Source organism: Sinohyriopsis cumingii, chromosome 13 (genome assembly GCF_028554795.1).
Source record: "Sinohyriopsis cumingii isolate HCF-2022 chromosome 13, ASM2855479v2, whole genome shotgun sequence".
NCBI classification, from domain to species: Eukaryota; Metazoa; Mollusca; class Bivalvia; order Unionida; family Unionidae; genus Sinohyriopsis; species Sinohyriopsis cumingii.
In genome coordinates this window covers 2,312,996-2,457,174 of record NC_142973.1, presented here as the reverse complement: position 1 = coordinate 2,457,174, position 144,179 = coordinate 2,312,996, and the positions used below count along the sequence as shown (strand labels likewise).

The window sequence follows — 144,179 nt, the reverse complement described above, 5'->3', positions numbered from 1 at the left end:
GTAGCTATTCGTTCGGAGTCGACATTATTTAAATCCCGATTTTCTAATCAGGAGCGGATTCTTTCACAGTCATTGCTTCTTTGTAGATTTTAATCATCTCCGTGAACTCAAAATCTGATAATTTTCCATCAATAAAGCTTGTTGATAATAACAAGGATAATTTGGAGTATGCTAGTGTCGCTGTATGAAATTATATTATATAATCATGTAATTTTGTGTTTGTACACGTGCATGTTTTTTTGGAGATGATATTAAGAAGACGAGCAATTTTTCTTGATGCAGCTGAAATACAAATTGTTACAACTGCTGGTGCCATCACTAGCGATGGTGTTATTGTTGATAATAATACACCGGTTCCAGTAATAACGGCAGACGCCGAATATACAATATAGGTCAAGACAACTACACGTTTGCGAATTTTTTAATTACTTTTACTGTATAATCGTCAACGATATTTTTTAGATTTTATTGCCATTCACATGCTAGATTATATCTGTAATGTTGCGCTACACGTTGCACGTTGATCGGAATGCTTATTATATTTTAAGTAGGTGGGAATTTAGGCATTAATTCAAGAACAATAAATCAAACTGAGTTTTTTTTCTTCTTCTTCGGATTCCACAGTAAATGTTTCCTCATCGTTTTGCTCGGACATCACTAACATAAATCCAGAGAATCCAGTTAGTGGATAACGCAGTGAAATTGTGCTCGTTATTATAAATGTTGAAACACCAAGTACTGAGAGTCTGCATATACCGGTAACCGCAGCGCGATGTTTGATAGATTTATTAAGTGGTGATCATAATGCTTATCCAGACGCTACTGTTTATGTGACATTTTCGGTAGTTTTTTTTGATTTGGGAAAGTTTAATATCAACAAATGCTGGTTTTTCAAAGAACTCATCAAGAATTCCATTTATTCTTTTGCGAAAATTCAAAAATGTTTTCACATGAGTAGCATAATCAGTTCTAAATGAAGTCAATTCATTATTAACTGAAGCTAACGAGTTCATCATTGGAAGGATGTATTTTTTTCGTTACAGCGTCATTATCTGACTCAGGTTCTCCAAGACCAGTAATTTTACTATCAGACATATTGAGAGAACCAATCATTGTATCACCGGATTTTTCTACTCGACCACGAATACTATCCAGTATCGTTGACATAATAACACCGGGTTTAATTTTTCCATTATTATCAAACACAGGTATGCAGAGAGGGTGCAGCCATAAATAAGTGTCCCGACAGGTAAACACAAATTTTGACAAAACACAAACGGCAAAGATAGAGTAACTCAATTAGAAAAACACTCGGTAAGTTAGAGGCTTGAGTTTTGTGTTATTGACCTTTTATTTTCATTTGTCGTAAGAAGCTTTATGTTCATAAATGGACTTTAAAGCAAGTGGTCTGTTCACACTCTCTCCTGCTAATGAATATATGTGACTATACTGGGAAACATAGACCTATATGAACAATATTTTATACACATGTACACGCATTCCAGCCGAGGTGTTGATCAATGTAGATACCAAGAAGTTTTTGATTTTTGACAACAGATACATCTAAGCCATTTTGAGTTAGAAGTAAATCCATGTTAGTAGATAGGCTCTGCCTTGTTCCAAATGTCATACATATCGTTTTAGAGATATTTATATGCATTTTGTTTTTATTGACACCAATCTGATATTGTTGAGGTCGATTTGAAGTTTATTTTTAATAGAGTCTATAGATTTACCAGATGAATGCAATGTAGAGTTACCAGCGTAAAGATCTGTGTTAGAGTGTGCTGGATACAAGGCTAAGTCACTGATAAACAGTAGAAAAAGAAGAGGGCCTAATACAGATCCTTGAGGAACTTACTTGCGTCTCATCATACTCTTGTATACACGATCATAAAACTTTATCGCATATATTACCTAAAATAAAGCTTTTGTCCTGAACCAAAGAGTGCCATCACTAGATATAAATTAATGTGTTAAAAAATACGATTCAAAACAAACTCTTCAACGAACAATCATATGTAACACAACTAAATTCCTTCCCAAACACACATTTCATGCAAATTAACCTCTTTACAATTTTGTCAGGTGACATTACCTTTGCGTCATCTCTTGGAACTTTTCTACAAAGTACCAGTCGTATTCTTGATTTATTCTTAAAATGACGGAACAAAGGGTCGTCTTGACACTTTCACTATGTCGTGTTAAGTTCAACTGGAAGAAATGCATGTTGCATGAAACGGCGAATAAAGCTAAGAATCATACGATAATGTCCTACAGTGAGTCGACCCAACAGGAAACAAGATAACGACTGTCCGTCCCGTATCTTCATTATATACAGGGTACAATCCAGACAAAACTAGTAAGCACTAACGACACACTTTTTTGGATGAAAGGTATTTGAGAATCATTAATGAATTTTTAAAACGTTTTAACGTACAGTATGTTGTTCTGTTGAGCCTTTCGTTTAAATATTTTTCGTCCAGGACACATATACCTTTAGAACACCACAGGAGTCTTACGTTTTATAAACAGAGTACGGCGAAATCTCTGACAACATGAATCGCCTTACCGGTAATATAAATAAACACAAGGAGTGCAACGGTGACCACAACCCTCCGCTCGATTCGACTTTTTTTCACGCGTCTTTTATCGATTCATAATCGCATGAAGACTGAAAATTCCTTTATATTCCCGATAAGTTGATTTCATGTTGTGAGAGATTTCGCCGTAATTTATTGACAAAACGTCTGACTCCTGTTAGAACATATATACATAACAACGCCTAGTGGTAATTTAGGACATACATACATAACAACGCCTATGTGGTAATTTAGTACTTAGATAATTGCATTAGATTCTTTTGATGGCTTTTTTCACAATGATCATACTCTTGGGTCGGCTTTCAAGAAATTAGCCTTGTGAATACTTCCGTCGAAATAATGGGATGGTGGTCGTGGGGTGTGTGTGTGTGTGTGTGTGTGAGAGAGAGAGAGAGAGAGAGGGAGGTTGTTTTTGTTCAACGTAGAAACATTAACCATTTCCATTGTATGTTACAGATCAAACATTGGCCCAAAATTGTCATTTTTTAATTGCACAATATACTTTCGATCATAGATTTTTACACGTTTTAATGTTTAATCTAAATGTTGTTCAATCACTTCTGTCTCTCTGTCCAATACTCCATGAAGATATACATCAGCATCCCTGTAAATGTATCCTCTGCTTGGGTGTGTTAATCCAGCGTGAAATGTGATGTGACATGCAATTTGGATATGTGGTTCAAGTCTTAAATGTGTTGCAACATGCAAACTGGGTGTGTGAATCCAGCGTTAAATGTGTTGTAACATGCAAATTGTATATGTGGAACAAGCCTTAAAAGAGTCGTGACATGCAAAACGCGAAGGTTGTAATATTTATGTTCCTAATAACTCATTTTTCCACTGATAATACCATGAGATAATGTTATTATTTTCAGAACGCCCTTCGTTTCGAACTTCTACCGAATCTTTGATCATCCATCTGAATAACTGTTTAATAACATCACAGTAACAGCATAGAAATCGATGCATAGTGATGCATGCACACTGGTCATGTGCAAAGGATGGTCTGTTGAAAATAACATTAAAAACATTACAAAGACTTTAAATAATGATTTTATTGTCACACTTGCAAAGACTGATTACTTTACTCGGGTGGTCATCAACACAGTTGCAACTTGTATTCTGGCGCTTCTTGTCAGCTATATGGTTAGGCGTAAAAAACGTTATGTTGACCTGGGTCCTGCTCAATTTCAGACATGATATTGTTTCTTCTCATAACAGTCATTATGACCAGTACGTCATGGGTTGATAGAGTGAGCATATGCAGCGATTACTGAATTAGTGATTGTAATTAAATGCCAGAAAACCTCAAACCGAGTTGACATAGATGAACACGTGCGATTTTGTTTATATCTGCCTTACTCTAAGTTGAGAACTCCAAGCTCTGTTCGAGTATATTTTTAAAAAAATTATGTTTAAGAAAACCAAGCAAACCCGTTTTAAGATATTTAGTATTTTGGGCTCAAACATTTCCACCGTACTTCTGGAAACACTTACACACAGATAACTATATATGATCCCTTTATTCAGTTCAGCATACCAGCAAATATGAGTTGTTGAAACGCACACGCGAACACACAGACAAAATGTAACTAGTGACAAATGTTGTTGAAATATGTATGCATATTTTCTGAACCATATATAAATTTTAAAGTTGCTGATACGCCATTGAATACGCTGAGGATAGTCACTTCCGATGTACGAATAAGGATGACGTCACAAAATTGGCACCTTTCACCCCAGCTAAACCAGTCCAGTCATGTACAACTATACAACTTCTCTCGAATTATATCAATCTGTTTTAATTGGTTTAGATGCTGATGTAGTATTGTGGTGCAAGAAGCAGATAAACTGGTGGTTTGTCGTTGGTGTGTGGGGTGGGTGGGTGGATGATGGTTGGGGGAATCACCAGCGTTGGTTGAGCGACTGCTTCCCTTTCATATGTTGAAATCAGTATTTAATAAAATAATAAGTACGTGACTCCAGCTCTTACTCAGAAATATTCCGACCAGTCAAAAGGCTCCACTTATCAAAAGTCTGGGTTAACATTTATTCAAAATTTTGAGTAACGTTGCATGACAGAGAGGTCGAGGATCGAATTCGAACCATAGTTGACACTTCGTTTTGTAGAATGTTTACCTTACATGTAGAAAATTGAAGCAAATCCCCAACATTCAAGTTAAGGATTACTCATTCAAAATATTGGTACATCACTTCTGGAAATATACATCTAAAGACATTTATTTTGAAAGTTTACATGACTTGAAATAACGTACATACTCGCTTATAAGACGAGTCTAACTGCGAACTGCAGAGACCTAGATCTGCCGGTACATTATGCGCCTGCAATTTGGCTCCCTGCAGTTTGTTAGGAATAATCAGAGAACAAACAACATATACCTAATTGTTTCTTTAGAGATACCTACCAGCATAACTTGAGGCATTTCTTAATAATTTCTTTATTTTAATCTGTATAGGTACATAAACAAGTATTCTGAGTTTGATAAACTGCGGCAAATATCTGGGATAAAATGAATCCAGACTCTCAGATAGAAATTAGAACTAGGATTAAGATACTGAAATTCAGTTGTACAAAACTTCAACTTGGAGATGTCAAAGTCTATAAATTTCGGACACCTCGGTACTAGAATGAAGAGGATTATCGTGTTTAGTTGCACGTAACGCTTGCAGTTGTACAAAATGACGAATCTTATGTTGATCCTAGACTAATGCTGTAACAGCCATTGCTTTGAATGATTTGATATGGTTCACTGGTCTCTCATGAAGTCTCCTTCCTTGGTGAGAGGAGTATGGTACCTTAACGTGTCCCTTTCGCACTTCTCTTCGTTATCAATATATTGTCTCTTCGGAACTAAATAAGTTAATGAAAACTACTCTGCGAGGCTGATACTGAGGTACTACATCAATGCTTCCCACCATGTAGCAGTTGTAGTCTGGGGTCCAGTCCAGCCGCCCCAGAAATCTGGTACTGGGGCAATTGTAGCATGTCCACTCCATGTGCTAGGCCTTGGCCCTGGTTCCATAGGTGATGGTGGTATTACAGGGGCCCATGAATTTACCTGGACTTGCCTAATGACTGGTGGAGGGTTCGGTCTCTGAGGAGGAGGTCGAGGTGGCATCATGACATTTGGAGGTTGAAGTGGTGGTCCTTGAGAATGGAAAGCTTGTTGAGGTTGACTTTGCGGTTGTGATGCAGTTTGTCCTTTAAAGTGGGGTGGTTGAACTTGGCTAGGACTGGGTTGGCCTTGTGTTACCGATGGAAGACTCTGAACAGGGGATGGAGGTTGTCTTTGTGGAGGAGGTGGTGGTTGTCTTTGTGGAGGAGGTGGTGGTTGTCTTTGTGGAGGTGGCGGTGGTTGCCTCTGTGGAGGTGGCGGTGGTTGCCTTTGTAGAGGAGGTGGTGGCTGTCTTTGTGGTGGTGGCTGTTGTTGTTGTGATGAATGATGTGCGGGTGGTTGTTGAGGTTGTGGATGTTGAGGTTGTGGATATTGAGGCGATGGTTGTGGTGGTGTTTGTTGAAATGATGGTGAATGCTGTGGTGGCGGTTGAGGTTGTCGAATGGGAGGCTGTTGAGGAGACGATGTATGAGAATGAACAGTTTGGTGGGATGAAGCTGGTTGAGGTATATTCTGATTTCTTATTATCATATTTTGTTGTGGAGGAAGAGGTTGTGAGTGTGGACCCCCTTGTTGCATGTGAGGCTGTCTTACAGTAGGTTCTCTGACTTCAGTTCGAGGTTCAGACTGAGATGTTTGCTGAGATTGTGACTCTTGAGGTGGTGGATGTTGTCCAGAAGAGGACGGGTGATGCTGCTGTATTGGGAATTCGGGTTGGGATGAAGTTTGGGTTTGAGACTGCGGCAGAGCTACAGATGCCACTGGTTCTGAGGATGTAGATGTTTCTGGAGCTATTTGAATAGCCTCTTCAGGGGACAGATGGGAACCATGGTCCCTAGTCGGAGGAACTTGACGCCCCTTTAGAGCTGCACCTGGGGGATCTTGACCTGGTCTTAGTCTTATTCGTCGCCTAGCACCTGGGTGCCTTTGTGGACCAGCTCGTGGTCCGCCAGGCATTCGCATTCGTTGTTCTACTTGAACTCCATTTTTGCCTTTGGGCCAGTCTCCAATGATATTTGCCTTCGGTGTCAACTCCAACGTTTCAGCCGGAGCTGGACCTTCTGGAGATGGTTTTAGACTTGGCTTGCCAGTAGTTGGTTCAACTGTAACAGTTATGTGTAAATTTGTTGTAGTCACTGGTAATGGGGTGGTGGTTGTTGTAGTTGTGACAGTGGTTGGCGTGGTCGTTGGAGCAAGAGTTGTGGTAGTAATGTATGGACTGGTCGTAGTTGTGGTTCGTTCTGTTGTGGTAGTTGGAACAAATGTAGTTGTTTTTGCTGTGGTGGTAGTTACCGGTTTCCTCGTTGTGATAAAAGGCAATGTGATTAGTTTAGGCGTTACTGTAGCCTCCATTATCTTAGTTGTTAGTGGTTTCCTTGCTCCATCGGAAATAATTTGCTGTGCCAGTTTTATTCTCTCTAGAACAGGAAATCTTTCTCTTGTGTTGAATGGAGGTGTCAGGATCATCGATCTTGATAGAGTTTCAGGTCGGAATATTGGCTGCTTTGTTGCAACTAGAGTAAAAATATAAAAGAAGTTCAAGATAAAATGAGAGAGAGAGAGAGAGAGAGAGAGAGAGAGGGAGACGGATTTTCACAGTGTCTTTCTATGTGTGAATAATAATATATGTTTTAAAAGTAATGAGTCCATTAAAAATATTTCTCTATTTATACGACCTGTCTTGCAAGAACAACTAGTGAAAATTGCCTAGATTATCAGATTCTGTGATCTGATATTGTAATTTCATTTGCATTCTGAAGAAAGCTCCGAATTAAAGGATAAAAAAATAAATAAAAGAAGTAAAACACACTAACTCACCTGTAGGACATAGAGCTGTGATATTAGGTTCATCAGAAGGGGCGTTATTGATTCCCGCTTTTCCATTTCCCCAAGTGAACATTCTACTTGGTTCCACAAGGCTCTAAAGAAAAAACGACCAGTGCTCATTTTCTTTGTATCTATTCGTTGAATCTCGAATGCTCGTAAAACTAAAATGTCAAACACTAAAATAAACATTACTTTAAAAAATGCAAGTACTACGCACATAGATCTTGTATCACCTTTATGTCAAAAGTTTCCATGCAGTAAAGTAATTCGCCTGAATACTGCAAGATTTAATTTCTCCTACAGTACATTTTCATGAAAACCAGTTTCTCCTATAGTACATTTTCTTGAGAACCAGCTGTCTCGAGCAAAGCGGCTCTAAACAATTCGCTAAGGTACTGGACTTCCCGATTATGTAGCAAATGTAGGCACAAAAACAATGTGAGTCTCCGTCGAACTTAAAGCATAGATAAATTTGTTCGTGCCAGTAAAAATAAAAAAAATAAAAAACCTTGAAAAATACCTTGAAAAAAAACTTGAAAAAAACCTAACTAAACCAAACAAAGCAGACAACAACAAACAATATTGCTCAAACAATGATTTCATTATGAAATATCATAGAGAAAGAACATTGAAAATTCTTGAACAGGACATAGAAAGAATGATTTTTCTGTGAATACCATCCATGGTACCATTAGTTTTCGCTCGTAAGTAAGAAGAAAAAGAGTTTTACCGTCTTGATTGATAAACGTTTTACAGGTAAATGGAATACCTGAATTAAAATCATTTGTCCTGTTCTATTATGACAGAAATTTATAGTTCAGAATCCTGTGAAATTATTATGCAACCTCGGAGAATATGCACCTGCTTTTACCTACAAGTAACTACAGGTAACTGTTCTTGCACTGATAACGACATGCTTCGCCTATGTGAAATGTCTGCAAGTCTTATGAGTCTGTAAGAAAGATTTGACACGAAAAGAGTTCGAACGGCAAAGACTCAAAAGGTATTTAAAAGTAACTGACAATAATAATAATAATAATAATAATAATAATAATAATATAACATACAAACATATCATAGTTTCCTGAGCTGTTGAAGCGGATGACTTGGATGGGCTGAAATTCGCCATTGTCGTTCATATCGAGTATAAAAACTTTACCCGCTCGGTCTCTGTTGATGTTGATCGCTATGTAACCGGAAGCTCCTATAAAATTCATCGAAAAAGGACAATATCAGTTGTGTTTAGACTGAAGATGCAGTGGTTAGGACTAAACAAATTTAACTCGAAAGAAAAACAAAAACAACACAAAAAGACAACAAACAATTGGAACAACAGGGAGCCTTATTTTTCATTTTGCGCTTCTAAAATCTCTGGCTAGATTCTCAACGATTCCAATATTCCACATTTTATAAGTAATCTCAGAATATTTGTGTACCGAGTATTATTTAAAACAAAATCGTTGATATGACAATAATTATAAATATGTAGAGATATAGTTTACTTGCAATATAGTATTTTATTATAGGTGATCTCTCTCTCTCTCTCTCTCTCTCTCTCTCTCCAAGCAATCCAGATAGAAACTTATGCCGTGCCAGATTCTGGCCTGCTGGCCATATTTTGGACAACTTTTCTCTAAAAGCTACTCCCTTGAGAAAACTTTATCTGTAAAAATTGTCATTTTTCAGTAGAAACAACATTAACTCAGTACAAGCAGACACGATATCCCTGCTGCCATGCGTGTTTTGGTACGAAAGTCGAGGTTTACCAATAATTAGGAAGTAGAAATTAGTTTCTCATGACCAATATGTTGCATACACACTCAAAATAACAGAACATCAGATGACACAAAATATAACTTCTAAAGGGCAATACTAATGATATCTTGCCTGTTGCATAGAAGTCCTTTGCTGCCTCTGACATTTTGGCGCCATCTCTGTAATTCTCCATTTTGTTAGTAAGCGTCCCTGCTAGCACTGCCCAAACCAAAATTGTGTCGTAGAGGAAAAGAGCATTAGGATCGGGCTGCATAAAAAAGAAAACACCATTAGTGATAAAAATATTTAAATTTGTATTTTAAAAGAGCGAGCAGATTATACTGTATAATTTCTTTGTGGATCTAACAGTAATGCCAATCTTTCGATTTTTTGTAATGAAGTCAAAAACAAAGCTGCCTTTGCCAGTATTAACTTAAATTTCTTTTGTTGTTCATTTTTTCCCCCGGCATTTCTGCAAGAATATCTCCAATTTTTAGAGAGAAAACCGAAGACAAAGAAAGAAACAGTAAAGAATGACAGACTGAGGGAAAGTGGTTGGAACAGTACTAGACGGAAGAAAAAAAACGACGTACATGCCTGTCCAGATATGGTTCTCTTAATGGTGTTATGTCAAGGAATTAAATCAGAATTCAACCCCTGCTAAAAAATCATGCGCAAGTGCAATCTTGCATGCAATATTGTTGCAATGAATCGCTCTTTGAGATAACTTCCTGAATATTTGCAAAAGTAAAAGTGCTGAAGCGGAATCGATTATTATGGCGTTCGATGCGTACAAGTTGAAAGGACGTTGTCTCCTGTAATGTTACCTGAGTGCCTTTCGGTACTTCCACTCCTGCTACATCCTTATTACCCATGATCCTCCCTGTCACCTGCAGGAATTCTTTATAACGGTTTTTAGGCATTTTGGTTACAGGCTCATCTCTGTCTTCGTTCAAGGGATCCACTATTATCTGTAACAGAAGACGGTGACACAGTGTTAATTCCAAATAATCTATTTACTGGTTTTTAGTCGCAATTTTCTTCGCCGCTTTTAATTTGGTTAACGCGTGTCTTTGAGAACCGATGGTGGTGGTAATTGTCTGGAACCCCTGACTGCATGATACATAATATTTATGCGTACACTTACTCCAGTAAAGGGGAAACTTTATTTTCTTACCGTGACCGCAGGTGATGCACGCGGTTTATGTAGCTTATACTTTTTTATCAACGTGCTATCGACAGAGTAAAATGCCTCAATCTACATCCGCTTCTCCACTCTCTTCTATAGGAACGACTACACATCTTCCGTTAGTTGCAATTTTTCAAGGGTGTGTTTTGCATCCATTGTGCTCTTTTGGATCACAATTAGCTAAATTGTCTGTTGGAAACGCATGGATATGTTCAAACTACACGATATGCAATCAGACATTTATTTGCATATTGCAGTCAGTACGCGTGTGTGCGTGCATGTCCGCGTGCTTATGTGTGATTTGGACTTTTAACGTAGCTTTAACAAGTTTTCAGTCCTGTTTAAAATAGGAGGTATGGGACAGGTAAGAAGATTATAGAAGGGTATAGAGGTTTTAACTTTAAAAGAGATGGTCCTAATGGGGCTTGGTGAAGGTGTTTTTATTACAAAAGTTTTAAATTCTATTTCATAACCCTTTTTTAGATCCTACCCTGTGTGCACGGGATGTTAGTTTTGTTTAAAATAGGAGAGATGGGGAGGGTAGGAAGTTTAAGTTACTTCCTTTACGTCAGTTTGTTTACGTTATGAATACACAAAAACGACCCAGTCAACCTATGAAGAAACCTTTCAGGATTTATTGAAGTAAGGTTGGTTAATATGCAGTAAAAGAAAAACAAAAAATCCACAAACACCCCCCCCCCCCATGTATGCCTATCTATCGTGTATGGTAAAAGTTTTATACTGTTGAATGCTTATACACGAAATAGAGGCAAAATAACTGAAGGACTGTTAGAACTGTTACGTAATGAAGACAGAACTGACTTGGCTGTGGAAGCAATCACTTTATGTGGGTGGACTGAACTACCTTAGGCATATGACTGTATAAGGAAATCCACCGATGCCGATTATACAGAACTTGACTCATTATCCATCTGTTTGTCTGTCTGTGAAAAGAATAACATCGATAGGCTCGTCGCACTCGTGTATCTCCATGCTGCAATACAGTTTATGAAGCTAGTAACGCATAATAACGAAACAACACGTACTCATAATAGTGTGTGAATTATCTGTTCGTTTTTTTTCTTTTCTTTTTACATTTGAAAGTTTTCGTTTCAGTAATTTGTATTGCCTATAGCTGCGAACAGCGGCGAAGCGGTACAATATATATATATATATATATATATATATATATATATATATATATATATATATATATATATATATATATAATGTTAAATCCGATCTCAAAATCAGGAAGGTGTAATCCAGTTTGATTTCAGGTGTTTAAGAACATATATATTGGTTTACTTACATGTAATACAGATTCAAAAGCTTGTTTGGCCTCTTTGTCGAAGTTGTCTGACCTCTGCCAACCGTATGATGAAAGGACTGCCTGGTTTAGCTGATCCTCTGTGTAGATCTAGGAGTAATTAAACCAAGTTTTGTTTATTTATATATAATTCTGTTCATACAAAAGAGTCTTGCTCGAAGACATTTTTTTAAAGTGTTAAAAGATCAAAATGTAACCAAATTGCATTTTCATGTATAAAAGTAAAAAATTACAGCAAAATTATTTTACTTTTAGTTTAATTTTCTTTAATCTTTTCATACTCGTAATATCTGTTTGTTACAAGTTTTAATTCGGTATTATAGTGCTGTAGCCAAGCAGCGATACACAGATTAAATGCTGCTTGTCACAGACCGATAGCTCGTATATCCAAGCTTCAGTCAACACTCAACGAATTTGTGATCGATTATATCCTTGGCTCTGTAATTGTTTGTAAAGATGTAAATATATTTATATTTTAATTGCTGTTTGCATTCTCCGATGTTCATACTTCCTAATATCCTTATCTGTATCAAACATTTTTGCATTAAAATTTGCTATCACGTCAAGAAATATTCGCAGATGAGCTTAGAAAACTGAATCACATAAAATATATATTTTTCGGAAGGTATGACCGTTGTTGAGTAATAGGACAGAAAGTTAGTTTGGGCCTTTAAAAGGCTACACAAATTACGTAATCATACATAAGCAATTAACTAAAAAACATTAAGTGAACAGAGTTTTGAAAGAAGTGGATTGTAGTGTTGCGAATCCGATAAAATCTCGTGATCAATACCCAGTTTGTGTTTATCGATCGATGATCGACTGAATCGATTAATTTGTGTGGATGATATTTTGCCAAAACGGATACTGTTTTCAACTAGTCTTAAGTCCAAGAATAGCCACATAGCTGAATTTTAATTTAAAAAATCGATCACAGCAATAATAATTGATTAATTGGTGATTTAAGTGAAATGTCAGATGCTCGACCAAATCAATTAATCGGAAGAGCCCTATAACAGAATGAAAAGCAATACTATGCACTGAAATATACGTACCTGTCTATCAAGGCAAATGAATACGTACTCTCCGTTTGTCATATCGAATTTACTGGCAATTAACATGTACCGTCTCATGTCTGCCCATGGCACAGCCAAAACGATCACTGTAAACAAAATTGTCTCATACACTTTGCCTGTAATCAATCCTACTAATTACTTTTTATTGCTTTTGAGAATTAATAATAATAATAATGTTTAGAACGCGTGCAATAAAAAAATAATGAAACGTCTACAAAAAAATTATATCAATATTTACCGTATGAACAATTCGCCTAACACCTCTTTGAAAAATGTACGATATTCAACGGACAACTGATTTTATTGCAACGGTTCATTTTCTTTTAGAATGAATCTCTCTGAAAATTTCGTTGATGTCGATGTTGAGGTATACGTTAAATTATGTACGATATGAAATATTTCATATGTGCTCCTTATGCCATATAGAGCGGACTCTGAATTACCTTTTTATAATTCTCTCAACCCATGTTCTACAAATAATATAAAATACTCACCAGAATATTTTGTAAAAATGTTATTTAAGTCACATAAATATGCTCACCTCTGGAATAAAGCTTGATTTGACTCAAGATCTGTTTTATTTCTTCATCTGTTGTTGTTAAAGGATTAAGAGCATGGGAACTAAGAAGTGAAATGTCTGCCATACGAGCAACAGCCTCCACCGCTTCACCCATAGCCTCGTTTGAATTGCCGTCCTTGACATACAGAAGCGTGAACTTTCTCCAGCTCATGAGGTAGAATAAATACTGCAGGACTGACGCTGAAATTTAAAGAACTTTAATAGAGAGAATGACATGAAACTGATGAATACCCGAATTCCACCTTTCTACCGCCAGCTGTCATTCAATTTTCGTTTATTAAAAATTTCAGTAGTCACTAGCCAAAATGTTCCCGGTCAGTCTGTGATCAATTCGTAGCAACACATCGTGATCTTAAGCTGTGTGGTTATATATTCCGAGACGGTGGAAGGAATAACTGAATCTTCCTCGGTGACGGAATGTGGTCCGGTCGAGAGTTATATTCCTACGCCGTAACAAACGAGTTCTTTCCCCTGACTTGGAACAAAGCACTTGTGTGGTTTTGTATTTATTACATATGCATTGTTCATTCACAGATCATTTTCAAATGTTTAAAAATTGTAATTAAGGCATTGGGAGTTTTGTGAAAGATGATGTACAACCAACCCACAAAAAAGTATATTTCGTAGTGCTTTGCTCCTTAGGTTTGGATATTAAAAAGTCGACGGGATATATGAAATCTTTTAAACTGCAATCACAGGCAAGTGGATTTTTCATATTTTTCAAATTAAACATATGTTTTGGGCATGCACGTGAACCTTTTTCTTTCATCCTACTTACGGAATACACACAACACTTTCAAGCAAATTTCAGACCAAATGTATTATACTGACAGTAATTAACTACATTGAATTATACAGGAAGCTCATTAATTTCAGTAAATTAACTACATTGAATTATATAGGAAGCTCATTAATTTCAGTAATTAACTACATTGAATTATACAGGAAGCTCATTAATTTACAGTAATTAACTACATTGAATTATACAGGAAGCTCATTAATTTACAGTAATTAAATACATTGAATTATACAGAAAGCTCATTAATTTACAGTACTTTCAAATTTTATTTTATATTTTCATCACAACGCATTATTGATGCGTTTAACCCAAATGTGATAATCTACCCATTTTTAATTTTAGAAAAAGATTCAATATTCAAAACCTTTTAATTGGTAATCTTGGCCAAAGGCCCATAATACAACTAAATATCGTATGTATTTTCTTGAGTACGCTGCAGATGGAATATAAAAAAATGCAACTTCGTGAATAACAAAATGACTTTGTCTTGACATAAAGCCATAAACATTATCTAGAGATTGATTATTATACCAAGATTTGTCTTTTGATAACATTTACAAATTACAAATACATGATGGTCATCTTCTACAAATGTCACATTACTACGACAACAAAAATTACACAAACAATATGAAGTAGCAGCAACATCATGTCTAACAATCTCTGTAAAAAAATGTATGACTAGAACATCTAAATTTCGAAAGAACTTTACGGGCACGAATAGGTAAATAGAAAGATACTTCTCAACGTTTAGTGTTTTATAATTTTGACATAATGAGGACTGTGTGATTTTATCATGCCAGTTTTGACTAGTACAATCTTTCAATCTGCAAGAGACTGCTGTTACAAATACAATAACAATTCCAACATCTTGGGATATCCATACAAAGCCAAAACCATAGGTAAATAATAAATGCCTCACACGTGATGATTTTGTACCTTTTTATATTTTTTTTTTTTTCGTGTTTAGAAGTGGTACGGTTACAAAAATGGGAGGGTGTGCGAGTAAATTGACTCTATTTCTCGGCGGTAGGTACTGGGAAATGCACATAAATTCCTAGTCCATACTTACATTACTCCATCGAAAGATCCAGCGTCGAATTCGGACATTTGTATCCAGCATGACAAATTCTTAAAATTAAAAACGTGTGCTGACATTATTTACATTACATGCAATAGTTTAAAATGTATAGCAATTAATAATTCAATATATTTGATAAACTGACTTTGTTGAATATTTAAAGTTGTAAAAGACGTTCCAGGCTGGGTGTACGGTACACGATACAGAAATTTTATTTGAGCACCTGCATCGAACTCCAGATCAGCTATAAAATATTAAATTATATATTATAAAATTTACTTACTCATCTCATTCACTGGAGGCTGCATCCTGATTAATGTAGGGTGAGCTGTTTTGTCATCAAACTGCCTGCCAGGGGCTATCCATGCCATCACAGGCAGGTTATGAAAGGAAGCGAGTTCTGATACACTTCTCAGGGCTACAAGATAAATATTTGATTAAAAAAATTGTCATTATCTTATAGCCTTTTTTCTTGGTAACCAATGCTCATTAATTCTCATTTTGTTATTTTGAGATATTCCATCAGGCCTATGTCTATAACGCAAATGACACGATCCATATATTTCACAATGATTGAAGTGTTATTTTAGATCTTTCCTCCAAGAAGAAACAGTAGTAAGAAATAGAAGAGTGTTGGGCAGTGTACAATTTTTTTTATTTTGACATTCTGTGTTAGCATACGAAAACATTAAAACTAAAACTTTATAGAAGGGCCAGCACGAATCGTGGATGCTTCGAAATCAAAATGATCAAAAATCACTAGGCCCATTCTATTTAATGTATCTGCATTCTTGTTAACTGTCGTCTCAATTTATTTTAAGCAACATACCATTATGGATATGTCAGTAATGTAAGGGAAAACATACAGATATTGTACAACGACATAATTGTTTTTTTACAGATCTTTCTTAGATGTTCTTCGATGTATAGATATAGAGATTTTGCAGAAGTGTTTTCCCAAAACTTTCATTTGACACGTAATAATTTAAACTTAACAACAGACATAATACAGTTAATATTTACTCAGTTGTAAAATATGAAATATGCAACTGAGTAAAGTTGATCAAGGAACAGGAGAAACGAAACACTAAATACCAGTGATTCACTGATATAATTTCCTGTGTTTATTAACGGTGACTTTTATTACAACGGAGATTTTAAATTTAATGCTGGATCAGAAGACACGTTTATGGGGGTAGGAAATGCAACATTCTCGATATTTTAATTACCAAAGTCGTCACCAAAACCTATTCTAGGTGATATGTATTTCAGCTTAAAACCACCACAAAAACATCATTACAGCACCTTCTCCTCGCATTAATATAAATCCGTGACCGTGTTTTTTTATTGTGTTGATCACAGGTTCAGAATAGGTCCATCCTACCTCATGCGTAACCTTTGCCTTTACTCATGGACTTTTCTGACCGAGAGCAAAGTGCACACAAAGTGGCACAAAACGGCAGATATCCATCCTCACTTGAACATTCAAGCGGCTCGATTTCCATCACCACTAGAACATTCAAACGGCCCTATCATCGCTAGAACATTCAAACGGCCCGATTTCCATCATCACTAGAACATTCAACCGGCCCGATTTCTATCATCACGAGAACATTCAAACGACCCGATTTCCATCATCACTAGAACATTCAAACGGCCCGATTTCCATCATCACTAGACCATTCAAACGGCACGATTTCCATCATCACTAGAATATTCTTTCACAATAATCAAGATGAACATTCATTGTAACATATTTACTTACTAAAGCGAGCAGTGGTTGAAGTTAAGTGTCCTGCAAGCAGATATTTTTGAACTTATTTACTTCTTTGGTCCGATTTCGAGACGAAAAAGACGTTGTAGTAATTATTAATTCCTCATTTTTGTTCTGAAAAACAAATCAGTTCTAGATCATTGTTGAATGGAAGATTGCTTCATCATATTTTGTCTCTTTCGAATGGATGACTGCTTCATCATATTTTGTCTCTTCCGAATGGATGACTGCTTCATCATATTTTGTCTCTTTCAAATGGATGACTGTTTCATCATATTTTGTCTCTTTCGAATGGATGACTGCTTCATCATATTTTGTCTCTTTCGAATGGATGACTGCTTCATCATATTTTGTCTCTTTCGATTAATGTTATGGATATGGGCGTATTTTACTTTCTTACCTGTTCGCATTTGTGTCGTTGCCATAGCTATATGAAGTACACAGTTCGGACACTGAGTATTGCCATTATCATGTCCATTTTAACCACTGCTCTTCGAAAGCTAAGATTTGTTAAAATGTCATTTAAAGTTCATTCTGAAATATTTTAGTTGAAATCTTTCTGCGCTCTATCAAAAGGTAAGGAAATTTTTAATTGGCGTTTCGTTCTGAAAATTGCTTCAGTATTCACAATACGCCATTTTCACCTCGACAATCATTTTTATTTCGGAAATGTGAGACAGAGAATTCTTTATTGTGCTTCATTATAGATTAGGAAAACTCCACCCTTGGTAATGAATTTTGCGTCTGGACAACATGGTGTCTGACGCGAAGTTCTGACTCTCAGATAGAAATGTCCTATCCTACACTGGTGCGTATGAAGGATTTTATTAGTTCATGCACGGCTACATCGACACAATATTGACACAAGTGTTATGTCTATCTATATTTTTTGTAACTTCTTGGTACATGATTCTATCTAATATTTATAATTTACGTTCATGGCTGTAAATCTTTAATTAGATTTTGCCTACCTGACCCGAGTCTGTTAATAGCAAACATTATATAGGATCTATAAATATATGTTTTCGTATCTGTTGACAGTTATTAATAATAATCTTAATAACAAGACTTAATGACTCATTTGGATTAACTTCTCATAGTTGATGGGGTTTCGACGCTTCTAGAAGAAATCAGTAACTTCCAATTGGTTGGGCTAGGTCACATGTATAGGCAAATTCGAGGCAAAAATGAGTAGTAATATCTGTCACTTACAGTGTATTGTGAAATTTAGTTGCAATAGATGTATATAAGAAGAAAAAAATGAGGAATCAGATTCATTCCGAATTTGGAGTCCTCTTCAATTTTCCTGTTGTTGTTGTTGTTATTAGTCTGGAAACATATTATTCCAGATGGAAAAATGGTTGTTTGGACTGTTCAGTGGAAATAGAAAATGCTCATTATTTGGTATATCATTTTGGAACTGTTGTGAATTATTCGAAGAAGTTCTGGACAACGCCATCTTGACAACGTCACGATTTTTGGCGGTCCAGTACATTTCCAGTTTTGAAATTTATACAGAACTTTTCATTCATTTCGGACTGTCATAGAACTTTATCATGATTATTTTGGATTTACATCATAATACTGTAGGTTCCTCTCACATTTTTATTTAGGACCTTCTTGCGCAACCTATTTAAGAATCAATGCTGCCATTTTTCAAAATAAACTTCTCGTAGCGTAATACATTTGTTTAGCTCAGGGATTCGACTTTTTATTCATATAAAAAGTGTGACTTACTACCATAAGCTTTAGGAATGCTAGACCATTTTCCTACTATAACAACCGGCATGGTCTTGATTGCGCTCGCTATATATGCAAGTGAATGGAATACTACCCACTCCTTGGTCAACCGAAAATGACACTGTTAACCTGAATTTCAGTCGAATAGTTAAGGGGCAGTATTACATTCAGCACGTTGTACTGACATGCACGAAGTGTAGTTTGAAATAATAGTGCTGATTCTTAAATAGGTCTCGCAAGAAGGCAATCTGATTAAAATCATATCTCTACTGTCTTACGTGAATATCTGGCAGCAACCCCATAGGGGTTATATTCTGGTGATCTTTGAATTAGCCAAAAGAAATGCAGTTTTCAAAAATCTAAAAGTTCATCTTACCGTTCCACACAGATTGAGACATACTGTTAGACTGCCAAACGCGATTATAAAAGACTTCATCTGATGGGCTGACAAAATTAGCAGTTGTAATAATAACAGGTCACCAGAGCATGACCCCTATGCGGTCGCTGTCAGATCTTGACACAGAACAGCGGAGATCTGATTTGAATCAGATTGCAACAAAAAAAAAAAAAAAAGGGAGATAAGTGACCCATCCCCACCCCCGTTGTTATTTTTGGATGTATAGTATATGTGGAAATGTAAAGTGTCCGAAACGATACGAAATATACGATTCCCCTATTCTGTCAGCAACTCTTGCAGTAATAAAAGTTGAAAGGGGGAGATACGTAGCGCAAAGCGAGTAAAATTCTAACATGTCTTATACAGGAAATTCCAATAGTTGTACCTTTTGCATTAAAACGTATCACAGTCTCCTTTCCGTTAATTAGTACCATTCTGCACGATTTTTATTTAGAAAAGAGATTAACTGGAGATTAATGAATGCGCGTGCGTACATGGTTGTGCCTAGACAATGACTGAAATTGCTTCAACATCATATATTTGAGAAAATTCGACACTGTTTGCCGACTTTCAAGATTTAACAAGTACTGGGACTAAAGTTGAGGTTAGCATCGGGTAGTCTAGGATTCCAACTTTGACCGAGCGGTAAGTTCAGAACAGAACAACCCCAAACATATGCATTATAGTGAATATATTTAACATCTGGATAATTGTCTTTACTTATGCCATTATGTTTATATTACCATGGCACATTAAAATTAACCATTTCATCGCTTGATATCATCTTCTTGATTTCAGTGCTGAATTTTATAATAGAGGTTGTACTAAACTTACCTTTCTGTTAATGGGGAATCTCAAGACTATTCAAATGATAACGCCAACTTCCGGCCACTGAGGACATTGTTGCATCCATGGTTATGCAATTTCATGTCTGCATTCACTTTGATCACTTATGTTAACAAACATATAAATCATACACTCTCAGATTTGTCTCCGGTCGTAAAATATAAAAAAAAAATTCACACATTTCAACCGAGCTCGTTCGCTTAATGACATATTGGAGAAATTCGACTTTTGTTGTCCGGTTCATGCGAACAGACGGCAGTATGAAAGGTGGTGTAGGGTAACGTTCGGGTCATCTTGGAACGAAACGGTATTTTCAGAACAAAACCGAACTCTCTCTTCAGCACTAAGGACCGGCAGGTGATATAAAAAGAATCACTGGAATATTTTCTCGTAACATAGTACTGATATGTAAATAATAAATATCGTCTCGCAAAGAGACACAATTCGGCTTTGCTTTGAACCTTCCGTTTTGTCAATGGCGAAATCCACAAGGATCTGAACGCTACCTTCGACTTCTGTTCATCTGAAATGTCTGATCGAATTAAACATGACAGCAATTGTCGATTTTCTCTAAATGTAATAAAGTAAACAAGCTCTGTTGAAATTTCTGGAAAACTTGGCTGTTCTTGATAACATCCGGCTTAAGATTTACATTAGGTGACGAAAATAAGACCAGCTTGTGGAGTTGGAAGTACCGAGGGATGAGGAATCTTGTATTCCCTTGTGTTATATTGTCACATGTTTTGACACCCCTCACCATCCCCTCTATTCCTTGACCTAAAGTCTTAATTTCATTTGTAACAAGCCTTTGTGGGCGGTATCTCTCAGTAATCCGATTAAAAAGCTCCATGTGTAGTAAACGACATTATGGCAGTTGCTGTACTATTTCATACAATTTTTTTCTGATCAATGACACAAGGCCCGAATATGTTCCGATTAAGTTATTTGGTGTTCACCACATCAGAGACAATCGTATAATTACGTCATCATCATAACCATGGAGAATAAATATGTATTACTCGTCAGAATTTGCTTTTCTATTTAAGTCATAAACAAGTAAGATATAGCAAGGGAAAAAGGATTTAGCTATTCAAGAAGTTGTATACAATAGAAATTAAAATCTTCTTGGAGTGGTATCTCGCATAGTTCATCTTTCATTTACAATCGTCAGCTCCAGAAAATCAAGGTTGGAATTTCTCAGAACAAAGCTTATCATTCTGTTGTTTCCCACATGTGTTTCTGAAGTGAGACACAATGCAAATTGGTCACAAAAGTGTGAGTTGAAAACTATATAATTTTTTGCCTAATCACGGAGTCACACGTATGTCTGTCTAATGCAATGCACATAAGAAACAACTGTAGTAACAGTTAGGTAATGCCGCAAGTGGAGTAAACAAGATGAAAAATAAACTGTCTGAATTAATTTCGTGACTTTTATGAGAAACAGCCATAAGAATTACACGCCGCACTACAAATGAATCAGGTATAACTTTCCTCATATGCTTTTTTGTGGTTCCAATAAAACAAATCCTTGTTCATATAGTTTTAAATATGAGCGATAAAAACAACAATAACTAAAGGTATACATACCAATTGATTCTGTATGGAAACGAACAGAACAAGCAAACACGGAAAATCGATGTATCAGTCATTCAAGTTACAGTTTAAAATTGCGCACTAACAAGTTTTACAGTTTGAAGTTTTATTTTCAACATTGTCACGAGCACACAAAAAATGTTGGAATAGAATATGTCTTAACACTATTTCACATGAAATTCTAATATGCGGATGTCGTCTGACAATTATCTGTCACGGAGAGACCAGAAAAAAAAAGACATGACCACGATAATATTTGCATTCCAGAGTAATTCACTTTCTGAAATGAGTTACACGTGGAAAGTCTTAATTGAAGAAAGAATTGTCCCTTTGGTACTTACAAGTATGGCTGAAGATGTTAAGGATGAATATTGCTTCATTTTATTGTGTTAGACTTTGTATATTGCGAGGTATACAGTCTTCAATGTGTAGTGAGGTATGCAGTCTTCTTTGTGTTGTGAGGTATACAGTCTTATGTGAGTTGTGAGGTATACAGTCTTCTATATGTTGTGAGGTATGCAGTCTTCTGTGCGTTATGAGGTATGCAGTCTTCTATGTATTGTAAAATATACAATCTTCTTTGTGTTGTGAGGTATAGTCTTATGTGTGTTGTGAGGTATACAGTCTTCTGTATGTTGTGAGGTATGCAGTATTCTGTGTGTTGTGAGGTATGCAGTCTTCTATGTATTGTAAAATATACAATCTTCTTTGTGTTGTGAGGTATGCAGTCTTATGTTTATTGTGAGGTATACAGTCTTCTGTGTGTTGTGAGGTATGCAGTCTGTGTATTATGAGATATAGTCTTCTTTGTGTTGTGAGGTATACAGTATTCTGTGTGATGTGATGTATACATTATTATGTGTTTTGTGAGGTATACATTCTTCTGTGTGTTTTGAGGTATACAGTCTTCTGTGTTGTGAGGTATACAGTCTTCTGTGTATTGCGAGATATAGTCTTATGTGTATTGTGAGGTATAGTCTTCTTGCATTGTGAGGTGTTCAGTATTCTATGTATTGTGAGGCATAGTCCTCAGTGTATTGTGAGGTATGCAGTCTTCTGTTTATTGTGCGGCATAGTATTGTGTGTATTGTGAGGTGTAGTCTTCTGTGTATTGTGAGGTATGCAGTCTTCTACGTCAGTTAGACAGTTTTCTATGTAATATTAATAACACCCCTACATTGTAATCAGTACATTCCTAATTATTAAATTGTTAGCTAATTAGCGTCTGTACTCGCTTATTAGTTGAGTCCAACTGTAAACAACACAGACCCTAGTCTGCCGTAGCATAACACGCCTGCAGATCAGGATCTATGTTGTTTGTTCTATTAATTACTCCTAACAAACTACACTATGCAGGCAGATCTGGGTATGTGCAGTTTGTAGTTGGACTCGACTTATAAGCGAGCATGTACGGTACTACTTTTGACATGAACTATTAATTGCTGTCATTCAACGTTACTTTGCTAGTTAGTGGTTTTACGGCTGTATAGTCGTGCCATCGGTTTTCTCTCTCATCTCCATATTTTTATCTCACGGTTTAAATTCTTAGACTCCTAAGGGCTGATTATAAGCGTTTAATTGCATGCACATTTTAATTAATGCATATAAGTTTAATTGTGCAATGTCAAATACGATATGTCCTGTTGAAAAAATAGTGTGTGAGTCTGAGAATATCATTGATTTAGTTTGCGTCATCAGTTAGAATTATTTTAAAATAAATTGACTTCATGAAGCTTTTGCATAAATATTTGTTTCTAGACTTATAAAAAATGTTTACTAATATAGTTTTTATGTTTCATTTGTTACGAGTCATTCTGTCATGTGACTTTTTCACGCGTACATAATTAAACTATAGTTCTGCATTTTAAGTTATAGAAATTTTTATTTTAAAATCAGTATATTTCAAACACTTTAATTTAATATCAATGTTCTGTTTGTTTTGTGTTTATTTTTTCATACAGAATTACAATTTCATGAGAAAACTCATCGGTATTAAGTACTGGGTTTTACTTGTAACGTAAAAAATAACATAGCATTAAATGAATATTGCACTGACCACAATTTTCTTTATCTGAAATTTCACGTTGCATGTTAGTCCCAACCCCCCTATTTATGCCACCTGCATCTTTTCTAGTAATATTATTCGAAATTTTTGCCATGTTTTTTTTTTTAACTTCTTCCAGTGACATGGACCAGGTCATAATTTTCTTTTAAAATACTAACACTATCTGATGATTATAAAAATCTGTATCACATTGCACATTAAACCCTCCCAGTGTAGAAGCAACACAGCAGTAATTTCAATGTACATTATAGCATTTAGCCGCTGCAAATGATTGAGAATAATAGAATTGGCGATGACTGAAAAAACGGGGAAAATTCAATGTTTTTATTACCGTCTGCACAAGGTGGTCCAATAATTACATCCGGGTCATATGTGCTTCTCGCCAACATGAATGCCGCAATGGCCGACCGTGAATTACAGTTGGTGTCGAAATGTTTCAATCTGAAAAGAAACGGTGTTCTGATAACAGGAGGGAAATAATAAGTTTGAAAATGAAGTGGGAGACAGGATAAAAAACAGAATAAAGAAATATTATTAGTACTAAAATCGTGATGTTATGAAGTTTAATCATGTGTGGCTGATTTTGCTCCGCTTGATGGGAACATCTGGAATAAAAGACTAATAAATATCCAAAGAAAGGAATTTAAATTTAAAAACCTTTACTATTTTTTACACTACTGGGATAAATCCTGAAAAGCTGTATTACGTTTGAGAAATATACGATATAAAAAAACTATACACTTCGTGATTATAAAAGAACACCATATTTATGCAACTTGGAACAAAATTAGGTGGGTCAGTGGTCTAACATTTGTATTGTTATTAGTTTCGTGATCTGAATATTCGCGTGTATACATGTAGCTTATAGCAATTGTCACAACGTATTTGAATATTCAAATAGGCCGGCATCGGTACTAAATGTCATGCGAGAAGGTTCGATATTTGCCTGGCTTTTAAAATAAAACCCACAAGAGCAAGGTATGCTGTTTGGACATGCATTTGAAATGTCAGAATAATGAGTCCTTTGCTTGTTGTGGTAACTACAGTTTCTGGTCAAATAACTCTCACGAAATACACATTGAACTTTCATTACATTTCCTCTCTCCCCATTTTTTCAAAAACACCAAATACCTATTTGAGGGCGATGGTTTGAGCAGTAAATATTGATAATAGACGACGCTCCATCAACATATTATGTCCTTTGGTTCCCAGCAATATTAGAACTTCCAGTACAAGAATAATGTAGATATAATCCTATCTTCTTGCGTTTACTCTTTAAGAGTAGGGTATAAATATGTAGACGCTTCAGTTTGTGGCTTAACAACGGTTGTGTCATTAGTGTGTGCATGTTGTTTCTAACAACGTTTCAGACGATAAAATGTCTCAAGTGGGCGTGTGTGTGTGTGTGTGTGTGTGTGTGACAAAGACTAGCTAACTGTCCTTAGTGGATAGTATCCTATTGGTAAACATCACCACTTTATCAATGTTAGTAACATAAGACAGTCTGTATAAACAAAACAAAGTTAATTTTCTGCTGAAATATAACAAAAGTGTGTTTCTGGGTGGATGCGTTTTCATCCGACCTCACTTCCACGCACGTTTTGAAGTTGTCTTTCTTCTGGTAATAGAACGTACAGTAAAACAAGTTCCATAGAACATGCTTTAACATATCCAAGATAAGGAACACCTGGTAATAAGGGACAACATTTATTGACTTTTCCTCATATGTATACCCATATATTTCACCCCTAAATAAAGTACGCCTGTCTATTAAGGTCAGCAGAATGTGAGTCCTTTATAGACAAGCAATATACAATTAAGTTTGTATGTAGATATAGAAGACTAGTTATACCTAGGAATGGCGTCATTTTGAAAGTCATTAAGTAAAAGGTATACATTATTTTTCAATCTAATTTCGAAAGACTTTTTCTTGATCTCACTCACCTTATAAACTGGTTCTTGAGAAGGGCCTTGTTACTTCTGATAGACTGGACTCCGAACTTTGCTCCGGTTGCACTACTTTCAGCGTTGATAGGGTATTGTGCAGAATTAGTTGGCGAAATCCACGCTATTCTCATTTCGCCACAATATATTAATGCAATCAAATACAGGAATAAAAATAAAATTGCTAGAGTGCGCTTCATTTTGCCTCGAGTCTTTTAAACTGTTGCTCTTTTTAGTTATTTGTAATATATTTTTTTGAAGTTTCCATAGTTTGTCCTTTATTCCTTAATGAAGTAGCTTAATTACGTTTTATCTAGTGGACAGGCAGGCCTGATGTACATTATTAAATAACAGCTTCTTGCATGGATTACCTTGAGGCCCCATTACGGGGAAATGTGCATTATTTCAGGTGTCACTAATACTTTAATATGTTCAGATACATATTCATAAACGAAATCCAAGCATTCATTAATTTCCTTGCCAAATTAAATCAAGTTTATGAACGTTTTTGCTAATTCTGTTGTAAAAAATTCCAATGCTTTTTTTATTATTCAGAACGTATCCAACTGAAAATAGTGCCCCCTAATTATGTCATACACAGTCACGAATTATCCATTAGTGTGCAATTGTTGTCACTGTTTTAAATGAATCTTAATAACGAGTATGTATGTATGTATGTATGTATGTATGTATGTATGTATGTATACAGGGGGTTTAAGGGCACATCAGTACAAGACTGGGAATACATTGCCGAGTACAAATTAGTAACATTGGTAAAAGCTGCTAAAATTGCAAGGAAGGTAAACCCTTCAACGCAAAAATAAACATGCATTTCTACAGGAAAAAGATAAAGGTAAAGATGTAAAAAGTACAGAAAATGAAAGATAACTGTAAGAATGGGTGGAATTATATATATATATATATATATATATATATATATATATATATATATATATATATATATATATATATGGTGGTACATGATCAAAAACCTTAATCAAGTAGCTATACATTTGAACTCAAATAGACATCAGGACCCAAATGAGAAATGAATCGGTATTAATAGCAACGTTTACAGTTTCATTGATAACATAGATAAGAAAGAAAAATAAGATAAAACTAGAAGTGTATTAATGGAACAAGGGTACCACACTATAAAACTAGAAATGTATTAATGGAACAAGGGTACCACACTATAAAACTAGAAGTGTATTAATGGAACAAGGGTACCACACTATAAAACTAGAAATGTATTAATGGAACAAGGGTACCACACTATAAAACTAGAAGTGTATTAATGGAACAATGGTACCACACTATAAACTAGAAGTGTATTAATGGAACAAGGGTACCACACTATAAAACTAGAAGTGTATTAATGGAACAAGGGTACCACACTATAAAACTAGAAGTGTATTAATGGAACAAGGGTACCACACTATAAAACTAGAAATGTATTAATGGAACAATGGTACCACACTATAAAACTAGAAGTGTATTAATGGAACAAGGGTACCACACTATAAAACTAGAAATGTATTAATGGAACAAGGGTACCACACTATAAAACTAGAAGTGTATTAATGGAACAATGGTACCACACTATAAACTAGAAGTGTATTAATGGAACAAGGGTACCACACTATAAAACTAGAAGTGTATTAATGGAACAAGGGTACCACACTATAAAACTAGAAGTGTATTAATGGAACAAGGGTACCACACTATAAACTAGAAGTGTATTAATGGAACAAGGGTACCACACTATAAAACTAGAAGTGTATTAATGGAACAAGGGTACCACACTATAAACTAGAAGTGTATTAATGGAACAAGGGTACCACACTATAAAACTAGAAGTGTATTAATGGAACAAGGGTACCACACTATAAAACTAGAAGTGTATTAATGGAACAAGGGTACCACACTATAAACTAGAAGTGTATTAATGGAACAAGGGTACCACACTATAGTACCTGAAATGATCTAAAGGTCAAGATGTGACAGACAAATGGACAAGGGTAAAACTAGATATCCCTACTACTGTTGTGTTGCAGCGTAAAAAGAGTGAAGGATCAACTGATTAATGTGCACTTGTAAAACGACTTAATCAGTGGCCATATTTCTCTAAGGGCGACTGTTAAAGGCAAGTGTTTTATAAAATTGTGGAAATGATATTTCATCAAGCTACTTCTGACAACTCAAACACGTTTAAGCACTTTTTCATAAACATGTAAATAATTAAGTACGATCGGGGCCTATACTTTGCTATTTTTAAAATTCGCGCACTTTTACGGTTTTAAGGACCTGCATACAGGACAAGCTGTCAGTTTGACAGCTATATAGACCATACAGTTATAATCGGTTTGAAGTCGCCTGTTATTGTCTTCACTGGTAAAAAAAAGGTATGTAAACAAGAGGCCCAAGTGAGACATTGTCCAAGAAATCTAGGTCAGCATTATGCTTAATGCAGAAATTTCTTCCAGTACTGTTGACAGCTTTACCACTAATGCGCAATTAACATGGCTTTTAATGAGTCTAAGGTCACTCACGTGTCGTTAAAGGAACTTTTGTTGCCGATTTAAACATCCATTAAGCTCGAGGAAAATAGTTAAATTTGTATTAAAGGTGTACAATTTATGTTATAGACTGAATTCTGAAATGGCACCCAGCGAAGGCTTTCCTGTGAAGAGAGGGCTTATTTAAATATCCAGAAATATCCATAAGATATGGAAATGATGGAGGAGAAAAACAACAACTAAAAATGTGCTTAAAGAACACGGATGCCCAGCCAAAGCATCTGAAAACTGACCTTAACGCAAAGCGTAAGTAGTAAGAAATAGGAAATATTTGGACTACTCGTATTTTGTAATTTTTCATCTCATTCGAGAAAATGTAAGACTTATGGATATATTGATATACGATAGCTGGACCATTCATTTTTTTGTGTACATTTATTACCTTCTCGTGTAGGGATACGAGAACATAAAATAAGAAGTCAAATTTAAAACTACTTATACCAGAAGTCTTGGGGTGTGGGGTGGATGGGGAGAAAAGGTGAAAATCAAAACTAAAAACCACTGGAACACTCACACACTTATATGTGTCACATTCCTGCATAAGGGAATGAGAATATTAAAATGAAAACAAAGTACTGAACATCAGGACAAAAATATAATCTTTGACAAATTAACAATAGTGGGCCTTTGACAGCTAAACTGGTTGACATACACTTAATAATCAAATACAAGATGTCGATGCAGTTGATTGCATACGTCACGAACACGATTATATCAAGCTTTCTCCAGTTGTATGCATTTATTTATGTTTGATGGCGCATCAACATCATTTGTCCAATATAAAACGTCATTTAGGCCAGAACGCTTTCTGTTAAAGTTAGTCAAATTTTAGGCCAGAACGCTTTCTGTTAAAGTTGGTCAAATTTCTTTCAGCTGTTTGTTTGAATAAAATTGTGCAGATGTTTTTTTTTAAATTTTAAGCAAGGAAGCCATATTTAATGGCGGATATGTAAGTTACATAAAAGAAATTCCTCTAAATTATATAATTTTGTCAAACGTTTTAAAACTGTTTTAAGCATAAGTTCTTAAAATATCAGCATCCACAGGCGATGTCAGATGTGCCTAATTTGCACCACCTTAAGCGCACTCCATGTCAAGATGCTTTCTGGAATGGCAGCCATATCTGATGGCAGATGGGCGTAATTTGCACCACCTTAAGCGCACTCCATGCCAATATACTTTCTGGAATGAGAGCCATATCTGATGGCACATGGGCTTAATTTGCACCACCTTAAGCGCACTCCATGACAAGATGCTTTCTGGAATGACAGCCATATCTGATGGCAGATGGGCGTAATTTGCACCACCTTACCACCTTAAGCGCACTCCATGCCAATATACTTTCTGGAATGGCAGCCATATCTGATGGCAGATGGGCGTAATTTGCACCACCTTAAGCGCACTCCATGCCAAGATGCTTTCTGGAATGACAGCCATATCTGATGGCGAATCGGCGCAGTTTGGTTATATTTTGTTGATTCGTTTCTGAAAATAAATTATTTACTTTTTCTATTCTTAGTAGTAGTGGCAATATTTGATTACAGATAGGGTATATTTGTACAAACGTTAAAAGTTCCATTGGCAGGATGCTTTCTGTTAAATTCGATCCAATTCTATAAAAAATTTGGAAGGCATCTATGCCATGATGGTTTCTGTGTAATTTGTTCAAAGTCTGTTGAATGGTTATTAAGAAGTTCAACGGTATGTATTAAGCAAATTTAAAGGCGGATCGGCATCACTTGCATAAAAATGAAAACCATCTAAGCCAGGTAAATATTGACTTGAAGTGTAAAAATTCCTAACAGTACAATAATTTACATGTAAATATTACATTATTCTTTTTTATGTTTCTTTGCGATCGAGTCGATTCATTTTTGTCTGTTCGCAGTTCAATGGTGTGTGTGTGTGCGTGTGTGAGTATGTGTGAAAACACTTGTAAATTTTCAAATTTTTACCATCTCCCTAAAGTATGAAAACATCCCAAGAACAGTTGGACATTCTTAAATCACCATCTAGAATAGGGATAAAAAGATGTTGATTTACAACAACTCAGTATATTATCAACATTGCGAAAACGCTAATATTTTATATAAAACAAAACTTTTTTTCTGACCGCATTACAATCCATTTATTGTGCACTGAGTTGAGAGAAGAAAATTAACAAGTATGAAAAATACTGAACAACATGAAAAGTGATACGATAATAAAATACGAGAAACGACGCATCATTACTCAATCAATGCCATGTGATTAAGCATTCAACAGTGAGCCAAGCATCGTGCCTGTTTCATTTCAGACGCCATTGCTTCGTCTGTCTAAAGATAGATTCTTTCACTGCACAAAGGCTAGGCCGATAAATCAGCCTCTCATCCGTAATTAATATTGATTGGCGCTTTAGGAGATAATATCAGTTATTCATTAAAACATGCAAAAAATCTGCAAATAGTTTTGGCTGCACACATCGGTTTACATTTTATACACTCACCGGTATTTCTCGCGGCCGTGGAGCTACCGTCGGCTGAAGGTCTTTTTTAGTGGCATGCACATTATATTTCCGGAGCAAATCTTATGTTTGGTGACTTGTAAATCCACGTGGAATAGCATAACCCTCTGTCCTGTGGCCATTTTGAATTTCGCGCTAGATATGGCTGTTACCAATAACCAGTATTTGTCTAAAAAAATGTACGCATGCATCAAAATTGCACATTTTAATGACCATGTGACATCAGACCCACATATCGTCCTACATTATCAACACATATTTGGGGTATGGGGTGATTTATCGGACTACGATTAGGATTGTCAAAAAGGGACAATAGCGAAGTTGTGAAAGATGGATGTATCGTGTTTGCGTTAATGAGCAATATTTGTATCGTTAAACACTACGGATGCTAATAAGCGTGTATGGAGACCGACGTGTATAGTGTCATTATTGATAAAATATGATTATTTATATGGCTCGAAGTTAAGGCAGCGTTGGCGGCTCAGTCATGTTACTGAAAACTTCATCGTATGCTTAAGATGCACTGGGAATAGGCCTCGAGGAGGCTTCAAGCTGTCCTTCTTTAGATCCAGAAATTACATGCCCGCCATCATGTTCTACAATTAAAACAGATACCATGCCTTCTGCCCCCAGTTTCAGCGATTGTTCTTTTATCTGTGTGATTACTGTGATTCGGCAGAACGCGTATTTTTCAAATATATTAATATTTGTGGGTTTTTTCTTTCTTCTGCTCGTGAGATGAGTGATAAATGATTCTGCACGAGGGAAAATTATTTCCTATGGGGTTTCGCCAAATACCGTGTTGTCACTATAATAGCAGTCGCGCCCAAGACTCCCTGAGGGAACTACATTTTTTGCTGTTGACTTGATGGCGAAAGGGTAATTAATTCAGTGTTCGATGTCCATCTGCCATTTCGCCGATTGTGCCGAAATAGATTTGATATTTTGGGTAAGCAAGCGTGATGCTGACACGCCCTGCTGCCGCGTAGTTGTCTGCTGTCACTCCAGGAATGTAAACCTAATTTTGTTTTCGAGCATATCCATGGTGTAATACTCATCCGGAATCACGATTTCTACTGTTGGTCTGGTTGAGTTTGGCCTCGCAACAAATCTTTTGTTACTAAGCGCAGCAGAAATGCTGTACCATATTGGTCTGAAGCAATGCATGTGTACAAGGACAAGAGCGTGTCAACTGTTATAAAGCCACCGGCCCAAAAAGCGGATTAAACAATATATCATTCACTGTTAGAATATGGTATTGCCATAAATGCTTTGCGTTCATAGCGACGCAGAATACAGTATTTGCGGCGTCTTGAACTGTAACGATGGCGAGATAGCGCTGATCCACATAGCACATAAGTACGTGCTACCTTTAGTCGAGTGGAGGATTACTGTGGACATCTGGTACTCTGGAACGGCAGACAGCGATCTGGCAAAATCCAATAGACTGTGCCTTCTCGAGCCATCTGACCACCGCTTATGGTGTAAATGTCCGCGACCGTCTGTTGTCCGGGACAAACAGGGTGGAACGCGCATTAAAACAGCAACGACATGGTTGTGAACGAGCGCTTTTGCAACGAGTTTAATGTGGAAAAAAAACTCAGACTCGTGGCAGAAGCACAGCGAAATTTAATTCCTGGGCACGATATATAACTATAATATCAGCTGCCGATCAGTGGTGGTTATGGACGCCGACGTGTATGCGTTTGACAATTCAAGGAAACACAAAGTCTTTTGTATCTTATGATGGACAAGAATTTACCCGAGCCTGGATAGAGCGTCTCAGTGATAGCGTTCGAAAGTACGTCTGGACAATTCTGGGCTCGCAAATCCAAATACACAACACGAGAGTGGGATCAGGAAGGCCTTGGATGCACACAGATAGTTTGTTGCAAACGTAGAAGGTAAGGCAGCCCATGAAGAAGACATCCAAAGTTTATAGAAAAGTACCTTGAAGTGCTCGGATACTCCGGAAGCAAGCTTGATTACCTCTTTGGGGACGGGTATGCATGATCCCAAGCGACGTGGAACTTAAAATTCGCACCTAAGAGGGATATAACAACAAACTTCTTATAGCAGATGACGACACAGTGCTAGGCAAACGGCGATGTTAATTTGATAAGTATGTTTGCACTCGTCGAAAGTGTTGGTACACAAAACCAATGATTTGTAGTTCTTTCTCAGTAACTTGCCACTCAGAGACATTTGTGCTTTGAGGCACATTATTATTTTATTTACATGTTTTTTCAACTTCTGGCTCTTTACCATTATGTGATATACCACTTTTATTGCCTGTGAACTAATTAATGAAAGTACATGTGAAACCATCTAGTGATAGAAACGTCATATTCAACTTACGTTGGTAGTATACATTTTCCTTCTAGGTTTATTGAGGCATTTCTACACTTGTGTATTGCCTTTATTATTATGAATTACTTGAACTTTGTAATTTTTCTTGGTACGACTATAATTATTTTTCTTGGCATGGTAAGTCTTGGCCTTGTTTCGGTAAAATCTTTACTTCCTAAGAGTTTCTTTTGATGATATTTACCTGTTAGGTGTCTAGCCTCATTTGTATCAGTGCTAGCCAGTTATGTTTACTGTAATGTTGGACTCTTGTTGTTTTAATTGGTGCATGCTTATCCAGAAGATCAGCATAATAGTTGTGCCATATGATTAAACCTTCATTAAGGTACGCTTTTAATTGTCTTGAAAGGTACATTTTCCAACTCTGTAAGTCATTTGCATTCAAAATTTGTGAAATCAGCATACTTGATTTCATTGTATTGACCGTTTTAGCTCATTTAGGCAGATGTCTAGTGACACAGACTGGACAGTGGTCACTAAATGCATAAATATGATCAATCAGAATTTAACAGGTTTTAGCCATTCTTATTGGTTTATTTATAATCTACTAACAATGTCTTAGTTTCCATGTCAAGGGATTAGACTGAATAGTTTCCAGATATGGAAATAAATTGGATAGTTTCCAACCATGTCATGGGATTAGACTGAATAGTTTCCAAATATGGAAATAAATTGGATAGTTTCCAACCATGTCATGGGATTAGACTGAATAGTTTCCAAATATGGAAATAAATTGGACAGTTTCCAACCATGTCATGGGATTAGACCAAATAGTTTCCAAATATGGAAATATATTGGATAGTTTCCAGCCATGTCATGGGATGAGACTGAATAGTTTCCAAATATGGAAATAAATTGGATAGTTTCCAACCATGTCATGGGATTAGACTGAATAGTTTTCAAATATGGAAATAAATTGGATAGTTTCCAACCATGTCATGGGATGAGACTGAATAGTTTCCAAATATGGAAATAAATTGGATAGTTTCCAACCATGTCATGGGATTAGACTGAATAGTTTCCAAATATGGAAATAGATTAGATAGTTTCTAACCATGTCATGGGATTAGACTGAATAATTTTCAACCATGTCATGGGAATAGCTTGAGGGTAATTGATGTCACCCATTAGTATAGCTTCATCTGAATATTTGGAAACCTTTGTTAGTTCATCGCCAGATTTCTAAAACCACTTCACACTGGAATTTGATGATCTACATAACATATAAGGATATAGCCCGAGTTGGAATTTGATGGCCTGCATAACATATAAGGATATAGCCCGAGTTGGAATTTGATGGCCTGCATAACATATACGGATATAGCCCGAGTTGGAATTTGATGGCCTGCATAACATATAAGGATATAGCCCGAGTTGGAATTTGATGGCCTGCATAACATATAAGGATATAGCCCGAGTTGGAATTTGATGGCCTGCATAACATATAAGGATATAGCCCGAGTTGGAATTTGATGGCCTGCATAACATATAAGGATATAGCCCGAGTTGGAATTTGATGGCCTGCATAACATATAAGGATATAGCCCGAGTTGGAATTTGATGACCTGCATAACATATAAGGATATAGCCCGAGTTGGAATTTGATGGCCTCCATAACATATAAGGATATAGCCCGAGTTGGAATTTGATGGCCTGCATAACATATAAGGATATAGCCCGAGTTGGAATTTGATGGCCTGCATAACATATAAGGATATAGCCCGAGTTGGAATTTGATGACCTGCATAACATATAAGGATATAGCCCGAGTTGGAATTTGATGGCCTGCATAACATATAAGGATATAGCCCGAGTTGGAATTTGATGGCCTGCATAACATATAAGGATATAGCCCGAGTTGGAATTTGATGGCCTGCATAACATATAAGGATATAGCCCGAGTTGGAATTTGATGACCTGCATAACATATAAGGATATAGCCCGAGTTGGAATTTGATGGCCTGCATAACATATAAGGATATAGCCCGAGTTGGAATTTGATGACCTGCATAACATATAAGGATATAGCCCGAGTTGGAATTTGATGGCCTGCATAACATATAAGGATATAGCCCGAGTTGGAATTTGATGGCCTGCATAACATATAAGGATATAGCCCGAGCCCGAGTTGGAATTTGATGGCCTACATAACATATAAGGATATAGCCCGAGTTGGAATTTGATGGCCTACATAACATATAAGGATATAGCCCGAGTTGGAATTTGATGGCCTGCGTAACATATAAGGATATAGCCCGAGTTGGAATTTGATGGCCTACATAACATGTAAGGATATAGCCCGATTTGGAATTTGATGGCCTACATAACATGTAAGGATATAGCCCGAGTTGGAATTTGATGGCCTGCATAACATATAAGGATATAACCTGAGTTAGTCAAATTGTTTAAGTACTGCTAGGTTCAAGAAAATTTCTTCTTTTGAAATTGGAATGTTTGAATTTTACAAAGAATCCTTCTTCATTAGCATTTCTTTTCTTTTAAATTCAAATCGTTTGGGGTCTCGTTTCTTTGGTTAAATCTGTACTTGATTTGTTAGAAAATTTTACATATTAAAAAATGTCAACAGATCTTTTTTGTTATAATGTGAATATAATTGCATCATATTTTGGAAGAATATGTCTTACATTGCTAATCCTTCTCAACGTGCCCAAAAGATTTTGTATATTGATTTTGCTTGTAATTAAGAGGGAGAGAAACATGGTCATGTTTTAATATACAAATACTGTAATATTTGATATTAATACCAGATACAGTTGTATGGTTGTTTTTTCAAAGAATGACGCTGATGTGTAGGCACATATAAACAGTTGCCTGTGTGTTTCTTCAATTCAACAATTTCTAAAATAATTAGATCACAGTTCATGTGTTTTTCAGTCATGCAAATGTGTTGTTCAGTTATGTACATGTGTTTTCAATTATGTGCATTTGTTTTCAATCATGTACATGTGTTTTTCAATCCTGTACTTATGTTTGCAATCATTCTCGTGTTTTTCAATCATCTGCATGTGTTTTCAATCATGTAAATATGTTGTTCAATTAAGTACATGTGTTTTCAATCATGTACATGTGTTTTTCAATCCTGTACATGTTTGCAATCATGTACATGTATTTTTCAATCATGTAAATGTGTTGTTCATTTATGTACAAGTGTTTTCAATCATGTACGTGTTTTTCAATCCTGTACATATGTTTGCAATCATGCTCGTGTTTTTCAATCATGTTCAGTGTTTTTTAACCATCTGCATGTGTTTTCAATCATGTACATGTATTTTTCAATCATGTAAATGTGTTGTTCATTTATGTACATGTGTTTCACAGTCATATAATATATGTGTTTAACAATCATGTCCATGTGTTTTAAAGCCATTTTCATGTGTTTTAAAATCTTGTTCATGTGTTTTTCAGTCATGTACACGTGTTCTTCAATTGCATACATGTGTTTTTCTATTACTAATTATTCCAAGAATACATTGTATTTAGGTCACTACCAGAACAAGAATGAATATTTACTTCACTATTTATATCTTGACACATTCTGTAAACTGAATGGTACAACTGTAAGGCCCTTGGTACAAATGTAAGGCCCTCGGAGGCTGCAGTATAACATTTATGTCCATCTGGCTTAGACTGCATCATCAACTTCTCGAAATGTTTCGGCAGAATATGCATTTGGATATATGTACAACAAAGGACCTGAATTTTCACATTGTTTTCTGTCTGGATCAAAATGTGGTTTTTGATTATAACATTAGCTGTTTAGTGTTGGGCATATACACTTAGTTTTAAGGCATTCGGTGCATATTTCTAAGAAAATATTAAAGTACTTATAGTTTATATTGGCAATAAGCTTATGGAAAGTAATATTAAGTAGGAAACTTTAGTTGGCATTCTCTTCATCGATACACCTGTAAAATCGTCATTTGTGGAGCAGAGTTTTTGTTAATGGCTAAATCCAGTGAAAATATAGCAACTAATGACTTTGTCATGATGGCAGGTTTCTGTCATGTGTCCAGTTTCATCATAGAAATGACAATCAATCCGTGCTTGCCTCATCCAATAGGTATATCATAACAGTGTAAATCTCCTAGCGATAATATAGTTCTTTTGCACTCAGGTGAAGTTTGTCCTTAGATAACAGTTTTAGTTTTACTTTATTACCCGTGTTTCCCCAAATGAATGAAGGATAATGGTTAATATAATGCAAATTAAACTGTTCAGATCAATAAGTACTTAATTTACTAAACTCAGATCAATAAGTACTTAATTTACATAGCTCAGATCAATATGTACTTCATGTACTAGGCTCATATCAATAAGTACTTCAAGTACATGTACTAGGCTCAGATCAATAAGTACTTCATGTACTAGGGCTTAGATCAATACATACTTCATGAACTAGGCTCAGATCAATAAGTACTTCATGTACTAGGCTCAGATCAATAAGTATGTCATGTACTAGGCTCAGATCAATAAGTACGTTATTTACATAGCTCAGATCAATAAGTACTTCATGTACTAGGCTCAGTTCAATAAGTACTTCATTTACAGGGGATCATATCAACAAGTACTTCAAGTACTAGGCTCAGATCAATGTTGTTGTTGTGGGGTTTAACGCCATTTTTCAGCACACGATAGGCTATATATGGCGGCCAGTATTAATGGTGGAGGAAGAACCCGGGAAAACCCTGGAAAGAACCACCGACCCACGAGAAGCTACTGGCAAGCTTTCTCACATACCCATATTGGCTGAATCTTAGACTCGAACCGACGCAGGCAGAGGTGAGATGGCAGTGATCCGTAACGAAGAGCGCTTTAGACCACTCGGCCACTCGGGGCCCCGGCTCAGATCAATAAGTATTTCATGTACTAGGCTCAGATCAATAAGTACTTCATGTACTATGCTCAGATCAATAAGTACTTCATGTACTAGGCTCATGTCAATAAGTACTTCATATACTAGGCTCAGATCAATAAGTATTTCATGTACTAGGCTCAGGTCAATAAATACTTCATTTACAGGGATCAGATCAATAAGTACTTCATGTACTAGGCTCAGATTATTAAGTATTTCATGTACTAGGCTCAGATCAATAAGTATTTAATTTACTTGATTCACTTGATCATCAATAAAAGGAGGTATCCTGACAATGTTATGTGGCATCTATATCAAGAAAGTAGTGTACAGAAGACTTCCGTAACCTTCTTTGATTTCATTCCAGTTATGACCATCATTAGCATCATTTCCATCTATCTGAGTTGCTATTTTATTGTAAGTTGTGTGGTCCATGTTCAATATTTTATCATTTGCATGATATATTATTGTCCTTTTGTTGTCTTTAAGCGTCTTCATTTGTCCCGATTCCTTCTGCTTTGTGAGCCAATAATTTAAGTTCAATCAAGGTTTTCACCATCTTTGGTTGTTGATGTCTGTTGCGTTTATCTTGTCTTGCTCCTCTCAAAGTTTTTATGGCTTTTCTAAATTTTCTTTGGTCGGATTCTGTGATGAGCATTCATGATAACATTCATGTACATTTCTGTATCCATCTTCTTCATGTGTATTGGCATTGGTACTGTGGTGTTTGGTAGGGTTGGGGAGGGGTGCTCCCAATATATTATCTAAATTACCATAGAAGTCCCACCCCGGGCTTGATTTTGTAGGGAGTGAAATTAGTGATAGAGAGAGATAGGGCTCTGAGCCCCCAGTCAGCAATGGCGACAGTTAAATTATTGAGAACACAAAAGGTGAAATTCAAAAGAATAACAATTCAATATTCAAATCATAATAATTTCCCGATCACTCTTCTTCCCCTCAACCAAGTGATAGCCTATTGCATCCTTTGATTTATAGTGTGAGATGCTTTTATTCCTGTCCTTGTTTTCTGCTCATGTGTATCTCTCCTACAGTGTATCACCCAGGGGTGTAAAATTGAGGGTACAAAAAACCCCTAGGTATCAAAACTGAGGGTCAAATAAAAAATGTGGGGGTCAAAAATGTACTGACAAATTTTCATATGACTCGTACTTTTTCAGCTTGAAATAGGATATTGCAACTTGCACAACATACTCTCTCTCTCTTTCTCTAAACATACAAATACACCAACATGCACAATTAACAAACAAATGCATTATCCATTCAAAGAATACTTTTATTAGTTCATTTTTCTTTTACAGTCGTACTTTTAACAGTCTCCTCAACAATATTATAGCCCAACACATTACATATAAGCCAATACAAAAAGCCAAATAAATCTTTTTAACCAAACGGTTAGAGGTCCATTTATTTTATCCATAGAAACTCAACGAAACGCATAAAGATTACCAACTGGCACCAGAAAGTTTAGCAGTGACCGAGGACATTATGAACCCCCACACCCTCCAGTTAAAAAGGCTATTTTTAAAAATTCTAAAATCCCGTCACGAAAGGATTATTCACTTCTGCAGTCTTCGCAATCACGCGATCGGAAGTCACACCGGTAATCATAATGAATATTCCAGTCAAGGGAATAATTTTCTCCATTTTTCATTAAAGTTAGATCCACATTTACTCTTTTGTGTTCTGCTTCTTTCACTTTCTACGCTAGTGATTTTTAGTGCATGAAGTTTTAATCTGGAGATCACTTTCTAGTGCAACGAGCCTTGATGTCAAATATCTAGAACAGCTTGCTGAGCTCGATGGAAATTGCGAGAAGCTCGTGAGATTAGGGGAAGCTACTCCGTCATAACATTGCCTATGCTAGTCTGGTTCATTGTTTTATATGTTCCCTGCGTAGCACTTTGCTATACCAATAGAGGAGCTCAAGGCAGGGAGCAAACAAAGCGGGGAACCAGTCAATGCCTTTACACGAAGTATATACGATGCCATCCATCGTCCAATGCATTGGGTATTAAATAAATCATGATCATATTATGAAAATTCTTTGCGTCAAAAAAAACGCACGGTAACAAAATGTGTGCGTCAATTTTCTCCAGCGTGCGCCCCTGACGCACAAATGTGCGTAAAGGGAAACACTGCTCCTATCCTGCCAATTTCTTCTCTCCTTCCATCTTCCCTCCTAACTCCTTCTACAATTCCTCCTCCTTGACTCCTTTTCCTCCTCCTTGACTCTGCTCTCCAACTAGCCTTCGATTCACAATCGACTTCTCCACTAGTCTCTATTCCGTCTCCTTGAGACTCTGGACTAAACCACACCGGAAGTCTGTCCCCTGAAAGCTTCCTTTACCAAGCTTTGTCTTTCCTTAGAATTTTCTAAGTTTTGCTGCCAATTTACGAGTGGCTTTCCCGGAGTTATTGCTTAACTTTTCAGCACGATGTTTCGTAATTACATAAGTTTCTAGTCTAAATTACTCAATTAAATTCGAACTGAAATGGTGACCACACCCTTTTTCAATTCCGATTGGATATCGATTCCTGTTCTATTCAGCTTAGCAGAAAATGCTCTGGCCGTCTGTCAATGTGGTGAGATTTATGACGCCAATAAGGGTCCTTTGTTCTTGAACAAAGCTTTCAACGTCCACTGTGACTTTTGACACCCAATAAAGCTGGCTCTCATAACAATTACGAACAGGACCACTATAGCCGCGGAGTCTAATATATATATACATGGCTTCTAACCAATTCCTTTGTTCTTGACTTAGGTAATTGTGGGCAGGCAACGTAACAACCCCCCCCCGCTTGAGAATAAAATCGGGATTTTATTCCCCCAAAATTGCTTCAAATGCAAATGCGTGTTACTACACATAATAAAAGAACAAAATCATAGCAATGCTACATGCTGACTACGGATACAATTATACACAAAACATACGGTTATCTACAGAGCAATCTAGACCTGTATTGTTAACGTTATTTTTCTGTTTCTGCCTTCCTCTCTATAACTCTGATTAATAGTGATTCTTTATCAATGCACTTTTTATTGCATTTTGTGATCTGTATTCAGTAGGGACATTGGTCTCCAAATATTGTTGATCTTTAGTGTTTCCTTTCCATTTACTTAGCTTCATGATTACAACTTCCTTAAATTCCGTTTTCATTTCTTCATGTAAGAAGACATTATTAGATCGAGAATCAGTGTTACTTGTGTTTGAAGGTCCATCTGATCCTGGTGATTTTGTTTTATTCATGCCACAGAATTGCGTGTACATAATGTTTATGCATTTACTACAACTACAATGTGCTCTGGTTTTGTTAACATGTACAGTGTTACCAGAGTGGTTTATTTACACATCAAGTTATTTCAAAATAATAAAATCGGTGCTCCCACTGCTGCATGACAAAGTGCTTGCAGTGAGAAAACTGATTACCATAAGCTCTCTGGCCATGTTTTGCATCATAGCCAGTGTACTTATAGGGTGTAGTCAGACATTAATGACAGCATCAGTATCATCAGCGAAGTGTAGGTCGGTGATTTTCTGCTTCCAACATTGACACTGCACTCATGGTCTTCCAAGGCATCAGACTGGATCCTTTCCAGGTAGATGTTAATGAGAGTAGTTGAGAGGAGGCACTCCTGTTTGATTCCGTCTGTGGTTCTGAACAGATCTGCTTTATTGCAATTGACGAGAACTGCGCTAGTCGCCTTGTCATATAGGTTTTATATGATGCTCATAAGGTCTGCGTCAGTATTGTATAACCGCATGGTGGCCAACAAGCCTGCATGCCATACCTTGTTGAAAACTTTCTTGAAGTCTGTAAAGACATGACAGAGGTCCTGTTGATGCTGCATATACTTTTCACAAGGTTCAACATCTGTTTTATGGTGTTATGTCCTGCTCTGAAACCAGCCTGTTCTTCCGTAATGATGTGCTCTGCTTGGAGTCTCGGTCTATTGAGGATGATCTTAAGCAATACCTTGCTTGAGTGAATGATGAGGCTGATTGTTTGGTAGTTGCTAGGGTGACTGATGAGGCTGACTGTTTGGTAGTTCTGGCACAGTTGCAGATTCCCTATCATAGGGAGAGTGATGATCAGAGACTAGGTTCATGGGGTTGGACATCCTTCTGTTTGCCCGATTTTGTTGCACGTTGTGAGGGCATTTATCATGGAGGTTCCTCCAGCATGAACAAGATCTGATGGTGTATTATCTACCCCAGCTGACTTCCCTTTCTAGAAGCCTCTACTTCTTCCATGAGGATTAGTGGAAAACCTCTGTTGTGGTCAGTGGGAAGTTTAGTACAGCTTTGTCTCCTGGTTGTAAAGTTCAGAACAGTATTCTGTTCATCTGTTAAGAATCTCTTGGTCTTCTGTGAGACTCTTGCCAACCTTGACAGATCCAAAAATCCAAAGTGCACTTGGTTCATATGAAGATATATTCACCACCGTAAAGAAATGCAAACTAAGATGGTATGGTCATATCTCATGCTCATCTGGCATGTCAATGACTGTCATACAGGGCACAATGAGAGGAAAGAGAAAACAAGTCAGACAGGAAGAAGAGATGGGAAGATAACATCAATGCATGGACTTCACAAAGTCCCAAAATGCAGAGGAGTACAAGGCAGAATAGAGACTGTTACAAAGTCATCAGTGGTGGCCTTACAGTTACAGGAGAAATTAAAGAAAATGAAATGCTCACACACACACACACACACTCAAAAAATAATAATAATAATAACAATAATGAGGACTTTGTATAGCGCCTAATCTTTAGAAGCTCTGAGCGCTTTAAAACATTAGACAACACCTATAAGATAAAAAACATATAATAATATTATTACAAAAACAAATACCATGAAATTAGAAAAACATTAAAAAATAAAAAACATGCTGAGAATATTTCAGGTAGGAAACATTATTAGGTCTTTAAGTTTGTTCTTGCAGTCGAAATAAGTGAATTTTGAGAGCCCTCTTGAATGTGATCACTGTCTTTGTGTCTAAGTTCAGTGGGCAATTCATTCCACGTTGCTAGGCCCAGGTATGCAAAACAACGCTGTCCATATGACTTTGTTTTCATAGTGGGAATAATGAGTATACGACTGTCAGAAGAGGAGCGTAAGTATCTTACACAGTATATAAACAACTATTCACAAAAATGTTACATTCCAGCAGAAAAAAAGTAGTAGAGGTGGGTTGGGTAACATTTACTTTAATAAGTACACAATTTTTTATGATTTTATCCTCTAATAAATCTATTGCAGAAGAAGAGATGCTTTGAGATGATTCAATTATGGTTTGAGTTCTTTGAAATTTTGCCCTTTTAATGATCTTGGTTTTGGGGTACCAGTAGATTCTCTTTCCTGGAAATGGTGTTTAGGTAAGTGGGGGCAGATATTGTAAACACTTTGAACATTATTTTGCCCTTTGTCAATGTAAGCATTGCATTCTGAACATTATCTATTTGCAGACAAGAATTATTTTACATGCCTTTGCTTGAGTCTGGAAATTTTTCTCATATTTGTAGCAGTTGTTCCCACAAATTATATTACAGTAGAAAAGATGTAGTTGAATGTAACTTTAGTTAAAAGTAACTCTAATGGGATAAATGTCATGATTTTCTTTAGGAGCCAAAGATATGAGTTCATTTTCTTTAAAATATAATTTATAAGACGAGACCACTGCCAGTTATTATTTACAAATAGTCAAAGAATTCTACGTAGACATGTCATTTTCAGATCAGTTTTATCAAAGAGAACATGCAGCATATCAGTTTGCAAACTTTCACTTTTCTGTCGTGTAGTTATCAACAAGACTTGTTTTGCTTGTATCATTTTCCATATTTGAAGTATGTTTAGAGAAGTTTGAAGCTTTTTTTAAAAATTCAGCTTGGTTGCTTCGAGCATCAAACAAAGTAGTGTCATCAGCATACACGTCAGTTGACAAGACTGCATCTCCTATTGTTAGGGATAGGTCATTTATGAACAGAAAAAATAGCAAGGGCCTCAAGATAGAACCTTGTGGCACTCATTAACTTATCATTTTAGTGTCAAACAGAAGTCCATTTAATGTTGCCTGTTGAGATCTACTGCTCAAGTAGGATGTGAACTACATACATTGATAGATTTTTAACTTTTCAAGGAGAATTTCATGATCTACTAGGTCAAAAGCCTTTGGAAAATCAATCATTACAGTACCAACTAACTTAACTTGATCTATGGCTTTCAGTCTTTTGTCAGCTATAGAGACAATCACAGTTTCAGAAGAATGATTTTTCTGAAAGCCCTAATGATTGTCATGAAGTATATTGTCATTACTGCAACAGTTTATCTAGTAATTTGGAAAGGGATGGAAGAACTAATGTTGATCTAGTTATTTGAATCCTCTTGTGATCCAGCATTATGTTGTGTGGTTATTTTGAGTTTTCCAAGATTGGGGAAATTGACTTGTACAGAAAGGTAATAGTATCAGCAATAGCTGATGCAGCTGCCTTAACATGTCTTGGACTATCATGTCAAATCCTGTAGATTTAGAAATAACCATGTTTTTGAGGTAATTCAAAGCAAACTCTGAACTTATTTCCAGGATTTCAAATTAAGTTATCATTCGGAAATTTCATTCTGAATGATCAGAGTCTAACTTATGTTCTGTAATTTTGGAGGCAATGTTTACAAAAAAATTCATTGAAAATATTTGCAATGTCATATGGATCATAAACATGGTTGCCATCATTATTTAGCAATGATATATCTTATATTTGTACTTTCCTGCTCCAAATTCCTTACAAATATTCCAGATATTTTTGGGTTTGTGTTTTGTCATCACAAAAATTATTTTGGTAGTGGTTTCTCTTTGCTTGTTGAATCATTTTGCTTACTTTATTTCTCTACATGTATTCATCTTCATTACCTTCAGATTTAAGGTGATCTCATCTTTTCATAAGTTTCAACATTTCTGTGGTGACCCAGATGAGAAAAGATGAATATTTGCTAGTGTTATGTATATCTATATTATGTGTGTTAATTTTCATGATTATAGACTGAAACAGTTATTTAGTAAAAAGCATACTAAATATGTAATTTTGTACATTGTGGTTTTGTACTCTAGGATGAGGTCATTTGAATAAACATATTATAGCTTCAAGACAGTGGGCTTCGTGTTAAATCAAAGTAAACATGTTGATGAGATGAAGTCATGGGATTTCCCCTAGGAAAATCTAGCTGACCTATTTCCTGATTGGTTATCTGCTAAAGTACTTGACCTTATTAACAGATTGTTTTCAAACTGATTAGTTGAGCCTCATTCTGCTTTTTGAATTGCATCTCACTTTTTGATACGAGGTATGATTTACTGAAAATTATTTATTCCCAGCATAAACATCAGTCTTAGAGGAATAATATAGTTCTGATCATTTCAGACGATTTATTTCTTTATTTATTTCAATTATTCATTGAAAATACAAAGTGCTCAAATTTTTGGATTTAGTAGCTGCTTTGGAATTACTGTGAATTCATTTAAATACTTCATTTGGATCAGCATTAGAACTCATTTAGAATACTTGATACTTCTGGACTTGTGATAGAAATTTTAGGACAATTTTGGATTTCATTCACCATACTGTAAGTTATTTATAATTTGTCCTTTTTTAAGGAAATCAAATGTTTGTTCAATTTTACAAAACTTGTTGGATTTCACTCTTTTCTGTTACTTTAAGACCACAGAGTCGTCACACTAGGTCCCACTTATATCCCATGTAATATAGTTTTTTTGTTTCTTTTATGGTGTTTAATGGAACAGCAACACTTGAAAGGCTACACTGTGCCAAGGCAAACATAGTAAAGTGCCAGTGCTCAACGATACATGTTGGAAGTTGATTCTGAAGGTGTGAGGAGTCCAATACTGTAACACTGTCACTCCTGTTAACATAAACTTCACAACATCTGCTTTACAGTCTATAATAAGTCAACATTAAATTCTTTAAATAATTATGTATGAAAGAAACTGACATGGCTAAAACTTTGTTACCCTCCTTGCAGAATACGACTTGGGTATAAAAGAACAGAAGGCAATGCAATAGAAAATGTATTAAACTATCATTTATATGTAATAAGGCATGGAAACTCTTAATTTCCACATTCCAGCTGCCACTGCTGCATGGATTTCAGTGTGCTGCCATAGAAAGACTGTATTACAATTTGTGTGTGGGCGAGAATTCTTCTCAAGGCAGAAAACCAGCCCGCTGCTTTATGAACATGGATATATCTGTAAAAAGAACCATTAAAATAAAGCATGAACAGAAGTGCCTCAGCCTAAAAATAATGTTTAAAACTCAGAAACAAATTATTGCTAGATTACATTTTAATGTTGTTTTAATAGAAATTTTCAAAATGATTCACCATATACTGTTAGTTTCTGAGAAAAGGTTTCCAGAAGCATAAAATGTGCACCTATGCAAATGGTGTAATGTACCTGACTTGTAAATATTTTTTAAAATTTCTCTTGTAACAAATTCATTAAAAATCTACATAGCAAGTCAATTGCACAGTATTTACAGCAAAGCTTTGATTTTATTTCCTGCAAAAATGCTGTAAAGTTTTCAAAGACATAAGCGCAGTATTTGGTTACCTCTGTCTACATAATTTATGTACAAGTTGCTAAGTCAAGCATTTGAGAATCTGAATGCAAAACATCAGATCCTCGAGGTTTGCTAGTGTATATTAAATATTCTCTCTAGCTCTTAAAATTAATTTCTGGAGAGAAATCCAAAAACATTTACCTCAAACTGTATCAATATGGTGGGCTTTTATCCATCTTTGATAATGTACTTTAGATCCCCAATTCTTGATATTGCATTTTCTTTGGATGTATAAATTCTGTTTGGCAGCATTTAGTACATTTACAATACTGCAAATGGATGAATTTCTGATGTTTAGCACAACAAGAAGCAATTTGTTTATACATGTTTGCAGGAGATCCCTGTGGGATTCCACACTTGTTTATTGACTCACCATCAGAAGTTTCCTTGGCAACTTAAGTTAAAGTGGTAAATTCATGTCTGGGTCAAAGGCTGTGCTTTCATGAATGGGGAGCAATCATTGTTTGTGCAGCTACCACTAACCCAACGAGATTCATTTATCTCCCTGTCGGTCCAATGTGATTAAAAGGGAGTAGTCTGGGTAACTACAGGGCAGGGGTGATGGTGTGTCACTTACGATTTATAAAAGGCCTTTGGAATAGAGAAACTGCATTTTCTCTCTCTCTCCTCTATGCCTGCCTGCGAAAATAGGGGTATATGACATCTTATAATTTGTTTAGCCAGGAGAAGAAAAAGAAAACACCACTGTGTATTCTCTGGTGATAATGATCTCTTTTCTTTTATGTTCCCTAACAGGGTCGTGTTGAGACAGAAGATTATGCTGAAAGTTAAAGGGTACCTCTTGTGACCTTTGCTTTCCCACATTCTTGATTCAATGCTCAAACAAAATTGGAAAACTGAAAGGGAAGAATTGTACAGAAAAATAGCAATGATCTTTAGTTGAATTTTGCATACAAATGACTATCCACAAAGAAGCTCTTGCAGTGTCAGGATTGCAAATTCTCCATGAGACGCCTGGTAATTTTTGCAATCTTGAAAAATTGTTGCAAGGTTCTAAATAATGACGTGTTTCTAATGTCATCTACATCTACCAAGGACTTGACCATTTCGGTAGAACTGATTGAAGACAGAGGATGGCATTCCAATGGAAACACAAAATCCGATAGATTTCCTCTATTGCTGCTGTTAATTAGATTCTGTCCATTCCATTCTTGGATCCTCATGATCCAGCATTACCATTCATCACCTTCATCACCGGGAAATGATGAAATAGTATCATCAGGATGATATCATCACTTTTCCCTCCGTAGTGATTGCATTATGGAATGCTGGACTCAAGCAGCTGAGTTGACTCCATTTGGATGGCTTCATAAGTAATGCAAGTTTGCTATGAAATTTCATAGGAATGTTTGGTCCAGTTGATTGGTAGGCCAGCTCATCAGTTGCAAATAACACTGACATGACTGTTGTAAACATACAAAGCTCATTTGTATGTCTGGATTGGTTTCTTGGCCATCAGAATGGTATACCAAAGTTGGTATATGATCTTATGGTCTAACCAGCTCTATATAACTGACTTGCAATGCAGTCTGTCTGGCCATCTTGTTGGTCAGAAATAAGAGACTCCTGACCACTGTAATCATATGTAGCTCATTCAAAAGGTCTGGCTGGCTAGTGTGGTATGGTTGGTGTGGACTATCTGTATTGTCGTGGTCAAATTTGGAAATCTTCACATAAAGCTTGTTTTCTTAATAGTGTCATATGTATGGCTGGGATTGCAAGCCATTATGCTTCATTGGCAGGGTCCTATGGCTTATCCTCAGTAGAATTACAAAATATAAATGGCATAACTACTTGTCAAAACAAAAAGCCTTTAGAGTCCATGATCATAAGCATAATAATGTAAACTGTGTTATGATACTTAGAAATGTAATAGTTGACAAGTACGGTGCCAAACATTTTTCAATGAAGTTGAATGTTACTGATTGAAATCACATGTGACAATAACAAATGCTGCAATAATTGCAAAAAAATAAATTCACTGGAATTCACAAAAATACTGCATGCACCATAAAAAAGAACATTTTGATTTACTGTACCAATGAAAAGAAATGTGGACAATTTAAAATTATGTTGTAGAAGTTATAGAATTTAACTGGATTGTCTGGAGGACATCTTAGCATGTGGCAGTGAAGTAAACATGGTGGATCATCTAGTGAGTAACCTGTAAGAGTTGCTTCTCTCTCTCTCTCTCTCTCTCTGTCTCTGTCTCTCTCTCTCTCTCTCTCTATACACACACACACACACACACACACATAAACATACATACATATATACAGAAGGTTGTTTTTTCTGTCTTCCCAGGAGGGCTAGTTTCAGAGAAATTCCATGTGTTAGATGAATATTTTAAAAAAAAGAAATAAGGATGACTGCAACAACTCACCATACAATTGCCACTCTTTCTGCTGCATATTTCATTCCATCAGAAAAAGAAATAGTATCCAAAATTACCAGTCTAAATTTTGATAGTTATACAATACACATTATTTTAACAATGGACGAAGACAGCAAAAAGTGTTTTATTTCATCAACTTAAGTTGCCAATGGGGAAAATTCAAGGCTTTTGTTGGCTACTGTTCATAGATACATAAAAAACAGTCATAGCACATGCAGAAGAAAATAGCTGGCAGCCACATGAAAGGACACACAAATTGATACACTACCTTTTTTCACAGCTGGCATAAAATAAAAACTGTCTGGGTTATAAGGTCTTATTTTCCTGATGGTATATAAAATAAATCTTACCTGTACAAGCATTTCAATATAATCTCCACCTGTTCCAGGTTTTTGTCAAGAACTAATTCCTGCAGATAGTCTGTCATAACTGCCTCATCATCTTTCTCAGGGGCTGCAAAATACAAAATGTAAAATACAAATTATATCACAGAACTCAAAAAAAGGGTTTGAGGAATTAATTCCTGTAGTAAATTATTAAAATATTTATGGCAATGTTTGCCTTAAGGATGTGGCAGTGTATCTTTCCAGGTAAGAAGCCAGGTCAGATTATTTTCAATCACTTTTTTCTTGCCTTTTCTGTCAAGCACATGCAAGGGTTGGTGGATGCCTATCCATTGGTAGTTGTTTTCTTCAGATTCTCTGGTTTTCTTCACCGACATGGCCAACATAAGCCAACTCTTGGCCATTGAGAGTGCTTCACATATAAATAACAAGAACTCTTGGCCATTGAGACTGCTTCACATATAAATAACAAGAACTCTTGGCCACTGAGAGTGCTTCACATATAAATAACAAGAACTCATGGCCATTGAGAGTGCTTCACATATAAATAACAAGAACTCTTGGCCATTGAGAGTGCTTCACATATAAATAACAAGAACTCTTGGCCACTGAGAGTGCTTCACATATAAATATCAAGAACTCTTGGCCACTGAGAGTGCTTCACATATAAATAACAAGAACTCTTGGCCATTGAGAGTGCTTCACATATAAATAACAAGAACTCTTGGCCATTGAGAGTGCTTCACATATAAATAACAAGAACTCTTGGCCATTGAGAGTGCTTCACATATAAATAACAAGAACTCTTGGCCACTGAGAGTGCTTCACATATAAATAACAAGAACTTGTTGTGCAATCAAGGTAACATTATCCTCTAAACAGAATACACATAAAGTTAGATTGTACTGTACAGACATTGATAACATTTTCTGCAATACAGTAATCCTTACATTTTTATGCTTACTTTGCCATGTTTGAAGCTTTCCCCAGTAACATGCTCTCTTTTCATTATTTGTGTGCCTCTTTTCTGTTCATCTCTCTTGTAAGAGCATCTGTACTAACAACAACCAGATACATTTTTAGGACAATAATTACCATGCCTTTTTTATCATGGGGAAAGACAATACACATGAAGAAATATGGTAATGATAACTATATAACACACACCTGATACAGAGCCCAGCCATTCCTTGATCAGAGATTTCACTTCAGCTGGGGTCACTGCTCCACACAGACTGACAGACCTGCAGGTTTCCTTTGAATTATTGGTTGAAATATCCAAGTCTGCTGTAACATGTTTTGGAATGTTTCCAACATCTTTGTCTGAGTCACCTAGAGCAGGACAACAACTTGCTTCTTGGTCCTCTTTTTGCTTAAATGGAAGCATACATGTCATAATGTTTTGCTAATAAGACAGCAACAGTTGCTTTGAACAAACCTTTTAAAAAAAGCAGTTTAATCTGAACTGTCAGGTAAGGCGACACCAATTTCACAAACATAAACTAAATTAAGTCCGATAAATTTTTGATTTCTTAAGTCAGAGTTCAACTTCAGACAATAGGATTTCTGGATCAGACTTAAACTTCAGACTATAGGATTTCTGGATCAGACTTAAACTTCAGACAACAGGATTTCTGGATCAGACTTAAACTTCAGACAATAGGATGTCTGGATCAGACTTAAACTTCAGACAATAGGATTTCTGGATCAGACTTAAAAAGAAAACAACTGGTGAAATTCATTCTATATTTAGATATCAAATGACCAGCTGGTGAAATGCAATCCATATTTGACAACAAATGACCAAATGGTGAAATGAAATACATTTCAGATATCAAATAACTAAATGTGAAATTCAATACAAATTTTGATATCAAATGAGCAATGGTGAAATCCAATCCCTATTACATACATGTTTAATCCTGATTTGGCATTTGATACAGATGTTCAATCTGTGATTCTATATCACACAGCTAAACATTTCTGTATTGCATGCACAACATGGAACTACTTTTACGACATGAAATATTCAATAATACTTCATTTATAAAATATCAGGAATGATTTAATGTTATACATTTGAAGTATCAAAAATTGTAAACACAAGTATGTAATTTTAAGTGATACTGGGTGAAAATGCTGCTTTTGCCAATGTGGGTAATGGGAGAGGACCTAAGTGGTGATGAGCAGTTTATAGGCATTTCATGCTATCTACCACCAAGAAACTGGAATTAGTCGAGGATGACAATAATATTGTGGACAGAATGTTTGATAATGAGTTTTCAGATGAAGCTGATGTGCAAGGTGACACAAAATGAGGGACAGGGAGCAAGTACTCTGCTGCTTTGTACTGAAAGTTTTAAAAATCCAGGTAAAGAAAGAAATCCTCAGGGAGTCATGGTTACTAATGCTCCCACATTCACAGAAAACATTACCCCTGTTTGCCTACCTGGTTAGTTTGATGAAACTGAATGGTTTGTACCATGAACCAGATAATCTTAATAGTTAAAACACAGCTATAGACAGATGATTAAGGAACAGTAACTATGGCTACATCATATAAACTTCAAATGAGAAAATTACAGCTTGTTACAATGTTGTTTAGACTTTTTCATCACTGGTGCACATGTATTGAAATGTATGTTTGTTTACATTTAAATTCTTGCGACTGTTGAAGTAGAAAATAAAGAACAGCTAGTCGGAAAAAGATAGAATCATCATTTTATTAAAATTATATGCTTAAATTATCACCAAGTTCAATGCACCAATAATTTCTTGTATTAAATAAAAGCATAAAAACATAGTTCAAAAGTATTGTAAATTAATGAGCTATCTGTATAAAATTGAATTTATTAATCACTTCAATTCTGTAAACTTTGAATACTGCTTTGAAGTAGAGTGTGTATTAAGAAGGTTGTAAGAAAAAGGGTCGCTTACTAGTTCAAAACCTATGTACTATATTTGTGACTGCAGTTTAAATTCATTCATATGTCCCAATTGGTGAAATCCAAGCCACATTAGATATCAAATGACCAGTTGGTAAAATCCAATCAACATTAGATATCAAATAACTAATTGGTGAAATCCAATCCATATTAGATATCAAATAACCAATTGGTAAAATCTAATCTATATTTTATATCAAATATTTTCATAATTATATTCAAGCAATAGATGGTTACAGTATTTATTCCACAAATTCAGGGAGTTCACCTTGCAAATGATAAAACTTGAGGAGTTGTCTTAGTTTGTTATAATCATGAACTTGTAGTTTAACATTATATGTATGTACCATGTTATCTATAATAAATCATAAAGTTGGCTTATTGTGTAATAATCATGAGGGGGCCCTGAGTGGCCGAGTGGTCTAAAGCGCTCTCCGTTACAGATCACTGCCATCTCACCTCTGTCTGCGTGGGTTCGAGTCTTGGATTCGGCTAATGTGGGTATGTGAGAAAGTTTGCCAGTAGCTTCTCGTGGGTCGGTGGTTCTTTCCGGGGTTTTCCCGGGTTCTTCCTCCACCATTAATACTGGCCGCCATGTATAGCCTATCGTGTGCCGAAAAATGGCGTTAAACCCTACTACAACAACAACAATAACAATAATAATCATGAACTTGTAGTTTAACATGTATGCACCATGCTTTGTATGATACAGCTAAGGGGATGGATTATCAAGCAGTAGTCAAGAACATGTGGTTTAAGCATTACAAGTATGCACCATGCTTTGTATAAATCATTGGAGTGGTTGGATTATCATGTATTAATTATAAACTTCTTGTTATCATTTCAAGTTCATTACCATTTTTCAGTACATGTTGGGCTATACATGGTGGCCAGTATAACTGGTGGAGGAAGATGGGGAGATCCCTGTTAGGAACCACTGGCAAGCTTTCTCACATACCTACATGGGCCAAGCATGTGACTCAAACATAGGTGGACAAAAGGTGAGATGGCAATGATCAGTAAAGGTGAGTGCTAGAACCCAATCAGCCACGTGGGGCTACAGCTTTTTAATTATTACATGTATGCACTATGCTGTGTATGATTCATCGGACTGTACTGTCCTCCCAAAAAAGCTTTGTAATCTGTGCCCTATATAACTCTACAGTCCTCCCAAAAAAGCTTTGTAATCTGTGCCCTATATAACTCTACATAGGCTCAATATTTTGGGTAATTAGTTAATGTATCCAGTTTTTTGTAGCTATAAATGGATTGAGCTTTCTTGGATACAAACTGCTTAAGTTTTAACAGTCTGGATCGTCATGCCATCAAGGATGGCTTATCATTACAGATATACAGTAACTGAATTAGAAAAATGAGTTACCTTTGCAAGATACAGTTCTTTACATCAGACAAATTAAATATTTTTAAGTACTTTTTAATTATCACATGAATCTGCCCTTTAAAAAATGTAAGGGTGGTGGGGTCTTTGAAAATGTGCCTTTAATTTTTTGAACAGCCAACAGCTTATGACAAGTTTATCCAATATATGCATATATAGTAATGTTCTACATGTGCATAGACTTCCTTCAGTTTGCAAAGAAAAACATTTTTTTTATGGAACACTTGCATACTCAGAACATGGATCACCCAGCCCACTTTGGCTATCACTGACTGATTTGCAATGGAAGGCCAAATTGGGGCCTGGTGAATAAATGAGATGAAAATACAAGGTATTCCACAATACTGGGGTGCTAGATGATGCTGTAAGCAATGACAAGGGTAAATAAAATGGATGAATGGATGGATGGATTGGGTGTAAATACCCTTCAGCACATAACTGGATATCCAGTGCCAAATATAACTCAAGGCCCTAAAATATGTAATGAAATTATTTTTTTGGGAAGATAAATCCTTCAAAATAAATGTAAACATATAGTACAAGTTGCAAGATAAAAGGTAAAGATGTTAACATTCTGTAAATGATATAGTGAAATCCCACTATAACATGCTTCATTTTAACATGAATTTGTATATAGCATGGATGTGGCATGTGGCTCGTAAAATAGTAATAATTTCACCAATGTCTTGCTACAGCAAAGTTTTTTGCCAAAATGAACATGATTTTGTTAAAAGAATTTGACAAGATGTTTTGTAATATGGAAGAAGACATTAAAAGCTGTAATTGTTAATTTTGTTATTATTGACTTGTGCAATAAAAACATTGAGACTTTTTTGTGGTCTTCAATACATTCTCTGTGCAACTGTTGCTCAGATAAAAGTGGACAGATGTTTGCTCATTCAACTTGCATACAGAATCAAGCATCAAACAATGCGGTGGTTGAAAAAAGATTCTCATGCGAATTTATGAATCAATTATGGGGCCGTCCATTTAGTATGTACGCGTGGAGGGGGAGGGGGGTAACCCAAATGCATATGCTCGTGTATGGTGGTCTACTGATAATGTACTTACACACAGAAAACAGGGGTGGGGGATGAAACCTCAATAATAATTTGTCTAATACGTAACCTGTTCAGTTGGCATTTGAATTTTAGCAGACACTAGACAAACTGATTAAAGTTACACAACTTATTTCTTTGATGCAGCCAGACATACAATGCTGGTGGACTATCTGTTTTATTAAACACGTTAATATCATTTATCCTTTATGGTTTCTGCGTGGATTTAATATAGGCCATTCTATAGAATTTGGGGTGGGGTGGGGTGTGTCAAGCATACGTACGCAGGTGAGTGGGTGTGTAAAAAAGTATGCATGTGTACAGGGTTGGAGGGGTCAAGCTTTGAGATTTTTGCGTATGTACTAAACGGAAGGCCCCTAATTTAAGTAATTCCTAATCATCAAAAACAATTTCACAGCTAAAGGTTGTTCAAATTATGGACAATGATTTCTAAAAATAAACGAAATCCCCCATTATGTACATATGGCTTGGCATTGACAATCAATACACAATCAAGTGAGCAATGAATATCCTCCATTCCCTATAAAAATGACCGCACTGTTCATTCATAATTAATCTTGCTGTAGTTGTTCAAACAAATAGGTGTCAAAGTGTTAATTAGTGCATATTTACAATGAACAATAAATAGTACACAGAAACATAAAGCTTTTATTGTTAAAGAGAAGCTTGAAGCTCTTGAAAGGATTAAATCCAGTGTTAAACAAGCGCAATTAGCTCAACATTTAGGTGTTAATGAGTCAACCATCCAAGAATGGAAGAAGAAAGAAGCCAAAGATTGAGAGATGGAGATAGGCATGCACAAAAGTTAGGGACTGAAGATTCACAGCAGAGAAAATTCTAGTAATATGAAATTTATAGAGACATCACTGAATGAACTTGGGAACTTGCACATGCAGACATAGGGAACCCTACATGAGCTTAATATTTCCTTACATAAATTTTCCAATTTGTGGGTGTGTGTGTACAAACTGAGACACATAATGACAAAATAACTAAATATTACAGCTTGTGTGTATTTACAATGGATGATTATGGATTCACTCTTACAGATGCAATGAGATCATTTATTGAGTATATGTGTTGACACTTTAACTATAAATCATGCTATAGATATGCATCCTGTATATGTACAATGCATGGGTCTCTGAATAAAGTAAAATACTAAATATGCAATATGTTTTCACTATTTCTTGTTTAATATGCATTGGTTTAAAATGTTAGCTGTACCAATGAAGCATGTAGTTTTGCACCTATTCTTATTACCACACCCATGTCCTTCAGATAACTGACTATCTGCTTATAGCATGGTATGGTACAAAGCATGGTCCTACTCTGTGGACCCTGACCATCGTGTTATAGTAGGGTTTCAATGTATATAAAATAAAAGATAAATGTACAAAATATTCCAATATTTTCTCTGTTGGTACATCATATCAAAGATTTTTATCGGAGTTCACATCAAACAACTTCTGTCAATACATTCAACAAGAATACGTTCCAATGTCAATGGACAGTGTAGTCAGTGTAAACAGACTGACAGATGCAAAAATTCTCTAAGCAGAGATATCAACATCTCAGATATATTTTCCAAATCAAACAAAACTTTACAGTAAGCAATTAACATTTTGATTGATAGCATCTATTCAAAATAAATCTACAGTTCAATGGGCAGGGAAAATCATCAAGTATTTAAGATTTTCATAAAAATGCATAAAAATCAGTCTTTTTTAATCTCAATGGAACACAATATTCTCCATGCCCTGCAAGATATCTGACTTGTGTAACTGCATTAAAAATATTTCCTAGTTATGCCTGTTTCAGCATAGTCTGATAAATCAACTCCACAAATCTGTGTTGATACTGATGGACAATGTTATGGGTCTGATGTCACCTGTTCATTAAAATATGCAATTTTGCTGCATGCAAATCATTCCAGAACAAACCTGCGTAAATTTTAGACACATACCAGTAATTGGTAACAGCCATATCAAGCGCAAAATTCAAAATGGCCAGAGGACAGATGGTTGTGCTATTCCAGGTGGATTTACAAGTCACCAAACATATGATTTGCTCAGGAAATATAATTTACATGTCACCAAAAGAACCCTTCAGCCGACCGTATCTGCACAGCCACAAGAAATACTGGTAAGTGTATAAAATATACATTGATGTGTGGAGCTAAAGTTGGATGCAGATAATTGCAGCTTTTAATGAATAGGTGATATCAGCCCCTCACCCAAAGATCAATATCATCAAGGGTGAAGGGCTGATTTATCAGCCTAGTTTCAGCAGTACCTGTGCATGAAAGCCTTTTTCTATAACTGGTTTTGCAGATGTAAACTCCAGTTTCTTAGGACGCCCTCTGCTTCCCTTTCGACTGTGTCCATGGCAAACAGGTCGTCCATGGGGTACTTTGAACGCTGGGCTCTTGTTTTTAACCTTACTGGGAGAACTGAAAGACAAGGATGAATGTGAAGAAAGCAACAAATACTAAAAAGCCTAAATTACTGAAACTAACGAAGAGGTATAACACTTGTCAAGAAATCTGGATTGGATTGGTCATCTTAGCAAATCATACTAGTTTTGTGAACTCAAATTAATGCAAGAGTTCTGCAGAAGCTGATGCTTTCCTTTTTTATATCATACCCCAACACCTTCTGTTGCATCACATTCATGAATGCCCATTTTCATACAATATGTATATATACACACACATACACACACACACACACACATCCTGGGTCCTACACAAAATAATTCTGCTTGCATGCTTGCAATGCCAAGTATGTGACACAGAGGTCAGTCCCCACAGGGCAGGGAGAGATCCACGAGTCAGTGCTGGTTGCATAATGATTTAAAGGACACTGTTTTGCTTGTAGCTCAGAAAACATAAATGTTCACACTGTAAGGATCTCAATGATCACCAAGTTATGACAGAGGGAATGGGTCTCAGAGAACAAGGACAGATACATGACCCAACAGCAATGGTGCTTTAAATTTAAGTTACCAGTAGCTGTTTACCTATGCAATATCCAAGTTATATATCTCACAATACACACATGCATCACAGCCAAAACATGCAACAAAGTTTTCACAGATCTCAAATCTCGTGGGTCGGTGGTTCTTTCCGGGGTTTTCCGGATTCTTCCTCCACCATTAATACTGGCCGCCATGTATAGCCTATCGTGCTGAAAAATGGCGTTAAACCCCACAACAACAACAACAGATCTCAAAATCTTGCCTCTGAACAGTGATGTCACATGACTGTAAAAAAAAAGTACTGTGAACGTCACATAAAACTGCATCTAGTAGGGCAAGGTCAATCCTGTTGAGTACTAGCAACTGTTTCTCAATGACCTCAACCTTTAGTCAAGGTATGTGTTCTTGAACTAAAGTTACCATGCAGAAACCATTACTTTCTTACCAGACTTGCCATGACCATGATGTATCCTCTAGAATCTATAGGTTGCTTGATTAACTTGTGTGCAAGTCATCCACAAACTTTGGTCAAGGAACTTACTCTAGAATAAAAGTTTTTCTCCCCACCCATTTTTCTTCGAGCCACAATAACCCTGACCTTAACCCTTTCAACCCCCAAAAGCCAAAGATTTCTTCCAAATCTTAACTGCAAGCCACCCCCAAAAACTCTGGTGAAAGTCTGTAATCCAGAAGTAAATTTATTATGCAAAAGAAAACATTTTTCTTTACGTCATACCTGACCTCTGACCCCCAAACTGGTCAGCTTCTCCCTCACCTCATATGCAAGCCATCCACAAAGTTAAATCCAGGTCTGTGACGTAGAACTCACGTTATTGTGCAGCAGAAACCATTTTTCTCTGTCAGTCACAGCGACCTCAGCTGTTTACCTTTTTACTCATAAATCAATAGCCTCCTTTCTTATCCAACATGCAAGTTATCCACAAACTTTGGTGAAAGTGCATGGGTGAGAACTGAAATTTTTGTACCGAAATAACTATCTTCTTTCAATCACAGCAAACTTGATCTTGGACAAAATTTGGCCCAGGTATATCATATAGTTAATATCACTGTGCAGAAACTAGTTTTCTTTTTTTGCAACAATGACCTTGACCTTTGGACCAATAAATCAACAGGCTTCTTATTTCTCCAAGTGTAAACTATCCACAAATTTTGGTAACTGTAGATGGTGGACAACTTAAGTTATTGGGCAGAAACAAGTTTTCTTATTTCAGTCAATGACCTTGACATCTGACCTTTTGATAGGAAATTGAGAGGACTCTTCCATACTCCAAGTGCAAGCTATTAAAAATAGACTAAGTATGTAATGTGGAAATGAAGTTATCATACAGATAAAGAAAAATGAAGACAGGTTTAGAACATAATATGCTCTGCTAAAATGATGAAAATATAAAAAACTGCAATTTGCTGTTGATGATATGTCTGTCTCGTTATCTTGTAATTAAAACAAGAAACCTTGTAGAGAAAATAACAAAAATCAGCAATAGTAGTATGGCTGGATGGCAAACACTTTTGTCTAAATGATATAGTACTTCTTAATATGCATCCCATGTCAAAAACCACTGCAGCATGGTAATAATGTCAGAGAAAAATTATGCAAGGTTAATTACATCACAGGAGTCTGAAATATCAGTCATAGTGACCAAGTTTTGATTTAAGGCTGCAGAACCTTTCATGATACACTGACACACCAAGTAACATGAATCTGCAGGCAACAGTGTCAGTGAAAAGTAGCTAAATGCAAAAGCTAACACAGGTCATTGTGGTTGGATATATTGGTCACAGTTACCTTGAGGTAATTGGTGCCAAATCCTGTCAATTCATAAATTACTACTGGTGTAGATGTGCACACTCAAGGGATGTAACTCTATGGGGACTGCTTGGGAGGGTGTACCTGGTTCATAATTAGGTAAGTATTATGGAAGAAACACATTTACATTCTTCATATTTGTTAACCAATTATAAAACATTAGGAAAATATGTAAGAGGTGGATGGAGATACATTCCCTTACCCTGGAGTGAGTTTGGTATCCAGGTTTCGAATGGATAAAGAATGCTACTTTCAGTCATGTGAGACACAAGCTAGGGTAATCAAATGACTTATGCATAGAAAAGTTTCCACTCTGGTAAATCCAGCAGAAGTAAAGAAAGCCACATAAATGCAAAGTTGCAGAATAACCCAGCAGCCACATAAATGTAAAGTTGCCGAATAACCCAGGAAAGTAGCTTTTTGGGCTGCTGATAAAGATCCAGCAGAGCCATTCGGTTTGAAAGGTCTCTGAGTTAAGGTTAGAGAAAACCATCTCTGACCTCTATTCCAACACTTGACGATGTCAGTTCGCAGTTGCAACATAATGCTTTGTGGCAACAGTCCTAAACTTGTGAACCAATATGCAAAAATATAATCTCATTGGTATTGGGTTAGTTACATAATAAGCTGAATCGATAGCCCATTCTATCCAGGTCAGAGCCTCAGCTGAAAGCTAGTCCTTTCTACTTTCAAAAGAAAAAGTATGATATCCCTCTTCTTATCGGCTCAGTTTGCATTTGCAACATAATGATATGTGGCCTAAACTTGTGAGCCAACATGCTTATTGTAGGATGAAGTCAGACATATAAAACATGAAATATTTGTCAATGTTGAAGAAAGATGGAGAAATAGAAATATAGCTGGAATTAATTTCCCTAGTGTAAGAAAACTCCAAAGAAGCACTCAATTGATGAAAAAACACAAGTTTGGTATTTGAGAGTCCTCAATCAGAAGTGTACTTCCAAGAATGAGTCAAGGTAGTAACTGACAAAATGATAAAAGCACTATATGCATAGAACTTCATACCTTTCTTAGTTTATGGGACTTGAAATGTGAAAATCATGGGACTTGAAATGAGAAAATCATGCCTAAACTGCAACCATGAAAACAAAATCTCAGGAGCTTAAAAATCTATTAAGCATACAGAATGGAAGAAGTCTCAGTACTAAAGATTTATTCCATTTCCTCAAACAAACTTTAATATTTCAGAAAAAACAACACATAAGCACAAGAAAGACCAATTGTGCCACAGCATTTAGAGTAAAGTACCTTTACAGAGATGCACCATACCAGATGAGTGAAGCCAATAATTAGTAATCAAGCATGCTAACCAATGAGTCAAAATAGCTCAATGAGGTTATCTTCTCAATCAGCAGACGATGCCAACAGAGACAGACAACACCCCAAGGGCGCTATTCGCATGGTCTTTCGAGACTGAGTCGCCAATGATGAATAGTAATAATAATAAAAAGAATAATACGAATAATAAAAAGAATAATAACATTAATAGTAACAATAATAAGATTAATAGTAATAATAATAAAAAGAATAAGAATAATAGTAATTAGCTGAAGCTTTTGTCCAAGGGAGATTAATACGTTATATAGTAAATGTAAACTATGAAAATATATACCATACTAATTCAGTTTTTATATTCACAATATTTCTATCCATACAGACTCCATTTAGGAAAACCCCCAAAAATGACCAGTTCACATGCTGTATAAATTTAATTGCAAGTGCAATGACCTCTCCATTCCCAACAAATAAGATTATTTTATTTTAAAGTGCGTGTATTCATCCTGTACTTGAGTGGCAATTGTTTTTGATCTTTGTTCATATTTTAAATTGCTGACAGTTCAATCAACAAGTTCAAAGATGTCAATGGCTGAGAAATTTCCAAGAGTAACCAGTATTTCCTTTCATTATCCAGTACAATATTCATAATACCTTAAGGGTAGCCTCATTTCCCTATTGGTAGCCTCACTAATCTATCTGGTCTGCTGAATGTTGACCTCAAATGGGTTTTAGCTTGAATGTGAACACAACTACAAAGCCATATTATTCTTGGACAATGGAAGTGTTAACTAAAACTAAATGGGATTGCTTACCCAGTTGTATTAATTGATAATGGAATAGTGTGTGTGTGTGTGATTTAGATTTTTAACGTAGCTTTAAAAATTTTTCAGTCATACTGCTATGATGTCTGCAGTGTGACATTTTATAGTGATGTCTAGCACTGAGGCATCATGCCGCAGACATGTAGCATGATGTCCCATGCAGTCACATTATCCTGACACCAGGCCGACCAGTCCTAACACTAACCTCTTAATGCTGAGCGCCAAGCGAGGCAGCTGTTAGTGCCATTTTGTAAGTCTTTGGTATGACTTGGCAGGGGTTCGAACCCATGACCTCCTGCATCCGAGGTGGACACTCTAACCACAAGGCAACCGGAGCAGTCGATAATGGAATAGTACTGCGTTTGTAAACGAGTAAGATCATAGTCATCAGAAAAGTGAATAAGACATTTCTCTCTCTGTCTCTCTCTCTCATAATGGGGCATAATTTTTATTTGATTGTGAGGTACATGAAGAAAAATGTGATGAAATATCTGTCTTTGTCATGGTTATTCATCTGGAACTTTTGCTGAATGATTGTCAAATTCTGTAATAAGCAAGACGATATGCTAAACCTGAGTGCTGTATTCCATCACTCTCATAGTCTTCTTTTAAATTTGTATGGCAAAATTGATTTGATGTTTTGTAATGTGACATGCTTTGAGGTTTAATAAGATATCTCCTCTAACATTTTTTAGTCATGTAACATTGGTCACAGCAATAATGCCTGTTTGTTTAACAGCTGGTGCCATATTCTGAAAATTATAGACTGTCGTCCACTACCTAAATATATTGTCAAAATATAGTAAATCGGTAAGGTAATTTTTCAAATTGAAAAATCCTGTTTTCTTAGAAATGTGTCAAATATAGTTGCTATAAATAGAAAAAAGAAAAGTACATGTAGGTCTTGGATGGACAAATATACTCTTATGCTATTCTTAAATGGCAGTCTTTTCTTTATATGAATATTCTCAAATTTATAGGATGAGTTGGATTGAAGAGAAATATAACTTTTATTGCATTATTTTTATTTTATTTTTTAATGTACCACAGAAGCATAATCCATATACAGGTAAGTGTAAGATGTAACAAGGTAAAAAAAAACCCCAAACATAATGATTATGCCAAAAACATGATGGTTGGCATGTATGGATAAGACCATTACTTACTTTTTAACTGCCGAGTGTTGAAACCATCACTGATATTTTTGAATGATAATAAGATTAGCAGATTAACTTCTGTGGGAGCCACACTGGAGGTAAGATTGGCACCAGTTTCATTTAGAACCAAGCTGACATCATTATAACCTCATATCAATATGTCCCTCCACCTAGAATGAGTAATGATAATAAGATTTTCAAGATGGCCACTGTGTCCATATCTGAAGTCAAATCACTAACATTTTCACTTGGGACCAACTAGACATATTAATAAGTCTTCAGGTGAAAACCCAACGTCTATATGATTATCAATTCAGGAGAAGTTGTGATAACAAGATTTTCTGGATGGCAAGGCCAAAAAAGTGAAACGAATACTTTGTAAAATAAAGAGCTTGGTTTCACAGATATGGACTATTGTGGGCAAGCGATTTTCAGAGAATTCCAGAACTGGCACTTAGAGATATCCTCAAGATGATGAAAAGTTTCACTATTACTTTAATGGAATCACAATATCAATACTGTACTAATGGAACAATACAAAAATTGAGTTTTGACGTTGGAGATTATCTCACGAAATAAATGTTGCTAGTTTTTTCAAAAAAGATTCTTATTTGGTGGTTTATTAAAAGATGGTCTAGTTCCCAGCTATGTGGACTCCCGACTTGGTAGTATACTATTAAATACCACTACAGGAACCAGACTAATCAACAAAACAAAAAGCACTGACGTAATACACAGATGTTTTTGCTCACATGTGATGGTTGTTCAAACCAGTTGGTATGATCCTTCACATGTTGGACATTTTGAAAATAAATGTTATTTATACCGAATAACGAACAACTTCATTAGAAAAAGCACGTTATTAACAATTATTATCAACATGATTGTTAAACGAGGATTCAGTCATTTAACAGCCCAGTTCCCTAACCCTCTGTGGTTTTCTCAAGCATAAGTAGATTTTTTTTTAATGTTTGGAGGTCACTTGGTAACTTGTGCCCTTGCTTATAGTGCAGTCTATGTTTGTGGACCCTGTTGTGCATGAGTTATCGTGGAAGAGGTGTAATGAAATAATTTCATGAACAGGAGACTAGTGATAAGATTTTCAAGATGGCTCTCACAGCTGCCATATTAGATGTCAGATATGCACCACTTTAATTTAATTAGACATGAAAAGAAATCATTTAGTGAAAACCATTCCAAAGGAGTAATAATAACAAGGTTTTCAACATGGCCACTGTGTTGGTCATATTGGTTATTCAAGCATCGTCGTTTGCATATTGGATCAACTAAAAAGTCTTCTGGTAACAATGCCATCTCAATAATACTTTCTGTTCAGGACGATTAACTTCATGATTTTCATGATGGCTACCATGGTGGCAATATTGGACATAAGATACGATTTTCATGATGGTTGCCATGGTGGCAATATTGGACATTTGATATGATTTTCATTTTGGCTGCCATAGTGGCAATACTAGACATCAGATATGATTTTCATGATGGCTGCCATAGTGGCAATACTAGACATAAGATACGATTTTCATGATGGTTGCCATGGTGGCAATATTGGACATTTGATATGATTTTCATTTTGGCTGCCATAGTGGCAATACTAGACATCAGATATGATTTTCATGATGGCTGCCATAGTGGCATTATTGGACATCAGATACATCAGCATGGCACTTAGGACCAACTAGACCATGGGATGATTGTGGTCAACTAGACCATGGGATGAGTGTGGTTAACTAGATCATGGGATGATTGTGGTCAACTAGACCATGGGATAATTGTGGTCAACTAGATCATGGGATGATTGTGGTCAACTAGATCATGGGATGATTGTGGTCAACTAGATCATGGGATGATTGTGGTCAACTAGACCAAGAGATGATTGTGGTCAACTAGACCAAGGGATGATTGTGGTCAACTAGATCATGGGATGATTGTGGTCAACTAGACCATGGGATGATTGTGGTCAACTAGACCAAGGGATGATTGTGGTCAACTAGATCATGGGATGACTGTGGTCAACTAGACCATGGGATGATTGTGGTCAACTTGACCAAGGGATGATTGTGGACAACTAGATCATGGGATGATTGTGGTCAACTAGACCAAGGGATGATTGTGGTCAACTAGATCAAGGGATGATTGTGGTCAACTAGACCATGGGATGATTGTGGTCAACTAGACCAAGGAATGATTGTGGTCAACTGGATCATGGGATGATTGTGGTCAACTAGACCATGGGATGATTGTGGTCAACGAGACCAAGGGATGATTGTGGACAACTAGACCAAGGGATGATTATGGTCAACTAGATCATGGGATGATTGTGGTCAACAAGACCATGGGATGATTGTGGTCAACTAGACCAATGGATGATTGTGGTTAACTAGATCATGGGATGATTGTGGTCAACTAGATCATGTGATGATTGTGGTCAACTAGACCAAGAGATGATTGTGGTCAACTAGACCAAGGGATGATTGTGGTCAACTAGACCATGGGATGATTGTGGTCAACGAGACCAAGGGATGATTGTGGACAACTAGACCAAGGGATGATTATGGTCAACTAGATCATGGGATGATTGTGGTCAACTAGACCATGGGATGATTGTGGTCAACTAGACCAAGGGATGATTGTGGACAACTAGATCATGGGATGATTGTGGTCAACTAGACCATGGGATGATTGTGGTCAACTAGATCATGGGATGATTGTGCATGTAAACTTTCATGGCAATCCTCCATGTAGTTTAGGAGGAACTGTGCTAACAGGGAGATGGACAATGACCATCCCATAGGCTCTCCTGCTCTATGACAAGCCTAGCTGAAATTTATAATGCTTGCTCCATTAACCTTGACCTTTTACCTCTTATCCTCATAACATGTCTAAGTATAGTCTGCTTATAAAGTTTGATGAAAACTAGGCCAAGGAAACTTGGCGTGCCAAAAGAACATACATTTTTTTTAAAAAAAGACCACAGCAAGCAAATATTTTGCAGAAACCACCTTGTCCATGGATGGATGCAGCTATTGCTATGTATTTCACTCACCTCGGGGTGTGAATGGGGATGTCAAAAGAAAATCTGGTCAAACTTGTGCAACATAAACGGATCTCAATCCTAAGTTATACAGTTAAATCAAGAAGAAGGCCATATGTCACACTGACAGAATTGCCGTCATCCTAAGTTATACAGTTAAATCAAGAAGAAGGCCATATGTCAAAGTCACACTGACAGAATTGCCGTCATCCTAAGTTATACAGTTAAATCAAGAAGAAGGCCATATGTCAAAGTCACTCTGACAGAATTACCATCATCCTAAGTTATACAGTTAAATCAAGAAGAAGGCCATATGTCAAAGTCACTCTGACAGAATTACCATCATCCTAAGTTATACAGTTAAATCAAGAAGAAGGCCATAAGTCAAAGTCACACTGACAGAATTGCTGTGATCCTAAGTTACAAAGTTAAATCAAGAAGAAGGCCATATGTCAAAGTCACACTGAGAGAATTGCTGTGATCGTAAGTTATACAGTTAAATCAAGAAGACGGCCATATGTCAAAGTCACACTGACAGAATTGCCATGATCCCCTGCCTTGATCTGAAGCTACCAATTTGTGCTTTTAATATATGTAACAATAACTCAGTAAGTGTAATTCAGAAAAAACTGTCGTTATTATATAATCCATTTTTTCTCAGTTAACTTAACATTGTCAGAATTGTGCAGTATTTTATGATACTGAACACTTTGATATTGCATGCAAATGCACGACATGTGTGCCTAAAAATAATATAGTGTATTAGGAACTACTAAAGGAATTGGCAAATGAAAAGCTGTAATTAAAATCTTACTTCCAATATTCTATGCCAGTGAAGACAACTTCATGGACAAAGGGGTATAAAAGCATAATGCAGAATGTAAGGATGACTTCATGGACAAAAGGGTATTCAAGTGTAAAGAAGAATGCAAACATGACTTAATGGACAAAGGGACATTCAAGTGTAATGCAGACTTTAATGTCTTTGCATCATGATGGGACATAAAGACAATACAGAAACCCACCTTCGTTTGCTTGGAGAGACCTTCTTATTAGGTGATGCATTTGTATGAGCCTTTGATGGTGATATGTTGTCTCCCGAAGACAGTCTAGAATTCTGCATCGCATAAGCAGCTCTGATTTCAGCCTGCATATCTTCTGGGAGTGCGTTCAGACAACTTAGGTCAAGCTACATAAACAAAAAACAAGTCTTCTTTGATATGTGTTTCTCATGACGCACATTTTTGGAAATTAGTAAAAAAATCACTTGGTCATAATTAGGTCACAGTGAGAAAAGTTCATTAAGGTTTTAAGTTAGAAAGGGACATACAAATCATCAGTCAAACAATATTGTCATCTTTGTGTAGTCATAAAACTGATGTATTTCAGACAGGCCAAATGGCACCCTTCTTTGGAAAAAGTGGGCCTATATTGTGATCAATCGGCTAACATCATAATAAATTGAGATGACATTTACAAGTTCTGTTTTTACATGTTATTTGAATGATATGCAAACTTTACTTTGGGATTCATTTTTTAATATCAAATACCATTACTCAAACAGCACAGTAAAAGTTTATAAATGTATGACTACAACATTATGGTCAAAAGTCTTCAGCTCTCAAGTGATTTCTTGGGTGTGTGATAATGTTTTCCTTCTTTTGTTCTGCCACAGTTCTGTTTGACTTTTGGTTTTAGTGGATTTTGTGTGTGTGTTTGTGTGTGTGATTTGGATTTTTAACATAGCTTTAAAATTTTTTCAGTCATATCGCTATGATGTCTGCAGTGTGGCAGTTTATAGTGTGTCTAGCAATGGGGCATCATGCTGCAGACATGTAGCATGATGTCCCACCCAGTCACATTATCTTGACACCAGTCCAACCAGTCCTAACACTAATCTCTTAATGCTGAGCACCAAGCGAGGCAGCTGTTAGTACCATTTTTATAAGTATTTGGTATGACTCAGCCGAGGATCGAACCCACACCCTCCCACATCCGAGGCAGACGCTCTTACCAATAGGCCAATGTTTTAGTGGATTTTACCAGCTTGTTTGCTAGAGTCATTATATCTGATCATTTTTATCACTTTCACAACTTGAACATGACACTGGGGTAAAGAAATTGGTTATCCATTGTTCCATTCTACCTGTTAGTGAACTTCACTGCCTTTACAAATTTATAAATGGCTTTACATCAACGCCATATCATATGACAATATCATGTACTGCAGAGATCAGCTGACTATAAATTTTTGTTTTAGTTAAAAGTGTTAATGAAAAAGGAGTGTAATTTACCTCAATATGTTACTCCAATTTGTTGTGTATTTTTCCATCAAGCCAGTTATGTAACTACAATCTGTTGTGTATTTTTCCATCAAGCCAGTTATGTAACTACAATCTGTTGTGTATTTTTCCATCAAGCCAGTTATGTAACTCCAATCTGTTGTGTATTTTTCCATCAAGCCAGTTATGTAACTCCAATCTGTTGTGTATTTTTCCATCAAGCCAGTTATGTAACTCCAATCTGTCGTGTATTTTTCCATCAAGCCAGTTATGTAACTCCAATCTGTTGTGTATTTTTCCATCAAGCCAGTTATGTAACTCCAATCTGTTGTGTATTTTTCCATCAAGCCAGTTATGTAACTACAATCTGTTGTGTATTTTTCCATCAAGCCAGTTACGTAACTACAATCTGTTGTGTATTTTTCCATCAAGCCAGTTACGTAACTCCAATCTGTTGTGTATTTTTCCATCAAGCCAGTTACGTAACTCCAATCTGTTGTGTATTTTTCCATCAAGCCAGTTACGTAACTACAATCTGTTGTGTATTTTTCCATCAAGCCAGTTATGTAACTACAATCTGTTGTGTATTTTTCCATCAAGCCAGTTATGTAACTACAATCTGTTGTGTATTTTTCCATCAAGCCAGTTATGTAACTACAATCTGTTGTGTATTTTTCCATCAAGCCAGTTATGTAACTCCAATCTGTTGTGTATTTTTCCATCAAGCCAGTTATGTAACTACAATCTGTTGTGTATTTTTCCATCAAGCCAGTTATGTAACTACAATCTGTTGTGTATTTTTCCATCAAGCCAGTTATGTAACTACAATCTGTTGTGTATTTTTCCATCAAGCCAGTTATGTAACTACAATCTGTTGTGTATTTTTCCATCAAGCCAGTCCTATGATTATCATATTCTTAACCTCTCAACAAAAAAATATTATGGGATGCACCAATATATAAGTATTTCTGGACAATCCTGAGCTTCGTTGGGTGAATATAGTTGGCACATTGCAGCAATAAAATTGGAAAAGATCAATTCATGGATATTGTTCATTTTCTTAAAACAAATCACTGAACAATTAAGATAATTATTTCTTAATTGGATGGTGCCTCTGTATCAGATAAAAGTTTTAAAAACCACACCTTACTAATTAAATATTTTTTGCTGGACACAGTATATATTTGGTGCAAATCACCTCTTAGGGCAAATCCTGGCCTAAACACTGAAATATCAGATAGATACATCATCAATTTCTCAAAAATTTAGCAACACACAAGATTTGGATGAATGGAAGGTTGGTCAATGACTGACTGGGTTAAACAAAGAACATAAACAAAAATAAATGTTTTAGTAATTTGAAAGATTTTACCTGAGATGGTGATGGTAGGGGAACAATAGCACCTTCAGGGTCATCTGACCTGTCTGATTTTGGTCCCTGACCATTCTCTCTGCTAGATGTGTCTTGCCAATGTGAGCAACCAGGTGCTGGCTCTTTTTCCACTTGTATCTTGGCCTTATTTTTCCGTCTTGAGTTTATTTCCTTTTCAATTTGTTCTCTGATTGGTGTTGGGAGTTCTTTCAAAACTTCAGGATCAACCTGGAAAATGTGAGTGCTTACCTGGTTAAACGTCATAAACTTTACTGGGCACAGACAACTCCCATGACCATATTGCTGTTTGGCCAAATTATTACACTTTTGAGGTAAGACCAGTAAAACATGCTTACATCCTATCCAAGAAAACACATTTAAAACAATGAAACTGAATCATTTCTGGTATAAATGCCCTGCTCACTGTACAAATGCAGTCCACTGAGATCTGCCCATTTACAACCAGTAGTATCTATGTGGTGACATACAAGATTAAAATGTTCTCTTGTCTACTTTCGTGTCCTATCAACCCATATGTAAGCTTTTTTTGAAAAATTATGTTTATTTTTTCCAGTAATTATTTAATGTCAATTGCAAACTTCAATCATTAAAATACAGTATTTAATATAACACCACAATACAGACTGGTTCTGTAGCTCATACAATAAGTAGTTGCCAGTGACTTAATTTGTGGCATATTAATAAAAAACAACCAAATTCCAGAACTAGTCCTTGTCATCAATATCAAGCTCCCATTAAACTGATTGAAATCCAATAATTCTACTATGTGGAAATGAAAATGGGCAGTTCTGATAATTAAGAGAGATAACTCTGCTAAATGACAATGCAGAATGTTGATAATCAACCTCAGCCGAGGTCTCATCAGTATAAAGCTACATCCCAAATGAAATCCAATAAATCATTACTGGATTTAATAATTAGGTGAAAATGAAGGTGGGCAGGTCCAATAATCTGGAGCTAGAACTCGGAAAATATGACTCAGTCGATGTCTCATCAATCATCCAGCTGCATACTGAATTTTGAATAAAATCTAATAATAATTAATAGAGCAAATTCATGAAAATAAATGTGGGATGGATGGATGGAAGGACATGTTGACTCAATGACAGCATCAATTTAATGTTCCCCACTTTATAAAAAAAGGAAACACCAAATTTATCTAGATACATACAATGCACACAACATACCAATCAAAGTACCAGCTTGTTTATATAACTTCAGCAGTGCTTTCATATCAAATTCTACAAAACTATTTTTCATACCAAATTCTGCAAAACCACTTTCACCACTGCAGTGTTCAATTTGATTGGTATATCAAATGGCTACCCTGTGTTTATCAGTCTTCCATGTAGGCACTAGTAGGCCATGTTTGACTCCAGAGATTACTGCTGAATAGATCTGAATGACCATGACCTTTATCTCTGTTTAGAGCATGTGTTCTTAGACAAAACTTACTAAATTCTTTGTAGACATATCATGAACATTACCTTTTGATCCCAAAAATCTATGTGTTTCTTTATTACTCAAGTTCAAACTATTCCACAAAGTTTGTTCAAGAAACTTTATTTTCAAACAAAAGTTATTAGGCAAAACCCATTTTCCTTTGCATTTCAATGACCATTACCTCTGACCTCAAAATCAATAGGCATTTTCCTTAGCCATCCACAAAGTATAGTCCAGTTCTGTGATGTAGAACTAATGTTACTGAGTGGAAACCATTCTTCTTCTTTCAGTGACAATGAATGAAAACCTGACATTTGACAACCAAGACAGACAGCCTCAAGTGCAAGCCAATCAATAAGTCTGGAAATGTGCAAAACTAAAGTTATTGTGCAGAAACATAATGGTAACAGATTGAGACAGAAAACATCATAATATTGTATGTTTCACCTTTATGAGGCACATAACACCTGTTGCAGGCAGAGTCATTATGAATTCCAAGCTTTGTAATTAAACACGATAATTACGATTTTACAAGAGAGTTGCTTGAAGAGCAAACATTATGAAGAAAAAAATATCATATTGCATGACAGCTGAGGACTTAATTCTTAAGTTAATGCAAGACATCAGATTTATACTATTTGTGAGAGGAAAAAATATGCACCAAGCTTAAACTCTGGTTGCTTTGGATCCAAGAAACCAAAAATTAATGCAGTAAATTCAGGACCTTGAGCTGGCCAATTATAACGTAGCAGCATATGTGAAAATTATTCTCTTGCAAGGTTTTAGTAAATTTCTGACTCCATTGTTAATTTAATTTGAGCATTTTATGATAAAATATTAAATTTATTCCTGAGAAGTGTTTATCTTTCATTCTTGCTATTTTATACAAGAAAGCAAGCGTTTAGAAGGAACAACATGGAAAAGTTCTGCATCAATAGCATTTCCCTGTAAAACATACCTGTGAAGGAGATGGAAAGTAGTCTTTTGATTGATTTGCTTTTATTGTTTCTTTGGAATTGTCCCATGTGTGAAATTTAGAAGTTTCAGGTGTTTGGATGTCAATTAACACTGGCAATGGAGGGATGATCTTCTTTGCTGTTTTCCTTCTGTAAATAATCTTAACATTTTATATTAGTTCTCAGCAAGTCCTCCAAAACCTATTTTTTTTCTATAAAATACGAATAACCTTTTTTCAAAATGAAGCAAACAACCACAAACACACTGAGCATAGAGCAGGCAGCAAACTTGAAGGCACATGGACTGAAAAAAGTGTAAATTGTCTAAAACCAATCAGGATGTTTAATCCATTGCTACATAAATTTAAAAGAAAAAAAACAACATCTGTGAACTGTTTCATGAAGAGATGGGAGATGACACTATTTACTCTGTATTACAACTGATATGGCAACTGGTTCCAAATTCATCGAACAAATCAATTTAAGCGCCACTCAAACTCAAATTCTGGTTCTCAATAGGGAAGAAACAGATTTATATTGAAGCGATAGCTAAGTTGTTATTAATCAGATACATACATACATACATACATATATATATATATATATATATATATATATATATATATATATATATATATATTTAAATATATATACATAAATAAATCAATGAAATAAAAGTCAGATTTCAGTGTGCACTCAGGTTGATAAGTTTAATGACTACAGAGCTGGAACATATGAAATTGAATGTTTCACATCTTAAAATCATTTATCCTACCACCTGCCAGAAAAACCTGGCAACCTATTGAAACCCTTGAATCAAACTCTACTGTGCAATTTTTTTCTCATCATTTTACATCTACAGTTTACATTTTGTCTTAAAGACATCTTTGTGTATATCTATGTATCCCTGTAACTTGGTGTATATCTATGTATCCCTGTATCTTGGTGTAACCTATGTATCCCTGTATCTTGGTGTATATCTATGTATCCCTGTAACTTGGTGTATATCTATGTATCCCTGTAACTTGGTGTATATCTATGTATCCTGTATCTTTGTGTATATATATGTATCCCTGTATCTTGGTGTATATCTATGTATCCCTGTATCTTTGTGTATATCTATGTATCACTGTATCTTGGTGCATAACTATGTATCCCTGTATATTGGTGTATATCTATGTATCCATGTATCTTGGCATATATCTATGTATCCCTGTATCTTGGTGTATATCTATGCATCTTGGTATATATCTATGTATCCCTGTATATTTGTGTATATCCATGTATCCCTGTATCTTGGTGTATATCTATGTATCCCAGTATCTTTGTGTATATCTATGTATCACTGTATCTTGGTGTATACCTATGTATCCCTGTATCTTGGTGTATATCTATGTATCTTGGTCTATATCTATGTATCCCTGTATCTTGGTGTATATCTATGTATCCCTGTATATTGATGTATATCTATGTATCCCTGTATCTTTGTGTATATCTATGTATCCCTGTATCTTTGTGTATATCTATGTATCCCTGTATCTTTGTGTATATCTATGTATCCATGTATCTTGGTGTATATCTATGTATCCCTGTATCTTTGTGTACATCTATGTATCACTGTATCTTGGTGCATAACTATGTATCCCTGTACATTGGTGTATATCTATGTATCCATGTATCTTGGCATTTATCTATGTATCCCTGTATCTTTGTGTATATCTATGTATCCCTGTATCTTGGTGTATATCTATATATCCCTGTATCTTGGTGTATATCTATATATCCCTGTATCTTGGTGTATATCCCTGTATCTTGATGCATATTTACTTATACCTGTATCTCTATATAATAATAATAATAATGAGGACTTTGTATAGCACCTAATCTTTAGAAGCTCTAAGCACTTTACAATATTAGACAACACCTATAAGATAAAAAACATATAATGATACGATTACAAACTCAAACTCCATGAAATTAGAAAACATAGAAAAAACATGCTGAGAATATTTAAGGTAGGAAACATTATTAGGTCTTAAAGTTTGTTCTTGCAGTCAAAATAAGCGAGTTTTGAGAGTACTCTTGAATGTGATCACTGTGTCTTTGTGTCTAAGTTCAGTAGGCAATTCATTCCATGTTGCTGGGCCCTGGTATGCAAAAGAACGCTGTCCATATGACTTTGTTTTCATAGTGGGAATAATGAGTATACGATTGTCAGAAGAGGAGTGTAAGTATCTTGCTGGTGTGTACACATGGGTGAGGTTGGATAGGTATGTTGGACTAGAGTCCGTCAGCGAAACGTAGCACAGAGAACAAATTTTGTGTTTGATTCTGGATTGAATGGATAGCCAGTGTAAGGTTCAAAGCAGCGGGGAGGTGTGCTCTGATCGTGGTACTCTAAGTATGATCCAAGCAGCTGTGTTTTGAACTTTTTGAAGTTTTTGGAGTTGATATTGGGATGAACCAGACAGAATTGAGTTACAATAGTCCAGTCTTGAAAGTACTACTGAACACACAAGTGTTTTATTGGCATCAACTGAAAGATATTTGCGAATTGAGCTGACGCGTCTCAGCTCATAATATACAGCCTTGCATATGTTCATGACATGCTGGTGCAATGTGAGAGTACTGTGCAGAGTAATACCTAGGTTTTGTACTGATTGTGTGAATTTAATGTTGTTGTTGTAGGCTTTAACACCATTTTTCAGCACAAGATAGGCTATACATGGCACCCAGTATTAATGGTGGAGGAAGAACCCAGGAAAACCCTGGAAAGAACCACTGAACCACAAGAAGCTACTGGCAAGCTTTCTCGTGTAACCATATTGGTCTCTATATATGAAGAGAACAATTATTGCAGTATAAATGTGGCATGTAGCATCAAGTTTTCCAAACAATGCATATAAATTTTAACAAAACTAAAACAAAATGGAACAGGTAGAAAATAAAAAAGAATTGTTGCATTTGAAAATGACTATGTCAACAGTTTGTTCTGAAGTTCACAATTCCAGCAAAAAAAACTGAATTTTAACTGGATATATTTTTCATCATCATCATTCCTTACCTAGCTAATTCCTCCATAATACAACCTGAAGGCTGAATGAATGCAAGTGAATCATCATCTGCAAAATTATCATTATACTGTTCCCCATTTTCATTTTCTTCATTACTTTCATCCTCTTTCATCAACAAAACAGGTTCATGTTCTGCTATTTCTTCCAAAAGATCTCTCGTAAGTGTCTGAATGTCACCAACTGTACTCGTATCCATCTGTTGGTCATTACTCACGATACTATTAACATTAGCATGTTTATCCACCTGGATTAGTCCCTCTTGATTACTGTGTTTCCCAGGTGACAAATGTTTCCCTTGTGATGAGTGGTTCCATGGTGATGACCTTGATACATTACCATTTAAAGTGTTTGTTTTTATGACTGAGGTCTTAAAAAATTCACTTGGTGAACTATCATTTCCTAAAGATGAAACTTCTCCTGGAGATGGCTGTTTTCCTGTTGTTAAGAATTTCCCAGGAGAGGACTGTTTTCCTGGAGATGACTTTAACCCAGATGCAATGTTAGTACTGACAGTAAAGTTTAGAATGCTCTGGTGACCTTTCTGTGATGGGGGACCCAAAACAGCTGGCTCTAGTCGATGTACTTGAATTCCAACCTGAAAAAAAAATGCTCAAAGTGTACAGAGATGTAACCAATATTTTGGGAAAAACTTAGGACAGTACTTCACAAGTGTCTTTCACCAAGGACTCGTTCAAGGTCTGAGTTCTGATGTATGGATTAGGGTGAGATTGCTTCAAGTGCAATAATGCACCAATATAGAAATTTTTTATTTACTGATCCAATATAACTATCAGAGTAATCTATCTGTCTGTCTATATCCATCTATTTATCTGTCGATCTTTGCATGTTATGTAATTTCTTTGTTTATCCATCCTTGTGTCTGCAAGTAAATGAATGAATGGAAGAATGTATCTAACTCGTTTGTCTGCTTTTCTCAACTGTCGATATCTGTCTGTAGATAATTAATCTATCTGCTGATCCATATAAATTACATGACACCCACCCCTCTAAAATCAGCTGCTTGTGCCTTCTGTTGTCTAAGAATTGCTACACATTCTTTTCCAATGACCTTGGCATCATCAGTGGCCATGGGCAAGGTCACAGACTTTGATATGTTGTTACAAATACCATGACCTGAAAAGTATTAAAAAAGTGTTTACTTTATATGCTAACAGTACAGAAAATGTTATATCATGAAAAGAAGAAATGGCTTCCAATTTCTTGAATACACTATTTTTCACCTGCAGACCTAAACACAAGGTACTCTTATGACAAACTAGACATGTGATCAAAGAAAATCAATGCCCACCACAGTGCCATGATATAAATGCAAAACTTAATCAAAGTGTGATGAACAAAGATAAGTGTAATATTATGTCATGGTGGGAAATAAAAAACATGTGACCTGTTGAGATCAGTAGGATAGTCTTCATAGCATTTTTCCATTTTAATTTTAAAAAATCTTTGAGACAAAGACATATATGAAAAGTTCTACTCGTAGTGTGATTACAAGTGTCAAGCAGAAAATTCACGCATATCAGTGAACCAACAAAGATTAAATATTACACAAAACTTTCAACTGAATATGGCAACTGATGATAAACAGCTTGAAAAACTTTAACACAGACCCAAAATTACTGATGTCCCTTTTGCCATTGTCTTGCCACTTTCAGATAATATAACAAAGACCCAAAATTAGTGATGCCCCTATTGCCATTGTCTTGTCACTTTCAGATAATATAACATAGACCCAAAATTACTGACATCCCTGTTGCCATTGTCTTGTCACTTTCAGATAATATAACATAGACCCGAAATTACTGATGTCCCTGTTGCCATTGTCTTGCCACTTTCAGATAATATAACATAGACCCAAAATTACTGACATCCCTGTTGCCATTGTCTTGTCACTTTCAGATAATATAACATAGACCCAAAATTACTGACATCCCTGTTGCCATTGTCTTGTCACTTTCAGATAATATAACATAGACCCAAAATTACTGACGTCCCTGTTGCCATTGTCTTGTCACTTTCAGATAATATAACATAGACCCGAAATTACTGATGTCCCTGTTGCCATTGTCTTGCCACTTTCAGATAATATAACATAGAACCAAAATTACTGATGTCGATTTGGCTATTGTCTTGCCACTTTCAGATAATAAAACACAGACCCAAAATTACTGATGTCCCTGTTGCCAGTCTCTTGCCACTTTCAGATAATATAATGTCAATGTGAAACAAAAGTTGTTATACTTTGTTTTAGTCAATGGAAGACTGTTTTAAGAAATACAAGCCCAGTAATACTATCAATCACACAAGACTGACCTGGCTTTGTTTTTGATTTAGTGGTACTGTCTGCATTGCTTTTAAAGAATTTTTTCTACTAATCCTATACTTATTAGTGTGTGAATATTATTATGCTGCAGGAAAACTCTGCAAAGTCATTGGTGAACTTTCTTCATTGTTAAACAAGAGTCCAAGTTCGCCTGAGTTCACTCACCTGGCTTATATGTGTTTGAGTGCATGTGTGATTTGTGTGTGTGTGTGTCTTTTGGATTTTTAACATAGCTTTAACAATTTTTCAGTCATATCGCGAAGAAGACTGCATTGTGATAATTAGTAGTGATGTCTAGCACTGGGGAATTATGCAGCAGACATTTGGCATCATGTCCCACCCAGTCGCATTATCCTGACACCAGGCTGACCAGTCCTAACACTAATCTCTTAATGTGAGGCAGCTGTTGTTACCATTTTTACAAGTCTTTGGTAAGACTCAGCCAGGGTTTGAACCTGCGACCTCCTGCATCCAAGGTGGACACTCTAACCACTAGGCCACCCAGAGCAGTCCTGTGTGTGATATGGATTTTAATGTAGCTTTAACAATTTTTCAGTCATATCGCTATGAAGTCTGTGGTGTGACAGTTTATGGTGATGTCTAGCACTGGGGCATCATGACGCAGATATGTAGCATGATGTCTCACTCAGTCACATTATCTTGATCCCAGGCCGATGAGTCCTAACACTAACCTCTTAATGCTGAGCGCCAAGCAAGGCAGCTCCTAGCATCATTTTTATAAGTTGTTGATATGACTTGGCCAGGATTCAAACAAGCAACCTCTCGCATCCAAGGAGGGCATTCTAACCACTAGGCCCCAGAGTGGTATCTGTTTGATAGTCAAATGAAAGAGTGATTGGCCAAAAATTTCTAGAACAGTAGGATGCTTTCTTAAGAACATTTTTCAAAGCTATTGATTGCATATGTTGTGAAAACAATTTTTTGTCAAGGAATCTCTAGCTTTCATACCTTCACCCATGGTACATCAACATCATTTGTCAAGGAATCTCTAGCTTTCATACCTTCATCCATGGTATATCAACATCATTTGTCAAGGAATCTCTAGCTTTCATACCTTCATCCATGGTACATCAACATCATTTGTCAAGGAATCTCTAGCTTTCATACCTTCATCCATGGTACATCAACATCATTTGTCAAGGAATCTCTAGCTTTCATACCTTCATCCATGGTACATCAACATCTTTTGTCAAAGATCTGAAAGACCTCTATGCCATGATGCTATCAGAGTTGGTCAAAGTCTGCTAAGTAATATTTTGGAGATATGGTTATGTACATTTTTAGAAATGGTGCTCATATTTAATAGTGGATTTCAATAATTATGAAAGGCCTTCAAGCTTTAGAAGCGTTAAGAGTTTTCATTTTAGCAGCAGCAACACTTTATGTCAGATTGGCAATACTTGTACAATGGCAGATTAGCATTACTTGTACAATGGCACATTGGCATCAATTGTACAATGGCCAATGGACATCATTTGCACAATGACTGATTGGCATCACTTGTACAATGGCAAATGGGCATCATTTGCACAATGGCAGATGGGCATCACTTGTACAATGGCAGATGGGCATCATTTGCAAAATGACAGACTGGCATCACTTGTACAATGGCATATGGGCATCATTTGTACAATCACAGATTTGCATTACTTGCACAATGGCAGATTGGCATCACTTGTACAATGGCAGATAGGCATCATTTGTACAATGGCAGATTGGCATCATCTGTACAATGGCAGATTGGCATCACTTGTACAATGGCAGATTGGCAGCATTTGCTCAATGACAGATTGGCATCAAATTATACAATGGCAGATTGGCAGCATTTTGCACAATGACAGATTGGCATTACTTGTACAATGGCAGATTGGTATTTTTTGGAACAATGGTAGATAGGCATTATTTTGTACAATGGCAGATTGGCATCATTTTTACAATGGCAGATTGGCATTATTTTGTACAATGGTAGATTGACATTACTGGTACAATGGCAAATTGGCATCATTTGTACAATGGCAGATTGGCATTATTTTGTACAATGGTAGATTGACATTACTGGTACGGTGGCAAATTGGCATCATTTGTACAATGGCAGATTGGCATTATTTTGTACAATGGTAGATTGGCATTATTTGTACCATGGCAGATTGGCATTATTTGTACAATGACAGGTTGGCATTAGTTGTACAATGGCAGACTGGCATGACTTGTACAATGACAGATTGGCATTGCTTGTCAAATGGTAGATTGGCATCATTTGTACAATGGCAGATTGGTATTATTTGTATGATGGTAGATTGGCATCATTTGTACAATGGCAGAATGGCATTATCTGTAACTATGGTAGATTGGCATTATTTGTACAATGGCAGACTGGCATTATTTGTAACAATGGCAGATTGGAATCATTTGTACAACTGTAGATTGGCATTATTTGTAAGAATTACAGATTGGCATTACTTTTACAATGACATATTGGCATTACTTGTTGAATGGCAGATTGGCATAATGTGTACAATGGCAGATTGGCATTATTTGTATAATGGTAGATTGGCATCATTTGTATGACTGCAGATTGGCATCATTTGTACAATGGCAGAATGGCATTATCTGTAACAATGGTAGATTGGCATTATTTGTACAATGGCAGACTGGCATTATTTGTAACAATGGCAGATTGGCATTATTTGTAACAATGGCAGATTGGCATATTTATACAGCTGCAGACTGGCATTATTTGTAAGAATGACAGATTGGCATTACTTGTACAATGGCAGATTGACATTACTTGTACAATGGCAGGTTGTCATCACTTGTACAATGACAGATTGGCATTACTGGTAGAATGGCAGACTGGCATTATATGTACAATAGCAGATTGACATTACTTGTAACAATGGCAGACTGGTATCATTTGTACAACTGCAGACTGGCATTATATGTAATAATGACAGATTGGCATTACTTGTACAATGGCAGATGGGCATTATTTGTATAATGACAGACTGGCATTACTTGTACAATGACAGACTGGCATCATTTTGTACAAGGGCAGATTGGCATTATTTGTATAATGGTAGATGGGCATTATTTATTTGTACAATGAGATTGGCATTATCTGTAACAATGGCAGATTGGCATAATTTGTACAACTGTAGATTGGCAAAGAAGACTGCATTGTGATAGTAGTGACATTACCTGTACAATGGCAGATTGGCATTATTTATACAATGGCAGATTGGCATTACTTGTACAGTGACAGATTGGCATTACTTGTAGAATGGCAGATTGGCATCATATGTATAACTGCAGATTGGCATCATTTATACAACGGAAGATTTGCATCATTTGTAAAAATTTAAAAGACTTCATACCATGATGCTCCCTGTTTTATTTGTTAGATTCTTTGGTTAGATTCGGTTCTGCAGTTTTTGGAAAGTATTTCAAAGGATTTTCTATTTTTAAGCAACAGTGACCATATTTAATGACAAATTGGCATCATCTGTATCAGTTTGAAAGTCCTTAATGCCACAATTTATTTTGTCAAATTTGGTTGAATTCTGCTGAGCAGTTTCTGAGTTGTTTGGCCATATGACCAATGTGCTACAAATCAGTGATACATCATTTTCAAAGGGTTTGTTGACCATTCATCACGTGATTCAATATTATCAACTCGTTATATCTTCACTGTGATGAAAGATATGGGCTTCGATGTGGTTCAATATTATCAATTGGTTATATCTTCACTGTGATGAAGTCTATGGGCTTCGATGTGGTTCAATATGATAAATTACAATATTTTAATGACCGCGGATAGGTCACAATGACTGACACTATTTTCAATCTTTGATTTTATCAATTATGTTTATAAATATGGTATGTATTAAATGAATATAAATTATGATGTTTTACTTACACGGCACAGAAGGTATAATTATCTGACTTCTACAGACTAGCAAACAATCAATCACTGCAACATATCTTATGTGTGTAACCCATATTCGAGGTACAGGTTCATTTGGTGCATTGTCTTTGAAACATTTAAAGTTTTCAGATTGTACTGTTTAGCTCACCTGCAACACATATGTTCATATGATACTAATATGAGTAATTTAAGTAAAATATAGCCATATTCATGAAGAGAAGTATCCATGTGTAGTCCTTGTATTGCTATGTCCACCATTAGGAAGGCCCCTTAAGGACCAATACGTTTCTTACAAATGTTTGTCTGGCAATAGTCTATCATGCTACAGATTCAAGCTATTGATACTGGATGACAGAATGACAAAGAAAATTATATAAATTGTCCATAATTTTTTTTTTATATCCTCTTACTATCTCTTTAAAGGCAGTAAACAACAAGATTGTCTGAACCATGTATAAAAACTGTCTTCTTATTAGTACCATAACTACCTACATAACTGTTACACACAACCTTTTTAATTCAACTTTCCAAAGAATTCGGGTCTATCTCAAGATAGCAGTTATTAATCCTCTTAGGTTTCCACAGGATTGTAAAATGCTGAATGTACATTTTGATTGATTTTAATAGTTTTTCCAACCAAGTATTGTTTGCTTACCCCTAGATGTATTATTAATTTAACTGATGTATCTGATCTCTGATACATGACTAGATATAGCATTCTGATGTATCTATATATGAATGGATACAGCATTCTGATGTACCTGATACATGACTGGATATAGCATTCTAATGTATTTGATACACGACTAGATAAAGCATTCTGATGTATTTTATATCTGATACATGACTGGATATAGCATTCTGATGTATCTATATATGAATGGATACAGCATTCTGATGTATCTGATACATGACTGGATATAGCATTCTAATGTATTTGATACATGACTAGATAAAGCATTCGGATACATCTGATGACTGGATCCAGCATTTTGATGTATCTATACATGACTGGATATAGCATTCTAATGTATTTGATACACGACTAGATAAAGCATTCGGATACATCTGATGACTGGATCCAGCATTTTGATGTATCTATACATGACTGGATATAGCATTCTAATGTATTTGATACACAACTAGATAAAGCATTCTGATGTATCTGATATCTGATGACTGGATACAGCATTCTGATGTATCTAATGCACGAACTTGATATAGCATTATGATGTATTTGATACATGACTTGATACAGCATTCTGATGTATCTGATGTGACTGGATACAGCATCTTCATGTATCTGACACAGAACTGGATATATCATTCTGATGTATCCGATACATGACTGGATATAGCTCGCTCTAATTAGCATTATTTATTTTTCTGCAAGAAAATATTACACATTTATTTATTATGAAATATATGCATATATGTGCAAGCAAATACCATAAAATCATTTTTTTTATTATATACTTATTTTATTATAAACTTAAGTTTGAAATATATACAAAAATTACTGGCCAAATAATTTTCACATTTTTTTCATTCCTACATTTTCTGGTTGAAAAATATATTCTTATATTTTCACATGAGATTTCCCATCATGCCATGCAACGCTTGTGGGTGCCTACATAAGTTATAACTGCAACAATAAAAATGAGCACTTTGTGAGCTAGAACAAATAAATTAAAATGCAATTACAATTCAGGCATGGAAATTTTTTGTTGTTTAAGAAATTGGACTTGATGCTGTTCACATCTCTATAAAGTTATTTCCCCTTGCTTCTCTTAATACAATGATAACCCATTTATATGCTTTGCTGACTTGGACTTGCTTTGTGGTCCGAGAGTTTACAAAATGCAAAAATGTAATTTACTGTGACAGATTAGGTCTTCTCAATCCTATCACTTACTCAAGCCATTTATATTTCTATGATCAGCCTAAGAAACTCAGGTGAATTTATAACGAGCCTGCCAGGTTGCTGTCTGTTGTTGTGTTGAAGAGTGAGTTTAATCTTTTAAGCTTTGATTTTGGAGCAAGTCTGGTATATACAAAAAAGAACATTTTCAGATATATTTTATCATGTACTAAAAATTAAATATTTAAACTCATTGATTTAGCTCTCACTAAAATATGTTTTTTGTACTGCATGATGAAATATCTCTGGTATTAACTAGAGGAAGAAAAAGATCCTGTATTTGGTTTTGCCACACTACTGAGACTATCTCAGATGAATTACTCTATGTAGGAACAGAATGCAAATATTTTCCTAAAAACTGTTTTCAAAATGACTGCAGTACAAATTGCAACCAAACAAATATTTGCTTCATATGTTATAATTAATGAAATAAATATAAAGTTTAAAGACAGTGTTTTTATTTGATAAAATAAGAGTTATATTAATCTGAACATACATATGTGCTAATGGGCTGTGTGCATGAACCTTTTCACTTACACGTGTTGAAGGGCTGTGTGCATGTACCTTTCCACTTACATGTGTTAAAGGGCTGTGTGCATGTACCTTTCCACTTACATGTGTTAAAGGGCTGTGTGCATGTACCTTTTCACTTATATGTGTTGAAGGGCTGTGGGAATGAACCTTTCCACTTACATGTGTTAAAGGGCTGTGTGCATGTACCTTTCCACTTACATGTGTTAAAGGGCTGTGTGCATGTACCTTTCCACTTATGAATGTGTTTAAAGGCTTTGTGCTTGTACCTTTCAACTTAAATATGTGTTCAAGGGCTGTACACATGTACCTTTCAACTTACATATATATTGAAGGGCTGTGTGCATGTACCTATCCACTTGAATATGTGTTGAAGGGATGTGTGCATGTACCTTTCCACTTACACATGTGTTTAAGGGCTGTTGACTTGTACCTTTCCACTTATATATGTGTTTAAGGGCTGTGTGCTTGTACCTTTCCACTTACATGTGTTTAAGGGCTGTCTGCATGTAGCTCTCCTGTATATGTGTTTAAGGGCTGTGTGCATGTACTTTTCCACTTACATATGCACTGAAGGGCTGTGTGCATATACCTTTCCACTTACATATGTGTTTAAGGGCTGTGTGCATGTACTTTTCCACTTACATATGTGTTTAAGGGCTGTGTGCATGTACCTTTCCACTTACATTTGTTTAAGGACTGTGTGCATGTAGCACTCCTGTATATGTGTTTAAGGGCTGTGTGCATGTACCTTTTCCACTTACATACGTGTTGAAGGGCTGTTTGCATGTGCTTTTACCCTTACATATGTTTTGAAGGGCTGTGTGCATGTACTTTTCCACTTACATATGTGTTTAAGGGCTATGTGAACATATTCCTCTAGCAGCATGTGTTTTTATGGGCTGTGTTTTTCCACTTATATATGTGTTTATAGGCTGTGTGCATGTATTTCTCTCGCTGAATTGTATCTCTTCCACAAGTAGCCAATTCAAACTTTCTAACAAATCACCATGTCCACTAAACTTTTCATCACCTCACAATCAAATTATACAGAATAAACAGAAGAAATGGTGTTTAAAATCCCAAACATGAAAATCATACATGCAATCACTATCAGCACTGTTTAGTGTTTCTTGAGATGAAATAAAAAGAAATTTTAAAATATCTAAAATTTCTAGAATTCTAGCATCATTTTGCAAATTTTTAAGTCAGAACAAATTGTTATGCTGGATATGTTTTATATCTAAGGGACCTGTTTTGTGCATGACACAACAATACAGATTATATTTGATAATTATATACCCATAAATTTGGCTGTCTGTCTTGGTGCATCTGGCCTTCTCACCATCAGCTTCAGTGTGATTGTTTTCCCTTTCATATCAATGTTTCTAAGTCGGCTCTGAACTTCTTCTGCCAACTCCTGCACAAACTTGACTGCTTCACTGTCCTAGGAAAGAAAACTGTCATGCAATGACAAAATGCATCTCAAAATTGACAATACATTGTATCTACAGTGTAATCTCACAAGACCATGACCTAACTAAATTGAAATTCTTTTTAAACATCAACAATTTTCTGGTCCTGAATTTTTCCTTATTTAGTTTTTTTTAAAAAAATTACTGAGAAAACCTAAACTTCTCTACTCTGAAAAAAAAAATAATATTTGGTCCCTAAAATGTACTGAATACATGGTGATACAGCCACCAGATGCAAGTTATGAAGTTGGCCAAATGTCAGGAAATAGCCTGGGATCATGAGTTAAGTCAAACAATATGCACTGGCCCAGGTATGAAGTTGGCCAAATGTCAGGAAATAGCCTGGGATCATGAGTTAAGTCAAACAATATGCACTGGCCCAGGTATGAAGTTGGCCAAATGTCAGGAAATAGCCTGGGATCATGAGTTAAGTCAAACAATATGCACTGGCCCAGGTATGAAGTTGGCCAAATGTCAGGAAATAGCCTAGGATCATGAGTTAAGTCAAACAATATGCACTGACCCAGGTTTTGGCCCGGTGTAAACAATAAGCAAAGCTGTAGTCTTTATGCCTGAAGTGACCAATTTAAAGTCAATTGTTTGTAGTATTGTACCAGTGCTTGTGTAAATCAAAGGAGATTATGTTTATCTGCAAACTGTGCTGTTTACAATACTGACATTGTATGCCAAACAAACTGTGCTGTTTACAATGCTGATATTGTATACCATACAAACTGCTATTTACAATGCTGACATTGTATACCATATAAGCTGTGCTATTTACAATGCTGACATTGTATGCCATACAAACTGCTATTTACAATGCTGACCCATACAAACTGTGCTATTTACAATGCTGACATTGTATGCCATACAAACTGCTATTTACAATGCTGACATTGTATGCCATACAAACTGTGCTGTTTACAATGCTGACATTGTATACCATACAAACTGCTATTTACAATGCTGACATTGTATACCATATAAGCTGTGCTATTTACAATGCTGACATTGTATGCCATACAAACTGCTATTTACAATGCTGACCCATACAAACTGTGCTATTTACAATGCTGACACTGTATGCCATACAAACTGTGCTATTTACAATGCTGAAATTGTATACCATACAAACTGTGCCATTTACAATGCTGACATTGTATACCATATCTTGACATCTTGGCATCCGTCCGTCTACGAGAGACGATGGCATAGCTCCAAAGTACGCTTTTGCTTATCCTTCTTTTTAGCTCTCTTTTCAGCTTGCTTTATTCTTCTCTTTTCCTCTGCGTTTTGAACTCCCTGCCTGACAGCTAGACGCCAGCTGGAACAGTTGTTTGCACAGCTCTCCCAGTCGTTGACATTGATGTTTGCTGTCTTCATATCCTTCTTGCAAACATCTTTGTAGCGCAGATGTGGTCGTCCAGTTGGTCGTGCACCTTCTGCTAACTCCCCATATAACAGGTCCTTGGGAATGCGACCTGGGTCCATTCTCTTGACATGGCCGAGCCAGCGAAGGCGCCTTTCGCTGAGTATGGAGAACATGCTGTTCATGTTGGCGCATTCTAGAACCTCTGTGTTGGGTACTTTGTCCTGCCACTGGATGTGCAGAATGCGCCGCAGACATCTCAGGTGGAATCTGTTGAGTTTCCTCTCGTGTCCTGCATAGGTGGTCCATGTTTCGCTGCTGTAGAGAAGTGAGCTGAGCACGCACGCTTGGTAGACACGCAGTTTGGTCTTCTCTGTGAGGTAGGGGTTGTTCCAGACCCTCTGGTTAAGTCTGGCCATCACTGCTGCTGCCTTGGCAATCCTGCTGCCCACCTCAGAATCAATGGAGAGTGAGCTGGAGATGTTAGACCCGAGGTGTGTGAAGTTCTCGACAACTTCCAAATTGTACCCATCGATGGAGACAGAGGGAGGGGAGTCTGTGTCCTGTGCCATGACATTCGTTTTCTTCAAACTGATGGTCAGTCCAAATTCCTTACATGCATGGGAGAGGCAGCATACCAGCTGCTGAAGTCCATCTTCCGTGTGTGATGTCAAGGCTGCATCGTCGGCAAAGAGCAATTCACGGATGAGTACCTCTGTGACTTTAGTCTTAGCACAGAGACGGGCGATGTTGAACAGCTTGCCGTCAGCTCTGGTATGGATGTACACTCCCTCGCTGCAGTCCTTGAATGCGTACTGGAGAAGCATGGAGAAGAAGATGGCAAAGAGCGTCGGTGCAAGGACACAGCCTTGTTTGACTCCGCTAATGACTGGGAATGCTTCAGATGTTGCGCCATTGAAGCACACTGTGCTGTGCATGTTCTCGTGGAATGACAAAATGACAGCAAGTAGACGTGGGGGGCAGCCGATCTTCTGCAGGAGTCTGAAGAGTCCACTCCGACTAACCATGTCAAACGCCTTCATCAGGTCTATGAAGGCAATGTAGAGGGGCATCCGCTGCTCGCGATACTTCTCCTGCAGCTGACGTAGTGAGAAGATCATGTCTACAGTTGACCTGCCGGCTCGAAATCCACACTGGGATTCTGGGTAGACACGGGAGGCTAGGATCTGCAAGCGCGCCAAGGCAACACGGGCAAAGGCCTTTCCGACGATGCTGAGGAGGGAGATGCCCCGATAGTTGTTGCAGTCGCTACGGTCTCCTTTGTTTTTGTACAAAGTGACGATGTTGGCGTCACGCATGTCATGTGGGATGTATCCCTGTTCCCAGCAAAGGCAGAGGAGTGTGTGTAGGGGCTGGAGCAGTGCTGGTTTTCCGCTCTTGAGGACTTCAGGCGGAATGCCGTCGCTTCCAGGAGCCTTTCCACAGGCAAGGCAATCGATGGCTTTTCCGAGCTCTTCCAGGGTGGGCTGTGTGTCTAGCTCCTCCATGACAGGCAGGTCTGGAATGGCGTCCAGGGCAGTTCCAGTGACATTGTTTTGGGTTGCATATAGCTCGAGATAGTGCTCAACCCATCGCTGCAGTTGTTTCCCCTGGTCTGTGATGACTTCGCCCGTCTTGGACTTGAGGGGGGCGGTCTTGTAGCTGGGGGGGGCCTGTCGCCTTTTTGATACCCTCATACATTCCTCTTGTATCCCCGGTGTCAGCAGCTGTCTGTATACTGTTGCAAAGGTTCAGCCAGTAGGTGTTGGCACAGCGGCGGGCGGTCTTCTGGGCGTTATTCCTTGCAATCCTTAGGGCTTGTAGTGTTCTGGGACTAGGTGCAGCCTTGTATGCCAGGAGGGCTTTCCTCTTTGCCTCAGTCACGGGCTCCATCTCCTCCCAGTTTGCCTCATACCAGTCGACATTCTTTCGCTCCCTCTTCCCGTAAGCTGTGATGGCTGAATTGTACACAGTGTCACGGATATGGGACCACTTGGAATCAATGGTGTCATCAGGTGTCACTTTGGTGAGGGCTTCCTTCAGTTTGCTGATGAACTGCTGTGTTTTCTCTGGGTTGCTTGCACAGCAGGTGTTGATACGTGGGTGACCCTTCTTCTTGGCGTGGTGCAGCTTCTTGGGTAATATTCGCACCTTGCTGGCCACGAGGGAATGGTCCGTGTCACAATCGGCACTGTGGTAGCTGCGGGTAAGGAGGACACTGGCCAGTTCTGCATGCCTGGTGATGACGAGGTCTAGCTGGTGCCAGTGGCGTGAACGTGGGTGTCTCCACGACACCTGGTGGATCTCCTTGCATTTGAAGAAAGTGTTGGTCACACATAGGCTGTGGGAGCAGCACATCTCCAGCAGTCGCTGACCATTCTCGTTGATCTTGCCCCTTCCGTAAAAGCCGAGACAGGTGGACCAGGCCTCATGGTCAGCTCCCACTCTAGCATTGAAGTCTCCTAGTAAGTAAAGGCTTTCATTGTTGGGGATACTGGATATTGCCTGATCCAGAGCCTCATAAAACTTGTCTTTCTCCTCGTAGGTGGAGTAGAGGGTTGGGGCGTACACACTGAAGATGTTGGCCGGGCCTAAGGATGTTGACAGCCGGAGGGCAAGGATTCTCTCAGTACCTGATGATGGAGGTTCAATGAAGGCGATTAGCGTGTTCTTGACAGCAAAGCCTACACCATGCTGCCTAGGTTCATCCAAGGGCTTCCCCTGCCAAAAAAATGTATAATTGGCTTCCCTGATGGTGCCGCCGTCAGCCAGTTGGGTCTCCTGGAGGCAGGCAATGTCGATGTTCAGTCAGGAGAGTTCTCTGTCAATGACGGCAGTCTTCCGTGCATCGTCGATCTGCTGTAGGTCAGTGGTCAATCCAGGACACACGGTCCTGATGTTCCAGGTTGCAAAGCGAAGAGTTGGAGTCTTTTTATTTCTTCTTTTAGTCTTTCCTGGTGCAGAGTTTTGTGGCCCACTTGTCGAGATGGTTCTCTAAGCTCCACGCACCCAGTGAAGCAGGCAGGCCATGGCGGGCAGCACCTTACTGACTGGGGGCTGCCCAGCTTGAGGCGGGCGGTAGCTGTCCAGTGAGACCTGATGATCTCTCCCACCGTCAGAAGTAACCCCTGGCGCCAAGCTCTACGCCAATCGAGCTTTGACTTAGAACCGGTAAACTGCTACTTCTTGTGTTGTGCCGATGCCATACGATGACGCTGGAGTGTCCTCTCCAGTGGAGCTATGAAGCCTGGGCAGGGTTGTATGGAGAATCAGCTGTTGCCCATGCAGCAGATCCCCCCTTTCCATGCAGCTGGTGTGCCCAAGGGAATGACAAATGCCGATACAGCTTGGCACCAACGGCATCGCAGGAGTTGCCGGAATGACGTTGAAGTCAATGTCATACCGCCTTAGGGACTCCATCTCCGGATTTTCTGTCGGGGTTTACTCCCTTAGCCTTTCCCATGAGTGGGTATAGCCACAAGGCAGCAGAGGTTTGGAATCGGAGTTTTCCTTCTCCTAGATGAGCTACCATCCAAGGTTTACGAGTCCCATCTACCCGAAGCAACTGGTTTTAAGGCGCCAGTGGGCTGCCTTCACCCCTTCTCCTGTTAGTAGAAAACATGGTCTGCCGGGCTTCAAATCTAAGCCACTCGCGAAGGCCATTTACAATGCTGACATTGTATACCATACAAACTGTGCTGTATACAATGCTGACACTGTTTGCCATGCAAACTGTGCTATTACAATGCTGACACTGTATATCATGCAAACTGTGCTATTTACAATGCTGGCATTGTATGCCATACAAACTGTGCTATTTACAATTCTGACATTGTATACCATACAAACTGTGCTGTTTACAATGCAATACATAGTACATTGCAAAAGGCATTGATTGATTTGCGTGGTTTGTCATGCCTTCAGCAAATGGCTTAATTGTGTCATGTGGTGTCCATGGAGAGGTCATAAACTGGGGTGCATTGTCATTGTTTGCAAGACAACTGATGAGTACAGTTGGTGTAAGAATTCAAAATTACTGAGCAGCAAAGTGTCCAGATAGCACATTCAGAATATAGATAACTAACACCCTACCTTGCAAAAAAATCCAGACAACATATATTCCAAAATAGACACGAACAGTTGTTTTCCACCACACCCAACGGCTTCTTCTCATCCCCCACCCCAATCCAGAATATTAGAATTCCAAAAAATAAATTATAGACAATAATTGAAGCATTTAATTATTTATTTTCAATATATTAAATATTGTCAAATTGTTCTCAACTCTATGCTGATGATCCAACCCCTCCCCACCCTCCAAGTACACAACCATCCACACGTTTGATCCTTGCCAGCAAAACACACTCCCTTCCTATCTAAAACACACTCCCTTCCTATCTAAAACACACTCCCTTCCTATCTAAAACAAACTCCCTTCCTATCTATAACACACTCCCTTCCTATCTAAAACAAACTCCCTTCCTATCTATAACAAACTCCCTTCCTATCTAAAACACACTCCCTTCCTATCTAAAACACACTCCTTTCCTATCTAAAACACACTCCCTTCCTATCTAAAACAAACTCCCTTCCTATCTATAACACACTCCCTTCCTATCTAAAACAAACTCCCTTCCTATCTATAACAAACTCCCTTCCTATCTAAAACACACTCCCTTCCTATCTAAAACAAACTGCCTTCCTATCTATAACAAACTCCCTTCCTATCTAAAACACACTCCCTTCCTATCTAAAACAAACTCCCTTCCTATCTAAAACACACTCCCTTCCTATCTAAAACAAACTCCCTTCCTATCTAAAACACACTCCCTTCCTATCTAAAACAAACTCCCTTCCTATCTAAAACACACTCCCTTCCTATCTATAACAAACTCCCTTCCTATCTAAAACACACTCCCTTCCTATCTAAAACAAACTCCCTTCCTATCTAAAACAAACTCCCTTCCTATCTAAAACACACTCCCTTCCTATCTAAAACAAACTCCCTTCCTATCTAAAACAAACTCCCTTCCTATCTAAAACACACTCCCTTCCTATCTAAAACAAACTCCCTTCCTATCTAAAAGTTCAGGTAAGACACTTGAGGTCCAGTAGAGTTCTTACAATATAATGGAAATGATGACAATTCCAGCATTATATAAATACTGTTATAATGAGGCACCTTATGGGGATGGAATACTATACTAATAAATGAAAAAGCATGGGAAAATGGTGCTTTACTGTATATTTGTTTTTTCCTTCTAAGATGACAGACACTGACTGAAAATACTCACTGTATGAAACCTGATGCCATAGTTGACCTCTGCTGACACAGATTTTCTCTGATGCTCAACTGTGACCTGTCGGTCATCTTTACCACGACAGTAATGGAAAAGTGATTGCCCTGTTTTGGGACCAAGCTCCTTCTGTAGGGTCTCAAGAGAAATTTTCTGAAGGTCTCCACATGTAACCACATTCAGTATCTCAAATTTTCTCATCAATGACCATCCCACACCTAAAAATTTGAAATGCAGTATCAAAACACTTTAAATCTTGACCTTTTACCTCTTGGTCAGGTAAGCAATGGAGATCTTCTCATATATGGTCATAAATCAATAAATGAAACTCAGTCATCACTGAATATCATAAATTTCCTGTGAGCTCTTTAAAGAAAATATAGGTAACCTATGTGGCAACTATAACACTGAACTTTAAAATTGTATCAAACAAGAAATTTGAAATCTTTAAAGGGACTTCTCTAAGTTAAAAAACAGCTTTTTAAGCTCTATCATAACCAATCAACCCATCTTTAGAGACTGTTCCAAAATTTATTATTGATATGTTGGATGGGAAAGCCCTTTTTCCTATGAATTACAATGGTCATCATGAAACACTTCAAACAGTCTGAATTACTCTCTCTGACACACATATTTACTTAAATTCCATGCTTTCTTTAAATTTCTCCCTTCCACCACCAGTTCAATTCTTGAAAAGACCCTCAAGATAGAAATTCAATTTCTAATAATGCAGATATGAGTCCTGTCAGCATGACTTTACCTATTTATTAAAGGGTATCAAAGATATTTGATATCCTGAATAACCTCGTGTGTAAGCTTTGAACCAAATGAATGATGCAGATTGGAGTTTTTAAAATCTGAAACCAATTAATAGTTCCATCATGTCCATGAACCTTTTGCAGAATATGTATCAAATAATGGTTACCATGCTTACAGAATTTCGCAATCTTTAGGTTATAAACAGGCAATATATTCTATGTGTTTAATAATGCACTGGCATTTGTTATTTATTTACACAGTCATGTAAAGCTTTAATCTAATTAATCAAGGTACCAATAAATATATCCCTCTTACCTGGAATATCCTTGACAGACTGAGACACAATAAAGTCCTTAACATCCTCAGAAGAAAGATAGTACTGTCCATTGGGCTTGGCTTTCCGTGTAGCCATCTTGGCAAGGAGAATGTTTGGAGCTGAAAAGAATTTTTTTTTTTTAAGTAAAGACCATTTACAAACTACAGTAATCGCTGGTCTGTAATTCAAAACCATCGATGAATGTCAATCCATCACATAAAGTACCCACAAAACAAGGTCAATATTTTGCATTCCACCAGCTATTTGTAGAAACTGATCTGCCATCCAATTATGCTAAGGCAGATATGGGTCTACATTGTTTTCAGTTGTAACTGGTAGAAAACTCCAACAAAACAGAGATGAGTCTACAGTGTTTGCAGTTATAAAGGTAGAAAACTCGAAAAGAACAGGAACTTTCCTCAGATTTATTTTATGCAAATGTAGCCCTGTGTCACCTTCCTAGCTCGGTATCACAAACACCTTCCTAACTCTGTGTTACATATACCTTCCTAGCCCTGTGTCACATACACATTCCAAGCACTGTGTCACATTCACCTTCCTAGCCCTGTATCACATACACCTTCCTAACCCTGTGTTACATATACCTTCCTAGCCCTGTGTCACATACACATTCCAAGCATTGTGTCACATTCACCTTCCTAACTCTGTATCACATACACCTTCCTAACTCTGTATCACATACACCTTTCTAACCCTGTGTCACATACACATTCCAAGCTGTTTCACATACACCTTCCTAGCCCTGCATCCTGAGGACGATGCATCTTATCTTCTAGAAGAAATTATATTTAATTTCATGGTGAATGCAACAAGATATCCAATCATATTACTTAGGCTTGTCAAAACAGCACCAGGTCTTGGCAAAAATATATTGTCTCAACAGCAAACAATCCAAGCATGTTACTTAGCCTGTCAAAACAGTACCAGGGCTTGGTAAAATATGTTGTCTCAACAGCAAGGGATCCAAGCATGTTACTTAGGCCTGTTAAAACAGTACCAGGTCTTGGCAAAAATATATCTTCTCAACAGCAAACAATCCAAGCATGTTACTTAGGCCTGTCAAAACAGTATCAGGTCTTGGCAGAAATATACCATCTCAACATGGGTGCAATATGAGAATATAAGATTTCATCTTTGCACAAAGACATTGAACCGGTGTACAGCATAAGTACAAAAAGTGTATATCTGGATCTGCAACTGTATAATATGCCAGTGGATCAGGGTCTATGATGAAATACTAGGGATTCTGTTGTTTATGGATAGATCTGGATCTTTGCTGTTTGTAAACAGAGATGGATCTTAAGCTGTTCATGGATAGATCTGGATCTTTGCTGTTTGTAGACAGAGATGGATCTTAAGCTGTTCATGGATAGATCTGGATCTTTGCTGTTTGTAGACAGAGATGGATCTTAAGCTGTTCATGGATAGATCTGGATCTTTGCTGTTTGAAGACAGAGATGGATCTTAAGCTGTTCATGGATAGATCTGGATTTTTGCTGTTTGTAGACAGAGATGGATCTTAAGCTGTTCATGGATAGATCTGGATCTTTGCCGTTTGAAGACAGAGATGGATCTTAAGCTGTTCATGGATAGATCTGGATCTTTGCCGTTTGAAGACAGAGATGGATCTTAAGCTGTTCATGGATAGATCTGGATCTTTGCTGTTTGAATACAGAGATGGATCTTAAGCTGTTCATGGATAGATCTGGATCATTGCTGTTTGCAGACATATCTGGATCTGAAGCTGTTCATGGATAGATCTGGATCTTTGCTATTCATGGATAGATCTGGATCTTTGCTGTTTGCAGACAGATCTGGATCTTAAGCTGTTCATGGATAGATCTGGATCTTTAATGTTTGAATACAGAGCTGGATCTCAAGCTGTTCATGGATAGATCTGGATCTTTGCTGTTTGCAGACAGATCTGGATCTGAAGCTGTTCATGGATGGATCTGGATCTTTGCTATTCATGGTTACATCTGGATCACTGCTATTCATGGATAGATCTGTGTCTCTGCTGTTCATGGGATCTGGATCTTTGCTGTTCATAGATAGAAATGGATCTCTGCTGTTTGAAGACAGATCTGAATTTTTTGTGTTTAAGGAGAGATTTGCATCTTTGCTGTTCATGGACAGAGCTGGATCCTTGCTGTTTGTTAACAGATCTGGATCTTTGCTTTTAGTGAAGAGATCTGGATCTGTTCTTTTCAAACTTATGTCATCTCAATCTGTTTTGAATTCGTATACCTGCTCACATGATGAGATCTGTTTCTTTCTTTCTGGAAGGGATGGATTTGGTGAAATATTAATAACTTGTGTATTGGTGGCCAAGTGGTTTTAAGCATTGGCTTTTTACTTATTGCTACCATCTCAACACTGTCCATATGGGTTTGAGTCTCATGCTCGGCCAATGGGGGTATATGAGAAAATTTGCCAGTAATTCCCATGGGTCAGTAGTTCTTAGTGGGGGTTTCCCAGGTTGATCCTCCACCCGTAATACTGTCCACCATGTATAGCCTATCTTGCACTGAAATTTGGTGTTAAATCCACAATAACAACTAGAGTCTTTATTCTATTATTCACCAATAATTTGGATCAAAATTTTCCAGCCAGAACGCCCTTATAGAAAAACCCCATCTTACCCTCGTATGACTTATTATCCTGTCTCAGTGCATTTCAAAACACAAACAGACCTCCTAGAGAAACTGTTCAAAATGTTTTTTATTTGTTTTATATTAAACACACTGGGTCCAAAGAATTGAGGAAAATGCTGGGATTTTATAGGAAAACAATAAAAAAGCAGATAATGACATGGTAATATTGCAATTTAATACCACATTTTTAGTTAAATGAACATAGATCAGCCAATATTAATAACAAAATGCACTGAAATAAAAATTTCAAGACATATCATCTGGAACCCACACATGTATTAATAAGGACATCCAATATGAAGAATCATTCTATGTCCTTTAGAATCTTTTTTTTTGGAAAAAAAAAGACTTGCTAAGGATAATGCCACTTGATTTTCCTACAAAATATAGAAATACAAATACAATAAGGAATTTGAACAAATTTTATTGGCAGGTCTGCATCAAATGACATCATCTTGATTATGTCTGCTTTGTTTCTCAAAGTTAAGACATTATTTACCCCAACATTTAATTTAAATAACATTTCAATTTTTTTGTTAAAAATGTTCTGTTTTAAGTTATATATCTGATGCCCTCATTCATATTGAAAATAACTTTTGTAAAATATTCTCTTATAAAACTAATTCTGTCCCCATGTACTGCCATTTTGTTTCCAAATGTTGTTAAAAATAATATGTAGCCATGTATACTGATGTCAGACAAGGGACTGAAACTTTGGCTCACTCCTACTAAGGACTGTGCCCCTAGACAAAGATTTCCATATAAAACAATAAAAAAAACACGATAGATTCCACAACTCATTCCTACTAAGGATTATGCCTCTAGAAAAAGATTTCCATATAAAACAATAAAAAAAAAAAAAGATAGATTCCACAACTCACTCCTACTAAGGATTGTGCCCCTAGACTAAAATTTCCCTATAAAACACTAACAAACATCATAGATTCCACAACTCACTCCTACTAAGGATTGTGCCCCTAGACTAAGATTTCCCTATAAAACACTAACAAACATGACAGATTCCACAACTCACTCCTACTAAGGACTGTGCCTCTAGACAAAGATTTCCATATAAAACAATAAAAAAAACATGATAGATTCCACAACTCACTCCTACTAAGGATTGTGCCCCTAGACTAAAATTTTCCTATAAAACACTAACAAACATCATAGATTCCACAACTCACTCCTACTAAGGATCGTGCCCCTAGACTAAGATTTCCCTATAAAACACTAACAAACATGACAGATTCCACAACTCACTGCTACTAAGGATTGTGCCCCTAGACTAAGATTTCCATATAAAACACTAACAAACATGACAGATTCCACAACTCACTCCTACTAAGGATTGTGCCCCTAGATTAAGAATTCCCTATAATACACTATAAAACATCATAGATTCCACAACTCACTCCTACAAAGGACTGTGCCCCTAGACAAAGATTTCCCTATAAAACACTAACAAACATGATAGATTCCACAAATCTTACCTAGACCTGCTGAAGCAGTACACCCAGTCTTGTCATATATCTCCTGTCTCAATACTGAAGCAAACTCCTCTGGTGTGGCTCCTGTGACAGCAAGGAGATCTGTGCAGTCGACCAACATCTCATCACAACTGACTGCCTCAATGTCATGGGTGTAGCTGGATAATGTAGAGTTAGAATAAATTTTAATGATCCAAATTCTTTTTTTAATTGAGACGGATTAAAAGTTACCCTAGTTATATTATTTGCTCTTGACTTTATTGTCAGTTTTCCAAAATATAATTACCAAAGAAAATTCACATCTTCCAAAGAGTCCATATACAATATGACACTGCCCAAGCTAGGCAGTGATTTTGTGCAAACAGGACAAAAAATTCCAGCTAAGTGCATTCAGTTCAGAAAGAGGTGTATGCTTGATGAATTATCAATGTAGTATGTGCAAATGTCATGTGTCCACAATCACCCAGACCTTAGTTAATTAAGACCTTACCTTGTCATACAAGAGTTTGATTATGGAGGGGGGCCTTTTTTATGGAAATGAAACACTTTGAATATTATATTTATTTAAGATATTTCTGTGATTTCCTTTTAAAGGCATTTACTGTTGTTTCAAGTATTACTATCCATAGAACAATATCCAAAGAGTTAACTATTATCAAGTCTAATAAGGTATCTAAATTTGATTTGTCTCCCTTGACATATTAAACCTGACAAAAGGCCAGCTGATTTTAACCTCTCCAACTATTATCAAGTCTAATAAGGTATCTAAATTTGATTTGTCTCCCTTGACATATTAAACCCGACAAAAGGCCAGCTGATGTTGACCTATCTAACTATTAGCAAGTCTAATAAGGTATCTAAATTTGATTTGTCTCCCTTGAGATGAGATATTAAAACTGACAAAAGGCCAGCTGATATTAATATCTCTGACAACAAAAACAAAAAAAAATTGGACAGAAATTAGAATGCTAATAAACTCTGCCACAACCATTATGGCTTGCTGATAATATGAATGCTCATTTCATACAGTCTTTATCAGGTACCATACAAAATAAAATGAAGTCTTTCCTACCTTGCCACTGTATCATATAGTAGCTTGGAGACAATCTGATAGCCTTCAAAGTCATACGGAATTGTTACAAGATCTGGACACAACTGTCTGGCTTTGCCCATAAACATGCCATTTCTGACACCAGCCTACAATTAGCACAAGCATTAAATAACAGGAATATAAGTCACTGGGAGAAAGTAAAGTTGTATCCCATTTCCTGGCCAAGAATAAATACTGTAAAATCTGATAATAAGCTCATACTTGAAAATATATGTCCATGGAAATGCACATTTTTTGGGTCAATTTTTTTCTCTGGGAACACTTACTTGACCACATTAATGATGGGAAAATAAACTCTGCTGCCTCCTGTATTCAGCCCTCCTAAAAACACAAAAACTGTCTTTTCCATGTTTATATCATCATCTATGTACTACACAGACCATAGGGAAAAAACTCTTACCCATTACCTATCTCTTACCAACACTAGGTGGCTCCAGTTTTAAGCTGAGCAATACGTCCAATAGGATGATCACATTTGTGGGGAGGTGTGGGAGGGTTTTCCAGTTAAGTGATCAGGTAAGTATTCTCAGAGAATGACAATTTACACAAAAAAATACATTCAACAATCACATTGTTAGGTGAACAGGTTATAGGAGGAGGGAATGACTGTAAATGACAGCCAACAGCTTCATTAGCATGTCTGGTATGAGATTCGGGAGATTCAGCAAAGTTCTTGTATGGCAGGAGATTCAGCAAGGTTCTTGTATGACAGGAGATTCAGCAAGGACAGGAGATTCAGCAAGGTTCTTGTATGACAGGAGATTCAGCAAAGACAGGAGAGTCAGCAAGGTTCTTGTATGACAGGAGATTCAGCAGGGTTCTTGTATGACAGGAGATTCAGCAAGGTTCAAACTGATCTGAGTTGAGCCATTTAAAGAAAAATGAAGGTTCCATTCCTGAAACATGTTGAGGGATTTTGGCCTATTCAAGTCAAAACCACATAGAAAGTCTTGTAGATTCTATCATATATTCTCTGCCATATTCCTTAAGGTGTCAGATATCATGGAGTGATGGCCCTTTGATAGTAATCAGAGCCAGATTGTTCTCCTTGAACAGCATGAGAAAAAAAATCAGCCAACTGTAGGATTAAGGCACTCAAAGAGACAAAGCTGTTGACCTAGCACCAGTCCACTTTCTCTTATAAGCTTTCAAAGTGGCAGACATTTTAGATCCTGAGATTCTCTCCACAACTGAAGGCTGAAATTCCTTTCTTTGCATGGCTGTCCTGAAAAGTGCAAGGCATGGAGAAGGAGCCAACCAAGGAGAGTGCAGCACAAGTGACCATAGCTGTTTGAGCAATTACAGATTTGTCCAGATTTTCCTGGGAACATCTGTTGCTATATCAAACAGATCATTTAACCAGGAATTGTCCAACCTGAGTTAATCACTTTGCAGTTCTGATCCCTCAATATCTGTATTATTTTTGTACCAAGACTGGCGGAGGGTAGGCATTGGCCCCAAACCCCTCCCAACTAACTGAAAGTGCATCTAAGACTCACTCTTCAGGGACCAGGACCAAAGAGACAAAGGTGTGCAGTTTGTAATTCCACCTTAGTTACTCCAATAGTTGACACATCCAATGAAAGACCAATTGATGAATGGACTACTCAACATTAAGGGTCTTGCAGAGGTAGCAGAGATTATTTTCCTAAAGCTAATGTGATTGGGGAATGACTTCAAAGGAGAAGTAAAGCATATATGGGACTTGTTTTATTCACATACCAAATATAAACACATACCTGTATGTAAAAGAAAATGTCTATTACAAATAATTTGCTTCCCTAGTGGTGATTTTGTCCCCAATAAGTATTAAGGGGAATTCTAAATTAATTTTGTTTACTATTCCTTATTCTGCAACTGTCATTTTTTTTTTTACAATCATCCTTTCTTTAAACAATGATCTTTGTTTCATATGCTGTAGAATCTTGTTGATAAACATACTTGTGTTCAATTTAAACTTTGTTTTTATTATCTTATGAGGCAATATTATACATATGCCCAGCAATTTATTGTGTAATGTTTCACTGGTAATCAACACCATGCCATGATGCATAAAGGAATTGAATGCCTCTACACACTGGACAATGTTTTAACACATAAAGAAGAGATGATGAAAGGAATTATCTGTGCCAACATAAATTGTCTTTGCAGCCAATGGCTGGGTATGGTAAATTTTGTTTATTTGAAATTACATGCTTATTATTTTCATTTGAGTTACAAATAATGTGGGACATTGAAGCTGAGCCTACAGAAAAACTTTATCTTTTTTATCTTTAAGCAAATGGTGTCCAGCAGATATTGATAGTTAACAGTTAAGAACTGAATGACATTCCTTTTTAAAACTCAAAACTAAATATCTAATATACTTGCTTATAAGTTGAGTCAAACCACAAAGATCCTGATCTGCCATAGCATAATGTGCCTGCAGACCAGGGTATATACTGTTTGTTCTACTGATTACTCCTAACATACTGCACAGATCCAGATCTGATGGTGCATTATGCAATGGCAGATCTGGGTCTGTGCAGTTTGCAGTTGAACAAGACTTATAAGCAAGTATATATGGTGGGCAATCTTTACAGCCATGTCTAGCAATACTAACATAATCTCTCCTGAGGGTACAATAAATGCCATTAACTTCCAAATTTTACAAAAACAACAATAACAATAATAATAATAATAATAATATGGTGATCATAATATTATTAACAGCAATGAGAATTCCCAATGAAATAGGAAACCCTTGTGATCAATTGATACATGTTTAAAGTGCCCATTTTTAAAAATAAATGTAATTAGCCTATCTTTTATAGAACCTGGGGGAAACACCATTGACCAGTCCATTCTCCATGTTCTGATTTTAGGCTTTTTACTCATGTAATAATAATTTCCATATCTTTAATAGATCCTGGAAGAAAAACACCATGGACTACTATGGACCATTCCATTTCCCATGTTCTGAATTTAGGCTTTTTATTGATGCAAGAAGTAACTGATCTGGAGGCAATATATCTACAGCAACAAATGGTAAATCTTGCAACTAATGACTGACAATATGTTTACATTCAGCCTGCTGTTTGCATTTGAGTCTTCTTTGCATATGATTTACTACTAATACAGTTTCTTTGCAAAGTTGTATCCTTAATCAAAATGAATGTTGTGCAGTATGGACTGGACCTTTTGACACCTTGATCTTTTAAAATCATTGGTTTTGCAAGATTTCATGTTAATAAGATAGTAAGCGATCACCAATGAGAAGAAACTGATAATCGATCATGAACTGTTAAGTTTCACAAAACTGGGATAAATAATTGTTTATTGTTACTCAGAGAAAAGGCTTTTCTCACCTACCAAAGCTGGGAGACACAAGGATGTCTGTGTCAATGTCATTGGTTTGAACATTTATATCATATTTAGTTACAACTGAATTTATTTTCATAACATTTATTTCACTAGTGCTCTCCTAGTAATGTTGCAGCAGAGACATAGTGGTCAACAGAAATTGTTTTATCAAACAAATCAATTATTAAACAAGGAATACACAAAAGTATAGTAATACTACAACACAATGGAGAGTCTGAGGATCTTGTACCGATCCCTTGAAACATCAACTGCAGCAATGCTTACCTGACGTGCCTCATAACTACAGGAGGCTATTTCGGCCATAGAATGAAATTTTTCCTGGGTATCTAAGACAACCATTTTTGCCGGAGGTTCTTCTTCTTCACTCTCACTCTCTGAGACATCAGGAAAATCCTGTTCCAGTAAATGAGCTGTTTTTTGTGGGCCCTTTCTTCCTCCCCTTTGTCGTTTGAGTTCCCACTGTTTCTTCTCAAAATCCAAGTCAGAACCGGGTGTATTAGCTGGTGCACCTCTACCCTTGGAGTGCGTGACAGCTATAGGTTTTCCTGCAATGTTTTTGTTTTACAATTAGAAACATACAAATCAAAGTCTATCTGTTGTTTCTGCCTTGTTATTTGTACTCTTATGTAAATTTCTAACTTTGATGAAACAAACAAAAAAACATTAGGAAGAAGTTTACTGTGGTGAGACTCTTCCTTTTTCCCTTACTTCCCCTCACCACCAATAAGTGACTATGGTTGTTTACCAGTTTTAGCTTAAGCTTGATGAGGATGCTCCCATTTGCTGAAAGTTGTGGGTAGGTTTAACAGTAATGTGATTGGGTAAGTATTCTTGGAGAAACATAATTTACTAACAAATCAGATTCCTCCTTTGAATACATTCCTTGAATACATTAATGTTGTTTAATAGGAGGAGGCAATTCCAAGCATCCTACCTCTACCATGGTCACCCTCAAGGGAATAAAGATTCTTCCATGTATGAGCATAAACCACACTCCTAATATCAGACCAGCGCAACTAACACTTACCTAGTAAAACCACTGGGTGAATCCAGCAAAAATGCTGTTCAATGCCCATGGTAAGGCTGAGTTGAAATCAAACTGGTCTGGTGATGGTTTGGGCTGCAGCCACTGGATCTACCAGATTCAATTCTTGTCTCTGTGAAGCTAGTTTACACAAAGAGAAGCTTGAGAAGGTTGAATGTGCATGTCAACAAACTGCATCTATCATGTCTTAGATTGCCACATTCCATTGGATAGCTCATGAGCTGAGATTTTCATGAGGTGTACTTAAGCTTTTGAGATCTAGGAATATACCCAGGTATATAACCCACTTATAAGGCATTATGCCATGGCTTGGATGGTTATATCCCTTCTCTGGCTTGGCTGGAAGAAAGAGGCATTGCCTGGCCATACAGCATTTTCCAATGCAGTTTATATAATTCTTAATTCTTAAGCATGTAAACTGGGTCATGCATCAACCCTCACCTTCAGCGGTTGATAGAGAGGACCACTCTTTAATTGCCCATTAAGATCAGCTTGTTCTTTGCTACTAAGCCCAGCTGCATCATCAGGAACACAGAATCATCTGATCTAGACTGTATATGGTTTGGGTCCACTGAAAGGGCATGCAACATGCCCACCCAGCATGCTGAAGCTAAATCTATCAAGGAACATACTTTGTATGATAGCAGCTTCAAGAAGAGCGAGGAGGAAAAGCTTTTGGAGGCCTAATTAATGAGGAAAAAAACATACAAAGGCACACCATGGCCTATAAGACACTTCATCAAACTGTATCTGAATATGTTAAATGGTTCCAAAAAAGTTATTTTTATTTACAAGGATCTGCTGTAGGAGAGATGACTGCCCTAACTTACATGTATAACAGTGGTATGACTATGGGTGTCAACTTTTCACAGTATCTCATAAAAATCAAATTCACTTTATTCAAATGCATCATTTTTATTGAATGTGTAAATTGCCTGAACGATGAATTTGAAGCCACAGCAGAAGATGATTCAACTCTGAGAGAAAACAGACATCACTGCACATTTACCATCATGAGCAGCTACAGAAATATCACTCTTTATCTCACTAAAATATATGATGCCCACAAAAATAGATGAAACCAATATTAAGGTTAAGAAAAAATGCTGCAAATCTTAAGCCCTGAGAATCTTCAGTACATTTTAACAAGATGCAAAATTATTCCAACCTTTAAGATCAGGTCTGCTCCTCAGTCCCACCGACACAAAGAAGCAGTCCATGTCAATATGCATGATACATCTTTTTAATTTTCCAGTCTGCTTTTCTGATGAACCACCACTAGATTCAACTTTCTGTTGCAGCCGCATTCTTCCTATAAAATCTCCTCCCTTCTTCTGAAGTTGGTTCACATACTCTCTGAATTCTGACTTCCATGTTGACAGGTGGTGGAGCCGTGAGTTAGAGTAAAATTCATTCAGAAACTGAGGATCCCCAGCCCTCCCCATGGAATTTCCTGTCGTAGTATGATTTAATGGATTTGCTGATTTACTGGGTGATAAACTACCCAATGTTGAAGTACTATCAGTTAACTTCCTAGTGGAAGGAAAAGCTGTTTCTGAAATGGTATTTTCATGAGATACAGATTTACTGTCAGCTTTTCGAAGGTCATCATTTTCATGAGAATTACATTTATTACCAGAAAGACTGCTGCCAGGTAATAAGGAAGCAGATGCATTACTATTATCTCCTGAAATGGAAAACACTCCTAAACTTTGCTGTAATTGTGACTGATCAGCGAACAGCTTGTATGGAATATAGGAGAGTTGTCTGCCTGCATTCACACTGAAAATGGAAAAATGACATTAAGAAAATGACTTGAAATACCACTTGTTTCATGCAAGGACAACTTTGCTATGGTGAGGACCTATAATAAGAAACCACTTGTCTTGAGAGACTATATTTGTTAGCATAAAATGGTGTGTGTGTATGTGTGTGTGTGTGTGTGTGTGTGTGTGTGCAATATCCTTCTGATAGTAGCAGCTCACTTTGAATTGTCTATCTAAGCCTGCTGTCCTATTTTAACAATCTATAAAAGTCTCTGAAAGCTTAAAATTGTATATAAACATCAGCTAATAAAGCTTTCATATATATTTAAAAAAAAACACTTTTCACAAGTGGTCCACAGATAAACCATATAATTTGGCCTCCTAAACTATATAAAAAAGTCTGTACTTAATACTACTACTACTGCTACTAATTTATTTCAATAATGTAGGCCACAGACCCAAATTACATATATACATATTTAAAAAATGAACAAATATGAGGCGAGTATAATAAAGTACAAATACAGTAAATATAGGTATTTACATTTTCATAATAATTGTATTTTTGCCTGCTAAAGGATAGCACATATTTTAGCAAGTCATGCTTTTCCAAGAATTCTTACCTGATTACATTAACATAAGGAAATTAAGCTCAGTTCAGGGTTAAGAAGAAATTATTAAGATTTTCAGGGCAAATCCAGTGAGAGTGGCAAAGTTGCCTGTGAGTAGGTTGTAAGACATCAACCTGTCTGTGACCCCAGACCCACCTAATTCAAATCTTGGACCTGTGAAGCTAGATCCTGGAGATGAAAACTCAAGAAGGTTGATCATGCTTCTATTATACCAGATCAAAAAATTAAAAATGGAGGCTTGCAGAGATTGCTCTAATCCCATGAGCTAAGATCTTCAAAAAATGACTTTCCAGTATGCCATTTGTATCACCCACTTCAGCCATGATGTATTCCTAGTATGCCTAGTGTATCACCCACTTCAGCCATGATGTATTCCTAGTATGCCTAATGTATCACCCACTTCAGCCATGATGTATTCCTAGTATGCCAAATGTATTTCCCACTTCAGCCATGATGTATTCCTAGTATGCCAAATGTATTTCCCACTTCAGCCATGATGTATTCCCAGTATGCCTAATGTATTACCCACTTCAGCCATGATGTATTCCTAGTATGCCAAATGTATTTCCCACTTCAGCCATGATGTATTCCCAGTATGCAAAATGTATTTCCCACTTCAGCCATGACGTATTCCTAGTATGCCAAATGTATTTCCCACTTCAGCCATGATGTATTCCCAGTATGCCAAATGTATCACCCACTTCAGCCATGATGTATTCCCAGTATGCAAAATGTATTTCCCACTTCAGCCATGATGTATTCCTAGTATGCCAAATGTATTTCCCACTTCAGCCATGATGTATTCCTAGTATGCCAAATGTATTTCCCACTTCAGCCATGATGTATTCCTAGTATGCCAAATGTATCATCCACTTCAGCCATGATGTATTCCTAATATGCCTAATGTATCACCCACTTCAGCCATGATGTATTCCTAATATGCCTAATGTATTACCCACTTTAGCCATGATGTATTCCTAATATGCCTAATGTATCACCCACTTCAGCCATGATGCATTCCCAGTATGCCAAATGTATTTCCCACTTCAGCCATGATGTATTCCTAATATGCCAAATGTACCACTCACTTCAGCCATGATGTATTCCCAGTATGCCAAATGTATTTCCCACTTCAGCCATGATGTATTCCTAGTATGCCTAATGTATCACCCACTTCAGCCATGATGTATTCCTAATATGCCAAATGTATCACCCACTTCAGCCATGATGTATTCCCAGAATGCCAAATGTATTTCCCACTTCAGCCATGATGTATTCCTAATATGCCAAATGTACCACTCACTTCAGCCATGATGTATTCCCAGTATGCCAAATGTATTTCCCACTTCAGCCATGATGTATTCCTAATATGCCAAATGTATTACCCACTTCAGCCATGATGTATTACTAGTATGCCTAATGTATTTCCCACTTCAGCCATGATGTATTCCTAGTATGCCAAATGTATTTCCCACTTCAGCCATGATGTATTCCTAATATGCCAAATGTATTACCCACTTCAGCCATGATGTATTCCCAGTATGCCAAATGTATTTCCCACTTCAGCCATGATGTATTCCTAGTATACCAAATGTATTTCCCACTTCAGCCATGATGTATTCCTAGTATGCCTAATGTATTTCCCACTTCAGCCATGATGTATTCCTAGTATGCCTAATGTATTACCCACTTCAGCCATGATGTATTCCTAATATGCCAAATGTATCACCCACTTCAGCCATGATGTATTCCCAGTATGCCTAATGTATTTCCCACTTCAGCCATGATGTATTCCTAGTATGCCTAATGTATTACCCACTTCAGCCATGATGTATTCCTAATATGCCAAATGTATCACCCACTTCAGCCATGATGTATTCCCAGTATGCCAAATGTATTACCCACTTCAGTCATAATGTATTCCTAGTATGTCAAAGACACTTTTTCATGTTCACCTAATTTTCTCCATGTGCTTAAAGTAATGCTAGAAAGGATGGAGATGGTCTTGTCTGAAAGCAACTCTGGACTATCTATGAAGAAAAGAGGGTATATAACAACTGACTGCCCACTGATGGCAACCTATTCTTGGCTATAAAGCCAGACTGTGTCATTAGGACCATGGAGCCATCTGGTCTTAACTGGTTTCTTTCTATTGAAATCAAAATCCTAATAGGATCCCCATCTGATTGTGTAACTATTAATCTGTTGAGTGTTTCTGAGCTTAATCTGTTCCTTTTCTGTGCATGAATGATGTTCTGTACCAAGAACCCCCTTTCATGGTGTGCCATTTGAAGGAGCATATGTACACATTGTTCTTTATGGCTGCTTTTTTTAGAGAGATTTCCACATTTCACAGTTATTGTCTTAGAAATTTCCATTCCAAATGGTGATTCAGCATGTAAGATATTGATGTCCTAAAATTAAAATAACAATTTCTGACAAGAAATAATCATTTTCCCCTCAATTTATGAAAATATTACACTACATACCTGGTGTTGTGCGTAACCATTTGTAACATAACAGACACAATTTATGAAACTTTGCATAACCCAACATCTAACTTCATTTTAACTTGATAGTCCTCTATTTAGCTAGAAACTCGACTTCATCCTTCACTTTCTTTCTTGTGCCATTCACTTTGCACAGTTATGCCAGCACTGACTGGAAGTTGAAAAGAATCAGAAATTTCTGCAGTCATGCTTGATTATAATCTCACATTCCAGAAATAGACCAAAGCTGTTGCACATGGAAATGTGAGGAACCGGCATCATTTACTGTCACCCTCTTGTACTTTGTATTAACTTACATATGCACAATATGGAATGGACACAGGCATTTTAATCAAAAAAGAATTCCTACATTTTAATTTTTTTAGATTTTCTTTTGTTCAGTTTATTTTAACATTCAGAATTTTAATTCTCAAACCTCTTGTTGTCCTTTCAATGAATGACTCAGTTACATCAATTAGTTTTTTCTTGATCCAACAGCTTTTCTTATAGCTAAATCATCCTGCATGATATAAATATCTGTACTTTCTGTCTCAAACACTACTGACTGTGAATCCACAGTATCTTGTTTCTGTGGCGAAGGATCTGGTGAAGAGTTAGGTACACCCATGTATCTGTCATGCATTGATGGTAAATTATATTACCGACTTTGACTGCACAACCCAAAAAGTAACAGAAACCTGTCATTTTCTTAGGCATTCTAAACAGCCTATGCATATTGTTCTGTTGGCATGGTTATTACTACTGCCATGTAGCATAAATCAAAAGATTTTGATTTTTAGGACACTCATAACTTATACTTTAATTTTATCAAGTCATATAAAAGTAACCAGATTGATTGTGTATTATGCATGCCCAATTGTGAACATCATAGACCCAGTCTATCTGCCTAAGTGTAGACATCATTAATGCAGTTTACCAGTCTACCTGATATCAAATATCATAGATCAGCATATCTGCCCATGCAAAATGAGCAGGAAGATCTAGGTCTAAGGTGTCTGCTTGACATTAGCATTATGCCAAACAATATTGATCCAGATCTCCAAAAAAATACCCATTAACACAGACCCTTGTTCCATTTTTCTTCTTCAATTACAATAAAGTTGAAATCTATAGAAAAAAATCAAATCCCCACACAATCACCTTATTCTGAGGCAAGTCCCAATTCAATATTATTGAAAATTTACAATTTACATGACTTTCACATTCTAATACATCTGCAAATACAACGACCCTTCTGAATAGCTGAAAGGCAGAATTTCTGGCAGTAAAATCCAAAAGTGTTGGAAACTGACACTATTAGAGCATCATAACACTTTACAATGTGGACAATTATAATCTGACTATTGTGATATGTGTGAAAAGTGTGTTGCCAACTTGTTGCCATTTTGTGATATAATGTGTCAAAGTGTGCTGCCAACTTGTTGCCATTTTGTGATATAATGTGTCAAAGTGTGCTGCCAACTTGTTGCCATTTTGTGATATATGTCAAAGTGTGCTGCCAACTTGTTGCCATTTTGTGATATAATGTGTCAAAGTGTGCTGCCAACTTGTTGCCAATAAAACTAAATTCGTGACAGCATAATGATTTATTTTCTAAATATATTCAAAGGTCAAATCTCTCCATCTTCACCAGTGAAGCTTAAGTTTCAATATACTTTACATTATAGTATCTGTTGAGAAGAATAAATCACATAGTCTACAAGTTTCCTTGAAAACCAATTGAAATGAATACCTATAAGATAAACTGTTTGGACAAAGTCTGTGTTTGCAATAAAATGCACTCATACCTGTCTGTAATCCACTCTGGTTTCACAACTTTCTTTTCTTGGAATTCTTTGACTTTGCTGTCAGGTAGGTTTGTGGCAATTACATGTGTAACTCTGGTCTTAAACAAGTAGTGCTCATACTGACCACCATGCAAGATGATCAACCTCTTCAGCTCGTCTGATGAGGGTTCTAAAATTAACAAAATTAGAATCTGACTGTGCATTCTTGACAAGAGTCAAATTTGACTGTGCATATTTGATGACAAGAGTCAAATTTGACTGTGCATACTTGATGACAAGAGTCAAATTTGACTGTGCATACTTGATGACAAAAGTCAAATCCTGATTGTGCATACTTGATGACAAGAGTCAAATCCTGATTGTGCATACTTGATGACAAGTCAAATCCATTTTCCATTGCAATAAAATGCTTTAAGATCTGACCAAATATTCAACTATTCTGAAGCATAATAAAATCACTCAAAACATGTGCAGGACCTGCACTCTGAACCCATGATCAAAACACTGCTATAAAATGTGACCTTGTCCTTTAATCCAAAGTCAATGGGATGAACAAACATGTAGCAGAATGAACTGATTTAGCTGCACAATGATTCATTCCAAAGAATAAATAAATCAGTCAAGAAGTAAGGGAAATATTAGTAAAAAGAAAAACCCTACGTGAAAACCTAAACACAAATTTTTATGATTGTGACCTTGGCCCCATGTCAAATGGTGAACAAGCTTGTTGATGAATGGTCTTACATTCATATTGATTCAACCAAACTATGAAGAAAATCCACCAAAGGGTTTAGGAAATATACAAACTTTAACCAAAACCATAATGTACATTTTCTTTATGACCTTGACCCCCAGGGTCAATGTAGTGAGTGAGCACATCATAGAATGAACTGTCTTAGCTTCATAATGATTCATCCCAAGTATGAAAAAAATCTATCAGGGAGTTTAGTAAGCAAATGAACACCAAAACTGTGTTGCATAGTTTCTCTAGATGTGACCTTGACTCTTGGTTCAAAGGAGCAAGTGATGATGCAAAAAAATGAATTGTCTTTGCTGCATAATAATTCATGCAGAATGTGAAGAAAATTTATCATTAGGATCGGAATATATATACAAATAATAAAAAAAACTGAATAGACTGTCGATGCCTCCACAGCCATTGAAAAAGTGAACTGCAATGTCTTTTTTCCCATCAACAAATCTGACATTTCAGAATCAGCTTCACATCGTTTCTGTACAATTTTACTGATTCTGTAAGGACTCTAAATAAGGTTTCCTATCTAGCGTCTAAAGACCAAATTCAATACTTCTTCCCAGACCTTGTTGGGTTAGAACTCGTCTGAAAATTAGGCACAACAGATTTTCCTAATTTAAGTAAAAATTAAAAATAAACTTTATATTTTATATCTATTGATATAGCACATTTGCTTTTATAAATACTGAGTGACTGTTCTTTTAGCATCAATGCAACTTTATATGTTGTAATCATATGCAGTGATTTCGCCGGGACTCCTGCACTTGCATTTTTAAAGAGGGGTATTTCAATTTTGAAGGGGGCAGTTTTACTTTCAAATGTGAGAACAGTATGAATAGACAACTCACTGCTTATATTTCAAGCAAATGTCTGTCATAAATAAACTTTTAATTAATCAAGATAAAACCCCACTGTCATTTACGATCTATACTCGCTTGTAAGTCTAGCCCGAAAAATGTAAACAATACAGACTCAGCACCAACAGATCAGCTGCCGATTACTTCCAACAAACTACATAGACCCAAATCTGTCAGATCATTATATGCAACAGCAGATCTGGGTCTAAGCAACTAGACTCAAATTATAAGCAAGTACTGATGGTATTCCTAATTAATGGCACTGAGGCAGGTGCTTGTGATTTCATAACTTGATCTAGAAATTAATCAATAACATGATCATTATGTGTTGTTTTATTTGAGGTAAAGGTTAGGGTCACAGTAAATTATTGGTGCATTATTTTTATTAGTACTAGTATTAGTACCACTATTTTGTGGACCGGGTATTAACATGAGCCTATGCATATCGACTGAGCAACTGCACACCCAGCACTTTTTCAGCCTAGCAGCATAACTTTTGCACATGTTCCCTGCATGAAAGGAATTAAATAGTCCTCTTATTTAATACCAAAATTACTGCACATCATTGTAGAAATATGTGTAAAACATTATGTACCTTCTTTATCCGATACTTTCTTTCAGGCTGTCCACCATATTAGCTCAACTGATAACAACTTCTATTTTCAGCCTCATTTTTTGTGTGTCAAATAAGGACATTGCTGCCTTATTTGGAAATAAAATGAAGATCATAGTAAATAGGGCATGCATTCAGGGCTTTCCTTATCATCCAGGAGTCAGGTGATTAACTTTACTATTTTTGCTTTAAACCTGGCTACTTTAAAAACCTATATTATCCCTTTTAAGGGGATGCCCCCCAACTTCCCACTTTGGCAACTCACCCTCCAACTTTAGATCTAATGGAAGGCCCTGGCTTTGAATTAAAGTATTGAAGAATATCCAAATATGACATAGAAAACCCTACATGGAAAATGAATCTCATGTTATCTATCATGGTGGACAGTCAGTGTAAACATACAAATATAATTTACCTGATACAGCCAAATTTCCTGAAAAACATAACTATAATTTGGGTGTAGATTTTAACTACGGTCTTCTTTTTGTATTTGACAATAGTTTTACTTGCTCCATTAATAATGACTTTATTTAAATAGGGTAACACAATTAGCTAAGAACTAATCTACCTTGAGGCCCTCATACAAAGGAATGTATTTATTTTAGCTGCATCTCTGAAGCCACAGGATATACTGGATTTGGAAGAAGGAAATAGAGTGGGTATTTCTAATCTCAACTGGAATACTATTCCAGAGAAAAGTTCCTGAGTATTGGAAACTTATTTAAAATAATTCCTTATTTGGTTTGAGAATTTTATACTGTTTGGTAGACATGGATCACAGGAGGGGAATATTACCAGGCAGCATATAATGGAATAGTGATTGTAAATATTCAGGAGCACTATTACTGGATATCCTGTACATTAATTTGGCTTTTCTCAAACTGATTTGGTCTTTAATTGGTAATATTTTTAACTTACCAGCTAAATTTTCCTTGCTTTCTTTCTGGATTGATATTAGCCCAAATGCTCTTTTATGAAGATTTGCCAGCTTTCCTATGTTTTCATCATTTGAATTACCCCATACTGTATTACAGTAGCCTAAATAGGGTTGTATGTAACTGTTATAAAATAGTTTTATGTGCATTTCAGGGAGAAAATGTCTTATCGTACTGAGAAACCACAAACGAATTGACTTTTTCACTGATATGTTTGATATGTTCAGTCCATGATAGGTTATTATCTACCAAAACACCAAGTGGTCTATCATGATAGATGATTTGCAAATTTGTATCCTTCCATGTCAGACATAGTTCATCACTGTCAAGATTTGTCCTTTTTTGCCATGTTAAGATAAGTAATATTTTAGTTTACCATTATTTACCACCATGCCATTGCATGTGCACAAGTTGCGCAGTTTGTTTAGGGCATTCTGTAAAGAAATTTCGAGTTCATGCTTTGTGTTTTGGATGTCTGACAATGTTTTGTCATCTGCATAGAGATCTGTAGATGATATTGAGTTCCTTAGTAAAAGTGGTAGGTCATTAATATATAGTAATATACCTAGGTTATTAATAAATAAAATAAATAGCAATGGACCTAGAATTGAACCTTGTGGTACTCCGTATCTAATTGTTCCAGGTTCAGACAGAACATTATTTATGTAAACATGTTGTGTTCTCTCACTTAAGTAAGAAGTAAACCATCTAATTGTGCTTTCATCACATTTGTAACTTTTCAGTTTCTTCAAAAGAATTTCACGATCCACCATGTCAAATGCTTTCCTGAAATCTACAAATACAGATCCTATTATTCTACCCTGGTCAAGTGCTTGAAGCCATTTATCAGTTAGGGAGATCAAGGCAGTCTCACATAAATGTTTCTGTCTAAAGCCTGACTGATTAGGGTGTTAACAGCAAGCATTTGGTTAAATATGACATGAATGAGTTATGGACACGTTTTTCAATCAATTTTTACAAGTTCGGTAGTATTGAGATTGGTCGGTAGTTATCAGCATCATCCTTAGAACCAGATTTGTGAATAGGAGTTACTTTTGCAGTTTTCCATATTTGGGGACAGATGAGGTTGCAATACTTGAATTGATTATGAATATTATGCTATCTACAATAGCAGACATAGATTTAATGAGTTATGGACCAATCTGATTAAGTCCTGTAGCTTTCTTGGTATCAAGTTCACTGAGACATTTTTTAACAAAGTTTTCTGATACTGGTGGGATAGAGAAACATACCTCCTTAGAGATTTTACTGCTGCAGAACCTTTTCAGTTCATTAAAGTTGTTTTCTGTCACTGGTTCTTTTAACTTTGTGGAAATGTTGGTGAAAAAAATCAATGAAAACATTTGCAATGTCAGTGTCATCAGTGTCCATGGTGTCATTTACCAGAAGTGAGTGAATTTTATTTGTCTGCTCTTTGTGTGTTCCTCAGGTGAGTTCATTGAAGACTTTCCAAATGGAGTTTGTTTTGTTCCTTTTGTTTTCAAGCAATGATTGATAATAAGTTTTTTTAGCTTTTTTAATCATACTTGTTATTTTATTTCTCCATACTTTATAGCCCTGAACTGGTCTCGTGTTTTCATAGCATCTAGGATTTTAGTAGTAAGCCAATTAGGATGGATTTCATTCTTTACTTAATGTACTTTCCAGTGGTGCATGTTTTGAGACTACATCCATGAATAAGTCAGTCCACACCCTCAGAGCTTCATCTATGTCATCTAAATTATGGATCCTATTCCATGGAACTTTATAAAGGTCATTGTGAAATTGTTCTTCATTAAAAAATTTGAAAAGTGTGTAAGTAATAGTTTGTGTGTATTTTTCTTATTTCTCTTGCATTTAACCTTTCTTGTCAAAAAAGTAGAATAGCGGTCACTAAGACCAACATTTGGTACATTAACACAAGCCATATTGTCTGGTAGGTTGGTATAAATGTGATCAATAAGAGTGTCTGATATTTCTGTTACCCTTGTAGGCTCATTTACCAGCTGGTCTAGGCCTAATGATTCAATAAATTCCATCCAGTTGTTCCTTATTTGAGTATTGAGAAGGTCCTTTTTTATATTACTGAGTATATATGTTTCTCCTGTCCAAGAACATCTTCCATTTGTTTCAAAAAGTTATCATTCCAAATTGCTTTGGAGGAAGGTGGCCTATAAATGAAACCAACTAGGAATGATTCTGCATTATTTAGAGAAGTTTCCACCCAGATACTCTCTATTTCATTTGACTCTAAGTCAAGTTGCCTTTCTGCATTTACTTCTTCCCTAATGTATACAAGACCTCCCCCTGCTGTCTCTGTCCCTGCATAATGTTTTATTGTTGACTTGACAGTGAAATAGATCATCATTGTGGTTAGCATTTAATTTGGTTTCAGTGAGTCCTAAAACATGTATATTATTTTCCTTGGCAGACAACATTAACTTAATCTGGTCTATCTTTCCCACTATACCTTGTACATTTAAGTGACCTATGTTAAAAACTTTTGTATTTAGTTTCATATCAGTTATATGTATGTCATCATGCAATTGGGTACTCTATGAGATTGTCTCCATACTACTTTTATCATTCTCACATCCTATTTCCATATTTAAATGTTCATATATATTAGCATCTTCAAAGTCACATACGGACCCTGAAAATCCGTTAACTTCTGCATTTACAACAGTGTCCATTGAATAGTTAGAGTCAAGAGTCTCACTGGGTATATTTAGATTTGTTGTAAATGAAGCACTGGCATTTTCCTCTTTGCCAGCTTCCTAGTGTGTATAATACATTGATTGACAGAGTCTATGTTTGTGTCCAAATTTATGGCATCTAAAGCACTCAATCTGTTTGCCGTGATGGCATACCTGTGTTACATGCCCAGTTTCTCCACAGTAGAGACAGTACTCTTCATTATAGTACCTTAAAATGGGGGCATACATGTTAATTTTTCTCAGTAGTTGAGAGGTTCCTTTTCTATTTAATGAATTTGTCTCTGTGGTAGAGGCTTAGGTTGACATCCTGGTTCTGAAGAAAGAAAGATGTGCATTGTGGAATGCACTGTAGGTTGAAGTCTTCACATACATCAATTATCAGATCATTGATTTCTTTCACCCAGGTGTCCACATAAGGAGGTAGTCCTGATATCATTATTTTACATGTATCTGGGCTGCAATACCTAGCAGCATATAGTTAACTTTCAAAATCTGTTTTGATCATACTTAGTGAACTACCATGAGTGGTGTCATTTCCACCTACTAAAATAATAATTTGGTTGTATTTGGTTAGGTCACTATTCATTATTCTGTCCGTGATGTTGTCGATTTTTGCACCTCTCAGAGTCTGTACATCTGTTTAAAGAAGTCTCCTTGGCATTATGCTTTTCAATATTGAAGAGCCAATTATTACAGTCCTATCTTTTCTGGCTTGTGATTTCATGAGTTGGACTCTGGTTTGTATTTCAGACACATCTTGGGGGCCCCGAGTGGCCGAGTGGTCTAAGGCACTCTCCGTTACAGATCACTGCCATCTCACCTCTGTCTGCGTTGGTTCGAGTCTCGGATTCGGCCAATGTGGGTATGTGAGAAAGCTTGCCAGTAGCTTCTCGAGGGTTGGTGGTTCTTTCTGGGGATTTCCCAGGTTCTTCCTCCACCATTAATACTGGCCGCCATGTATAGCCTATCGTGTGCTGAAAAAATGGCGTTAAACCCTACAACAACAACAACAATCAGACACATCTCTTGGAGGAAGGGGTGATAAATTGGTGTCTCAGTTGTGTGAGCTAATCGAGCTGATGTTGACATATTTGTCTGAGCACTGGGAAATGCAGCTGTTGGTGCAGGCAACAGACTTGTCTGAGTTGAGCGCCAATGTTGTTCACTTATTGCTGTTGCAGGTGTGACACATGAATGAGAGGGGGTACTGTTGTTCACAATGCAGGATTACTTTGGGTATCAATTGTTACTTGAATGGTCATTTTACATTTTGTTTTGGCTGGTATTGGGATTGTCTGTGTCTGAGCATCTGAATTGTAAGGTATATGATCATACCATAGCCTCAACCACATATTTTATAACCTACAACACTCCCTTCAATCTAAGCATGTGAAAATTTACATAACATGTCATAGCCACCCATGGAAAAATTACACAATAAAAATGTAAATAAGATACTACCACTAACAAAAGTTAATTAAGTTTATTCTTTCTAGAAATTTAAGACAATAGCAAAAGTAAATAGTGGTGGAAATAAAAGAAAGCTTTCTGCTTATAATGTGGCATTGAAACAAAAATCACTGAATATTCCTAAGTAAATAACAACAGAACTGCAGCACAAGAATTCTGCATATGCAAGAAGCAAGTATGGGATTGGTGGAAAAGTAAAGCAGCATTTAAGTGATGTCAAGAACAAAGAAGACACAACAGACTGGGATCACTTCATTCCCTGAACTGGAGAAAGAAATCAGCAATTTTGTTAGTAAATGTTGACAAAATGGATACATTGTCACAAGAAGTGTGATTTGTCTGTGTGCTGTGCAAATGGTGAAAGATGACAAATACAATTCAGTAGATTCATCAAAATTTGTTGCATCAGCCGGCTGGTGTTCACGTTATATGAAATGGCATAGTTTCTGTCTCAGACAGTGAACAAAGTTCGCATGAAAGCCAACAAAAGACTTGGAAGGAAAAATTCTAATTGTTCCTGAAGTTTATCATTCAACATAAAAAGTAGTGCTCATTCAAACTATCGCAAATCAGAAAATATGGAACTTTGACCTTCCAAGCTACAAAACAGACAATGACGTTGGTGAGAAAACTGTTCTGGTAAAACGACCAATCAGGAAAAATCCATTTCATGGTTGTTTTGGCCTGTTTAGCTGATGGTTCAAAGCTGCTCATATGATCATTTTTAAATGGAAGACTCCAGAAACGCATGAAATTTCCTGCTGGTGTCATCATTCATGCACATCAAAAGGGATGGATGGATAAAAGTGGAATGGTTGAATGGCTGGAACAAGAGACCAGTGCACTTCTTAAGAAACCATCAATGCTAGTTTGGGACATGTTTCAAGCACACGAGGTCAAAATGGTCGCACAGAAATTATTGGCTGTTATAACTGAAGTGTTACAAAAGATGTGGTCCAACTGGGTTTGTTCAGGCACAGTGAAGCTGGTGAAAGATGGAAATTTCAATAGGCCGGACACTGACCTGGTCGCCAAGTGGATCAAAGACAATTGGGACTCAATTCTGTTGGATATGATTGTCAAATCATTTTGAAAGTGCTATATCAGCAATGCCATGGATGGAACTGTGGTTGAAGCCATATTTGATTCAGATAACAAGAAGGAGATTGCAAAGCCGAACCACACACTATCAAATGACTACAAAAGACAATAACGTCTACAAAGGCAGCACACCCATAACATAAACCGAGTTCCACAAATTGTTTGGCGATTTAAACTGAGCACAATTTTGAAGGATTCTAAGTTAAAGAGTTTTTATAATTAAAGATTTTAGTATGAGGATTTTAGCATGAGGATTTTGTTGTTAGGATTAATGTGATGATTTTAGTGTGAGGATTTTATTTTTTAAATTAAGACTAAATTTTTTATATTGTGTTTGACTTTCAACATATAAATTAATGTTTGTACATTTATTTTCATTAGGTTTGAAGATATTTTATTTTAGTAATGTGGTTTGCCTAAGTAAATACATTTAGAACTTACTGTGTACATCTTGTGATATGGTCTCAGAGACATGGGTCAGTTTAATGTCTGGATCATGCACTTGTTAATGTTTAACTTTTCAGTCTTTTTTGTGGGGGACAGCTTATACACGAACTGGCATAGCTAACTTACTGGTGTATCCATTAACAATAACAATGATAAATGACATAAAAATATATCCATTAACCAAGAAGTTAAATTGCACACAGCTAACTTACTGGTGTATCCATTAACATATATTGAGACACCTTTGAATATCTGGGAGGCCACTTCTTCACCCTTGTACTGTTCCTGAAGCTTTTGTCTCTTGGCCTGCATGTACCCTCCCTGCAAAAGAAATATAATCCTAAAATGTCTGGCTAACAAAATGATCACTGTAATCCCAATATTATTTTGTAGTTTCAGTATAACAATGTACCTTTCTACTGGTCTTGTTTATTAATTATCCATATACAGCATGACCACAGATAATTTTCCATGATGAGTCTGAGCTTCGTTTAGCTGAGGATACCTTAATCTGGGGCTTTACCATAATCTGGGGCTTTACCATAATCTGGGCTTTACCGTAATCTGAGGCTTTACTGTAATCTGGGGCTTTACGGTAATCTGGGGCTTTACCATAATCTGGGGTTTTACCATAATCTGGGGCTTTACCTTAATCTGAGGCTTTACCATAATCTGGGGCTTTACCATAATCTGGGACTTTACCATAATCTGGGCTTTACCGTAATCTGAGGCTTTACCGTAATCTGGGGCTTTATGGTAATCTGGGGCTTTACCATAATCTGGGGCTTTACCATAATCTGGGGATTTACCTTAATCTCGGGATTTACCTTAATCTGTGGCTTTACAAATTCACTTGCTTGATGCCCAACACAAACTCAGATTTGGCTCAAGCAAGCTCAAGTCTGCAAGATACTTGGCTGTGGGCAAGTAAAAACAAATTGATAAAAAGATGGAGAGAGGGAGGAAGAGAGAGGTCATGTTCAGTTCATAATTATTTATGTTCTGCATATTTTATACATAAAATCTCTCCACAATAAATATACTGGTAACTTTATTTCATGTTTATCTATACCACAATCTTCAATTACATAACTGCAGCAGTATATTCCATATATTTATCCTTTATTTCACATATTATACATGTACTGTCAAAATCTGCCTTTTCCATCTTGTAGTCAATGTCAAAGACAGTCTTGCATTTTCTCTCGTGCAGTCATGAGTTTATGACTTACTTTTTAAAGCAAGTTTTGATTAATGGGAATACATATTTATGCTTTATCAGCTATATTTTATTCATAATATTTGAACCAAAGATGGGATTTGCACACTTTCAGGTCCTAACACTGCAAGGGCAGTTTGTGAACTCTGAATAAGCAGAGATCGTCAACTCTAAACAATCAGTTTTTATTCAAATCACTGATTTCAAGGTGACTAGGTGATAGGTGATACTGTTAAGGATTTAATTCGTACAAGATTTCTTTGGCAGGTGTGTTTGGAATTAAAATGCATGTGTCTCTAATGATTAGCCACCTGGAAATCCATCAGCCATAAACAGTGTTTGTCATGTTTACATAATTATTACAGGAGACTGATTGATATTTTGGAAACAATTTAATGGATAAAAAGAGAGCTCGTGAACAACTCTCATAATCTGGCTCGTTCAGATGCATGTCAAGATTTCAAGGTGAAAACAGAAGCAGACATGAGAGCAGACACAACATTCCGCAAAGAGTGAATCAAATGTTATTTGAATATTTCATTAAGCAGTGCTGTTTTACCTTGTTTTCGAAATGGATGTACACTTAAATCTGCATTATCAATTGAATTTTAAATGTAAATGTAGATACAGAAAATTTTAAGATATATTAAAACAGTTATTGGCTGTTTAAATTTCAGTTTAAGGTCTTTTACATAAACATAAATCAATACCTCGCATAAAAATCCATGCATTTCCAAAACCCTTATCTAATCTATTTTTATACAGGTATATGTCTACGTTTACTCTTCTAACTATATCTGTATCCTAATCCTTCTTTTTTCTCTCACCATTTACATGTCTACATGTATTATTTACATATCTATCTACATGTATCTATTTACATGTATTATTTACATAGCTATCTACAAGTACTATTTACATGTATCTATCTACATGTATCTATTTTGATGACTTTAATTACTGATATACAGTTTATTGTGCAAATAAAGAACAAAGAAGAGAAAAGTTCTGTATTATAAAAACAACAATGTGATTTTCTTAACATATCAAGTATTTTTTAAACCATGTACTTTAGCTGTAATATTTGTTGTCATATGTTGAGGAAAGCTCAAATCCCCAAAAAGCAAATTCAATGTTCGAGTTCAATTGACCTGTGCAAGCTGACTTTTACCACATATGTAAAACCCTGCCTGAGTTCTTGATGCTGGCCTTTGACTTCTTGATTTGGCCTTTAGGCATCAACACTAATGCACATGACATTAAAAAATTATACAAATTAACCAGAACCCTAAGATCAATACAATATAGTGATTAAAATCAGGTGTATCACCAAGAAACTACGCAGACATGTTCTTCAACCATTTTGCAACATAGTTATGGTACTGAGATATTATGATTTCTAACTAACTTGAACTGCTCAGTCTATCTTTATTAAGTCCACTTTTGATATTTTCATATCATGCACTTATTTTGAAAGTCTTGCATGGTAAACAAACATGTCCTTATAAGGTAAATCTGCTAAGAAGTGATTAAAGAACATAATCATGGTATGCATTATATTAATGATTCTATCAAAAACTTCCAGATCTGAGTAATGTGGGAATCATGATTTTGTAATACCATGCTTCTTAAGGCCAAACATACAAATCAAGAGATCAACATTAGGCACTAAGATATCATAAGCTCATTACCCACAATTCCAAAAACATTTATAACACAAACTCAGTGGGCTTATCCTTGCTGAAATAATTACTCACTAAAACTCATAATCTGTAAATTTTCATGCTACATAAGGATAATCCCAATATTTTCTTACAAATAGAGATGTGGTAACTTGATTAGACATTAAATGTGGCAGAGCCAAAGAAGACATGAAAGGCAACAATCACACATGTGGGAATGCATGAATTTACCTATTCATTTCCACAGTGAATGCAAAAATGAAATATTTCATATGTTACCGGTACCTTAGTTCAAAACTATGCTTACCATTGTAACTATATAAGAAATAAGTCTACAGGAAGGCTAGCATTGTAACTATATAAGAAATAAGTCTACAGGAAGGCTAGCATTGTAACTATAGAAGAAATAAGTCTACAGGAAGGCTAGCATTGTAACTATAGAGGAAATAAGTCTACAGGAAGGCTAACATTGTAACTATATAAGAAATAAGTCTACAGGAAGGCTAGCATTGTAACTATAGAGGAAATAAGTCTACAGGAAGGCTAGCATTGTAACTATATAAAAAATAAATCTACAGGAAGGCTAGCATTGTAACTATATAAGAAATAAGTCTACAGGAAAGCTAGCATTGTAACTATATAAAAAATAAATCTACAGGAAAGCTAGCATTGTAACTATATAAAAAATAAATCTACAGGAAGGCTAGCATTGTAACTATATAAGAAATAAGTCTACAGGAAGGCTAGCATTGTAACTATAGAGGAAACAAGTCTGCAGGAAGGCTAGCATTGTAACTATAGAAGAAATAAGTCTACGGGAAGGCTAGCATTGTAACTACTGAGGAAATAAGTCTACAGGAAGGCTAGCATTGTAACTATATAAGAAATAAGTCTACAGGAAGGCTAGCATTGTAACTACTGAGGAAATAAGTCTACACGAAGGCTAGCATTGTAACTACTGAGGAAATAAGTCTGCAGGAAGGCTAGCATTGTAACTATAGAAGAAATAAGTCTACAGGAAGGCTAGCATGGTAACTGTATAAGAAATAAGTACACAGGAAGGCTACCATTGTAACTATAGAGGAAATAAGTCTGCAGGAAGGCTAGTATTGTTACTTTTGAGGAAATAAATCAACAGGAAGGCTAGCATGGTAACTGTATAAGAAATAAGTATACAGGTTGGCTAGTATTGTTACTATAGAGGAAATAAATCAACAGGAAGGCTAGCATGGCAACTGTATAAGAAATAAGTATACAGGAAGGCTTTCATAATATTAATTTGATTGGGTAAATATCTGATAGGTCAAACTTGTAATTAAAAAAATCCAGCTACATGAAATAAAAGGCTTAGAAATGAAACAATTTACATTAAAATCTGGACTCAAAGTGTAAATAAAGTCAACTGTTCAATTAGATTACTTTGTGTGCTTTTTTCAGTAATATGACAGACTTGATGAACTGCAACTGAACATGTTTTTTCAGTCTGCCTATGTTTTAAAAATTATATGCATATTATTTTGTAAAATGATGCAGTATGTGCCATGCATTACCCAGCCATCCCATCCATCTCCACGAGACCGCTGGCGACCCCTACCAGTGTTACGTCGCATGACTTTTGATCTTGGGCTATTATTTTCAAATACACGGTGAAATTTCTTATGCCACTCTTTCAGAAGTCAGTCTTGGATCTGGCTCATGATTAATAACCAGATAACAGGTCACATCAACCTGGAAAAAAAATAATATAAAGTCAAGGTTTTTCCATCTATTTGCTCAAATGGACTAGGATATACTGGACTGAATAAGTGAAAATTAATTGCCTGATTTCAAACAACTTAAGTACAACTTACCCGGCCCACTATTTCATATAAAATGACAAATGACCATAGAAATAATGCCTGCATAATGACCTTTACCACTGACAATCTTTCCCCTACTTTATAAAGGATCTTTTAAACTTTAATTGTAGTAGGGGTCACACAATCTAGCAAAATGGGAAACCAGATTGGTGACAAATGTAAACTTTGCTTTGTGATGCATGAAGACATCTTTGCATGTTGTTTATTTCAATGAACACTACGGTGTGAAGACATCTTTGCATGTTGTTTATTTCAATGAACACTATGGTGTGAAGACATCTTTGCATGTTGTTTATTTCAATGAACACTATGGTGTGAAGACATCTTTGCATGTTGTTTGTTTTGATGAACACTATGGTGTGAAGACATCTTTGCATGTTGTTTATTTCAATGAACACTATGGTGTGAAGACATCTTTGCATGTTGTTTATTTCAATGAACACTATGGTGTGAAGACATCTTTGCAAGTTGTTTATTTCAATGAACACTATGGTGTGAAAACATCTTTGCAAGTTGTTTATTTCAATGAACACTGGCGTGAAGACATCTTTGCATGTTGTTTATTTCAATGAACACTATGGCGTGAAGACATCTTTGCATGTTACTTCAATGAACACTATGGTGTGAAGACATCTTTGCAAGATGTTTATTTCAATGAACACTATGGTGTGAAAACATCTTTGCATGTTGTTTATTTCAATGAACACTACGGTGTGAAGACATCTTTGCATGTTGTTTATTTCAATGAACACTATGGTGTGAAGACATCTTTGCATGTTGTTTATTTCAATGAACACTATGGTGTGAAGACATCTTTGCAAGTTGTTTGTTTCAATGAACACTATGGTGTGAAGACATCTCTGCATGTTGTTTATTTCAATGAACACTATGGTGTGAAGACATCTTTGCAAGTTGTTTATTTCAATGAACACTATGGTGTGAAGACATCTTTGCATGTTTGTTTATTTCAATGAACACTATGGTGTGAAGACATCTTTGCATGTTGTTTGTTTTGATGAACACTATGGTGTGAAGACATCCTTGCATGTTGTTTCAATGAATACTATGGTGTGAAGACATCTTTGTATGTTGTTTCAATGAACACTATGGTGTGAAGACATCTTTGCATGTTGTTTCAATGAACACTATGGTGTGAAGACATCTTTGCATGTTTATTTCAATGAACACTACGGTGTGAAGACATCTTTGCATGTTTGTTTATTTCAATGAACACTATGGTGTGAAGACATCTTTGCATGTTTGTTTGATGAACACTGTGGTATGAAGACATCTTTGCATGTTATTTATTTCGATGAACACTATGGTGTCAAGACATCTTTGCATGTTTGTTTGTTTGATGAACACTGTGGTATGAAGACATCTTTGCATGTTATTTATTTTGATGAACACTATGGTGTGAAGACATCTTTGCATGTTTGTTTGTTTGATGAACACTGTGGTATGAAGACATCTTTGCATGTTATTTGTTTCAATGAACACTTTAGTGTGAAGACATCTCTGCATGTTGTTTCAATGAACACTTTAGTGTGAAGACATCTTTGCATGTTGTTTCAATTAACACTACAGTGTGAAGACATCCTTTCATGTTGTTTCAATGAACACTATGGTGTGAAGACATCTTTGCATGTTGTTTATTTCAATGAACACTATGGTGTGAAGACATCTTTGCATGTTTGTTTATTTGATGAACACTGTGGTATGAAGACATCTTTTCATGTTGTCTGTTTTGATGAACATTATGGTGTGAAGACATCTTTGCATGTTGTTTGTTTCAATGAACACTATGGTGTGAAGACATCTTTGCATGTTGTTTGTTTTGATGAACACTATGGCGTGAAGACATCTCTGCATGTTATTTCAATGAACACTATGGCGTGAAGACATCTTTGCATGTTGTTTATTTCAATGAACACTATGGTGTGAAGACATCTTTGCATGTTGTTTGTTTCAATGGACACTATGGTGTGAAGACATCTCTGCATGTTATTTCAATGGACACTATGGTGTGAAGACATCTCTGCATGTTATTTCAATGAACACTATGGCGTGAAGACATCTTTGCATGTTGTTTATTTCAATGAACACTATGGTGTGAAGACACCTATGCATTTGCTCTCAATGTACATTTATAAGATCTGTTTCTGGACATGTTTTTGACTTTTCTGGTGAAGTGTTAGAAAGTAAAGAAAACTAAATTGTTTGTTTAAGTGGCAGCTGATAGGTGTTTTTTAAACCTATTTTGTAATTACAGCAATTTAATAAAAGTACAACTATCAGTTAAAATGATATATAATTTATACTGTGCTAATTCAGAGTCATATGACCAAAACAAAATAGTGTAATGACCAGGAAGGGCACATAAACTTAATGTACAGTCCAATACTTCCAGTGTTCATTTTGAATATGGCTATTCTACTTCAAATATAATCAAAATCAAGCATTGCACAAATCTTAGCAAAAAGAACTTAAATATATTATTGTGAAACACTGATGATGTGCCAAATAGTTGTAATTAACCAAAAGCATTTTGTGAAAGTGGAAAAAAGACAATAATTAGGATGACATATAACATGTCAATCTATAGCTTGCATGTGTTCTGGCACATTTAAGATATAAGTTATAAACCTTTAAAACTTTTAAACCCTCTATGAATTACTGATTGATGAAATTCAATGTGTAAAATGTGTTTATGATAAATAAACACAGAGTATTATCAACTTGAAGATAAACTATTGCTAAATACAATATTAAATGCAAATATGCATGACGAGAATGAGGGCAGTTAAATTAACAACAACAAAAAACTACAAAGTGTACATACATGCTCACATTACATTTCTTGATTTGCTCCCACTTCTACTTGCATTGCCTATCCTTATTACACTCAAAAGAAGCCACTTCTAAAGTCCAAATATAGCTTGACCCCTGTTGAAGTAAAGTACTCCCTGTTTATGAGCATTGTCCATGACAGCAAAATAATCTCTCTTTATGAGCAATGTCCATGACAGCAAAGTACTTCCTCTTTATGAGCATTTTCCATGACAGCAAAGTACTCCATCTTTACGAGCACTGTCCATGACAGTAAAATACTCCCTCTTTATGAGCACCGTCCATGACAGCAAAGTACTCCCTTTATGAGCACTGTCCATGACAGCAAAGTACTCCCTCTTTATGAACATTGTCCATGACAGTAAAGTACTCCCTCTTTATGAGCATTGTCCATGACAGCATGAGTATAATACCTTATACTATGTTTATAAGTCCCAATCCCATTTTCACACATTTCTAAAGTCATGGTTGCAATGTTTACACATATAAATGGCTTAATTTAATTTCCTGCCTGCAAATACTTGCTAAATCATTCAAGAGCTTTTAAAATATGCACGTGACACGAACTATGCATTCAAATTATTTACTTTCACATCTCTGCATAAAGATGAATATTTAATATGATTTTCTGTTAATTCTTTTCTTAATAAACTGTATCATTAGTTTTTTAGGGGGACCGATTTTTGTGGTTTTCGTTGTTGCCCCGAACCACAAATTTAAATCCCCAACGAAAAATGAGCCACACAGGATGATAAGCCCCCCATTTTCTTGCGGTGTTTCATTTCTAGAGATTAATACAGCTACTAGTATTTGATAAATCATGGTCAATACTGTAATCTGGAAATTAAATATTAACTTTTACATGCGTTTGTTTTATTTTTCATTTTAACCATTGGAAACAAGAATTATAAATCATTTTATATTGTTTCAATGCGCATGTTTGATAAGGTATCTGATAGCCGTAATTTTACACTCACTGCCTTAAATTGATATGTGAGGTAAGTAAGGATAGAGAGAAAATAGATTAAAAGCATAAGGTATTCAAACAATAATAATACTGAAAATGAAAAAATAATACAAAATAACAGTATATGAAAATTAAGTTTAATACTTATTCAAATCGATCCTTCATTCCAGAACAACTGTTGTTGAAACATTTAAATCCTTCTGAAAGCACAATTCATTTTATCCATGCATTTTTAATCCAAAAGAACAACAATCCTGCAAAATGTTATAACTATTTCTTGAAACACTATTATTAATGAAGCACTATGTATATACACTAATTACAGCAGAGTATTAAAGCTCATACTTTACATATTTTTGGACAAAGCCAATGTATCAACATCGTGTCAATCAAGTCTCATGGTACTCATAAATGCTTCTCAGGTAAAAAAATCCATAAATTGCTGAATTAAACAACTCCAGCTTTCTCAAAACTATTGATAATTAGGTCCGATCTTTCACTCATTGTCACATGAGCTGCAATTATCCATTCAGCAATGGGGGGGTCTAAGTCGAATTTTACCACTCTTAAGCCACTGTGTTAACTTCCTGATCTTCAGAAAGTACTGATGGTGCAACTTGATGGACAGTGGTTTAAGTAAGAGATCATTCATATGTACTATAATAACTGACTGGCCTAGTGTTGTTGACTGTGTTGGCTTCCTCTGATGTTGAGCACTCAATCGAAAACATGGCGAAAGTGATTAATCCTGACAGGTGTTTTATTTGTGCTCATAGAGTTGGAAGTATTGTTTTAGTGTTGTTGACTGCGTTGACTTTGACTGATGTTATTCACTTGCTTGAAAATATGGTATAAGCATTGAACTTGCCAGGTCTTTAACTTGTGCTTATACAGGTGGTAGTATTAATTCATAGCTAATTGGACTTCAAAGCCTGGCCCATAGGGTTACCTTATGTCCCTCAAGAACTTGTTAATAAAACTTAGGGGACATATCAGTCTGGAGTTAAAAAATATGCATTAAGTTGATGCAAACAAAAACTTGTATGAATAGGTGCAAACATGCTACTTTGCCCAAGCAGTGCTCCAAAAATTGGATAAACCTATGTCCTAGGGCTTTGTTGACAAATGCAATTCACTCTCTGTACTTGTGTGATAACAAGAATCCTCCATTTTAGTGAAAGTATAGAATCTCTGCACTTTGTCCCCTGAAATCCAATGTCAATTAATTTAGTTCCACAATTTGTTATACTCCTATCATGCACTCCCATACATTAAGACTAACTGATGGACAGATTCTCCTAGTACCAGTCCATGATATTGGCTTGCCAATTTAGGCTTGGTACCAGCAAGCTATTGGCCTTGCATAAGTCTTCACATGCTGTTCTTTTTTTTCTTAAAGATACTTGGTCAAGATAAATGTTTACATACTTGATGCTTATGTAAAGTTGCTTCAGGGCAAATTGATCTTTTTACATTGGCTAAGTGATTCTTAAAAACCACTTGGCTTTGGCATGTGCAAAAATATTTCTGAAGCATTTAACTTTTATTGACAACATCGGCAAAATGACAATAAATATTTGAAGAAAAAATTCCTAACTTGAATCTGCTGTCAAGAAAAACAATCTGCATTACTAAGAAATTAATAAAGAAATCATTAAAAATAGTAAGTATTGAAACAATGACCCAAGTTTCCGCAGACCCTTCCCACTCCATTTCTGCTATTTGGACATTTATGTTACATCTGAAAATAAATGTCCGAATCTCAAGAATCGGGAGGGAACGGTCCGAGGAAACATTTTCATGTTAATTTTCACAAATCAACTTTCAGTTTTTAATGTTTTTATTTGACAGTGTTATTTTGATAACAAAATATAAAATCGACACAGATATTAGAAAGAAAAGGAAAACAATGTCAATTTTTGTTCGTTTAAAAAATATGCATGTGTTGATAACCCATCTGTATATCTCCATACCAAAATGTCTGTATAATGTACCGATGGTGGCAAACAGACTTCAGCAGCGTTAGCTTGCTTACTGAAGGCAATTTAACACTTTCACGTAAGACGTCGACCCTCACATGCACAGGGGTTCGTTACAAAGAAAATTAGGAGTCTACCCTGTAACGATGCGTTATATTGTTACAGGGTAGACTTCTAATTTTCGTTGTAACGTCTAACGATCCCCTGTGTCAGTGTGTAAATGATCAAATGCACTTTCGTTTATAAAACAAAGGTTTAAAACAATCGTCAAGCATTAGCAAAGTTCGTTAATACAATCTGACACGAGTAATTAGTAATTTGAGCTCTAAAACAAACGATTTACCATAAATATTTATAAAATTCAAGTAATTTTATCTGCAGTGTTGCGCTTTCAATGACCGCGGGCATATTCATTACTGGAAGTTACCTCCCTTGTGCCAAAAAAAAAAAAAAAAATTCGAGACGCAAGAAGGCAATCGGAACATCACCCTAGAATTTCGTAAGGACCTCAAATAAAAAATAAGGTCTCACTGGATAGTTTCGTATTTTGACACCCGCCTAATTTTTAAGATAGAAGGCATGAACCTAATTATCACAAGCCTAGCATTTATAAATTCACACATAAGCTAAATCTATAATGTGGTTCAGATTTACTTTGAGTTAGGCTTGGAAATAGGTTGGCTTGTTGGTGACTGCCTGTCACAGATTTGCATTGGAGATTAAATGCGTAACTTGGGCTGCAAATGAGCTGTCGACTTGGCTTACGTATTTTTGTGTGTCTGCTACAGAGGTAAATATCTAAAAATCGAGATGGTTGAGGGGTGATGAAAAGAATGCTAATTTGTTATAGTACTAGTGAACTTTATTCATACATAAGGCACATACTGATTCTTTTAGCTGCCTTGTCACAGAAAAATATTCAAAATAGCTATTTCTTGTCAAAAATGAATGTAAAATTTAGGGGTTGGTGGCAGTGTTGGTTCAGTATAAAAACCACCAGTTGCATCAGGAATTAACCTGATTACTGCAGTCAAAATCTCACATGTATGCTTTCTACAAAAATCATTAGTTTGTTTTTATTTGTATCTTCAGTGTAAAATTATTCTCATTTTTCTGTAATTGGTCATCGTCGGATGAAAATTCACCAGATAAACTGTCCAGTTAGACCTTAGGTGGCAGGGTTCAGTTTCGTAAATTGGCCCCTGCAAATTTCTTAACTTAAGGCTATGGGGTGACTTTTTCAGCTATTATTGATTACTATTTATAGATATGGATATATTTGTGAACTAGGTGTTTTGGGCTTGTGTTGTTCTTGAAATTGATGTCAGTCATGTACACCTTCCATAGTTGCTCTGCAGTATGTTGATAGTGAAATACCAATAGTTGGCTAGGAAGAAGAGCTAGCCTCCCATAGCAGTAGACACGTGGGTTCAAGGCAAGCCGAGTATCTCAAAAACGGCTTGGATGACAACTATTCTGAATTGCATCAAACTATTTAGTAGACAATGTTTTTCAAAATTTTCATCCAGGGAAAGGGCTTGCGTTTGCACTGTGAGCACTACATGCTGTCAAAAATGGCATTTTGATGTGAAAAATGCAGGTATAAAATAGGGGTTGGGGTGCATAAACCTCTTCTGCTATGAACTGCCATTGACTTCTCTGGTCAAGTGAATACTATTCGTATGCTTTGGTTTAATATAGGTATCTAAAAATATGGACTTTTTGACCTCAGTTGTGTATTTGATTTTTTATGATTTTTTATACTTGGTCGCTGATTGCGGCATTAAATTTGTACATAAAAACTGGACCCTGCCCCCTAAAACAACCGATGTTTTGTTTTTTTCTGACTTAGCGGAGAAGGCAAAGGATGCACGGTTGAACATTCCGTCCACAATCGGAACTTTGTTTTCTTTTGTTGTATACAAAATTTTGATTAGTTGTGGAAAGGCGGAACATTTTCTACTGTACACTTCGTCAAACTGGACTCCATTGAAGTAATTAACATTGCACTTATTGAGCAGCTTTTAATGCAGCAAAGAACAGTTAATATCTAAAGCAATTTAACATAACCCGTCATAATTGTAATATTTCTCCTCATCATAAACAGAGATATTAATGAAAATAAATCAATATTTGACAATAGAACTTTAGATCATGAAACTGTACATAAAATTTTTAAAGACATACTGTATTAAATGCTTAAATGCCGCCGTTACGTGCAAAAAGTCGTACATGCCAAGTCATACGAATAAGTAAAGAATCTTGAAAGACATGTCCTAAACAACGTTGGGAGCCATTAAAACTAGATAATATCGACGTTTCATTACATTATGGGCCTTGTAATTTCTCGAAACCCTGTCATTTTTCAATGCGTCGCAATTAATCCGATGTTAATAGACGACATCCATGGGTCAATCGATTTCATTCGAAAGCTGGACACAAGATTAGCTGACGCCATCTTTGTAAACAGAAGAAGCCAACCCCACGTTATGTTGGACATTGTAGGTGATCCTAATGTGATAGGTAAACTCATTTTTTATTTGATATGATGCAGTACGCGGCCTAGCATTGAAGAGTATTTTTAAACCTTCAAGTGACGTACATTATTTTTACAAGTCCGTTTAGTATGCTTGCCAATTACCGTAATAAATAAATCCAGAACAACTGGGTTTGTATACAGCCCTAGGCCGATAAATCAGCCCTTCACCCGTGATGATATTGATTTTCGGTTCGTCAGTCAGTATCAACACAAGTCTGTGGGGTTGATTTATCGGACTAATGCAGCCCATGTTCGCTCTACAAAGTATTCAAGGGCCCGACTTATCACCAATATTCGCCCGTGTCTTATTCTTATCTTATGAACTTTTTCTTCTCAGATTCGCTTTATAAAAAAAAAAGCGAGCCCACTTCTCTTCATTCACCTTGACTCAGTTTGTCCGGCATATATTATAGGGTCCCACGTTCGAATGTTTTTTGTCATTAGGTTAATCACTAACGGGAATTTGTCTAATGTATGACATCACTACGTCTGAAGCATTCCCCCCAAAAACTTGGGCTACTGGATTAAAGGGTGTCACCTCTAACCCAATATTTGAACGTCGTTTAAACCTAACAGCTTTATTATTTTAAGAGCGGTTATGTCAGATAGTTTTTTTTTTAACAAATCGTATCATTTCTTCCTAACTTGAGTTGGATTGGCAGAATGGTGAAATTTAAATATAAATAAATATAAAACATGTCATCGTAGTTTTCGTTTAAAGATAACTCTTCGTTGCAAAAGACCCCATTACTATTACCTCGTTTTAAGTCCAGCAATTTATATATTACACGCTCTCAGAAAATCACTTGTATGGCTGTAAAATTCTCTTGTGTGAAATTAGGAAGAGAGTCTTTAGAAAACAATACGTTTATATTTTGGGATCCTAATATTCTCACCTATTTTTAACTAGGTTTTTCATAAATAGATGACCAGATAAAATAAATTGATCCATATTTCAGGGCTGTTTCCATGATCACTGGCATGAGTTGACAGCATAATAATTTTTTTATAAAGATTATGGTGACGTGGCATCCTCGAAGACAGGATCCATTTCACTTTCATTGTTACGTCTGGTCGGGATATTGTATCCACTGATATTATCAAGCACTGACTACAACTCCCATTGGAGACCATAGACGTGTCGCAAGGCTAGTACATGTATCTCCGGTATTTAGTCGAGCTATTGTGATCGGGAGCTACCCTTTTAAGTGTTTCAACTAATACCTCTGGCACTGAGTTGGTGTCGTAAGTGCATACGAAACGAGAAGTAGTAAGCATGTGTTGACTATTAAGAATAAGAAAAAAGTCACGGGGATCCGAACAACGTTGATAGCGGCTGTGTGTCCCAGCATGACCAATGCTACGTCTATGTAACAGGTAACGATTGAAATAATGATAAATAACATTAGCATTAAACCACCAAAAAACTGTACAGTTAATTTATAAACTGAATAATTAAATTGTAAACAGAGTAATTAGGTTAAATGATATCACCAGTACGTGCATATAAATATCACTATTTCAAATCTATATTAAAATAACTCCACGATAGTCCATCATGTATGGGAAGTATCTTTTGCCATCCAAGTAAATAGGTCAACCTACTGAAGGTGCATATTTCCATAATGGTTGTGGAAAATTCGTATGTAATTCGTATGAACTTTATGTTGGAAACATTAAAGAAGATGTGTTCTAAACAGACAATAAACAGGTTCAGGAGTGTTGAAAAATATTGTATGCACCTTTGTATAATAATTTAGTATCGGTGATTTCTAATGATATATGTTTACTAAAAGCTATACAAAATATGCAGGTAAGTGAATTGTGTATTTACATGACTGAGTTACAAAGTCAATCAATCAGGCTAATTGGAGGCAGGGCATTATTTTCTTCCAAAAATCTCAGGTCCTCAACTAGCCCATGCTCGTTCTCTAAGACTCCGATGCTTAAATCCGTTTGTAGGACACTGGCAACTAGCCAAAAACAGATGCCACGAGATCACACTATTAAAGCGAGAAACCAGAAGAATAAGCCTGGAGACGACGACTACTTGCGGTGTCGCCTCATACGCAAATTGAAGTGTTAGCACAAGTGAATGTCAGTAATTTCGAAAATGATGAGTGAACCTGAACCAACACCCTTTACCTCTACCACATATCCGAGAGAGTCAAGATCCACCAAAACAGAAAGTCGTTCAATAGCCCCTGTAAGATTATTTTCATATTCGAGAGACACAAACAGTGACTTCCCAAAACTTGGGACGATGGCTTAAATGCACAAGGTGAAATTGAAAGAGTTCAAGCCTGAAGTTTCACAAGAGAAAGCAGCAGGTTTCATTACAGACTTATGTCATTCATTGTTAGAGAAATTGAAACCTCAATACCGAGGTAAGATGGCGATCGTTTGAGACTGCTCATCAGTCACGATAGTTTGAAGTCTTATGTCTGAATCAAATGCACCGGCAGAACCAACACCTTTCCGAATTTTCGACGATATATGGCGTGTGTGTCAGCGACTACTTTTCTCGGATTTTGTTTGACAAAACTTAGAGGGCAAAAAGAGATACTCACTCTTATCGCTTACCTTAAGGAAGGGGAATTAAATATGATTTATTTGCATTCATTTGTGTGTTTAAAAAAAAAAAAAAAAAAAAAAAAAAAACTTTCCTGGATTAGGCGACTTTTACTAAACGAAGATGGTTTATGGTTTAAGAAAAAAAACAACTGGTTTCTGGACAAATATTTGGAAAATTTAAAGGTACACTGTTATAAAAATTAGGAAAACCAAATTGAAAGAAATTTCTAAATCAATTAAAATAGTTTTGGTGTCATGTTATTTATGCTTTATCACAATGGAAAAATAAAACTATCAGGAATACTTGTCTCAAGATATTCTAATTTAGTTACGCAAGATAATTTTAAATCATACGCAAGGTGGAGAACAAATGGCGTTGTATTTTTTAAACACATTTGATGCACAAGGATCGCTATTAACTTGTGATGAAATAAACATTACCAAATAATTTCACACAGTACTTTGATATTATTGCAAAGACATCAATGAAGTGGGATTTTGTTTTAAAACTGGAAATAGTTTTCATGTAGTTTTTAAGAAAACTTCACTCCTTAGGGCAAAAACGAATAATAAATTTATTTATAAAGATCTAATAAAACCCAAGATACAAAAGCCAAATGGTAAACATGAAATTTGGTCTAGGGATCTAGAGTGTGCAAATGAATGGACCATCTCTTTTGTCTTAGCTTAACTTTGTACAAAGATAAAACTGATTAGCTTCAATTCTAGATATTTTAATAGAAATATTGCAAAAAAGCAGTTTTTGAAAAAGATTCATTTAAGTGATGATGATAGATATATCGTCTGCAAGGAGGGAATATAAAACAACTGAGCACAGTTACCAAACACTTTTTGAAATTATTTGTGAAATGGGTTCAAACTTGCGATCCAAACTTTAGAATTACACAAAAAGATGTCTTTAATGAAAAAAACACAACTTCGATGATCTTATTAACTTCCTAATTTTGCTTGCAAATTATATCATATACATATCACGTTGTGCATCAAAAATCCCAAATCTCTCAAATAAAAATTGTGTTTTATCATATAAAAAACTAGAAAATATGTTGCTAAAGTGAAAAAACCCAAAAGTGATGAGTTTAAGCAGTGGACCGTATTGTCAACTTTTGGTACATGATTTCTTACATTTTCTTATCTTTCACATCAACAAACAAACATGTAATTTGAAACACCTTGGGGTTTGCAAGTTGGTTCTTTCCGTACAATGTGTGTGTGTGTGTGTGTGTGTGTGTGTGAGGAATAGTATGTACAGATCAGGATGCTCAATAATTTAAAGTAATGCCCCAAACACCATGTCATGTGGTGATGATGGGAACAATTTAAAATCCTGACAACTTATGTTAAAGAAAAAAGAAAACATTTCAATAAAGAACATCGCACCATCAATTTTAACGCTCATTATAGGGAATTCTTCATGTTGAAGAGATACATATCAAGTGCCAGTGTTCCCCAAACAATTAGGAACACCCTGGCTGAATTATGACAATGGCACCCTATCACCACATGACTACTTACTTGTCTATTTAAATCTGACCACACATGGTTATTTTAGATATGGCAGCACTTTGATTCAAACTGGTGCCAAGAAGGAGGTTATGTCATTTTCACATCACACTCTAAGAAGAAAAAAAAAACCGTAAGAAAAGTCCCAAGAAAAAATCTGCTAGAAAAAGATATACTTCTGTTAGGACCAGTATGTGATCCAGAAAATTCGAGCCACTTCTAACATCTTTGTAGTTCATGATAATGCCTGCCAAAAATGATCGAATACCATTGCTTTCTAATTTGACGAAACAATGGAAACCTATCTCTCAATGAAATTGTACTTCTCTGACTGCGGTGTCTTCTTCTACTACTCTAGTGACTGCTGCTGCAGCTAAAATAAAATAGTAGCGTATCCCAAGACAACGTTCAAGACAGAACAAGTATTTTCCTTGAAAACACATCATCATCGAGTGGTGGTCCTATTGATGTTGTCACTACGTGCCGATCATCCGTGGAGACTGATTTCTTTTTTTTAAAAAGAAGTGTGAAATAAGATTTTGTTACTAAAACAACGATAACATCAAGAAGTACACAAAATTCTCCTCGTCCCAATAAACAACCCTCCTACAAAAGGTTGTTACGAAACACCCAAACCCACCCATATCCACACCAAATCGGATTGTGTCTACCTACCGTCTCATCTATATATTACAACGCCAAAGAATACTCCAAAAATGATTTGGAGTATTCTTTTACGGGCCAGTACACATGCCCCATTTGCTTGAAGATGACGTCGTACATTGTCATGAATATGTTTGTACATAACAAATTTTGTTCCTGCGGGAGTGTGGCTTTCAGTGCGTTCGTCGTGCAGAACGTTGCTGACTTTCTCGTGCTTTGCCATTTCAGCTGCTCTCTGTTCTCACATATGGCTATAACTGTAATGTCATTCCTCAAATTCTGTCTCATTTCGTCCCTTGTTGTCCGTCTGTGAACTAATTGCTTTTCTCTTCGTACTTTTCAAAAAGTTTTGAAAATTTTATATCCAATGTTTTTTCTCCAGATTACACTACCTGTAGCCGTTGAAAATACATATATTATATCAATCCGTGTTGTTGAACGGTTGAGCGTGACCTTAATCCGATTATAATTACGTAACAGCTTTGAATGTGATGACAATTGATTTAATTAATTGCTGCTACAAATCATGTTTATTTATCAAAGGAATCTGCTATATGCATATCATCGCACGTGTCTTGAACATCGACGCTTTTTTTTACTGTTCGACATTTGGAAACTGTTACAAGGACCGATTATTCAGGGTAACAGTTAGCTTTCAATGCCTTTGGTATGATTTATTTAAAAAAAATCTTCTCTTGTTTTAATATAAATCTATACGTACGCACCATTAGTTGTGTCCATTTATTTCACATATGCCGAAAATCATTCATAAACGTTCATTGTGACAAAGTAAATTGTTAAAATGCTTTACTAAAGCAAAGTCAGCGCTATCCAACCCGGCTTATTATAAGAAATATTATATTTAGTTTAATGTCAATTTAAAATTTGTATCTTTATGTGTCTATGAAATATTTATTAACAATCATAAATATATGTGATTTGCTTTGCCCGAAACAGATAAACCATGGCAAGATGCATATACACTACAAATATTAAATCTGGCATGAAATGTGCGTGGAAATCTAAATATTCTAAAGTTATGAACATGAATTTGTAGTTAACTTTATCGAATGCCTTCTCCTGATCTAGGCAGATGAAGGGGCGGGGGATTTATTTTTGATATATACAGTCGCAGATGTTGCGAATGAAGTGGCCATTATCGAAAATTGAACGTTTTTTAACTCATGTTGGATTCATGTGTATGATGGCTGGCATAATATTACTGGACTTTACTAGCCAATAACCTTTTTGAATTTTCTGCATTATAATTAAAAAAAATATAATATATTACAATTAATAATAAGAAGATTCCTATTTTTGGTTGACAATAACTTAAAACAACGGTGAGTGGAAATAGACATTGAAAAAAGATAACACGTGGACAATGCAAAATTATAGTAATTGAATCATTTTAAAACAGTATTCACACAGAAAGTGCAATACACGTGAATGCATTCTTGTCCCATCTGAAGTGAAGACTGTAACTTACATCATGTTATGAAATTCACCTGGTGCGATTGATTTGCAAAGCCGTGTGACCAGGTTGTGTCATAAGTATAGCACACATTTATGTTGTTTTTAAAAAAATATAAATATTAGACAAATTAAAATATGTAAATTCATGCATAGACTGCATTTTTCGTAGATAATATGGTCATTGAATCGGTTCAAAATCCATGGTACTATATGATGACTACACAAATAATTAGGGGTCTGTAGCAAAAAAATGTAGTTTTTGCGTATGCTGATCTATGCAATTTAAAATTAGTTATAAATTATAAATAAATGCCGATACTTACATTCTGCAGACGATGCATGCCCATCAGGAAGTCAAACTCTTTACTATCGACACGAAACGCACCTCGTCATATAAAATTTTATTCGGCTGAATAGAGATTTTGTTAAACATGTGGCTATGATTTTGTGTAGAAATAGAACAGTGAAGAATTAAAGCACAGAATTAAAATTATACAACAATATATGATATGTGTATGTATCTTATTAAGTACGTCTTATATGTGTCTGTCCGTGCGCCTAATGCTTGCCTATACGAACGTTTTCTATATAGGCAAATAAGTCATACCAATTTTAAACAAATTTGATATGAATTTATAGGTTTCTCCTCAGTCTAAACCGATCTAACCCAATAGAACTGTGCAAAAATGAAAAAATAAAAAAGTTGTTATTTTTTGCTCATTATCGCTTGCGACTTTACCGATCTTCACATCCTTGCTCTGTGATTCTACTCTTGTCTTTTTGCGATGGTGCCACATATTTCGAAGCTAACACTATATATTTGAAGCATAAAATTAAAACTATACAACAGTAAATTATATATGTATGTATCTTATTAAGTACGTCTTGATTTGTCTCTGTCCGTACACCTAATGCCTTTCTAGTAAGAAAGTATTCATAAAGTCAAATAACTCACATTAATCTTAAACCTTTACCGAATTTGGTAAGATACAGGTTGATCATTTGTTATTAGGAAAATATCGGTTTATGGAAAAAGAATTGTTTAAAAATTTAACAGGCTTATTAAAAATCGGGGGAGGGGAGGAGATGGGAGCGTTGCAGTTTAGAGATGAGACGACAGACACAATGCGATGTGGTGTGAATTTGGGTGGATTTGAGTGGATTTGGGTGTTTCGTAACACCGCCTCCAGAAAAGGAGAAAAGAAAGGAACTCTCGTCTCATTTAGCGAAACATTGGGATATGGTGTTAGTGCTGACCAAGTCTAATCCTCTGATGCGAAATACTACCATTCAAAAAGTACTAAACAAATCGTCGATACCGACAGGGCCGACAAGATGGGGGGGGGGGGGGACCGGTGATATATCCCCGGGTCCCGGGCCCAACAACACTTTAATTTTATAAAAGAAAAATTCTGTTTGAAAAAGAACTATGAGAGGCCCGGGTGTTTTCTTACCCCAGGGACCGTGATAGCGCTCTACGGCGCCGGATACCTACTCTGAATGTTGTTTGGGCCTTTTGAGAAGAATGGTACCTTTGAAAAAACGGAAACGATTAGGAAAATAATAAATAAACGTTCTTAGCCAAATAGCGAAAATGATAATACTGGTATCCATCACCAAAAAAAAGAAAAAAGAAAATGACACGTTGATTTTGTCCCCACAGAAAATGCAGAAAAGAAAGCGAGTGTCTTCGAACGTTTCAAAGAACTTTGAAAGAACGTATGTGGAAATATTTTAAACATTAATACACTCACAAAAACATTCACATGTTACCACGTTTAATCAAAGCTTGCAACCAATCGCAACATCGTACCATCGGATGTGCACCCAAAAAAGTGACCTCTGAAAAACAAGTGTTCAAGACTGTAGATTGGGTTCACCTTTGGAAAGCTAAACACACTTTTGACAAAGGTTAATTACCCAGATGCACAATTGAATTTGTTTCATGTCCCTGGGTAAACATGCAGACATGATCATCCCATCTATAAACTGGAATATATGAACGGAAAAGTGTTATACGGGACTTTTTACTTGCCTGAGTTTCAAAGAGCGACCAACAAAAGATGATATCAAAAACATTCTCGATCGAAGAACACATAAAGTGGGCAAATACCGACTGCATGAAGTGAAAGTGCGAAGCAGGGATGGCAAATCTAGCAGGTACAACACTTGTGGACAAATGTACTCAGCAGTTGTATTGGTTATCTTCTTCCCAATAATTCCTTTAAATATACTAAATATACAACAGACAGTAACAACAACGGTAGCCTTACTGCCAATGCCAGTTACCACAACACCTTTTCTAGTCACAACAGAAGCAACCCTCCTTGGAACGTATGGAAAATCATTCTCTTTTTACCAAGAGTGACTCACCAGAAACCAGAATCATGCAACTATGTATAACGAATTTTATATTACATTACCTAGTGACAGTTCTAAGGATGTTTTCCCCAATAATATATTTTGCTGTTTTACAGCCAAATTATCTCAGTCCATATAACTGGATCATGAAGCTCATTGGGAAGTAGCTTTGATAGAAATTATTCGCCATTTATGCAAGTCATTAATATCAATGTAGATGAAAACACTTTCATCTTCGGTATCAGGAACGAACAAGTTCAGGAGCGTAAAAAATGTGTTGCTTCAAACTGGAAATGACATTTGGGTCGCCGAAACACTACAATAAATTCATTTCACACTCCTGGCCAAGGCAAAACTTCATCTTCTACGCTGCAGCAAGGATAAGGTAGAAACAGATGTCCAAAAGCCTTCATGTCTCTTTAATATTTGTTGAAAAACAAAGAAATGAAGAACATGTGTGATCAGAGAATTTGACCTTTTTGATCTTTACCTGAAAAAATATATTCTTGCAAATGTTCCGAGCCATAACTGGATTTATTTGCCATGCCACCAATGATGATGACAATGCAAGTATTCCAATGGGTAGACTTTAATCAAGTGTCGTCGAAGATGATAACGATCTGAATAACAGTTACTTGCACCTGAGGGTCAAAGTTCTCAAAAGTGATGACATCATTCCAGGCAATGATGCCACTGGGTGGCTATTGTCAACAATTTCATTGTTCAATTAAGTGGGTTTGTAAATGAATAATAAGGAACAAGGAACACGCATCTGGATGCCTCTATGGTCTGGAAACCCGACATGTTGGACATGGCAGGCGATTCGGGTCCTTCTCGGCCTTAGGCTCTTCTTTAATAAAATGACTGACATTAACATTACTCTGCTTCTTTGCGTATACACTTTTCAGTAACATGGTTTGGTAGGCCCTAGGTACCGTGCCTATTGGATAATACGGCCCTGCAATGCTTGGAGAAATTCAATGAAACAGAGTTTGGTAGGCCCTAGGCACAGTGCCTATTGGATAATACGGCCCTGCAATGCTTGGAGAAATTCAATGAAACAGAGTTTGGTAGGCCCTAGGCACCGTGCCTATTGGATAATACGGCCCTGCAATGCTTGGAGAAATTCAATGAAACAGAGTTTGGTAGGCCCTAGGCACCGTGCCTATTGGATAATACGGCCCTGCAATGCTTGGAGAAATTCAATGAAACAGAGTTTGGTAGGCCCTAGGCACAGTGCCTATTGGATAATACGGCCCTGCAATGCTTGGAGAAATTCAATGAAACAGAGTTTGGTAGGCCCTAGGCACCGTGCCTATTGGATAATACGGCCCTGTAATGCTTGGAGAAATTCAATGAAACAGAGTTTGGTAGGCCCTGGGCACAGTGCCTATTGGATAATACGGCCCTGCAATGCTTGGAGAAATTCAATGAAACAGAGTTTGGTAGGCCCTAGGCACCGTGCCTATTGGATAATACGGCCCTGCAATGCTTGGAGAAATTCAATGAAACAGAGTTTGGTAGGCCCTAGGCACCGTGCCTATTGGATAATACGGCCCTGCAATGCTTGGAGAAATTCAATGAAACAGAGTTTGGTAGGCCCTAGGCACAGTGCCTATTGGATAATACGGCCCTGCAATGCTTGGAGAAATTCAATGAAACAGTGTTTGGTAGGCCCTAGGCACCGTGCCTATTGGATAATACGGCCCTGCAATGCTTGGAGAAATTCAATGAAACAGAGTTTGGTAGGCCCTAGGCACAGTGCCTATTGGATAATACGGCCCTGCAATGCTTGGAGAAATTCAATGAAACAGAGTTTGGTAGGCCCTAGGCACAGTGCCTATTGGATAATACGGCCCTGCAATGCTTGGAGAAATTCAATGAAACAGAGTTTGGTAGGCCCTAGGCACAGTGCCTATTGGATAATATGGCCCTGCAATGCTTGGAGAAATTCAATGAAACAGAGTTTGGTAGGCCCTGGGCACAGTGCCTATTGGATAATACGGCCCTGCAATGCTTGGAGAAATTCAATGAAACAGAGTTTGGTAGGCCCTAGGCACCGTGCCTATTGGATAATACGGCCCTGCAATGCTTGGAGAAATTCAATGAAACAGAGTTTGGTAGGCCCTAGGCACCGTGCCTATTGGATAATACGGCCCTGCAGTGCTTGGAGAAATTTAATGAAACAGTCGATAGATCATGATGATCTTCACACTGTTGGATTTAACGACAGCCCCAAGAAAACTGAACAATGAAGTTTAGAAATGGTGGATCATTTGCATTAGGACATGTGGCTTGAAGACAAGTATCTGTTCAATGGAGTGGATGTATGCCCAAGACTAAATCAAAGTAGTACTATGCTACATTTGATGGCTAATATGAGACACTTTGACCAGAAAAATTACTCGTGATCTAACTTGATACTGTCTGAAGCCACAGGACAGAGCGGTACCAACAACAGCTCCAGCATTTTGTATGACTATTATGACTTTGTGGGAATTTGATTTCACTAAGGCTGCCATGAAGGAGATTTTCAACCCAAAACACAGGGTCTTCTTCTTGTTGAATTTCAGTTTGCAGTAGCTCTGGCAAATATGGTGAACGTCATATCGTATGTAGAATTTGACTATTTTCTGGAAATTAACTGTGTAAGAGGAATGATACTTGAAGGACCAGTGGAGATAGGTAAAGAGGATGCTTTGTGTTTTGTTAACTTCAGAACAATACAGAGCTAGTCATGAAGTCGATGGCCAGAACAAAAACATTTAGTCTCCTGTTTTGCCACCCAAGTAACTGAAAGAATCATGAATCTGATCAGAGAAAATTGTTATTGAGGACATAGTGCTTATCCTAGTCATAAACAACACAGGTAGAATTTTTTATTTTCTCCAAAATTGTGACATCACAAAAACAACAGACGTGACATCTACCATAGTAAACGTAAAACTACACAGCATTTGCAGTATCACCTGGGGGGAAAAGAACACTGAGAAATAAATTCATGAAATGTCTACAACTTAATTCCTTGGAGTCATTTTCCTCTGAAGAACGTTTCTCACTTTAGTATGGGTTTCCAGAGGACTAAACCTGGATTGATCAAGATACTTTTTAAAGAATAAATAATTCAGAATGCAGTATTTTATTGTGGTGTGTTTTTCAATGCAAAGAGATTTAAAACCGATTTTATATTTGAAAATTTTCAGTGTATCCTCTAGGGGAGCAAGATTCAATCGAAAAACTCCATGGTGTCAAAACTGGGGTTTCAAAACTAGAGTTCTAATTAAAAATGTGGGGGTCTCTGATGCACAAATGTGGATAAATGGAAACACTGATTTTTATTGTGTGGGTCAAAGCTTTATGATATCATATATTTGGGGTCTGCATTTTTGTGACAAAATATTACAAGTGGGGCATGGGTAATTTTTTTTGTGTCCAAAACTGCCGGACATCAAATATGGATGGCCACAAATGTATGATGACAAGCCAAGAAGAAAGTTGAAAGAATATCTGTAAGTGGCATAGATTCTCCTCTCAGAAGAGACGATTTTGAGAAAGTGGTATAAAAACTTGTGTTGCCATTACCTCCACTGATTTCTCTGGAGACCAAACATACTGAAGTCATCTTGCAACAGATCGCAGAAACGACTTGTTCATCGACTTATTTGACAGAATATTTCAAGGAAAAAGTCAAGTGTGAATTAATGACTGATAATTAAAAAATGGGTATCAGGGAACTTCATTACCGTCTGACTCGCAGTTTGTACACAGTTTAGAATCCTGAAGTGTGTGCATACAATGAACTTTCCCATTGAAAACCTATGTCATCAACACAGACACAAAAGTGGCTGCTGGACTGTAGGGGTGTAATCGAAAAGTGGTTACTGAATAGTAGGCATTGTAACTTAGTCACTTCCCAGTGATATAGGCTTTGCTATACCATTACAACGTGTTGCCCTTGCCTTGGGATGCTGCTGCTTTCCACGCTTCATCAGCAATTCAATTGCATGGTCAACAGCCCTGAATACACAGGTGTTCTGTTATGATAGTGATTAATGCTAAACATCGTTAGTGTTC

General features: G+C 36.4%; 2 protein-coding genes across 5 annotated transcripts; both read right to left on the bottom strand.

Annotated features, from left to right (window-relative positions):
* Window positions 1-4,107: 4,107 nt before the first annotated feature.
* On the bottom strand, window positions 4,108-26,085 carry LOC149784850 (uncharacterized). Its single transcript, XM_089978418.1, has 11 exons — window positions 25,740-26,085; window positions 24,127-24,236; window positions 15,661-15,795; window positions 13,459-13,677; window positions 12,897-13,003; window positions 11,824-11,931; window positions 10,150-10,293; window positions 9,455-9,590; window positions 8,635-8,771; window positions 7,559-7,661; window positions 4,108-7,254 (listed from the first exon to the last, which is right to left on the bottom strand). Exons 1-11 carry the CDS (start codon window positions 25,937-25,939, stop codon window positions 5,522-5,524), a joined length of 3,132 nt encoding a protein of 1,043 aa, XP_089834544.1. The 5' UTR covers window positions 25,940-26,085; the 3' UTR covers window positions 4,108-5,521.
* Window positions 26,086-46,155: 20,070 nt separating this feature from the next.
* Window positions 46,156-129,430, bottom strand: LOC149784849 (translesion synthesis protein REV1-like). 4 transcript variants are annotated; one of them, XM_089978416.1, is made up of 21 exons: window positions 129,312-129,430; window positions 122,864-123,041; window positions 118,625-118,733; window positions 109,519-109,687; window positions 103,992-104,605; window positions 102,043-102,323; window positions 98,377-98,501; window positions 97,308-97,462; window positions 93,139-93,258; window positions 92,062-92,282; window positions 85,223-85,367; window positions 76,185-76,315; window positions 75,172-75,776; window positions 72,110-72,257; window positions 69,688-69,915; window positions 67,059-67,222; window positions 57,193-57,349; window positions 50,642-50,846; window positions 49,481-49,583; window positions 47,514-47,571; window positions 46,156-46,341 (listed from the first exon to the last, which is right to left on the bottom strand). In XM_089978416.1, exons 2-20 carry the CDS (start codon window positions 122,921-122,923, stop codon window positions 47,547-47,549), a joined length of 3,765 nt encoding a protein of 1,254 aa, XP_089834542.1. In that variant the 5' UTR covers window positions 122,924-123,041; window positions 129,312-129,430; the 3' UTR covers window positions 46,156-46,341; window positions 47,514-47,546. The 4 variants fall into 4 exon arrangements, 3 of the variants coding, with proteins under 3 accessions (XP_089834542.1, XP_089834540.1, XP_089834541.1); XM_089978414.1 differs by lacking the exon at window positions 47,514-47,571; XM_089978415.1 differs by lacking the exons at window positions 47,514-47,571; window positions 129,312-129,430 and adding an exon at window positions 128,963-129,167.
* Between the last annotated feature and the right edge of the window lie 14,749 nt (window positions 129,431-144,179).

Excerpts from the sequence above, each read along its gene's own strand:
- LOC149784850 (XM_089978418.1), bottom strand. The coding sequence starts at position 25,939 with ATGAAGCGCACTCTAGCAATTTTATTTTTATTCCTGTATTTGATTGCA. Across the intron at positions 11,932-12,896 it reads TCATTTGCCTTGATAGACAG|ATCTACACAGAGGATCAGCT; the intron begins GTACGTATATTT and ends AATTACTCCTAG. Across the intron at positions 10,294-11,823 it reads CTTTTGAATCTGTATTACAT|ATAATAGTGGATCCCTTGAA; the intron begins GTAAGTAAACCA and ends CTTCTGTTACAG.
- LOC149784849 (XM_089978414.1), bottom strand. The coding sequence starts at position 122,923 with ATGCGACGTAACACTGGTAGGGGTCGCCAGCGGTCTCGTGGAGATGGA. Across the intron at positions 98,502-102,042 it reads GTAGTTATGAGGCACGTCAG|GCTGGTGTCAGAAATGGCAT; the intron begins GTAAGCATTGCT and ends TGCTAATTGTAG. Across the intron at positions 46,342-49,480 it reads ATATTGAAATGCTTGTACAG|ATATATCCATGTTCATAAAG; the intron begins GTAAGATTTATT and ends TTCTTTTTACAG.